At 43.2% G+C, this 143,510-nt stretch overlaps 5 protein-coding genes across 19 annotated transcripts in view; 3 read left to right on the top strand and 2 right to left on the bottom strand.

Moving 5' to 3' along the window:
- P2RX7 (purinergic receptor P2X 7) overlaps positions 1–22,244 on the top strand; it is a 25,533-nt gene extending 3,289 nt beyond the window's left edge. Inside the window, exons 3-13 of one of the 2 annotated variants that reach the window (XM_032800681.2) lie at positions 200–271; positions 1,801–1,873; positions 4,553–4,649; positions 8,054–8,134; positions 8,857–8,986; positions 11,112–11,242; positions 16,354–16,447; positions 17,571–17,636; positions 17,732–17,845; positions 19,045–19,143; positions 19,874–22,244. In XM_032800681.2, the coding sequence (XP_032656572.1) occupies positions 200–271; positions 1,801–1,873; positions 4,553–4,649; positions 8,054–8,134; positions 8,857–8,986; positions 11,112–11,242; positions 16,354–16,447; positions 17,571–17,636; positions 17,732–17,845; positions 19,045–19,143; positions 19,874–20,365 (1,449 nt within the window). In that variant the 3' untranslated portion in view covers positions 20,366–22,244. The remainder of the gene's footprint in view (positions 1–199; positions 272–1,800; positions 1,874–4,552; positions 4,650–8,053; positions 8,135–8,856; positions 8,987–11,111; positions 11,243–16,353; positions 16,448–17,570; positions 17,637–17,731; positions 17,846–19,044; positions 19,144–19,873) is intronic. The other variant, XM_032800682.2, reaches the window with a different exon arrangement.
- A 1,729-nt stretch (positions 22,245–23,973) lies between these two features.
- Positions 23,974–43,471, top strand: LOC116836787 (P2X purinoceptor 4-like). Of its 3 annotated transcripts, none has more exons than XM_032800688.2 (12): positions 23,974–24,203; positions 29,259–29,406; positions 31,038–31,109; positions 31,265–31,337; positions 32,244–32,340; positions 33,487–33,567; positions 33,730–33,871; positions 34,901–35,037; positions 37,028–37,121; positions 37,231–37,296; positions 37,390–37,485; positions 38,428–43,471. In XM_032800688.2, the coding sequence occupies exons 1-12, from the start codon at positions 24,064–24,066 to the stop codon at positions 38,458–38,460; spliced, it is 1,179 nt and encodes a 392-aa protein (XP_032656579.1). In that variant the 5' UTR covers positions 23,974–24,063; the 3' UTR covers positions 38,461–43,471. The 3 variants fall into 3 exon arrangements, with proteins under 3 accessions (XP_032656579.1, XP_032656578.1, XP_032656580.1); XM_032800687.2 differs by lacking the exon at positions 38,428–43,471 and adding an exon at positions 38,260–38,345; XM_032800689.2 differs by lacking the exons at positions 31,038–31,109; positions 38,428–43,471 and adding an exon at positions 38,260–38,345 and having other exon boundaries at positions 23,975–24,203.
- CAMKK2 (calcium/calmodulin dependent protein kinase kinase 2) lies at positions 40,492–88,756 on the bottom strand. 3 transcript variants are annotated; one of them, XM_075059891.1, is made up of 17 exons: positions 88,454–88,755; positions 72,417–72,650; positions 72,077–72,156; positions 68,666–68,713; positions 67,977–68,030; positions 67,057–67,108; positions 66,003–66,136; positions 63,420–63,456; positions 59,528–59,549; positions 54,559–54,647; positions 54,116–54,315; positions 53,956–54,009; positions 52,634–52,707; positions 51,678–51,765; positions 50,533–50,661; positions 47,776–47,876; positions 40,492–43,884 (listed from the first exon to the last, which is right to left on the bottom strand). In XM_075059891.1, exons 2-17 carry the CDS (start codon positions 72,592–72,594, stop codon positions 43,812–43,814), a joined length of 1,413 nt encoding a protein of 470 aa, XP_074915992.1. In that variant the 5' UTR covers positions 72,595–72,650; positions 88,454–88,755; the 3' UTR covers positions 40,492–43,811. The 3 variants fall into 3 exon arrangements, with proteins under 3 accessions (XP_074915992.1, XP_032656574.1, XP_032656576.1); XM_032800683.2 differs by having other exon boundaries at positions 43,574–43,887; positions 88,454–88,753; XM_032800685.2 differs by lacking the exon at positions 40,492–43,884 and adding an exon at positions 45,912–46,878 and having other exon boundaries at positions 88,454–88,756.
- Positions 88,757–96,412: 7,656 nt separating this feature from the next.
- Positions 96,413–116,537, bottom strand: ANAPC5 (anaphase promoting complex subunit 5). 3 transcript variants are annotated; one of them, XM_032800587.2, is made up of 17 exons: positions 116,215–116,537; positions 115,189–115,268; positions 114,506–114,615; positions 113,853–114,048; positions 112,056–112,122; positions 110,814–110,915; positions 107,276–107,466; positions 106,257–106,338; positions 104,924–105,013; positions 103,795–103,976; positions 102,971–103,106; positions 102,651–102,725; positions 100,051–100,172; positions 99,251–99,358; positions 98,070–98,217; positions 97,285–97,447; positions 96,413–96,761 (listed from the first exon to the last, which is right to left on the bottom strand). In XM_032800587.2, the coding sequence occupies exons 1-17, from the start codon at positions 116,416–116,418 to the stop codon at positions 96,547–96,549; spliced, it is 2,271 nt and encodes a 756-aa protein (XP_032656478.1). In that variant the 5' UTR covers positions 116,419–116,537; the 3' UTR covers positions 96,413–96,546. The 3 variants fall into 3 exon arrangements, with proteins under 3 accessions (XP_032656478.1, XP_032656479.1, XP_074916265.1); XM_032800588.2 differs by having other exon boundaries at positions 96,413–96,666; positions 116,215–116,523; XM_075060164.1 differs by lacking the exons at positions 106,257–106,338; positions 107,276–107,466 and having other exon boundaries at positions 116,215–116,458.
- Positions 116,538–137,322: 20,785 nt separating this feature from the next.
- RNF34 (ring finger protein 34) overlaps positions 137,323–143,510 on the top strand; it is a 63,462-nt gene continuing 57,274 nt past the window's right edge. For 3 of the 8 annotated variants that reach the window (XR_012654707.1, XR_012654708.1, XM_032800632.2), the window contains exon 1: positions 137,326–137,443. Coding sequence is in view for 6 of the 8 variants with exons in the window: in XM_032800632.2 (XP_032656523.1) it covers positions 137,438–137,443 (6 nt within the window). In the remaining 2 variants the exon portion in view is untranslated. Of the gene's footprint in view, positions 137,444–143,510 lie in introns of all 8 variants that reach the window. The other 5 variants (XM_032800636.2, XM_032800631.2, XM_032800633.2 and 2 more) reach the window with 3 other exon arrangements.

The raw sequence follows: 143,510 nt of genomic DNA, 5'->3' as shown, positions 1-143,510 counted from the left end.
ATCCTCCACCAGTTTTACAGTGGAAGAACTTTATTGAGTTTAATGGAGTTACTCCTGATTTGCGCAGGTGTGAGTGAGATTAGGACCAGGCCCAAGTATTTAGTGGTGTCCCTCTGAATTAACACAGGGAGTGACTGAGATCAGAATGTGGCATATAGTATTTTATTGAAACTTACTGTTTTCTTTTCTCTCTATATAGGGAATAGACTCTTTTTTCGTGATAACCAACATAATTATGACAGAAAACCAGTTTCAAAGTGTTTGCCCTGAGGTAACTGCATTTTGTAAGTGATTTCCCACCTGCATAACGTAGCATTCTCTGGCAGAAGTAATCCATGGCAGCTGCAAACCTTAATTAGTGGCTCATGACTGTGGCAATTTTGCACAAGTTAACATTGCTTTGTCTTCCTCTGCTTCTTTATTTTGTTCAGCAACATGCAACAACTAGTCTAGTTACATTCCTTTTTTCCCCTCTGCTCTTTTGCTTTTCTCAGTGAATCAACTGGCATTGGCGTGATGTACCACACCAAAGACCCTGCAGCCAAACCTGCACCTGGCTCACACTCTCCCCATGCATTTGTTCCTCTTGTTCAACACATTTGGATTCACTGCTGGTATAAAGTGCAATTAGAAGGACCAGTGGAGTTAGAGAATTGTTGCCAGCTTTTCTTCAGTAATCTGCTATGCTGTAATTCTAAGCTTGATCAGGCGTTGGTCTTTTTCTTTTATTTCTGGTCAAAATTTGTAGTCAATTGCAGTTCTCCTATGCGTTCATTCATATAGTTATTAGAAGAGACCTGAGTTCGCAGCAATGAGTTGACTGTCATTGACTACAGCCCAGAGCGGTAGCGCGGAGCAGCTCTGGAGCAGTGAAGCTGCAGGTTTTTGCCTGGAGCTGGAGCGGAGCCAGAGCACAGTTCCAAAGCCCTGCATAAAACCCATATCAATCTACTCTTGATGAGTGTGCAACAGACAAAAGTAAATTCCATGCCACTGATAGACATAGCAATATCTTACAGTACATGTCTAAGCTTATCAAAAGATTGTATTCTATTCTATCTGTACCCTAAATCACTGATGCCAAAGCATCAGAGTGATACCAGAGAACTTAAAGAGAGAGAGAGAGAGAGATGGATGATAAAAACCAGCCTATTCGCTATTTGTACATTGAGGGGGCTTCGATAAGGAGAACTCAGCAAACCTGTTTATGTTCTGCAGGTCTGTATGGAACAGGACCATGAATATTTTCTTGAATTCTTTTGTGGCTGCAACTTGAATCCCTCAGAAGCCTTTGGTTTATTCTGATAGTCAGTTTTTAAAAATATTTTATATGTAAAGTAATTAAATTGGTTAATCAAAATTCTTCCTGCATTGCCAATAGGATTGCAGCTGAGGAAGTGGCATGGGTGTAACCAGAACTGAATTTGATGCATTGTCCCAGAAACTCAGGGTGCTTAGGAACAACTTCCTTGCATTTCCTATATCATTGGTGTGATTTTTTTTAAATCAGATTCACCGAACAAATAAATCCATGGGCTAACTCCAGTGAAGCCAAGAGATTACACTTGAGATGAATTTGTCCCATTCAGTCTTTGCTTGTACTGACCTTCTCAAAAAGGCTGAGGTCACATTAAGCACCACGCTGAGTGAATGGGTTACAGAAGAGGGCTGTACTTCCTCTGTTCTGCCTCTCACTCTGTGATTTCATCTTACTGTTTGCCATTTCTGTGCAGAACATTTTACAATCGCAATAGAGAGGTAGATATTTATAATGGTCTTTTATATTGATGTCTTTTTCAGTACCCCATTGCCAAAGCTGTCTGCTCTTCAGATGCGAGCTGTGAAAAAGGGCACATGAACCCCCAGAGTAATGGTACATGAATTCCACATTCAGATTTTAAAACTCGTAGCAGGTGGTGAAATGCAACTGTCTTTTAGTTAATAATTATTAGATGGTTAAAGAAATTATGATGTACCACCCTTGGAGAATTTGCAACTGTAGAGCCAAATTCTGCTCTGAGATATACTGGTGCAACACCCACTAGCAATTGTGTATGTAGATCTATCTGACTAGGGAGATGAACTTCTAAGCACAGTGGGTGGTGAGGAGGGAGGCATAAAGACAAGAGTGGGAGATGGAAACAAAAGGAGCAGCAAGGAGAATGATATGAAATTTGTATTCACTCACCTGGATTTTTTCTACTCTGTGGAGAATTTTAACAAAAAGGTGGGAATGGGAAGGGGGGTCACAGAGAGGGTGGAGGTGGGGGGGATGCAAATCAGATACCACAGTACATGTAGAGCCCACTCCTGCAGTGCTTTCTACAGGTGTAATTCACGTTGCATGTAGAGTGACTCCAAGATTGTAACAATGCTGGTTCTGGTGGGGCACTTCTAAGAGTGTCAGTTCAGGACAAATTGCTTACAGCAGAGCAGTTACAGCCCAAAGCTGGAGTTCCTTCAAACCAAACCAGACAAACAGAGAGGACTTTGGTTTTACCCCCCTAGCTAACCATAAGTCACAGAAGCAATTCCCTTAGCCAGTTTCCCAGTTTCATCACCAGTACCACTCATTATGGAGATGAATGGTTATGAAAACCAATACCCCAGTAAAAGAAGAAGGTTCTCCTGATCCCAAAGGATCGAGCCCCAGACCCAGGTCAATATACGAATCAGATCTTACCCACAAATCACGCTGTTGCCAATCCTTTAGAATCTAAAATCTAAAGGTTTATTCATAAAAGGAAAAAGATATAGATGAGAGCTAGAACTGGTTAACTGGAATCTATTACATACAGTAATGGCAAAGTTCTTGGTTCAGGCTTGTAGCAGTGATAGAACAAACTGCATGTTCAAATCAAGTCTCTGGAGTACATCCACAGCTGGGATGGGTCATTCAGTCCTTTGTTTAGAGCTTCAGTTTATAGCCAAGTTCCTCCAGAGGCAAGAAGCAGGATTGAAGACAAAATGGAGGAGTTTCCAGGGCCTTTTATATCCTCTGCCCTGTGGAAGATCACAGTAGCAAGATGGAGCTGGAGTCACATGGGCAAACCACATGTCCATGCATGACTCAGTTCTTTACAGGTGGCAGCCATTGCTCACATGCTATTTTGAACATCCCCAGGAAGACCTCGTATGTGTATTGAAGTCTTCCAAGGTCTATTGTCAGTAAAGTGTTTCTTGATTGGGCACTTAACTTGCAAATTCCTTTCTTGAGAAGGTGATCAAACACTTTACTAAGGCTGCGTGGAACCAAAATACAAGTACATAGCCCATATTCTTAACTTCAACTACAAAAATGATACACATACAGCTAGCATAATCATAATCAGCAAATCATAACCTTTCCATAGACACCTCATATGACAACCTTTGTACAATATTTGCTGCAAATATATAACAGTGGTTGCAACAATGATCTATACTGTTACACTTCATATTAATAATGTCACAAAGATCAAGCCCTATTTAAAGGTTATGTTGTCTTTCATACCCTCAGAAAGGTTAATTCTAAAAATTTGTCCTACCTTCTAGGACACTGATAGCCAATAGGCGTTGTCTCTGAACAGCCTTCAAGGGGAGTAGTGGGGGCAAAAGATATATCTGGCTTCAAGACTAATCTTGACAAGTTTATGGAGGGGATGGTATGATGGGATAGCCTAATTTTGGCAGTTAACTGATCTTTGATTATTAGCAGGTAAATATGTCCAATGGTCTGTGATGGGATGTTAGATGGGGTGGGATCTGAGTTACTACAGAGAAGTCTTTCCTAAGTGTCTTGCCGGTGAGTCTTGCCCACATGTTCAGGGTTTAACTGATTGCCATATTTGGGGTCGGGAAGGAATTTTCCTCCAGGGCAGATTGGCAGAGGCCTTGGAGGTTTTTCTCCTTCCTCTGCAGCGTGGGGCACGGGTCACTTGCTGGAGGACTCTCTGCACCTTGAGGTCTTTAAACCATGGTTTGAGGACTTCAATAACTCAGACATAGGTTAGGGGTTTGTTACAGGAGTGGGTGGGTGAGATTCTGTGGCTTGGGTTGTGCAGGAGGTCAGACTAGATGATCATAATGGTCCCTTCTGACCTTAAAGTCTATGAGTCTTTGATGGTGTAATAGTTAGCCTGCGTTTCATTGGCTGAGTGATGTCACTCAGTATCCTGCTGACAGTGCTGTGGGGTGAAGTTCTGCACTTAGCAGAACATCCTTGCTCTAATTTGCTCATGTTGTTGAATTAAGTCCTAAAAACTCCTCAGTATTGTTACTCCAGCACAACTATGGAGAAAATCCTTCATCCACATCCAATGTGCAGTATTGACAGGGACAAGGGGAGGAGTTGAGCACTGCACATGTGTCGTGGAAGCATGGATCTGATAACCCCTCCTCTAGCTAGTTCAGCCCACAAAGAGCTGCGAAAATCAAAGCCTTGACTCTGAGTTTAAAGCCTCTGTCCTACCTGTGTGTAGAGATCCACCAATATTTTGAGACTGTGTTATCCAAAGGACTGAGTCAAACTGTGTGTGTGAGCTCAATAATAGCTAACTTTTCTTCTGTCCAGGAGTTCAGACAGGAAGATGTGTGAAGTATAATGCAACAATTAAAACCTGTGAAGTCTCTGCCTGGTGCCCTGTGGAATCAATGAAAGGTGCCCCAGTGTAAGTAAAAGTGTTCACATTTGTATGTAATCAATAAAGGCCGGATCCTGCAAGACAATAGGATCTGATGGTGCTCAGCACCTGGCAGAGGGCCTTGGTATCTTTGTAAAACATTTGTTTCCAATCCAACTTTTATTATTCTTAACTCTTATTTTTATAAACTAAGTACCATCAATTTGCTTGTAGCGGCTTCTCTTTCTCTCTGATCTTGTGGTGAAGTAATAAATCCAAGCTTGTGACATCACAGAATGTTGCCATGAGAATAATTCTAGATGTCACAAAGTTGTTATGGATTCACTACAGGCATTTTGATAATTAATGAGAATGGCAAGGAAAAATGTAGCAATCCTGATAAGTCTCATGGGGAAACATTTGCTAATTCTGACAGTGGATCAGTCCAAGGGAAGTCGTGAAAGGCCTAGTGCTGGTAACATGTAAAACTGGATTGAACTAAGCTCTATAAAATATTCTGGAGTAGACTATACGACCTAGTAGCTCTCTTCCACATCTAATTTGTATGATCCCATGATTGTAAAATGTTCTGTGATGTAAGGGTTCCACTTTAACATGTAGTTACTCATTTGTATCAGGCAAAAAATGTAAATATGGTTATAATAAAACATTTTATTTCATTCACATGTGCAATGCAAAAGTATTCTCCACCTGAAGCCCCAGGATATAATATTGCTTCTACCAAACCCTGATATGTTGCAGCTTTTGAACTACATCTCTTGTGCTAAACCAGGCCTTGCTGCTTAGAAAAGATATAGAGGGCAAATTCTCTGTTAGAGTAAATTGGTGCAGCTCCTTTGACTTAAGTGGAGCCGTGCCATTTTACACTAGCCGTGTATTTAGACCATGATATGGTTTTGCTCTCTTCTCCCCTCACTACCACTGCATGTGGTTTGGTAGGCTTACCCACAGAGAATAGGCTAGTGTTTAATAGTCCATCTGCTGAACTAATGTATCCACATGATAAAACCGAGCAGTCCAATTAATATTGATTTGCCCACTTGTTTGCAGTTCCAGCAGAGATATCAAGGACTAAATAGGTCAGGGAACTAAATTCTCCTAAAATAAAACTAAACGTATCCCATGGGGTAGGCCCTCCAGCTTGCGAGGCAGGCATAGGGGAAGCTGCCAGTGCTGTCTTTGCTCCATTGATAGAGGATCCCACGACTGACTTAACTCCACTTTCTTTGAAGTCAGTGGTAAAAGTCTCACTGAAAAGTCTCATTGGGGGCTGAGGTCTGAGCCCTTTTGAAAATGCCATTTTAGGGCTCCAATCCTGCATGCTGCTGAGTACTCTCAATTGCTATTGGCTTCAATGGAATTTAGGCTGGTTAACACCTTGCAAGGTCAAGTCCCAGATTCACATAAAAAATCAAGAGATTTCTTGTGACGGTCATGCAGGGCAGTTTAATGAACACCCAAGTTGTTAGACCTCTTGGTTTTGTTTCAGTGTAACTTCAGTGAATATTTAATATTTTCAAATGTTGCACTGGGCAAGCTGGTAGCTGAACGCAGCAGGAAAGAGGTTTTGCCTTTATTTACCTTGCACAATTGGCAGAGTGCCCATATTGTTGTCCAATTTTCCTCTAATGTATCAGCGATTGGTCAGTGCCAGGAGACCAAAACCAATGAAGCAATATTTGGAGCCAGGGTGGCAAATCACAAGTATGAGAATTCTTCACAAAATCCACTGGCAAGAGTTCATGCCAGTTACTAAATGGATAATATGAGTGTTTCTCTGCAACTTGAATGAATAACTGAAACAACCTGTATGGAACTCTGTAGCCTGGTGCCTTCAAATATTAACTTCTGGCAGAACAATGTTGATTCTCAGCTATACCTGCAGTTGGCTTTTCTGTGCAAGTTCTGTGTATTATAAAGGGCACTTCCCTTTCCTTCCCTTTTGTGATGGTTGAAACTGAACAAAACTGTAACTTTTTGGCAAGAAGATTCCTTTTCTTTTGTTTTGATTGGTCTCCAGCTCTGCAATGCCAGGCAAAGTGACCCGGATAAACCTACCTAAGGACAAATGTTTACAGCACCCTCATAGAAGAGGTCTGGAGAGATTCCCAGGTGTCTGTCCTGAAAACATAAGCAGTTTAAAATTTTTTGATTAATCTATTTTTAGTTTTTTAAAGTTCAACATGCATTATTAATTTCTTGACCATTATAAACTGAAGACTGGTTAGAAATTCTCATTGTTCAGATGATGTCCCAAAATGTTTACGTTTGAGTTGCAGCCAACTCCTGCTTTTTCAATTTGCTTAGGAGAGATGCTGAAAAGTCTATAATTGACAATGTGTGCCAGCTTGCTGAAGTATATCCTGTTCTTGCAGGTCTTTGGCTCAGAGACTCCGCTGCTAATACGATGATGTATTAAGGAGAATACTCCGATGTACTGTTCTTTGGATAGGTTGCTTGCTGCTTCAGGGACTTTCTAGGTGAAAATCAAAGCTCTCCTGGCCCATTTTGAAAAGAGAATGGGAGAAGCCAGTATCTTGGCTGACATCCTCTCGCAATAAGTTATTTTTCAAAGCTAATTTTGTGCTGGTGCCAGGTTGACAATGCTGGAAGTTGAATTCCTCTCTTTTTCCACCAAACAGGGATGACCTGGGTGGTAGCAGAGCAAGCTTCCTTCACAAGGTCCAGCTGATGTGACTGAACTCTGGCCTGGAGGGGCCACCTCCATGGAGGAGAATGTAGTTCAACATCTCATTTTTATAATCTGTGCCAACTGTGGTTTAAGTGTCTGTGACAAAGCCATCTGTCTACTGGGAACTGCAATGAACACACCCCCAGCTAAATTCCCATAAGCCACAGCCATCCATGATAACATCAGTCACTACTGATCAATGGCCAGATTTCAAATTAGCAATCTCTTATTATTACACCTCTACCTCAATATAATGCTCTCTTCAAGAGCCAAAAAATCTTACCGCATTATAAGTGAAACCGTGTTATATCAAACTTGATTTGATCCTCCGGAGCGTGCAGCCCCCACCCCGGAGCGCTGCTTTACTGCGTTATATCCGAATTCATATTATATGGGATGGTGTTATAATGAGGTAGAGGTGTATTTATTTGTATTACAATAGCATCTGGGGACCCCAGTCAGAATCAGGCCCCATTGTGTAGCTACTATACAAACAAGTGTAAAAGACATTCCCTGCCCCCAGAGAACAGACAATTTAAGTTTATAAGTAAAACCAATAAAGCTATTTATTTTATTCTCAACCTCCTGAGCCATCTAACTCATTATTCTCAGTATCATGTTCTTTTACTGACAATTTTCCAGGTAATAGCAAAATAGTATAGCATTAATTGATGTATTTAACTAAAGGAAGATAGTTGGTTTAATAGCTTTCATTGTACTTGATATGTTCCTCTTTTAGGCCTGCCATTCTGAAGAGTGCTGAAAACTTCACAGTACTAATAAAGAACAATATCCACTTCCCAAAATTTAATCACACTGCGTAAGTGCAAACATTCATCCATCTCCTCTTAAAGAGTGGTTCTACTCCAAAAATGAATGTGTAAATAAAGCACTTTCAGTCTGCAGCTTCTCTGTGTATTTAGGGTTGTATCTGCTATTCTGAGTGACAAAAATCAGGTTTGATTGCTCTTTATTCTTAACTTTGCAGGACCCAATACAGCTATAGGAGTAAGATGAACTCTATTCCTTCTCATGTGTTAGTAACACAATTACTGAGTTCTAATTGGCTGCACCAGGGTGAAACCACTGAAGGCATAGGATAATGTAAATGTCACTGAGGGAATAATTTGGTCTGCGAAGCCTTTGTTACTGGTGATGATGCCCAAGAACTAAAGGACACAGCTTGACTCTCAGACCCCACATGGAATTTGCAGAGCTGGTAGTTACTAAGTCTCCTGATATTCTACTAGCAAACTGAGGACATTTGATCATAGGTGCCAACTTCTACTAGCACTGGTGGATCCTCAACCCCCCTCTGCCCCCGGCCCTGCCCCAACTCCACCCCTGTCCTGTCCTCTCCTATCCCCTATTCCAACTGCTTCCCCAAATCTCCAGCCCCAGAGCACCCATGGAGATGGCACCTATGCATTTGATATAGGTTCAGGGAGGAGCAATGAGCAGGGAGCCCTCAATAGAATTTGCTGATGCTTTTTAGGGAAGAGTTCACATTTATGTTTTCAAATAATTTGTGGTTCTTTGCAGAAGAAACTTTTCACCAAAACTGAATATTTCGTGCACATTCAACAAGATAACTGCACCAGGCTGCCCAATTTTCCAGCTGGGAGGCATTCTCCAAGCAACAGGAGAAAATTTTTCAGAGATGGCAATTCAGGTCAGTGGCATGACTTCTGCCTTCCATTCAGAACACCTCCATAGTATTTCTTTTTAATTTTAATTGTTAAATGTTGCAAACAATGGAATTGTTCCAGTTTTAAAGGCTGATCCTGGGAGGTACTGGGCACCCTCAACTCTGCAGAGTTTAATGAGAATTGAGGGGGCACAACATCTTCTAGGATTGGGCCCATATTGATTTAATACACGTTGGATTTCGTTGTCAGTAGTTAAACAGTCTTCTCAGGCCAACTCTTTCTCTCCTCAGGATTCTGTTAAGGGACACCTTGACCCATGTATTCAGAGGAAAGATTCCCCACCACCACCCCAAATGGGCACAAGAATTCTTCTGATGACCTAGCTTTGTCTACACTGGGGGTTAGGTTGGGTTAATGACATCTCTCAGGGGTATGGATTTTTCACACCCCCGAGAGGGATAGCTATGGCGATGTAACTTCTCAGTGTAGACCAGCTTCGAGGGTCTGTCTTCGCTGCTGTGAGAGGTGTGATTGCAGCATAGACACAGAAATACCTGTGCCAGCTTTGATCCACCTAGCCCAAGTAACAATAGCAGTGAAGTCCTGGCAACACAGGGCTAGCCACTCAAGCACATACCCAGGCTCCCATTGTGTAGCCCGGGCTACTGCAGCTTCACTGTCACGTTTAGTCAAACTAGCGAGATCAAAGCTAGCTTGGGTGTAGCTACAGTCCCACCTCTCATTGCAGTGTGGATGTACCCTAAGGCCGTGTCTACACTACAAACTTTTGCTGCTGCAAGTTATGTCAGCACACAGCCGGGGCAGTTAGTTTGCGTACATGCAAAAAAACACTCTGTGCACGTTAAAAGCAAGTAAATAAATTAATGGAATAGACGTTAACAAGAGGAAGGAACATTCATGTCTATTTTCACTAAACTTATAGCTACCATGCCGCTCACAGGTCAGTATACATGAAGCAGTGGTGGCCTTACATTCCCCTGGTGTGGAGTGGTAGGGGTAAGGATGCAGCCCCGGATGCCATGTGGAATGTTGATGGGGGTTTAGGGAGCTGCTGTAATTCAGTTCTCCACACACTGCAAAGGGAGGCAAGTCTGGGGTTTTTGACGCTGTAGGTCAAGAGTCTGCAGCATCTGTGTTTGCTGCTGGAGAAGCCCCATTACGTCCTGGTGCGTCTTCCTCTCCTTTTCCTGCTGGGACTCCTTGGCCTTTCTCTGATCCACTCTTAATTAATCAATATTATTAATACAAAATCTATAGATCAGGCTACAGCTGTTACCAGAGGGGTCAATGTCAGGCTTTGTGGGACAGCTGCTGGAGGACTGTTAGGATCAGTTGACATAATTAACATAGTGTCTACACCAGTGCTGTATTGACCTCAGTACATCTACCATGGCTCAACGCCACTCTGGGAATTGGTGTTACTGCGTTGCCATAACGGGGCACTTACATGTTTCAGAGAGAAATTTAAGTGTAGACATGTGCGCAACTCGGTCAATGCAAGGCACCTTACGTCGACCTAACTTTGTAGTGTAGACCAGGCTTCTGCCTCCCAACGCCTCTGTAAGATTGATAATTACAGATGGGTGAAATGGAAATACAGAAATATGAAGTGATTTGCTCAGAGCCAGAAACCGAACCCAGTTCTCCTGAGGTCCCGGTCTGCAGTACCTCAAAGCTGCAACGTTCAGCTCTGGATCCCAGATCCCCTGCAAAATTAATGTGAGTTTGCATTTGGGATTTTAGTTTGAGCCCATCTTTATTTTAATTGAATGAAATGGCAGTCAGAAAGCGGCAATGAAGTTGGAATTTTTGTTGGTAGGATGAGAAATTGTCCAAAAAATAAGAGATGCTTTAAGAATCTGAATGCATTCTAGCTTGTAGCTCGTTTGATCCACACAGTTAATTAAGTCACTTAGGAGGAAGTCTTTGCTAGAGGTAGAAATACACCTTAAGTATAAGTGTATTTATAGGTGTGATCTTGCCACGGGGCCACGCTGAAATCTCCTCTCATTTCAATGAGAGTTTGGTGCACAGAGCAATTTCAGAACCAGGCCTGGCACAGTCTTTTTGTGTGTGTGTGTGTGCTCCTGAATGCATTTAAAGTGTGTTTTCCCTTTCTGTGTCAAGGGTGGAATCATGGGCATTGAGATTAACTGGGACTGTAACCTGGACAAATGGTTCTACCGCTGCAGTCCAAAGTACAGTTTTCGTCGCCTTGACAACAAAACAACACCTGAATACCCTGGTTACAACTTCAGGTAAAAGATATTTTTAATATCATACATAGTAAAGCAGTGTATTGTCTGTATTGCTTGGGTGATATGGATGTGCAGGTGGAATCCGAGGGGTTTGTGGCTAGAGTGCTGGAGCCCTGGCCATTATTCTTGAATATGCCACAGGTTTCTGCTGTGATCTTTCTTTTTGATAATAGCTGATGTTGTACTGATGAACCTGACTTGCATGCACAGTTACTATAGTTGCTTGTGCATTATCAGTTGGACTCGTCACACACACAACCACTCATGCATGCAACTGGTAATTTGTCCTTACATTTACCAAGGCTATGTGCACGGTTCTAGTGAGTGCATGTGCAACTTAAGATCCGAATCCTGCCAGCTGTTCCATGCAGATGGATCTTTGCTTGTGCGTGGAGCTCCAGTGGGTTTGAATAGAGTTACCATAGTGCTTAGGAGCCGCAGCCATGGGTCAGCACCCCATTGTGCTGGGTGCTGTACAAACACCAAACAAAAAGAGCTTGCAATCCAAGACAAAAGGCAACAGGTGGAAACTGCCAGACGGACAGACGGGGGACCACAAGGAAACCATGAGACGGTGCGGATCAGCATGGTGGGCAAGTGGTTTCAGTGTGATGGAATGCTAAGTGTCTATAAAATTCAGTCAGTAGATGGTACAGTGTGTAACATACCATACCTGAGCAGGTAACAGCCATACCTGGCAGTGCATTAAAATATCTTAAAGAGAATTCGTCTTGCGTATCGCCCTCCATGATGGGCCCTCTGTGGCCAGTCCAGATCTAGGACAGAAGCCTAGTAGCAGCTTTCCAACCTATCATGTGCAAGGAAGACATGACATGACCTGAGTAAATGACACCAGCGCCCTAAGTGTTGTAAATATTTTTGTAGATATCACAGAAGGATTTTGAAGGAGGACAGGAAGGTCGCTTTGTGAATGTTTTATGTTTATCATCAAATGAATGGGCAGTGTCAGAGCACCTAGGCATGAGGGCACTTTATAAAGAACATTATTTTAATATATAAAAACACAGATCTGTAGTGAGATCATTTTGCTACAGTTCAGCACAGTTAGCTCTGCTCAAGGGAAGCCCAGCCCTGGAATTGTGGAAGTGTGGCCAATCAGGGCTTAAGAAACATAGAATGGCAGGCCTGTTTAGGGAAGTCTACGCATTGCCAGCTCATGTGATGACTGGCTAGTGCTACTGCTGTTCATCAGTTGCTTCCATGAGCATCGAAAATCCCACACATCCCCCAGCACTTTCTCAAAGAATAAAAACAAAGGAAGAAGAGCATTTGTGTGCAGCAGTTTAACATCAGCAATGTGTAATTTAAAATTACAAAGCAGGGCAGTGAGTCGGATTGGTTAGATCCTAATAGCAAATAGGACCGACGAGTCTGACAAAGCTAGTTAAAACAAGAAGAAAAACAAACCCTGCACAAAATCCACTTCTTTTTGGAGCATGCTGTTTTTTCCAAGCACATTTACAGTTTTGAAGGAAAAAGCTCCATTGTTCTTCTGAGAATAACTCGACCTGGGATTAATTTTTTCCTGGTGATGGGGCTGAATTCTGCTCTCAGTTACACTGGTGTAAATCAGGAGTAATTCCACTGGAACTCCTCCAGATTTGCACTGGTGTAATAAGGGAGACCAGAGTCTGCCCCACAGGCACTCTTTTCCTGTGCATGTCAGGAGAGCTTTTTCTGTAAAGATCCTGCAAAACTATTGCACATTTGAGTAAGATTTACTTATATAGAGTAGCTGCATTGACTTCAGTATGACTACTCGGGTGAGTAAGGGTTGCAGGATTGGGCCCTGCCCTCAACTGATTGTGACTGAATCAAACTAATTTTATATGTGGTAGAATGTCACATGGCAATGTGCAAAATAAAGGCTATTAAATACCTTGTGCATTCCTGGGTAGGTCTGGGGAGCAATAGGTCCTTGCAGGATGTCCAGGGAGCCTTTGTCACAGGAGAGTGAGGCTACATAAGGGTAATCTTAGGGGAATACATTTCAGGGACCTTTTTATCATCTGAGTGAGAATATAAATTCTGAAAGTCAAGTTATTATCCAAGGCCCTGAGCATGCAAACTATTCTGTGTGGATGAACATCAGTGCCTGCATGCAGCTCTGTTGACTTCAGCTGAGTTTCAAAGGGAGTTTTGCCATAAACTTAAATGGTATCAGGATTTAGGCTACAAATGCGAAGCACTATTTAAGGTGCAATGGGCCACTGCCCAACTGGTCATCAATGACGCTCTTAATATGTCAAATGAGAGCACTAAGCTGCTGCAAAGGAGAAAGTTTCTGTGACATCCTAAGCAAATGTAAAGTGACTTCTCCTGGGGATAGAAAACCAGTGTGTGGGGGATACTATCTGATCCTGAGTACATAGGTAAAACCTGAAAATATAACGTCACAGAGCTGCAGGCATCAACCCAGGCTCAGCCAAGTGCTGGCCAGCAAAACATGCCTCAGCTAGAGATCACAGAGACACTGAACGCAAGATAAGAATGTTTCATATCTGTGCAGCCAGAAAAAGCAGAACCCATTACACAGTGCGTTGCTGAGTGACTCATTCACTGCCTTAAGAACAGATTTCAGCAAAGGGGAAGTTAATGAACACAAGACATGGAATGCAGATTAAAAGCACATCAGAGTTCTGCAGAACTGAGATGGAAGGGGGCTGTGCTGCAGCAGGTGGGAGTGAGTGAAAGCTGGCTGATGGCTGATTTGCTGGTATCAAGGCGATGACAGAGACACTCATTGCCTGCCGTGTACAGCTTTAGGAAACATTGTCTTTTTGGGTCCTACCCCAAATAGGAGCAGGTGCTCTCGACTCCTACTGACTGCAGGAAGTGGGCGGCACTCAGCACCTCTCAGGAACTCTCAGCACCTTGCAGGAGCGCGCCCAGCACTTACAGGAAGTCCCGAGATTTCTGACAAGCCAAGTGTGATGCTTGAATGCTCAGGAGCGGTGGGCCAAAGCCACTGGTCCTGCCTCAGTTTTTGTTCAGGTCTTAAACTTGCCCTGACAGCCATTTGCCTGACTAAGGACTGTGTAGAAACTGAACCCAGGGGCCAGTTGCCTCCCTCTGAGGGAAGACCCATGGGAGGGTCTAAGGGAAGAAATTTGCACAGGATTCCTCCCATGAACAGACCATGGGGCCCACACATTGATTTGAGGGCATTAGCAGGAGGCCAAGGCACTTGTGCGAAGACCCTTTGCCTCTGTGCCCACCTATCAGCCCTGTGGCCCTCTCACCCCCACTCTCTGGGACTGGGGCTCTAGTGGAGCCATGCTGACAAAGCTTCCATAGCCAGCAGCTGCCCGTGGGTCCTGCCTTTCAAGGGGGATCCCCCATGTAAAGTGGGAAGCAGGAATGACAGGAAGATAATACAGGCGGGGTGGGGTTGTACTATTTCTCTCTTGGGAACGCCTTCTGCCTCGGCTGGTTGGAGCCACAGGGTGTAGGGTGAAGGGGAAACAATGCTGCTTAGCCATCCTGCTGTGTCCTTGGCAGCATAGTCACTGCAGTGCAGCAGGAGCCACAGAGCAGAGTCTCCTGATTGGATACATACAAGGAATTGAGGGAAGCATACTGCAGAGTTCAGCAACTCCCTGGCTTTGGTGCCAAATCCAGCCAGAGCCCCACCTCTGCAGTGAACCCACAGAGAGGCTTCTATGAGATTGGGCAGCAAACCATGGAGACAGCTCCTCTACCCCTCTTTTTGCTATCTGTTTTTGGGTGCCAATGAGTTTGCCTCCTCGGGTAGAATATGGTCCATGGAGAGCAGTTCCAGATAGTAGGGTCGTTCAGTGGTTCTGGCAGATGTGGCTCCGGATACTGTTGAGGGGCGATTTTAATTGAAACCTGTGAAGGAGGGAAATCTGTATTTCCCTCGATGCTTTCATGCCATCTGTGAGATGAGCAATTAGAGAGCAGAGGATTGAGCTGATGGCCTGGCATTTGGGTCCATTTCCCATTGAGCACCAGCTGCTTTTACCAGAGATTTTGATTACTACACAGGAGACTAACCACTAAATAAAATCAGCATCCGCAGTGACAGTGCAACCTTGATTTACTTTCTCTCCACAGAGCTGACACCTGTTTACCCCACTAAAAAAATTACCATTGGAATTACTAGGCTAAATGAATCCAAAGAGAACACACATTACAAAATAGTGAAGTAAACCGATCAAGAACAGGATAGTGCTTTCAGCAAGAGCCCGGAGCACTGACATGAGTGATACGAATGTTAGTATTGGAGCTAAGATTTTAATGTCATTGAACACTTATCAGGAAGTCTCTCAGTTTGGGTTGTTTTTTTTTAATAACTCTGCCTGATCTGCCAACTTTTCAGCATCAGGTGGGAGCGTTGCCTTTGTTCTGTGTTCACAGTGTCCCTGTTTGCTGATCCTTATGCTGGTGTTATCAGTGGAATTTCTCGTGGTAATTGACTCTGGGGAGGAGAAAGAGAGTTATGTAGTGGGTAGAATAAGGGGCAGGGTTTCAGGAGTTGTGGGGTCAATTTTCTCACTTCTGCAACTGGGGTGGTGTGTGTGACCCTGTCACAGGCAGCTACATGAGTTATAAAGCTGCCCTTTATCCCTGAAGCTAATACTCTCCTAGACGCTTTGAAACAGAGCAGCAGAAAGTGACTATAGAAACCAGTGGAAGAAAGGGACCCCACGATCTCAGATTAGGTGCAGATAACACAGCGGTAAAAGCTCTGGTTCCTGGGAGACACTTGTGTTTCCATCATTGCCAGCTGCTAAAATCTGCTTTTCCTGTAGGTGACTGCCTCTCTAGAGCCATTAAAAGTAACCCTTTGATTCAGGACAGCAGATCCCTTCCTGGGCATTGCTCTGATTTTTCTAAGCTTCTGTGATTGGAGCTGGGTGAAATGCTGTTCATCAAAGTGATCCACAATCTGTGGCAGCACTCATGGGTCCTGGGAGAGGAAGAGCTTTGACTTTTTGGCTGAGGGTACAATACTAAACAGGCAGGAAGGGGAGGAGGAGGTAGAAACAAAACCCCATTTTATTCTCTAGCCCAGAAGCACTGAATTCCCCTGACATGATGCATGGATCCTTGTTTGGTTTCGACAGATTTGCGAAGTACTACAAACGGCCCAATGGGCAGGAGGAACGGACGCTGATCAAAGCCTATGGGATACGATTCGATATCCTTGTCTTCGGCACAGTAAGTGCAACCCTGTTTTCTCATCACCTCTGCAAACCTGTCTGCTTCCAAAAAGAAATGAGAATTTCTGGCCCTTTGGCAAAAATAACTCCAGTAATAACAACTGGGTAACCTTTCCAGGAGGCAGCACTGCCTAGTGATTACAGCATAGGACCATAGCATGGACCTGATTACAGTCTTGGTCCTGATGGTGGTTTTCTATGTGACCTTGGACAAGTCTCTTCTGCTCTTTGTGGCTCAGTTCCCCCATCTGTAAAACGGAGGTCGTGCTTGGTGCCTACAGCAGGGCGGGGCTTGTGACATTTTCTGTTCGTAACATGCACTGAGGTCACTGAAGAGGAGGTGCTATAGAAGGGCATGGTATCATGGTTATGTACTGTCCCTGGTAGACAGTGTTTGACATCTACAAAGCACTAGAGAAATGAAGGACCTGATTTTGCCAGTGGGGTTCCCGTGGGAGGGGAGGATTCTGGGCACTTTGCAGGATTGAGTCCTATCAAATTAATCTTCAAACGAATGGCAGGACTTGACCTTGCTATGCTGTGGGATCAGAGACCAAGGCTTGGTCTCTCATTCCTGGCCTGGCAGGTAGCACTCACAGCTCTGAGGATGAGGGAGGAAGGGGATAATGCCCTGGGGCCCTTGTTAGGGTGGAACGATGTACCCTGAAGGGAGTGCTGCTTCTTTCCTGCTGTTGGAGGCAGCGGGGAAGGAGGCTCCTGCTGAAGGGGGAGAATGGGTGAAGTGGGAGCCTTTGTGTCATTGCTTAATATTGTACAGATGAGGACTTGCTCCCTGTCTCTCGTTCCCCTTCCAGCTGGGAAGGGGACCTTGGGGAAAGCGACTGTCTCTGATTGGAAGAAGACAAGCGATCCTTCCAGCAGGAGATAGCACAGCTAAAAGGGAACCCTTAGTTCCCAGCTGGATGCAGCAAAACTACCCTTTAATTTAAACACATTCCACCTGGTTAGGTGCTTGAAGTCGGATCATGTCAGAAGAGCTAGAAATCTTGCACATGACAGCAATTTGGCTGGGCCTGATCATGCAGCAATTATTGCCGTTCTTCTGCAAATGGAAGGAAATTATCTGAATTCTCAAATGACTCTCTTCTGCTTTGCCTAAGGCTGGACGGTTTAACATCTTTGAGCTGCTGGTGTACATCGGGTCTGTGCTGTCCTACTTTGGCTTGGTAAGAGATTTATTTCCTGTACTGATGGAGCTGCTTTGGGAGACGCAGTCTCATTAAGAAAATGGAATCACTGCTCACTTTTGTTTTGCATGCAGGCTCAGTTCGTTATTGATTTTCTTATTACTTCATACACTTATCCCTGCTGCAAAGCATCCATCAAGGAATATTACTTCAGGAAGAAGTGTGAGTCTGCTCTGGGGCCAAAATGGGTAAGGGATGCAATTAGCTGCTTAAGTAGTAGGAAAATACAGTGTATCGGGGCCTTCATTGTGTCCTTCATCAGATCTCTGTGGATTTGTTCCCAATACACAGCTGGTCTGAATTCTCCTGCCCCCAGTGCGCACCTTGCAGGAATGGGTTGCATGCTGGGGAGTGTTGTGAGTGCAGGAGCGGATCTTAGCACTGCAGGACTCTTTGCAGCTACGCAGAAAAGTGACCAGTGGGTCCCTATAGTTATGGGTCCACACTTCTGTCCCCAGCCAGCCATTACCCAAAATCCTTCAGGCACAGGGTCTCTGCTGTGCTCTGCAGTGCATGGAAGCTGTGGACACAAAGCCTGAGCCCCCTGAATGCTGCTCCTCTGCACAGGTCTGCTACAGCCAGGACCTTTGACAGCTGTAGGGGGTAACAGCTGCAGGAGGCAGGTTTCACCCTTTAGAGAGCAGTGGAAAGATGCTGTAGAGCAGTGGTTCTCAACCTATTTACCATTGTGGGCCGCATATGCAGCTCTCTATGTGTTATGTGGGCCACATGCATACAATATATATGCACTACCTGTATGGGCCTGAGGATGTCACATGGGCCGCAGCTGTGTAACGATTGGGTCACAGGTTGAGAACCACTGCTGCAGGGAGAAGCATTCCTCAGAGCTTCTCCCTCCTGTAACGGTTCAGGGTATTTGCATGAAAATAGTTTTGTTTCTCTCAAGTCCATCAGCTCCAGTCCACATTCAGCTCCAGCATCTCTTCTCTAGAAATTCATGTGGCACACATCACTGTGGCATCCTGAACAGCTGAGCTTCTAGGCTGGGATTTCAAAGGAGTCCAGGGGAGTTAGGTGCCCAAATCTCAGCTCAAAATCTTACCTCTAAAGCTTTGTACAATCCGTCTCCCACCTACAGATCCAACCTCCTCTCTTCCTGCTCCCTGGGCTCCACTCAAGGCTAACACCTGACTGTTCTCTTTGTCTCCCTCACCTGCTCCCCACACCCAGCCTTCCTCCATGCTACCCCGTATGTCAGGAACAGCCTCCCAATGAACATGCACCTTCAGAGAGATTTTTATCTGAATAAGGAATGCAAGATCTGGACCTTGAGGACCCTAGTTACGGGTCAGATCAATACAGTATAAATCCTGAGTATTCTAAATAAATACTCCAGCTGAGGATGCTAATGTCTTTTGTTGCACAGACCCTGATGTACGTGTCATATGTTGATGACCCGCACATTATTCTGGTAGACAAACCGTTGAGCACGAGTCTGCAGAATGTTAAAGGCGAGATTGTTCAGGTAAGTTCAAGCATTTACTGTTATGACTTTTTGTGGATTTATTTCCTGAGTGACTTGAGTTTTTTCTCCCTAAGTTTCTAGCTAGGTTTTGGAAGGGCCACATTTGTGATCCTGGGAAACGCCTGAAGTTGACTGTGTTGGGAACGCGAGACAGTTTTTTCTAGAGTAAAACTAAAATATCTTATTACCGCCCAGTGAGTGTCCTTAGACCTGCGTGAAACAACTTGGGGTACATCTACTTGCAATAACAAACCCATAGCACAGAATCTCAAAGCCTTGGTCAGTTGTCTCAGGCTTGTGGGGATAAAAATAGCAGTGTAGACTCCTGTCACCCACCGTGTCTCTCTAATATCCTGGGACTGATACAGCTACAACTACACTGCGTAGAATCCTGTCACTAATACAGTCGATCACTGAGTATAAACTTACAAAACAGATTTAAAAGAATATTCTGATCCTGTCTCATATAGAGTGGGAATGAACAAAGAGCTCCCTGGATTCATTAGGATTCAAAGCCAGTGACCATTTGTTTTCCTGATCTGCCTCTTTACTGTTGTATTATACTGTCCTACTGCATTAGATGTGAAGCTTGAGCAGTTAGAATCAAATCTGGGAATACAGAGGGATTCTCTAATGAGAGATAAGTGCAGATGTAGACACAGAACAAAGTAAATGCTACATTTTCTCGTTTTCACTCTGACTCCTCTGATTATGTGTTTGGGAATTTTAGTTGCCAGGAGACACTGGGGCTTTTACTGACATGACCAAGCTCGCAGCACAATGTTCCAACCGGGTCCCTGTCTTAGCAAAAGCCCATGAGATGCAACCCCTTAAAAGCGAAGGGCAAACATCTCCATCCCACGACCGCCCTTCTTGGTGCTGCTGTGGGAAATGCCGCCAAACAGAGTCTTTCCGGGAGCAGCTCTGCTGCCGAAGAAAAGAAGGGTCATGCATTACAACCTCGGCTTTGTTCGACCAGCTTGTTCTTTCCAGATCAGCGCTGGAGTTTATCCTGCTTTACAAAGAGCCCTTGTTGGACTTGAATACTGAGACCCTCAATAACGAGCTTCGTCACTGTGCTTACAGACAGTATATTCACTGGCGTTTTGGCTCTGCTGAGGTGGAGAGCAGTGCCCTGATACCAAGTTGCTGCAGGTGGAAGATCAGAGAAACTTATCCCAGTGAGGATGGCAAGTATGCTGGTTTAAAGAGGAAGAATTAACCTTTATTTAGCCTCTATTATATAGCTCCAGAACCACAGTGCAGCTTATTTCTCACAGTTAAACCCCCTTAATTTATTTTCGGAGACATTTTTTAAAAGAAAAGCATGTGATTCCTCAGAATGCCCTGCCGTATGACTGAATTCCGTATTCTGTGTTGTTAATGAGGCAGTATTAGCTAATAATTAGTGCAGGAGGCTGGGAGTCAGGAGCCTTGGGTTCTGTTCCTCACTCCACCGCTGACACTCTCCGTGACCTCGGACAGGGCACATAGCCCATAGCTTTAAAATCTTGCCCCAATTTTTGCATGCCCAGTATTGGACACCTTGGCCCTGATGTTCAGAGGTGCTGAGTACTCAACATTCCAGCTGAAAACTAGACTGCACCAACAGCTACCTCAAGGTGAGAACCCAAACATTCAAGGAACCAAAAGTAGAGGACATTTGAAAATTTGACCCTTAACTTTTTGGTGTCTCAGTTTCTCCATCTGTCAAATAGGGATAATACCTACCTACCTTAGTAAAAGGGCTTTTGAGCCTTGGATGAAAGATGCTTTAGAACTGCAGAGTATTATTGTTTGCTCAGGCTCGGTCCTGCAAATCATTATTCATGTGAGTCATCTGAAGTCACACAAGCAGTCCTAAGGTCCAGAGAATGGGCCTGCAGGATTGAGCCCCTTGAGGGTGTATTTCATGGACAGAGTCCTGCACAAACTGTGTGGCATTTCAGATTCTTTCAGCTTTATGGTTGATCAAATCTGTTACCAGAGGAATCCAGCTCAATTTGGGTAATGTTAGTAACACAGGAAAAGCATTTTTAACCATACAGTTATTATGTAGATAGTATCAGCGGGGTAGCCGTGTTAGTCTGGATCTGTAAAAGCAGCAAACCTCCCTGATTGAACTAACCTCATTATCTCTAGCTTGCTTGCATATATATACCTGCCCCTGGAGATTTCCACTACATGCATCTAACGAAGTTGGTATTCACCCATGAAAGCTCATGCTCCAAAACGTCTGTTAGTCTATAACGTGCCACAGGATTCTTTGCTGTGTATGTAGATAATGCCCTTTTAAGCATAAACTCAGGAATTGAAGTGGACAACATTTTTACTGCCTTTCTACCTTATTTTCAGAAGCCTTGGATCAAATTCTGCAGACATTTACTCTGGTGCTAATTCATGATGTCATTATGATAGTATCTGTGTAACTGAAAGCAGACTTTAGCTTCATGTTTGCTGTAAGTTCATGTGGGGCCACATACCGTTCAGGATGCTCAGTTAGCTTCCCAGTGAGTTGCATAGCAGTATGGAGTCTCAGGGCAGTATATATGGCGCCGAGACTGCAACTAAATGATGGATTAACTTGTGCATTGATTCCTATTTTTTCTTGTGCTTTGACTCAATCTGACTAGTTATTTTTGCAGCAATGCGGCAAGGTGAATATTAATTAGTGTATACTGGGCCAATTTTAGCTCTGCATTATTGTAAATCTGCGCAACTCCATTGTTTGTGGTTTTAATTTTGTACATATTTTTAAAACTGGTGTCTGGAAAAATATTCCAGCTCTAGTTGCATTTCCAATGGTAGTATGTATTAATGGCACTGACATTCATACGACAGCATCTCATTGGAGCTATGGATTGGGATTGTGTTATTTGTGTAATGTTGGCACTGATACATTCCTGTACTAATATATATTGGTTAGCACACTCTCTTTGCTTTTGGAAATACTGATGTTGGAACATGGAGTGTTTGTTTAGGACTGTCTTTTTAAGGACCTGTTAAATACATTCTTCTGCTCATTCTGCAAACCTTTTTATCTTGCGGTCAGTTTTGACTGAGTTTTTCCATTAATAAATACAGTGTTTAATCCGTCCATAGTGGAAGACTCTCCTTTAGTGATTTTTGCAGTAGCATGTACATTAAATCCCAGCCAATCCCCTTCCCCTCGCTAGTGCTTTGTTGGATTATTATGAAAATCATTATTATTGCTACCCATATTTCGAAAACCTCATCACCACAGTATCTGGGCAGCCAAGTGTCAGCAGGAATGTGAGCTCTTTGTTGCTGTCCTTAGCAAATCGTGCCACTTTTAAAGCTCGTAGAATCAGAGAAGATTAGGGTTGGAAGAGACCTCAGGAGGTCATCTGGTCGTCATAGCTTGTTACCATATAGCAGGTCAATTGTTTGGAACATCTGATCAATTTTGTAGGAGAGGAAAAAATATACTGAAGGATTTGATCTAAGGGAAGAGATAAATGGTGAGCCTAAGACATCTAGGGCCCAGTTCTGTCCTCACTGTAAATGGGAGCTGAATTGGGGCCTTGCTAGATATATGATTCTGCCCTCACTTTCCTCCCAGTAACCCTCTGACTTCGATGTGCTGGCACAGGGTTGTGTGTGTGTGTGTACACACCAGAATCCGTTATGTCTTGGCTTTTTAAAACTCGGTCAGCTGCAGTTGAAAGCTGAAGATGCCACTCCATTAATTTTCTGGCCTGATTTTTTAGTCACATCCTCCCCCACTTACCCTTTCAACCTTTGATACTGCTCTGGTCATCTGACCCTAGTGTATAGTGGGGTCCCCTTTGCCTTCATTGCGAGCTTCCCTTTTGCATCTATTTCCATGCTCCTGGTTGCTAAACACCTCAGGGGCTTCTAGTTGAGTCTCTTCTTGGATGGGAGGTGGCTATAACATGATACAAATTCCTCTGAAAAATTAGCTGCACTAAAACACTGGTAGTACTCCCACCATCTGCCTAGCACAAGGGGAGGGCTAGTCCTGACTGAGATCTTTGGGTTAAATAATAATAATAATTAGAAATTCAGGTCATATCCACCATATTGTCCAGGGTGGGCTCTGTGGATGACAGGATGATGATATCAAAGTCATCGCACAAGTGAAACCCAATTCAATTGAAAAGGAAATGATTTTTCTTCAGACGGATGAGAACTCTTTGTTTTTATTTGTTAATACAGCTACTTAACTCAAATGCTTGGGATTAAAGTTGTCTGTGTTAAATCCGTGTTGCCAACTTTCGTCATTTTGACGTGTGTCTCACCCTATTCAGTGTTTATCTAAACTCCCCTGCTGCTGGAATCCGAGATTGCATGGAAAGATCAGCTTTCATGTTTTTTAAAAGTGCATTTCTAGCCCTTGTGGTTGTAGAGAAAAGCTTGAAAACACGTAGTGCCCCCTAAACGCTCAGAAGCCAGGCGGCAAATTAAGAGGGCCCAAAATTTATTATTTTTTTAAATCTCATGATTTTTGAACATGAGATTGGCAGTCCATAGCTCCCCCCCCGCCTTCATTTAAAGGGCTGTGAACAGCGGTGCTGGAACAATTTCTATCTGGGGTTGCTGAGAGCTACTGACCCAAACCCTAAACCCTGTATAGAATGGGAACCACTTCCCGCTACGGGGTGCAGCAGCCTCCCTCCTTCCTGCCCCCAGGATTAACGCACAACCACCCTAGCAGGGGAGCCGGGGCAGGAACAGCCCCTGGCCCAGAAACGCCCTGCGGGGTTGGTTCAATAGAGGGTGCCCGCTCCCTGTCAATCCGGGGCCGGGCAGCTGTGGAGCCGAGAGCCTGGGTGGGGGCGGTAGGGGAAGGGAGTTCCCCAGCCCGGGCTGTGCAGCAGCTGCGGAGCCTAAGCTCGCGGCCGAGGAAGGGGCGGGCTGCAGCCCCCAGCCGGGCTCATGGCCTCCGGGGCGTGCTGCGGGGCGCTCCGCGGCTTCCTCTTCGAGTACGACACCCCCCGCATCGTGCTGATCAAGAGCCGCAAAGTGGGGCTGGTGAACCGGGCGGTGCAGCTGGCCATCCTGGCCTACGTGATCGGGTGAGCGGGGCTTGGGGAGCCGGCGGGTCCCCCCTGCAGAGCCAGCCCCGGGGCTGGAACAGGAGCACCCCGCGGTGCGATCTGCCCCCGTCTCCCCCCTGGGACTTTCACTTTCATTTTTGATGACGCTGTTGCGAAAACAGGACCCCCCCTCACCCCAGCAAAGGGGCTTCCGGGGGAGAGATTCCTCCCCAGCCGCCTGATGGGGGGGCTGCTGACTTAGCAGGAGGGGGGTGATGCGCAGTGTTCCGGGTCCCCCTGGCCAGGGGTCAAGCAATGGCTAGAGAAAGTGGGCGCGTGGGACAGGTGAAGTTGATACCGAGTTGTGTAACTATGTTTCTACGTTCGTGTCTTCCACCCCTTTGCACTGGGAGCTGCGTGGCCTCTGCTTGCTCTGCTCCTGATCAGGGTCTCTGGGCGGTGGTGTAATAGCGCAGTAACACCCCGGCGCTGTCTCCAAATTATTTGGACTCAGAGCTTTGGGTGCCAGGATGCGCAGCAACAAGGAAAGTGACCCTGCCCACAAGACAAGGGAAATATGCCTGGCAGGTTGTGGTACAGATGGCTCCTGTGCCCTGTATTGTAACTGACTCTAAATCAAACTAACTAAACTCTGGGATTCTAAGGCAAACAGGGATTTAGCTGGAAGGAGAATTTTGGTCTCTTTAGTTTCCTGTAGCAGGCAGGTATGTCTTCAGTGGAGGGCTCTGGTCTAGAGAACTTATCCTTACTCGTCTTGTTTGTCACAACAGAGTTGGTGCCTTGAAGTTCCCCATTGTAATGCTCACCTGATGGGTTGGGCCTTTGACCAAGTGATCTTATAAAGTCATGCAGATCCTGGAACTTAATGTTTACGGAGTTGTCACAGTAGCTAGTCACCTAGGTCATCAGTACTCAGGGGAAAATGGTTAAGAAAAGAAAGTATCTTGACTTGAGTACTCAGCAGGGTCTGAAATATATTAAAAGGTGGAGTTCAGACTTCATTGACGATCTTTTTGGGGCAGTTGTAAGTCCCAATAAACGAGGGACATAGCTATTGTGGTTTTTATCACTAGAAGAAGTTCAAGGGATTAAATACTAAGAACAGAAAAATAATTATTTAGAGATCAGGGTGTGTGTTTTTTGAGTGTAATGGAGTGAAATCAAGCTAAGAAACTTAAGAGAATATCAGGAATTACTCATAATAGTGAGTGTCACATGGGCAGTGATAGAATCCCCTTTACTTAAAACTGGGCTGGATAAAGCATTCCAATATGCCACAGAGAACCTTTTGCTACTGGATGGAGAGTATTAGACTAAAGGTAATAGTTTTTACATATCTAATATCTGTTATGCTAATAGATAGAAAAATTCAGGGTCTCGTATTGAGCTGCTGACACCTTATTTAGCTGTGACACTCTGAGAACCGTTCCCAGCCCTGAAGAAGAGCTCTGTGTTAGCTCAAAAGCTTGTCTCTAACCAGCAGAAGTTGATCCAATAAAATATATTACCTCACCCACTTTGTCCCTCTGATATCCTGGGACCGACATGGCTACAACAACACTGCATACACCTTATGGAAACATCAGTGTCTTCTTAACTGTCTGTTCTATCATAGAATCTGCATTTCTCTCTGTCATCTGTTGTGAAACTTTGGTCGTGTCACTTGACTGCTCTTTAAATAGCTGATATCACAGAAAGATGGACATCAGATGATAGCGAGAAATTTAACTTAATGCGGATGTCACAAGCCCTTAAAGGAGAGAGAGAAGATATGTAATTGGAATGTCTTTTTAACAGTATTGATTTAACTTCTATGGGGCACCAAAAGGTCTCTGGGGGACTTGACTGCATAACAGAGGAATGGTAAAGTGGCATTAATTTGTGACTTGGTTGGATTCTTCTGCTGGCAGCCTGATTCTCCTCTCTCCACAGTGTTGTGTGTGTAATGCCATTGACTGTGCTGGAGTTACTCCTGATGTGTGCTGAACTGGGTGAGAGGAGACCTACCCGTTTCCATGCACAAGGATAAATGCTGGTGCTGTCATCTCTGGCTTTCTTACAAAAACTTGGTCATTTCTTACTTGGCTTCTTCCTATCTTGTTTCTGTCTGTGCTCTTCTGCTGAGATTTTTTGCTTGTTGTCAGCTCTTCATTTACCACAGCTCAGTGGTTTTCTCCACAGCCATCCTTTCCAAAGTCCTTTCCCATCTGCTCACTAAATGTAAAGTGGAAAGAAACCTCAGCCCAACTAGTTCCTTTTTCAGCTGAACAAATCTCCAAGAATAGAATGGAGAACCTAAGGCAATTAACTTAAGGGCCTGATCCAGTCTCATTAAAGCAAATGGAAAGACTCCCCTTGACTGTATTGGGAGTTCAACTGGACCCTAAGCTTGTTGGCTATTGCTGGTGTTTCTGACTTCTGAGTTAAGGTAGCTTCTCTTCATGGATAGTGTCACTTCTAGTGCCAGCTCCCTTTAATGGGGCTGTCCTTAGTTATCAAGGCTCAGACACCCAGGGAAGCCATCAGGCCTTTTGAAAGGATCTTAAACTGGATTTCCCTAAATAAGTGTCTCAGCCCCATAAAATGGCTTCCAAGTGACAGAGCAGAAACTCTCTAGAGAGAATGGCCTTGTGCCTGTTCTGAATTGTGGGATTTCTGAAGTGTTGTGAATGGAATGCCCAAAGCTGCTCATAGGGACTTGAATTTTCAGTACCTGACTCATAGGCTAAACTTTTGTGCCTTGTACAAGGAGAGAAGCATATCGGGCTGAGGGATAACCATCTGCCTTTTACAGTATGAGAGTCTTGGGAATTGGCACTAGAGGCTGGACCAGGAGATCACTGTACAGGATGATCTTGTGTGTTTTGTCTTCAGTGTGGCTTGTTACATGGCTTTTTCTAACTGAGAACTGCTAAATTCCTCCTCTCACAAGTTTGAGACATTTCCTGTCCCCCAACTAATCTTCATACTAGTCAGCATCAGTACTGCCAATCTCCAGTGCTCAAAAATCACGAGCGAACTCCCACAGATTATGAGATTGGTTTAAAAATAATGATGTTTTTAAAACTACAAAATGTGGGCTCTTCATTTGCTTTCTGGATTTTTTTTATTTTTATTTTTTAGCTCTTAGAGTTCATGGTTTCAAGCTTTTCTCTGTAACAACAAGGGCTAGACTTTTTTCTCTTAAAATTTTGAGGTTCTCAGGTAATCTCACAATTCAGGAGCTGGGGTTTTAAGAAACTCCAAATATCCCAAGGCTAATGACAAAAGTTGGCAACATTAAAGTTCTCAAACTGCAAGAGAGATCAAATTTTCTGTTACCTTGATGTATTAAGGTAATGTCAGTATCAGGATGGATAAAAATCATTTTTTAATTAAATAAAAAAATGGATTTTTTTCATGTAAATCTGATTTTTTTTTTTGATAAAATGCTTTTTGAGGAAAAAACCTATCTAAAAGATCGTTTTAATTAAGATACATTACAGCTCAAAGGTATCTCATCATGGAATAGGGATTATTAATTCTATAGTATGAGACAATATATTCATGTAATGTTTAAGAAAAGTCTTGTAAATGAGTTCCAATAGTTCATGGATTAGGGACCAAGTTTTATGGGGTCCCACGGGCTTCTGTATAGATTATTTCGGTTAGTCTTTCTATCTATCCGATGGGACTCAGTGCTCAGTCTAGAATATACCATCAGAAATGCTTTGTTTTGCTGTTCTCAGACTGTGGATTTGTATCTCTGGAGATAACATCCTTGTTAACAGCAAAAATGTTTTTAAAAAAACAATATATAGAGGGGAGAAAGAACAGACTTCAACCCTGTTGTCCCTCTGCAAATGTGTGTACACAGAGTCAATCCCTTACCTCTCCAAAAGTGCAAAGTTTCAAAAAGTTCAGTGAATAGAAGATTGTTGGGGGCGGAATAGCTCTGGACAAGGAGAAGAAGTCTGGAGATAAATGTGAGAAGGGAGGGACAGGCAATAGAAACAAAATTGAAACTGTTTGAGCAGCATATTCCAGAATGCACTTTTATATAGAAATCCATGATTAAATCGAGTCTTCCTGTCTCATGATTTAAATCATGTGTTAAATCAAATCACCCTGGTCAGTATTACTTTAAATGACCTCCCTTAAGGAAAATCTATAGGCCTGACTTTTCCACTGCCTCATGCATTCACTTACCCTGTGTGAGAGCATCTATGTGTGTGTGAGCGATCTACCCCTGGTATAAGTGGGTGGAGAACCCTCAGTTGGTAGCAGTCCCTTTTTATACCCACTTTTCATGTTTGGAAACACAGCAAGGCCAAATACAGGGAGAACAGGCCCCTACATTGCCTGAATGGGGCTAATGGACTGGTCAGACCAGGTAGTGACGTCTGTAGGTGGCAGAGCAATAAAAGGTAAATGCAAGATGCTCACTGGGGCTCTCCTAAAATAGATGATCCTGTCAGATGAGAAAAGCACACGGGACCCATATATACTGTCAGCCTGATTCTGTTCCCACCCTTACTGGTGTAAAGCAAGAGTAACTCCACTGATGTCATTATACCAGTGTGAGTAAGAGCTGAATGGGAGATGTGGGCTTTTGTATCTACATAAGCCCCAAGTGTCTGCTGTTCTCTGCTTCAGTCTTTGCAGCTCATTCTCATTTGATGTTGTGAGTGTATCTGTCATTTCCGCCTCAAATAATGCTGGTGTCTGCCAGATCACCCTTCTCATTTCAGATCCTAGCTCTAAAACTTACCTGTGAAAACCTCCAGTGCGAACCCATCGCTGAAGGATCCAACAATTATATAATACTCCACATAGCATGTGTCTGGGACGGGGGGTGGAAATTACAGCATTAGTTGAGGCTGTGCTCCCATGCAAAGTGGGTCCCTATTAGCCCCATTTTATAAATGGCAGGTGGGTGGGAGGGAGGGAAACAAGTCACATCCTAAGAGACTCTCCCAAAGTCACCTAAGGAGCTAGAAATCGAACCCAGGCCTCCAGGCTCCTAGTCACGCTGCTGGGATCTCTAAAGGTGTCTCAGTGCAGAAGCCTTGATGAACTTTCTTTCTTTTGCAGCTGGGTCTTTTTGTGGGAAAAGGGCTACCAAGAAACAGACAATGTGGTCAGTTCAGTTACCACCAAGGTGAAGGGCATAACCGTGACAAACACATCGGAGTTGGGACTCCGGGTCTGGGATGTGGCTGACTATGTTATTCCACCTCAGGTATGGGCTTTTCTGGCAGTTTGGTAGGGCTTTGCCAGCAGACAGACGTCTCTCGCAGACAGATGTTCCTCAACTGTGGAGCGCTTGTTCTGTGTGGCCACAGCAAAGCTACTGGGCTGAAAAAGGCATTTGGCTATTAGCCTGGTTTCCAGAGGCACTAAACGTCTGCAACTCCCATTGACTTCATCAGGGTTTAAGAGTGCTCAGCACTTGTGTGTCCTGTGCATGAGGCTTGTCTGTTTGTATGGGGGTGGGGAGGGGAATAGCGCAGCCTCTAGATAAAGCTGCAGTAATGACCCAGGTATTGTCTCTCCTACTTCTATATTGCTTTGTTTGTTTAAAAGCCAACAGACCAAAGTTAAACACTGTATTCTGTCAGGCTCAACAGTCCTAACAGTTCTCAAATAGCCTGATCCGGAACTAAACAGGAACTGTTGGAAGTTACTGATTGATAGAGGAGAGTCTGCTGCCATTGTATGTCCTGAGTGGGCAGTTCTTGGGCTTCAACTCTCCCTGGACACCTACAGCCTGCCAGTCTTTGAATGACTCTGTCCACAGCAAACCTGGTGCAGAAGTGCCAGAGCTGCCTTAGTGGGAAGTTACCAATTAAGTAATTAAGACTAGTTTGCTGGTGCATGAACAAGGAAAAGAATCTGAGCCCTTTGGGTTTGTGCCCTAAAAAAAATGCAGGTGGGAGATCAAGGGCTGTAGATGGAAAAGTACAAAAGCACTAAAGCTGGAACAGGCTCCACACTAAGAGATTAAAACTGTGAGCTCTGATCATGCCAGCTAATCCATGCACTTGGGAGCTTTCTGTGTTCTCTAGGACCCATTGAAGTCAATGGTGCTGCATTCAGGAGCATTGTGCCTGTGTGCATCAGCTTGCAGGACTGGGATCTCACTTGGCAGTGGCCAGCGGTCCTCTTTGCACAGTCATCTGAAAACCCCAGCATATTCTAGCAGTAGCTGCCTCTGGCCACGTCACAGATCTACGTACTAATGTTAACGGCCCTCGAGGTGTTCAGGCTGATGCTAAACTAATATCTAGGGCAGTGGTTCTCAACCTATTTACCATTCCTGACCACTTTGCAGCTTTCTATGTGTTATGTGGGCCTCTCTCTCTCTCTCTCTCTCTCTCTGTATGGCCCTGAGGATGTCACATGAGCTGCAACTGTGTGCTGATTGGGCTGCAAGCAGCCTATGGGCCGCAGATTGAGAACTACTCCTCAAGGGTGACATGTCATCTCCTTGTTTCATTACGCCTGACTTGAGCTGTTGCTTCAGCTCCTGGAAGCCTTGTCTGTGCCAGTGCCACCCCACTAGAGCTGCACCATTGGAGAGTTATGGAGGGGTCCTTAACTTTCATAGTGTGGATTCAGTGAATCTCTGGACAGAGCCCGGTAGAAAGGGTTATACTCCTTCAGGAGTGTTCTGTCCTAAGGAATGAGGATTCTTCAAGTGATGCCTGAGACACCTTATTACAATAGCAGTGTGTGTGCTCTCTTCAAACACTAGCTTTCTACAGTGCTACCTGAGAACCTGTTAATGCAGATCATGTGAGGTTCTTGCTTTCCAGAGCATCGCTGCTTAGAACTAACCCATAAATCTCATTGATTGTCTTCCCTGTTCAGGGAGAGAATACATTATTCATCATGACAAACCTGATAATCACACTGAATCAGACACAAGGCTATTGTCCTGAGGTAGGTACGGTATCTGGCAGACTCCTTTACACTTTATCTCCGGAAGAGTCTAATCCTTAACTGGGAGGAGTAACTCCCATCTCATGGGGGGGAGGGAAGTGGGGGAGGGTGGCAAGTCATCTTTGTGACTTACAGTAACAGTTCTTTCCCTCTAGCTTCCAGATAAGACAACGGTTTGTAATTCCAGTAAGGACTGCACTGCAGGATACATAGGCACCCACAGCAATGGTATGAAACCAAGTACACTGTATCGGGACACCTAAGAGGTTGTGTTGTCACTAGTACAGGAGGGGAAGCAGTGTTTCATCCAATTACCTTGGCTTTTATTCTGTAAGCAAAATGTAATACAACTTTAGACGAGAGGCCTCACAAAAGGAAGCACAAAGGCATCAGTGTTCTAGTACCACATGAAAATAGAAACATTATTGATCAGAACTCCATAAAGTGAAGTTTATTGGGAGCTGTAAACCTCTGCTGTGCTAGTCATTCCCCTCTGGTCAAGTTAGCTTTCCTTATGCACAGCCTTTGCTTTCAGAAGCTGGCATCCACTTACCAGGTTAACAAGATGCTGTTTAGACGGCGGGCAGTCATAATGCTTTATGTCCCATTTAAACAGTAAAACACCCTGGAATTTTCTTCTAGTCCTTCAGTTGCAGTGTATGAGACTGATGTTCTAAAATGGCACCATAATTAATTAGACTCTTCCCGTTATGGCCTGGGATGGAGAAGTGGCTGGTGGGCTTGGGTTGGCCCCTCACGATTTTGGCAGTTTCTCAAGAACAGTATTGAAGTTTCCAGGTTAGACATACCATAGGAACAAGCTGTTACCAGATTCTCACCATCGGCAAAGAAGCCAGTATTCCTGCTGACTCTTTAGAGGCCGCCCACTGCTAATGTTAACCCCACTGCGGTGGGCATTAGCCCTCCGCTAACAGGGATAGCACCAGTGTAAACCTGCCTAACTAGTATAGTTACCAGGGGGTTCTGTTGTTGAATTTTCCGCGTGATGTGGGGATAAGCCATCCAGCCTATTAGCGCCTTACAGGGTGATGAGGGTTGTGTGTCAGAGCCTGTGTGAATGTTGCCATGCTGCTCTTAATGTCCAGGTATTAACTCTGTTCCGTGTCCTTCCAGGAGTCCAGACTGGGAAGTGTAGGAAGTACTCCACCTCTGTCAAAACCTGTGAGATCTATGCTTGGTGTCCTGTGGAGAATGACACTCATTTACCAAAGTGAGTGCTGTCTGTTGCCACATTCTAGTTACCCATGATGAGTGGGCTGGTGGCCCGTGCGGTCCTGAACTGGAGGGATGGTCTCTGGGCAGTGGTTCTTACTGTGTGGTCTAATCATGGAAGTTTGAAAACCACGGCCAAAGGAGGCTTTGGTGCACTTGTAGCAATGGCAGTAAGCAGGAATGGGAGAGAGATGAGAGCAGTCACTGCCTACTGAAAAGAACTGTCAGATAAGCTTTGCGGCATCTCGGAACTCAGTGGCAGAGGTTATCACCTGCCGGGACAGTGGGATGCTTCCTCAAGTTGGACGAGTAACATGGAAAGCAATGGCTGACACTAACTTCCAGCCAGGTGGCAGTACAAGCCAGAGGTGTGAGTCCCGGCTGGCATCTGAGGCAGTGTGCTAAAGAGAATAGCGTAGCTTGGGAAGCAGTGGGACCATTCTGGCTGCCCTGAGTACAAACCTGCTGAGACCTCGTAGGTACCTATTTGGGGGCTGCTAGCACATGGTACTGCGGCTACTGTACCGTTTGAGTGTACTAGGTCGATAAGAGCTAATGCAGTATGTCCACTCGAGTGGGGAATCACACTCTTAGCTCATGAGTGGGGAATCACACTCTTAGCTCATGAGTGGGGACGTAGCCTTAGTTGCATACTGGCCACTTCCCAATTTTATATTACAGGAACTGTCCAGTGCACTTTTCTACCACAACATAATCATGGGCACACATAGACACCCGGCCACTGACACTGGAAACGGGCCCTGCAGCCATCCTGAAAGATGTTTAAAATGTCTCTCTCTGCACTGGGAGCTTGTGTGACGAAGCCAGCACAGAGATCACAAAGAGAAACTAATACTCATGCATCCCCCTGTGTAGACTGAGGAGTCTAATCCGATGCTGCTAGAAAAGTAAACCAGGAGTCAAACTCATGACACCTATGATCCCCTATTTCACTCCCTCTGTCTAGCTTTATAACGTGCACACTGCTATAGGAACTCCTCTATCTCAGTTTATCCACCAGTAAGGTAGGTGTAACTTACCTGCCTTACAAAGGTGTTGGATAACTGGTTTCACAAAGTGCTCTGAGTTGCTGTGTAAGGACACTGCAAAGGTGAATGTTTTTAATCTTCCAATTGTTTCATAGGCCGGCTTTCCTAAAGGAGGCTGAGAACTTCACCATTTTGGTGAAGAACAATATCTGGTATCCCAAGTTCAACTTCACCAGGTAAGTGTCCCATAGAGGTGCTCATGTGATCACTGGGGCTAGTACTTCTCTGCTGAACAGGGTCTTGAGAAGCTCTGTGAGCTGTGGGCTGGGATGGACGAGGATGTGCAGGTGCACAGGGCTGCCGTAACACATCTCGTCTCTTCTTCCATGCCGCTTCAGGCGAAATATTCTGCCCTCTATCAGTACCACTTACCTCAAGACCTGCATTTATGACCCTAAAACGGATCCCTTCTGCCCAATCTTCCGAATCCGTCAAATAGTTGAAGCTGCAGGACAGAATTTTCAGGAGATGGCTGTTGAGGTATGTGAAAATTCTGTCCTCACTTAGGCCAGATCACACTATAAACTTACGTGGGTATGTTACTCAGTTATCCACCCCCCTGAGCGACAGTTATACCGCCCCACCCCCAGGGGTGACCACGTTCTGTCGACGGCAAGGCTTCTCTCCCTGACATAGCTACCACCTCTCATGGAGGTGGATTAACTACGCTGATGGGAGAAGCTCTCCTGTCAGGGCAGTAGTATCTTCAGTGAAGTGCTACAGGGGCACAGCTGCAGCATTTGAAATGTAGACCTGCCCTTTCGTGTTTGTTCAATGGAAGGACGCAGCAAAGGAACAGGAGCTGTTGTTACAGAGCCTCTTCAGCTGCCTCAGAACGTAATACTTGCTACGTGTTAGATGGCTGCGAGCACGAGCAAAACGACTGCTAGTTGGAAGGCTTTTTTTTCCAGGGCCATAGATAATATTCTAACTTTTACTTCGTCAATATTTAACTTCCCTTCTGTTTGTCTTGCGTGGCACTCGTGAAAATGCTTCTGCAGTATTATGAACAAGGGCTCATTCAGCATAGGTGAAGTAAAGTTGGTAAACAATTCAGCTGGCATATGGGACTGTGCACTACTTACAGTGGAAAGGGTTTGTGTGCCTGAGACAGTTCTAAAGTCTTGCATTTTCAGTGAAAGACACCGTGTGTAAGTAGTTTTTGGTTGGTTTGTTTTAATAAACTAGATCCTGGTTTCTCTTGCTGATTTTTTTTTTTATAGACTGGAAATTAGCAGCTTATTCTATGGGTAGGAAGTTGGGGGACACACACATCACCCCTGAATTACAAGTTTCACATTGGCAAATGTGTGAGCTTAAGTCTAGTGGGGTATCTGCAGTGGGATGAGAAGCAAATCTTGATATGTACCTCAAAACCAGATATGCTCTTCTGTAAACAAGCGTGTCCAGGTCAATCTGAAGAAATCCCTTTGACAGGTTGGCCAGCAATTTTAAGCTACCCCCTCTGATACATTCACTCTGTGTGCACCTTTTTGTTTGTTTGTGCAGGGTGGAGTAATGGGGGTGCAGATCAACTGGAACTGTGACCTTGACAAATCTGCTTCTTACTGTGTGCCAAAATACACCTTCCGTCGCCTTGACAACAAGGATTCTGACCATACGGTCTCACCTGGATATAATTTCAGGTACACAGTTGAGTAATAGTCTGTGGTGTCATTATGGCTCACTCCACATTATTAGTACAACTGCGTGGGTTCTTGAGAACCAGGTTGTGATGGTCTTTCTGTTAATGTCATGATCTAGCTACCAAAAACCAATTTGTCTTATGACCACCGAAGAGTCCCCTTTACCGTGGACCAGATCCTCAACTGCTATAACTCATTGTAGCAATGCTGAGGTCGGTGGAGATATGGTGACTTAAGTGGCTGGGTCAGAGCCTCAGTTTAACATGCACTGAACCACGTCTGTAGCAGTGCAGCCTATGAAAATCTGGGCAGCCCTCCCATCATGTTTCATAGGAGGTTAGAGTGCCCAGAGGATCTGCATATGGGGCAATGAGCTCTGGCACCCCATTATTTAGAGTTTGGGTGCAGAGAACTAGCCCACTGGACTATGTAGGTACAGCTAGATTATAGTGTTTTACTTTGGTTATAAGAGGACAATTACTAGAAGCACTTAACCAATATGGCTATACCACTATGCTGGCAAAGCACTCCTAGTGTGTATGCAACTGGGAGAGCTCATGATAATGAAAACTGTGGCTTGTTTCAGTTGCTTCTCCCTCCATTTTGCCACTATAGCTGCGTCTACACCAGGGCTGTTTAGCAATACAGCTATATCAGCGAGATCACAGCCCTGAACCTGGCTGGAGGGCCAGCTTAAACCACTGGCATGAGCAATGTCTGGCTCGTTACTGTGGTTACAGCACTAACCATAATGTGTGCTGGCTCAGTTGTGTCCACTGTGTCACTAAGGTTACAAAACACTCCCGCTAGCGTAGAGGGCATATCTGGTAGAACTTGAAAATTTGTAAATCTTAAATTCTGGCATAAGGTCAACTGCCTAAAGACTATGATGTGACAGCCTGAAGGCTAGTGAAGGTTAAGACTTTTTATGGAGAGATTCTCTTGTAAACAGAAGACAGTCTGTCACGGGAGGCTGCTTTGCTGTGGAAAGCTGACGCTGTTTGTTCACGCTTATCTTAAAAGGCCTGCAGGCCTCTATGTCTCGCAAACTCCAAATGCTGTCAAGACCTAGTACACTCGCCTATTTGATTAGAACAGGCTGGTCCAACTATGCAGAGTGTAAACTGCTTCTAGACTTGGCCATTGACACTTACCACTGTGTGTGCTTATTATGGAAAAAACATGTAGCCAAACAGCAGTCATTCCTCTTCTCTTCCGTCCTTTCATCTGTTTCCACGTGAAGCAGCAAATCACATGGCACAGTAAGTCTGATCTCCCTCTTTCTCCCCTATTAAATGTCTGCATGCAAGCAGTGTTGTATGAGCTAAGAAAATTACTTCTGGGGGGTGCAACCTTGTAGCTCCAAGTACTGTCACTAAGCAAGTCTCATTCAAGTTTGAAGTACTCTCTGTCTCCTTTAGCAAATCACATACCTGCAAAAATCCTCTGTACCTCACACATCAGACTATATATAGCTTGGTAGAACCTTTGGTTGGCTCTGCTATAAATCTGTAAACTAAAATCCTCTTAATGTTTTCACTTCCACTTTGTCCTATTGGAAACTAAATTACTTGTCTAAAATGCTCTGACTGCACCAAGAGATATCCAAGGTTGTTTATAAAGAGCAGCAGCCACCAAAAGAAATCCTGGAAAGTGACTAGTGAGAACTTTAGTTTTTACTGTCTTGCTTAACTTCACCATCTCACGTGGATTTCCCCTTTTCCACTCCTCCTGCCTGTGCTTCAGAACTTTTCCAAATCCAGCTCTTCTAATCCAGCCACTAACTACTTCTATCTAAGGCTCTCTCAGTTCTCCTTGATGGATATTGCATGGTATGTGGAATTGTGAACAGTCATTTCTGTTCTTGTTATAATACAAGCTCATCTGTTCATTGGCCAATATGAGTAAAACTAATGGCAACTGTGGGATCGGGTAGAACAGAATAACTCCTAATTTTTTTTTTTAAGTCTCTAATACACTCGTTCTTCAGGTTTGCAAAATACTACAAGGACGCAAGTGGCACTGACTCACGGACACTAATTAAGGCTTATGGCATCCGTTTTGATATCATGGTGTTTGGAAAGGTAGCTCTTTGTTTCTTGAGTAGTCTCATGGCTGACTCCTTTATTAGCTTCTAAATATTTTCAGAGTCTGCAAAAATGCTTACAACTGTCACTTTGTGTCTCTTGTTAGGCAGGAAAATTTGATATAATTCCTACGATGATTAACATTGGTTCTGGGCTAGCCCTGTTTGGAGTGGTAAGTTACATTCTCTTCATTGAGACAGATTTTTAAACTAATATCTGTTTGCCTTGAAGTAAGAACAATTACAAGATCTTTGATCTCAACTAGGCAACAGTCCTGTGTGACATCGTGGTTCTGTACTTTATGAAGAAGAGATATTACTACAGAGAGAAGAAATACAAATATGTAGAAGATTATGAACTGGTAAGCAGCATGGCTGTGTGTGGGTAGTCCTAGTTGCAGCCAAGTTCACCCCCTCTCTTACGCCCCCCCCTCGCCCCCCGGACATTGTGGCTTGTCCATGGATATATGGAAATGATTATCTGCAGCCAGATGACTGCTGAGTTAGCTCTATCCAGATCCCAAATGCAGAGTTTCATAGATAAGGGGGTGGAGGACAGGACTTCTCAAAAGGACCAGTTTTATTTATTGGTGGAACCCAAGCCCCTAGAAACCAGTGTCTGTCCTCCATGAAACATGATCTTGTTCCTGATGCATGGTTGGGAGAAATTTCAGCCTGCTCTCGCTGTATTTCAGTCCTGAGCCGTAACCCCAGGCACATGCCTCTTGTGAGCCAAAGATGTTGGGGTAAAGATTAATGTTCCTCTTCCCCAAACCCTTCCCCGGGTGACTTAAGTGTGATCCTGCTCTGAAAAGTGACCAAACCAACAATTCCCTTTGATCTGAACTCACAGGTCAAAGTATCTGTTTGTTTGTAACTAACATTAGCTTCCTAACTGCCAGCACCATAAACAATTCTGGGATCTAGGTGTGAGGCTGGGCTGTTCCTAGTATCTCTGTTCTCCAAGAGTATGTGTCTGCCCTCTGCTGCCTCCTTGTCTTCAACAGGACTTCACCCAAGCTGCTGAAGGCAGGATTTTTGCCCTGCAGCTTAAATTTGGTTGGAAATGCTTATGCGTGAGCTGGACTCACCTGTGAAAAGCCACAACTTAATTATTCTTTATCTAATACACACAGGGAGCAGATTTCTTGTGGGAAGGTTCCTTTTTTGGCTGATGAGATCAAGGCAGGATTCCAATGCTGGTCTCCAGGCGTGAGATGCTAGTGCACTACCCTAACCTAGGGTCTGCCCATTTTGCCCTCACTGTAAGTGTAATGGTGGTCTACCTTCTGTCCTTTTTAAAGGGAGCCAGTGAGACATATGGAACGCAATCCTGACGGTGGTGGTGCTGCAGCAGCATCAATTGCCCAACATGAAGTGCTGCTGTGAATGTTATTCTGCTTCATGGAGAGAGAGTAAGATGATGCTGCAGGCTTCCCTTCCTGGAACTGGGTTAATCAATCTGTGTTCTCCAAGTGGAAAGAGAAGCCTCCCTCATTATGTTATGGCTGACAAACAGTGCATTCTTGTTCTGTGTCACTGACAACCCAGGGAAAGTTTTGAAGCTACTAGTTGTTTGAATTTTTGCCATGGTAAACAAATGTAAAGATCAGGATGTGTATGCCAAACTCTCATGGAAAGTGTCTTAAGATAAGAAACAGCTGAGTAAGTCTTCCCTTCCCCCTTATTCTCTAGAAAGCCCCCTGGAGGGGCCAGTCACCCAAAGCCTACCTCTTTGCTAGGCACAGAGGAAGTTGGGCCAGGATGAGTGTTGAGATAAGTGACATTAAATGGGGGAAGGGGAGGTTACTTGGTGGAAGAGCCAGGCCCCTTTTAAGAGGTAAGATCCCTTCCCCTGCTGTGGTCAACCTCGTCACTAATCTTCACCCTCAGGCCTGGAGAGCATCTAGCTACAGCCTGATGGCAATAAAACGTATTTCCTTACTGTGAGGGCAAGTCAACAGCTAACCTGCAAGTTATCCCTTGTGTATGTGATCTTCAGGAGCCCAGCGGAGGAGACGAAGCTCACTCTAGGTCTCCTGCATTCGAGTAGGTGGCTGATGCATTTATAAAGAGGCTGCTTTTTTTCTGGTCTTCTTAAAATTTAGTGTTTGTAATGAAGGAAAAAGATTACAACGGTGATAGCACTTCAATGAGTGGAGATGCCAATATTCCAAACACACAAATTAACTATATTGCATAAACTTTCTTCTAAATGATTTAATATAAGAGGAGAATCCATTCTCTAGTGAACCAATAAAGCCCTTGTAACGGTAAAGCATGGTCTCTTCTCTTAGAAATGCTGCAGCTGGTGAGGCCAGGGCAGAGCTGAAGCATTCTCACCAGCTAATGACACTGTTGGAAAAGCCCTTTTCCTGTGGTGGTGGTGAGGCAGAGATGTACACAGCTTAGAGGATGGAGCAGATGCTGACCATGCCAGCTATGAACCAAAGTGCGTGGGGGGTGGGAATGCTTGGAGTTGTATAACACACCTTTCCACTGCAGGATTTGTATGTGGTCCTACTAATAGCCATGATCTATCCAGTGGACGGATGCAAGGACCAGTGTCATTGCTTCCTTCTCCATGCTCTGAGCTGCAACCTGCCCCTGTTCTCCTTCCCCTCCACAATCCTAAACTTCAAAATGCAACAGCATAGCCACTGAATTTAGCTTAGATGGGCCTGTCTTAAATGCTGGGAGAACAGGCTTGAGGGACTGAAAAATCAGGCTTTCACAGGAAGCCAGCTGTACCTCAGTACAGGATGCAGCAGCTACCAGGTAGCCCCTCCTAACCCTCGTCTGAAAGTCACTACACTTCTTCCATTGACATGACTAGGCCTACACTGGGCTGGGTGTGTTACCCTGTGGAGAGGGCCAAGCTCTGTTGTTTGGCTCTTTGCACAATGCTGTCAAGGGCTGCTCTCAGCAGGCTGAATACTGCAAAAACCACAAGTGGTACCCTGAATATTTTGCCAACCGTGGAAAAGTTTTCCTAAAAGAAGTGTCAGAAGTTGCCATCCATTAGCACACAACCACCCAAACAGGGAGCAGTAGGAACAATCTTGCTTTTAGAGGGCTACTCTAAATACTAAGCCTAGTCCACACTGAAGGCTTTTCCTTACTGTCTCATGCAAATAGGCTGAGACAGTTGCACACCATGGTTTAAACAAATGGCAGCTGGCCTGCAGCAATACTCCCACCCCTGCTACCATGGTCATCTTGGTCACTTCCCCTTGCCACGATTAAGAACTGTCCATCTCATTTATCAGACCCAGTGATCAAGCTCTCAGCCATGCTAGCAGGTTCCTGCTGTTTCACTATTTCTCTAATGCAGGATAAACTTCTCCAACAAACAAGCTAACGGGGTAACTTTTGCAGGCTATTTATTTCAACTTGTACAGAGAAGCTTAAACAGCTGTGGAAAAACACCTACATTTCTTTTATTAGTTAATATAATTTAAGTGATAAATACATAGTATTTAAACTTTATACACTTGATGGAGTAAAATGCATAGTTAACAGGGATAGGAATAAAACAAGCCTTAGGCATTAAATAAACGGTATAAAAGTCAGCAATATCACAGAACTTACAGATTGCTTATCCAGTAGATAATAAGGAGCCACCAACCAGTAACAGCTTTACTGTGCCATTTCAGAGCCACGTGGCTCATCCATCAGCAACAATTTATGGCCAGTGTTGGGTTTTTTTGTTAAAGGACTTTCAAGGGGAAAACTAGCCACAGCCCTGTTCAAAGGCACAGGTAAAAGGTTTACTTCACTACAGCAAAGATAGCTTGACTAGTAAAGGACGGTAGGTACAAAATTGAACAGGTTTATATATTTATATAGTTTCTCTAACAGCTCATGCATTTAGATAACAGAGCTTCTTCACACTTTGTACACTTTATATGGGCTTCCTTGTCAAACAAAGAGCTTAATTCAGAAAAATATATTGTGCAGAGAGGTTAGGCTGCAGACTGTCCCTGACATGGAGCTAGGTGTAGCAGGAAAATAAATTCCTTGGAGAGTTTGCTTGAGGAAGCTCTTAGGTTTTGGATGCTTAGGAGTCAAAGGTCAATGTCCATAAACTGTTCTACAGTTAATCTCTGGTGCCAGGATACGATGTTGATAGGTACAGAAGACCTGAGCTTGTTTAATAGATGCATTACTCCCTGCATTGCACCTCTCAAGGCCCTGATCACTCCTGTTTTGTAAATTAAGCTTTAATTATATACAATGGCATGAACCAAATCATTAATGTAAATGGAAAAATTCAGCACTATATCTCCATACCACTCACAGACCTTAAACAGAAACACGATACACAAACTACCCAGCAAGAACAAGTAAAGAGAATTTTCTTTTAAGCATTTAGATGCATTTTTTTTTTTGCAAAACACCACATCCATTTACAAGCATAGGAAACCAACTGGCAGCTCTTTATCAGGTCTGTATTTCCACAAAGAAAATAGATTGGGGAAAAGAGGAAGGAGAAATGGTGAAGCTTGAGTTTACTTTGGTATTCCTCTTGGTATTAAAAAGCAAAGAAGCAGAGCAAACAATAGCCATTCACAGCTTCAAATTAAGCAACAGGAAGCACTGAGTGTCCTTTTCACTGCTGCGGATTCATTGTTTCTGCTCTGAAAACGTTTACTGAAATTGTGGTTCTTGTATGAATCGTGTCATCAGTTTTGGAAAGAAGATGACTGTACCATTCCACTACCAACTTGAGAATACAGGGAATCTTGGATTATTGGCATCCAAAAGGTTTTGCCAACTATACAGGCTATTATGCTAAAGGGAACTTGCATCAGTGGGACTTTTCTTGCTAATTTCCAGATTAACTTGCTAACTCTTAAATAAAGGTCTGTCATTTCTAGGGTGATGGGATTTGTTGTTCCAGGTCAGAACATAGAGCCAACAAATCCTGCCTCTTGCAGTGTCCACAAACTGATGCTTCAGAGGAGGGCAAAAATACAACCACGTCATAATGGCTCTGGCCCAATAAGCCATCTGTAGGGTAGGGGGTGGGGAAATCACAAGTGATCAAAATAATACTTGACATTTCTATAGTGCCTTCCATGCAAGGATAAAGAATTCAGCCTCATAAGCCCCTTACATGGTAGGGAAGTTTGAGTCTCCCAGTTGCACAGGCCGATTAAGTGACTGGCCCAGGGTCCCACACCAAGTCGGTGGGAAGGCTGAGGAAAGAATCAGCTTTAGCCGCAGGACTATCCTATATTGACCCTTCCCCAATCAAATGGAGAATCTTTACCCCACTCATCGACATTCATGTTTACCTCCGTTATTCTGCTCTAGCTACTAGCAGAGCATGCATGACCTGGAAATCTAATGTAGAAGCCAGAATCCCACCACTTGCCGTTTAGATTTTACCACCACCACAAAATCATTCCGAAGCAATCTCAGGGACAATGAAAATGCTCTTAGTAAGGAGTAATCCCTAAACTAGATGTGTATTTTAAATTACTGAAGTCTGCTAACTAGCCTCTGATCCACAGGGATTTACAAACTATTGGTTACTAGTCTGCAGAAATATCTAGCCCCAAAATCCAAATTAAGAGTTTGAAAAAAAAATGCTTATTTGAAAGTTACCAGCTAATCTAAATATTTCAATAAGATCTTAACTCCTAAGTCTATTCAGATACAATTTAAAAAAACAATTTATGCTATTTGTAAGTATTAAAACATGTGATGTACACGGAAGTGAAGGATTTTACCCTGAATTTAACACGTAACTATATCTCTACCGAACTCAAGTAAAAGATTTAGAAAAGTTAGTGCTTCTTTTGCCACTCAAAATTGGAGTTCAGCTTCCCCCAGCAATACCGGTTTTAATTCGTATTCTAACACAAAACGCCCATTGCTATAAGAGTTCAGACCAAACTTCAAGCCCTTAGATACATTTTCCAGCTGTACCCTGAATACTTGGTCCAGCTAGTGCACATCTATCCATGCTAATGTCAAGATTTTAGGAAAAGTCGTGTCTTCAAAACACAGTAATTAACGTTAGTTTGTGAAGTACCTGAAAATGCTATTTATTCAAACTGCTAAAACTTTGCTCAAAAAGAAAGGCATTGTTGAAAAAGGTGGTGTGGTGGTTTTTACTTTGCTTCCGTGCAATTAATGTGTGTCAATTAGAAAAACAATAAAAAAAATAGATGCAACCATCGTTCCGGTAGGTTGTGAACTCTCAAAGTGCATAATTCTGGTTTTTACAGCTGTGTACGAAGATTCACACTTTCACATGGCTGCCGACCTACCTTGTACAATGCCTCATAGCATTAGTCTCTGTGAAATATTTGGCATTAAAACCACTTAAAAAACATTTCCAACTGCATCTTTGTTTGCTTTTTGCAAATCACCACTGCCCCTCACAATCGTCTCACCCTTCTGCTCTCTGCCAACATGTTTCCGACAATAAACCAAGCAATCCATTTAGTTATGTAATTAACAATCAGAGATGTTCAATGTTTACAACAAGTACTGTAATCTGATTTCTTACAACATGCTGCTATGTGAGCGCTACATGCAGCGTATAATGCTGTAGGAGTGCCATGTCATGCTGTGTCTATTTGGCTGAGGCTCTGTTGCATCTCTTATCCTCAGATGCACATTGTATAAAAGGAGCCATAGATCAAGTTGCTCATCATAACCATAATGTTGGATTTCATGAAAGAACTTCATCTCCTCCCACACTTGGCAGGTCATTGGACTTCAGATTATCTTCACTGCCTTGCTTCCTGCTTTAAAATGAAATAAAACACATTAGTGTCCTTAAAAAGGAAACATTTTATATGAGGAGGGGGGAAAAAAAAACCTGTTTATGGTCTCAACATATCTAGTAAACAATGTCCACACTGCCAATCACAAAATCATGGGGTTTTTTTGTAAGCACAACAAACCTAAATAGGTAAAGACAGAGCAGACTGGGTAAGAACTAGCATTCTAATGGCTATAACAATATCCCAAACCACTCGAAAGCAGCAGTACTAGCTATCAAAGATTAGACCGTACCACACATGGAAGCAGTCTCACATGAAAGGCTGCAGGATAGTGGAGGCTGGGGGGAGATTAAAGAAATATGGGAAGATTCTGGGCCACATAAAATCAAATGATAAAATACATATATGGTAAAAGAGAACAGATCACCTTTGTCTAGCCCTCAGACACTTACTTCATGTCACATGACTGATTTTACCAGTGTTTGTGGGGGGTGTTTGGCAAAAATAAAGCAAGTTACTTTCATCTACTGTGTTTGGCAACCGCTATTGTAGTTGATCAGTGATGGAAGAGACAGGAGCTTGCTAACCACAGCATGTAAAATATTATAGCTCTGTTGTAGAACAATCAAATAAATCACCGATAGGATTTGAATGTCAGACTGTCAGCTACAATTCAGAATATGAGAAAAAGACTCAGCAAATACACAGATACATTCTTTTATCTCATAGTTAACAACATACATTACGGGAAGATGTCTTCCATGCACAACTCCATCTGAAGTCAACAAGAGTCACATGCATAAGCTGAAATTCACCCCTCTGCAGGCCAGCCTGAGGTCTAGATACAACTTAAATCCTACTTAATCTCTCAAAATAGGATTCAGTTGGCTGGTGCACAGGCCTTGTTCTGTCCCTCTGCACAGGGTGAATTTTACCGATTGAACACATCTCAGGACAAGAATTTATCTAAACCTACTCCCCAATAGATAATTGGGGGATTTACTTGCTTAAGTTCCAGGCATGCCTAAAAAGGAATCAAGCATTGGCTGTGGAAAAGATTCAAATCACACACGCATCTGTCAGATGAGCCTCCTGTAATCAGTGTAATACAGGGTCTTTGGGGAAAATTTAAGTAAATTACCATGCCCTTTAGATACTGATAGAGAGAGGAGCATGAATGGTGGAAGTCAGTGTCCAGCAACAGCACGTTCAGTGGTTTGTCAACCCTTCCATTCAGAAAGCTCAATCCCCCACAGTGCATCTGTTTTAAGATTCTCTGTAGAAAAACCAAGCAAATGCCCAGGCCACTTTGGGAAATTAAAACGGGATACAAGTGTCTCAAGGAACTGCAGCTCTACGTTTGTTAGACACTGGTAGAGCAGCAGAATCCAATAACATGTTCTTTGTAGTGCAACCTTAAACTGACACAGACTGAATATGCCAGGATTCAGTGGCTTGAAATTAACAATTAATATGATCTCTCTTTATTAAGTCTGTGATGATATCACTAGATTGATCTTCCAGTTTATCCAGATGGAAAATGCCGTATACAGCCTGAATTACAAATGCAACACACCAAAATCACAGGCATTAGCAGTCTTTTGGGTTCATATACAAGGGCTCTGGTTCAAATTAAAATCCATTTTCTGCACCAGGCAGTTAGGTGTTGAATATACACAGAAGTGACCCAGACAGGAGCTTTCTGCTTAAGAGATGTTGTCACTTGAACTCCCATGTAGATGAAGCCCAGTCTAAGCATTAGCAGGCAGGACACCAAGCCCTCATCCATCTGGGAACCAGTGGAGCCAGGCAAAATAGGCTGGTTAGGAAATGGGAACTTCACAGTAAGCATCTACAAGCTCAGCAACGCCCTTAGAAAGCCCCATTTCAGCTCAGGAGCCCATAGACACTTGGGGTGAAATCCCAGCTCCGCTGAAGTCAGTGAGTGTTTTGCTATTGACTTCAGTGCTGGCCCACATATAAGCCCTTGGGATCTTATCATCAGTGGAATGAGTCCATGTGAAAAAAATCTGCTTCAGATGAGGGGGGAAAAGGTGATGGCAAACAAGAAGTCCAACGTTCGTTTTCATTTATTAATTTGTATTTAGTACAAAGCAGATCCCAACACAACGGATCAGTTTATTAAAGTGAAACCTTTATTCTAAAGGTAACTTACTAACGTTTCACAGCTGCAATGCAAACAGAAAGAAAAACAATGCACCTTTAATCGGCCAGATTAGTTTACTGGCAAAATTTAGTTCTGTGTCCTCCATTTTAGCAAGGAAATCCATACAAGCCCATTCCTGTTATCAGAAGAACAATTCACGCATGTCTATCATCCACTGCATGCAGCCAGAAGAGCTTTTGTTATTTGCCAGTTATTTACTAGTAATGCGTGATCCACTCTCTGAGAAAGGATAGTCCTTTAAAGCATTAATGGAGCTATTTTAAATGTAATTTTCCTACAGCTTATGGGCTTCATTGGTTGAAACAATGGCAATCAGTTACTGGGCTCACACACTCTGGTGAATGGACAGCCCTCAATTCTGAAACCTTCATACGATAGCCACTGCTTGTAGCACTAACACTGCTTCCTGGTGTAAATGTGTCCCCAAATTGTGATCCCTCTCCTTATACCTAGATCTCTCTACAGAGTCAATTTTCGGGGGGAAAACACAACCCAAAGAGATAAACACTTCTCTTGAGTTGCATCACACATTATCTGTGAATGTCCCAGAGCTCCAAGGAGTATACATTGCCTACATGAAGGACAGGTAGAAGGCACTGCCGGGTAGATCTGACTGATGTAATATTTCACATTTATCAATTTGTTTTTTCTAGAATTGTGGGGAGTGGGAAAGTGAAGTGAGAACGAGCACAAATCAGGTAAGACGACCACAGTGTCCGAGGCCTTATCCCCACTTCCCCAGTAATGAGCTGAAAGGAACCAACGTGGACTAGAATCCAGCTTGCACTCTCTTAGTTGTGTTGGTTTTCCAGGAGCAGCTTTGACTGTGAATACACACAAGGAGCAGATGAGATGCATAAAAAGGTGGCAGTTTTACAACCACTCTGGCACTTCTCCGATGGGAAGGCCCCATTTCCATTCATATTTCATTTCCTTTTCATATTTCTCCTACTCCTCTTTATTACAAGGCTTTCTGCCTTTATTGGACTCCAGGCCTCACATCATAATGTGCATTTTGCTACTTACAATGGGTCCAATCCTGCCTGGGGGCAAGTGCCACCTGCAAGATGGAGAACGCCCATAGTTCCTATTGGTTTTGACAGCAGTGGAGGAAGCTCAGCACCGTATAGGCTCAGGCTCCAAATTCCTAGACCCTAAAACACTGGCTTGGAGGAGCAGCCTCTGCGCCTCTAATCTACACAAAAGTGGCAGCAGTAAGGACAAATCCTGAGGGACGCTGAACACTTTTCCTGCAACTACAGTTCTGTCTCCTGGGGGAGTTCAGGAGCTCAGAACCTCTGAAAATTTGGTTCTAAATCAGTATTTCCACTCATACATGGGGAGGGAGCCATGTGTCCTGAACTGACTCAGGGTACAGTAGATCTGTAAAACAGAGGCTGAGCATTCTTTAGGGACAAGGTTTTGATTTCATTCAGATTTGGTACAGGATACCATTTGTACAGTATCATAGCACTGTATGGCTGAGTTACAAGTAACTTACAGGAACCACTTCCCGTACCACTGAAATGCAGTCTTCTATGGATATAAATAGAGTTGAGATTAGATTCAATACATACATCCTACCAACTAAAAGCCTGGTTGTAGTACAGTTTTCAAATAAAAATTCTCAGGCTCTGCTGGTGTTCTGCAATGTGACAATTCACTCACTGTAAATCACTCTGGAAGTATCCATTGTGCCTGAGTGAGATGAAGACACTTACGTCAGTAGGTTCCCTGGGGCACACAGTGATCGTTCTTCTCTCCTGCTCCCCTCAAATGGATTCCCAAAAGATCGTTTCCTGATCATCGTTTTAACCAAGATCTGCAGGACAAGATTGATTTCAGTCAGGGACAACCCTTCCCAATAGCAGTGCATTTCCACTCAAGAGTAACAGAAACGTTTAAAGTTTATACTGAACCAACAAAGTTTGTGCTTTAGCAAACTATTAAAAACAAGCCTAGACTCGGCAAAGTTTTCATTTAACAATAACAATGATTGCCAGGTCTACAACAGCTTAGTACAGAAGCTCATTTCTTTATCTGGAACTCCTCAGAGCTACATATGCATACTTCAAACCACAGGAGACTGGATATGAAACCTGAGTGAAGAATGTGACATTTTCTTCTCCAATAATCTTTCCAATTCAAAAGGGAATTTTGATTTGCATGCATCTGTCACTTTCTGTCAGTTTCCAGCTGCTTGGTCTTTAATGGCAAGAACACTCATTAAAAGCACAATTTGCTGGGGCGGGGATGGGAGAGGAGAGAGAGAATGTTTTAATACTTGCCAAAACTGAATTGTGATTGGAAACTCTATAGTTTGTACTGAGCTAACTTTAACTGTGAAGCACAAAAGTTACCAAAACGAGAATTTGAAATTCATGTTACCACTTAGTTTCATAAATTACATGTTATTGCATCAATTCCCTGATTGAATTAAGAATGCAGCTAACCACCATAGTGCAAACTATGAGTATTACAATTGAGTATATAGTTTGAATGTACTGTCAGTGGGTTACAAAGTCACTTAAGTCAGGGAACAGAAACAATACCATGTGATAAATGTAAAAGCCAAGAGTGGGGTGAATCTTAAACCTCAGTGTAACATTTGCAGCTTGACAGGCAGACTAAGAATTATTCCCTGGAGAAATCTGTGAATAATTTTGAGAATTCTGCAACCTGTCAGTGGCCAATTCATGAATAGAAAATAAAGAGAGAGGCAAAACAAGTTGAATAAATCATTAATTTTGCACTCAACTGTGCTAGACACACATTGATGTCAAGTGGGGCTGTGGGTACTCAGCACTTCTGGGGGTAGGGGGGGGAACACAGTGGGGGGGGAAAACTTTTTCAAACATTCTGCTTTGATTGTAAATTCTTCAGGATGGAAATGATCCTTGTATTTGCATCTCGTACAGGGCAACATACAATGTTAGCATTTAAAAACCAACCTGTTTCAGGGACATTAAAGCAGGTGAGCTATTCACAAAAAGACAGAAATAAAAATGCAGGCCTGTTTTTCCCTCTTTTTTTAAATAATGACCTACATTCAAAGACGTGACAGCAGGACAGGAAGGAGGTTGCTGCTAATGAATTCAAGGCGTAGGAAATTTGGGGTTGGGAACACAGAGATTGTCTGATGTGAAGCTGAGTCCCGTGAGGAGCAGATGCAGAGACTATCCTTGCTGGGCCTGATCCTGTCTGGATCAGAGTGCCTCCTGCAAAGCACTGAGCACCCTCAATTCCCACAGAACTCAGGACTGCGCGTGCGCTGTGCTAGGCAGAATTCGGTTCTCTAAAAGGAAAGAGGCCATGGAGCACAGACTGCTGCACTGCCTGCTCAGCAGAACACATGCACACACGGTTGCCAAAAATCATTGTTCTTCCTCCCAGATTTGTTCCCTCTAAGGAAAGTGAGAGTACGGGGCAGTGGCAGGAAGGGGAGGGCAGCACAGCACCTCTTATGACACCTTGTGGCGCACAGTGAAAAAGCAGAAACTAAAACTATGACAATGCCACTGAGCAGCCATGGCTCCAGTGGTGGCCAAAAGAACATCTCGACAGGCCCAGGGATACCTGCTTGAAGGCCTGGTCTCTGTTGAGTGCAGCTCTCCTCTCCATATGGTCCAGAACTTTAAATATGGTTCTGCTGCGGAGCTTGGCTTTGCAATTGCTGGGAGGCAATGTATGAGAACTTTGAAATCTGACAGCGAACCACAAGTTGGCAAGATGGAAAAAACCAATTTGTTCCCCTTTTTCCTCCACAGCATCATGTTATAAACAGCCACATGAAAACCCTAAGGCAAGTTAAGAGACTACAGCATTCAGTATTCTTCTGCTAACTCCCACTACTATACACCGAGATTTCCCTTCAGTGCAGGACACGGGACAGGCGTGACCGAAGTCCCAGAGCTGCCAGGTTAAAAGCAAGCTGGAGTTTAGAAGGTCCAATAGAAATGACAAAATCCCACTAAACAGCAGTTGCAAGATGGCAGCCACAGATGCTCCAATCAGAGGGTTTTTAGAAAGGGGTTAAAAGTGACAGGGGAAGGGGAAGGCTCAGCACTAGGAGATAAGAGACTCAGATCTGCGGAACAGCAGAAGTGTGACAAGAGAGCAACTTCTTAGACAACATCACGTCTTAAGGGACTACTCTGAATGATCTCGACATACCGAGTTTAGCTCCACTCCAGCTTGACGGGAAGGCTACTCCACCAAGCAACTGACTCTGTGATCTCTTTAACAGCTACTTAGAAGGGCAGTGCTGTCCTAGATCTAATTTGGGGAAAGGTTTCTGACACAGAGATGCCACCCCATTGATAGGTGCATTAGAAACAGAGAATACAAGAGTCCTGGCACCTAGTGCTCAACTCTAATCATTCATCAGCACAACTAGGTCTGAGGAGTGATGCTGGGGCAGTAAGAGCAGAGCATTTTCCATGCACCCACTGAGCAAACGGTTGGCCTGTGTTACTCACCACTGTGGCCAGGCTCGGGATGTGTTTGACCGAGTTCTCAACTTCTTCTTCGGTCACCTCGATGAGCGTGCAGTTCTCATCCTCCGTTGGCAGCGGCTCCGCTCCGTTCTTAGTGACCCACGGGTGCAACTTCAATTAATAACACAGCCTGTCAGAAACGATTTCCTCTTTTTGAAAAAATTAGAACAACTCAGACCTGGCAAGCGCACCGCATCTCTCCAGCTACAGTACTCATAGGCCTATGAGTTATTAAGGAGTCAGGGATGCTCTGCCCTTTAACCTAGTTAGCTAGAGGAATGAACAATCCCAAATCATTAGGACTAGCGATGAGCCCAAACCAAAACTCCAAATGCCTGCCCCCTCAGACTTTGGGGAAGTGCAGCTCTAGATCCAAACTCTGTGGACCAGGCCTACAGTCACGTAGGAGGGGAAAGGATAAATAACATGTAGCACATACAAAGCACTTTGCATCCAGGGAGCTGTACATGCCTTACAAAGATGGGGAGTCATCATTACTCTTATTTTACAGATGGAAAAATGGAGGCACAAAGAGGTGAAATGACTTCCCCACGGTCACGCACAGAGACAAGTGACAGAGCTGGGAGTAGAATCCATGGGTCCTGGCTCCTAGCCCCAGACTTTAAACCAACAGACCAAGCAGAAATGGAAGAATATGTTCAGAATAAAGTAAGGAATCTTTTGCCCAGTCTCCAAACACCACAAACCATTGTCCATTTCTCGAGCCCTTTCGGAAGGTTCAGAAATAGCTCATTAACTCCCCCTGGTTCCTGCCTTTCCCCAACCTTATTTGCCATTTTCACAGCTGCTCAACCCTTCTGTGCTCCAGCAGGGAGAGAGGGACAGAAGTCTCCTGGGAAGGCTGTTTTGCAATATTATCCTAGAAGCCAGGAAATACCGGACTCAACGATTTCTTTATGTGGCCTGGTCTTGCAGGCACAAGAGGTCCTGAGATGGAGAAGGCTCAGGAGGGCCTGAAAAGGAGGCATTGGTAGTTGGAGGGAGCAATGAATGATAAACTGACTGCAGACAAGACTGAGTAAAGAAAACCCAACAAAATAAAGACAGCCCAGACAGTAGTGAGGACACAACTCACCAACAAGGCTTCATTTCCAACTGGCAAGTACCTTGATTTCCGGGACTGAAATCCTGGATTCAGGGTTTTTATCCAGCATCCGCATGATCAGATCCTTGAAATCCTCAGCAATGTCTGGCCTTGGGGAATTAAAGTGAGCCACAGGTTAATCTGAGAGAGTTCACAGCCACTTCTCATTGACAGGTTTCATCATATCAGCTCATTTCCAAAGAGGTGTTTGTGAGAAGGGGTAGGTCTGGACATTGCACCTTGGGTTTAAATGCCTGTGCTTCTGCAGATTGCTCAGGCTAGTGCTACAGAATGACCATGCTGTGTGCACACTCACTTCTGCTCCACCGCGGAGCTGAATCCTGAGGTCCATGCTGCTCAGCACTCACTTTGGTAAAGCTCTGAGTGGAGGTGACAGTGTTTGGGAATGGGATTAAATGATGAAGGAGAACCAAGGATTAAGGAGTAGCAGAAAATTTAGGAATCCATAAGATTACTCAGTTCAGTTACTTCTTCATTTAGTCACTGCCTCGGGAAGGAGGGATCCACTCCCACGTAACTGTTCCCAAGGGAGTTTCCATAGGAGAAGCAAATACACACAGAGATGACTTGGAGTCAAATAAAGAACCATGCTCAGAGCGGTCAGGGATGAACAGGGTATATAAAAATAAATAAATAAATAAAAATGGCAAGATTGGACAGAAATCAACCATGTGGATGGAAGAGGTTAATTCCCTTTGGAGACTCCAGAACTTAAATCACAAACATTTTTTCCAACAGCTGTAGATCAACAAATTTTGACCCCACGTCAAGTTTGAAGGGAGTTTTCCAGGGATGAGTGCAGCAGAGAAAGGGAAGTATTGGTGGTCTGGGTTATAGTTTTGTAAAATCTCATTGGATCAGGTCCAGTTCCATTGACTCAGTGCTTTCTGGGATCCTGGGGAAATGGTGTTCACTTTCCAATGTGCAAAAATAATAAAAAGCCGTCTATGTACTCACTGATCTGGGAATTCCAGAGGTTGGGTCTTGATTTTACTATGTAAACTTAGAATCCTCTCATCCATAAAAGGGCACTAGTCACAAACAAACAAAAACAAACAACAGGATTTGTTAAGCAATAAGCCAGTTTGGTGGAATCAGCAGAACATGTCACTTGCCTTGGGAAGAATTTTGCAGTATTCAAAAGGAGAGGGAGAAAGAATTCGGGGGAAAACACAACATATGGCTGATTTTCTCACCATGTTATTTTGTTCAGCTTCATTTAAAAACAACGACGACACCTTTACATAGCGTGGGCTCAAAAAACAGAACAGAACAACAGCTCCTGGCTGAACAATCTGGACAGCCCAATCCTTGAGCATTCTGAAAGCAGTGGAGCCTCTCACGAGCAAGCATTGCTGGATTGACCCCGTGGTTTGGAAGAGAGCCAGACAGGGTCATCCATTCTCCAGCATCATTTATTAAGCCATCTCTCCCTCTACATCCCATTGCAGCAGCTAAGATCTCTGCTGGACAAGCTCTTGCTCGCCCAGGACTGGCACAAAGTTGTTCTCAGCAGAGGCACCCTCCGCTGGTCAAATGGATTTACTGTTTAGTAATTTGCAAGGTATGGGGAAAGCTCACCCATTTACTTGGGCTTTCAACTAATGAATCCATTAGCATCACAGCACGCATGGGTCGTGCAATTTCACGGAGTCACCCAAGCTTGTGGGCACTGATTTTAAGCTGAATGTGAAATGCCCAGATGTTCTGACAATATAAATGATTCAGGGCAGGAATTAATTACTTCATTATCACTAACCATCCTCACACACAGTGAGAAAAACTGCTGCAGTAATGTCCAGAAATCTTAAGAATGAATGATTAGACATTCATAAAAAAAACCCAAAACTTACGGAGCTGTGGGTTGCACAAGATACTCTACAGTAGAGCTCTGCAGCGGAACTGGGATCCTGTGGGTCCTGCAGGACCCGCTGCCATAATAGTGGGAGAAGGATTTTAAAAAGTCCTACACAGGTCTCTACTCTACAGCAATGAAGCCTGCAGATCGGCTACCCAAGGGGCTGGGCCTTAGGAGGAGCAGCAGCTTCCTTGTAAGGCAGGCCTCTGCACACCCTTTGCGCTGGAGGAACGTTGGCCTGGCCCCAGCACAGCAGGCAGTACAGTGATAGGTTATGGGGAAGAAGCCATGACTGATCAGATTTTTGGGGCAGGGAGGGCGGAGAGGAGGGTATATAAATGTCACCCTATGAAACACCACACAGAGCCTTGTGTAGAGACATGCTGACTCACTGACCAGACTAAAACAAGAAACTCGTTACCTGTCCAAACACAAAACAGAAGAGTGTGATTCCCATGGCCCATACATCCAAAGCCTTGGAAGAAAGGAGAATACAGTATTATAGCTAGTTCTTGCACATGGAGCCTGAAAAGTGTGCATATGTTAAAGAGACAGTTATAAAAACCCTCACTATAAAATACCTTGCCAGAAAAGATTCTTCTTGTTTCTGAGAGGGTTTCCGGTGCCATGAATGCAGGGGTGCCCACAGTGTTGGTCAGGAGGGCATCAGTTCCTTTGAACTCATTACTCACTCCAAAGTCAGCGATTTTGATGTGACCATCTTCCCCAACTAGAAGGTTGGAAGGTTTAATATCCCGGTGGATTATCTTTTGATAGTGCACTGTGTGTTAAAGAAACAGCAGGACATTTAATGGCAGTGCATGCCTGTAACACAACTAGCAGAGCAAATGACCAAACACACAAGGACTGCAAAACTCAATTAACAAGAATGTCAAAACTATGGGCCAGATCCTGAGTTGGTGTCCGTCAGTGCAGCTTTGCTGAATTACTGAATTACACCAGCTGTGAATCAATCTGCCCCCAGGTTGTTAAGAACACCAGTGGTTTCTGTTTAGAAGCTTACAGTATTCGATGCCTTTGATCAGATCCTGAAAGTAGAACCGAGCCTGATCTTCAGTGAGAGGTTTAATGGCAGGGACTTCCATCACAGGCCTGGAAAGGCAACAAAGCAGGGCTAATGAGGAAGAGGGGCACAGTTTAGAACCCACAAGATGGCAGAGGCTTCTTTTTCTGACTGATGTTTAAGAGAACAGGTAGCAAAGCTCTGACCCAGCAAGAGATAATGGATTCTTTAGCTCATGAACCTGGCTATCCTGCAACTCTCCTTCCTGTCTTCAGCAAATGCTGCGGATTAACTCACTATAGTAAACCAGAATGTTGGCATATTAGGCCCTGTCTACACTATAAAAATAATCATGTTGCACTGTTGTGGCTCAGCACATTGACACATGGTTTTTAGTTATCTACGGGTATGTTTACATTGCAATGGAACACCTGTGGCTGGCCCATGTCTGATGACTTGGGCTCGTGCTACAGGGCTGTTTAACTGCAGCATTGATGTTTGAGTTTGTGCCGGGCTTGGGGACACCCCACTGGCCAGCTCCAGGTGTTTAACTGCAGTGTAGACACATCCTATGTCACCAGAACAAGCTGGGGAACTCAATTTTAATATGGTAGATACAGTGGCTCCTTTACACAAACTCTGCCTAGGAAAGGCAGTGCCAGACATTCAGCCACTCCTGCTGCTCCAGGGGAGAGATTTTATGTCCCTGATCTTTGGCTGCATTAGGGCCCCTTTGCCACATGACACTGTTGCAAAGCAGCCCTAAAGCTGCTGGAGCCAGCCACAATCTCAGCCGAGCGGGCTCCTCAGCTGATGCAGAACTGGAAAATGGCTCCTACACTAGCCCTCCTCTTGGTGGGTGGCTTAGGGGACATAGCTGGGGCTTCCCTAAAACCCAGCAATTCCCAGCTACTATAACTGCCCCTGAGCTTGACAGCTTGCCTAAGTTACAGCAGCCCCCAGATTACTCCAAATTACCCTGGGGGTGTGTGTGGAGGGGTCAGTTCAGAACACAATGGCCTAGGACGAGGACCAGGGAAGTAGAAAAGTGCCTTAAAGTCACCTTTGCAGCCTTGTGAGTTATGCTGCGCATTCTTTGGCTGTAGCCAAAGATGGAGGCCTACACCTTACCTATCCCTCTACATAACAGGTTCCATGATTTCCTCTCTTGCATGGGCACCTGGATGGATGTCACCCCAGAATATCCCCCTGGCTGTGATACACACAAGAGCCCGAGCAGCAGGGTTCAGCTGCCTTCAGTGACATCACGTTCATGCACAAATGCTAACTTGGCAGTGGCAGCGCCTCCCTTCATTATTAGATGGGCAAATCCTGAAGGACTTAATCAACTCTGAGTCAGGCAAAACTCTTACTGAAGTCGGTGGGAGCATTGCTTGAACGAGGGTGGAGTGAAGAAATTAGGGTCGGGTCCATTACAATCCGGGTCCTAACATAGATAGCATGGTACGTGCAGATAGCACTGGATAAATTATTGGATTTTGGCTTTATAGATCCAGTTTCCCTGTCCCAAAGAGCTTGCAGTCTAGAGGCATTGTCTAAGGCAAACATTATAGGAAGGCAGAATGCACAAAGGATGGGAAGCAGCCATTACAGTAGAAATGCTTCCTGGACTAAGTGGTATTTTAGAAGCAGCCTGAGAGTGGAGATCTATACAATTCAAAGACTGAGAGAACTAAAAGCCATTTCAGTGCAAGATGTCTCCTACAGACACGAAAGCGCTCAGCTGCCCTCTCTTAGGTCTGATTCTCATTGAGGTTTGGGTTTGCAGGAGGAGAAGTTTCCAAGGATTTCCAGTATGGTTTCCTCCTGTCACCCAATCGTGTTTCAAGTGTCTTCAAACCCTCTTCCTCAGCACAAGTTGGGAAAGCGGCACTAGCGGGCTCCACTCCAATCTCCCCCTACACAGTCACATAGCACAAAAAATGAAGTGGTGTACCATGGCTCTCTCCCATAAATAGCGGTGTCCATCTCGACCCCAGAATCAGGTTTATGTCACTATAAAAAGCCAAAGTGGGACATGGGAAGGGATTAACTGAGTCACATTAGAAAGAAACAGGGAACAGAACTTGGAACAGCACCTTGGCAGCTGTTTGGCTTGCACATCTGAACCGTACATAGTTCTTCCATGGGTCACAATGGCTGGCTGTACTGGTCCATCTATTCGTCCTTTCAGAACTGTATCCTTTCTATATGAGGGACAGATGAAATTTTCTTCAACCCCAGGAATGTCGGTCTCCTCTTTTTATTCACTATTTCCCTCAAACTAAGAGATTTAGGGAAAGATCTCAACCTCTATTACACCAATACCAATCTGCAGTTACTCCCTTAAAGTCTATGGCATTGCTTTGGATTTACTGGGACTGAGAACAGAATCTGACCCTTAATGTGGCCAGTGCAAGAAAAATCTCCCTTCTCCACTACAGTCTTAGTTCCCCGGTATTGCACCCCCCTCCTGTGGTATCTCAGAGAAATGCCGAAGCACAGGATCTGGTGCCACGCCCCCGTCTATTTAGGAACCATCGAGGTTTCTAGTGTCCCAGGGCTAACTGCAAAGCTCAGATTATCCTTTTGCCATCAGCAGTGCAGGGGTGTTGGTTTTTTGGAAGGCGAGTGGGACTCTCAGAGGAAAGTTAAACTAATTAGCTCCACCTTGAATGTGTGTCTCTTGTCTCCTTGCCAGAGTCTGTTTATTTTCCCAAAAGCTGTGGGAGATGCTGCTGCCTGTCTTGAATCTCTGAAGGATCCAGCATCTAACCAAAGTAGACAGAGCTAAAGAGATGCTAGAGTGCCTTGCTCTGTCCAAGAGTCGCCTTTTGTTCTTCATGTTGGTGTAGGGTGCCCATATATTTATCACTGGTATTATAACAACAGCTAGAGGTCCCATCCAAACCAGGGACTCACTGCGATGAGCACTGTCATGAATAGGAAGAGACAGTCCCTGCCCTGAAGAGCTTGAAATTTAACCAGAGAAGACAGATCAATGGTGAGAGAGGGCAGAGAGATGGATGTGACTCGACCAAGGTCCCACAACATATTAATGATATAGCCAGGAATAGAATCCAGGTCTCCTGAGTTCCAGTCCAGTGCTGCTTGCACTGCCCACCCCTTTGCTGTTCCCATAAATGGTCGTCTACATCCTCCTAAATCCCATCTCATACTAGCACACGGTGGTGCACAGCAGAAACTCAACAGGCTGAGTCCCAAAGATAAGACTGATGGATAACACAGGAGATGGCCTCACAAGTCAAGAGGATCAAAAAATGACCCATTAGCGTCTATTATCTGTTGCACAGGATTACCCTCCACTAGCACTAATGGAAGTTGCCTATGCCTCTCAAGGGCAGAAGAGACTCTACAGGACACAATTATTTCTCAGCTGGATACATGGGCTTCCCCACTTAAGACGGGGAGAGAGAGAGGTGAGGAGGACTCAGCATTTCATTCTCTCTCCAAGATGAACCAAGCTAATTCTCAGTACCGAGGGAGAAGATATATCAACATAAGCTCAATGGGTGTTTAAATTCTCATGCTGGAAAACTGTATCATGAATCCACAGAGAAACATATTGGCTTACTGTGATTTCATCTTCTTGCCCACGATAATAAGGGAAATCTTCAGCTCTAATAATTTTATTATTTGAATTATTATAGTGCCTAAGAGCCATAGCCATAGACCAGGACCCCATTGTGCTAGGGGCTGTACAAGCATAGAACCTGCTCCCAAAAGAGCTAACAATCTAGTTTTAGTTACAATTACATCACTACTGCTGCAGTCATGAGAACTGCAAACAGCCTTTACTAAATGCAGAGATGAGACATTTAGGAAAAAGTCTCATGACATTTAAACCCTATTTTATTTTTCCTAGAATTTTTCATCTGTAAATCTCAAAGCACTTGACAAAGTTCAGTGAGCATTATTATCCCCATGTTAAAGATGAGGAAAAAGGTTACATAATTTGTCCACAGTCACACAGTCATCAGCCGGGTCAGAACCTCAGATTTCTTAACTCCCATTTAGAGTCCTGTCCACTAGGCCATGCTGCCTCTGTCCTCTGCTGATGTAGCAGGATCAAAGGCAACAGAGTTTAGAAAGCAATAAAACTCAGACAAGATGTTGATATCCCAAACAGAACTGATCCAGTCTGAATGTAGCATGCAACACACACATGCACAAGCCGACACAGGTATGTGCAGTTGTAGATCATGCTTTGTGCCATTTTCCCAAGACATGCAGTAAGGTGCTGGATTGGACCCAGGATTCCACATCTCACAATCACTTGGGCTCATTCTGCACTCTCATGGATAAACTCGGAGCATGTCAGAGAGCCTCAGTCAGTGTAACTCACATACACACAGGCCAGAAGAGAGACTGCAGCAAGAACTGCAGCTAGCAGGAGGACGTAAGAGCCCACCTTACTTTAACTTACACCTCTCCAAACTCCTTGGCATGTCAATTAAAACAAATTTGACTCCCTTATTGACCAGTAAGGGGTGTACACAGGTTCAGAGATATCTGGGTCTCAGTGCACATCTACACTACAGGGGCTACAGCAGCACAGTTGCAATGCCATAGCATAGACACTTCCTACATCAACTGAAAGGTTTTTTCTATCAATGTAGGTAATATACCACCATGAGCCGTGGTACTTCAATCCACGGAAGACATCTTCTGTCAACCTAACCACATCTACAATGGGGGGTAAAGGTTGGCTTAACTACAGTGTCGTGGGGGTGAGAATTTAACATAGCTAGGATGATCTAAATTGTAAGTTGTAGACCAGGACATAGGGAGACCTACTTTTAACACCTTCTGCATCACCACTGTTAAGGAATTTGGCCCACTGTATGCACTATTTCAACCAAACTACACTCACACACACTGCTTATGAAATACATTTGCTTCAATATTCACTAAGTTTGTAGACCTAATTACAAGGTTCAATACTTACCCTTGTTTTACCAGTTCAAAAACTGAAACACAAAAGAGAAGGTGATTAATGACAGGCTGAAAGCTCTGCAAACAAGATCCCAGCAGAAAAGCAATTATTTCTATGACCAATTATGGAAATAATAATAAACGCCAACATGAAACTGGCTGAGTGAAATGAGTTCAGAATGTGGAAGAATCCCTTGTGATATTTTGTTTTCTAAAAATGTACATTTTTACATGACGTTGTCGCTGTATTTATCAAACAGATCTGGACTTCATGCAGAAATTAGACTGACAATTCACAGCGCTACTTCAAAGAGCACATTACTATCTTCCTTGTTAATAATCTATGAACTAGCATATTTGTTCAGTACTTCAGAATCATTATAGTTTATCAGGCTAAGAATCTTCTCACTATGACCCTGATTCTGCATTTCTTACATACCTAAGTTCTGAGTGTGCAGAGAATGCAGAACTAGGGTCTAAGGACACTTTAGCTCTTTGACCCGAATACTGTGCTTCATCATCAGTTAAGTAAGGTACAGAGCAAAATACACACCATCAGAAAGGTTCCACCAGGAACCAAGTAAAAAGTTTCCCCCCAAAAAACATTTATGGACTTAGCTTTACCAAACTGCTTATTTCTTCAAGAAAAGCTGGGAAGGAGTCAGTAAGGATCTATCTATACTGCAGCTGAGATGAGCCTCCCAGCCTGGGAAGACATATTTGTCCTAGCAGGACTCTCACTAGCACACTAAAAATAGCAGTGTGGATATTGCAGCACCAGCCTGGGCTTCGACTAGCCACCCACGCTCGGAACCAGGGGCTCACGCAAACCTTCACTGGGGCTGCGACATCCACACAGCTATTTTTAACACACGCGCACAAGCCCCACTAGCACAAGTGTGTCTACCCATCTGCTCCCAGCTGCAATGTAGAGATACCCTTAGTTCCTCTGCTAAATAATGCTCGTCTTACACCTTCTATGATGTTATATTTTTAAACCAAGTAAATAACATTTTTGCTCCCAAGCTGAACGTGGAAAACACACATTCCCTTGTACAAAATGGAGAAGTTAATATATTCAGTTATTTGTATGTTCACAGATATACATTCAGGCCCTGATCTGGCCACATTCATGTGGAGTAAGGACTCAAGAGTTGTCCCACTGAGGTTTATGGGACTAAACACGGAGTAAGGTATTGCATAGCATGAGAGAGGATGACAAATGTGCCCCTTAGTTAACATGTGTTTTTCAGGCACAACAGCTGTTAGCACTGGAAAACTTGGCCCTGAGGGGGTAGATTAAATTAAGGCAGATTCACAATGAGACCAATATGCTAATGAACTCAGATGATGATTTAAAAAAGGCATAGGGGCAAGAGCAGTGATTGGAACATTGGTTTTAATTAGTCATTGTCTTGGCCTTTGTTCATCCCCTTTGTTATTGCAGATGGGTATTTGTATTGAAATTCTCAATTTTTAAGTGTAGTTTTGAGCAATATTAAGCAATGTATATCAAGGTTGATTAGTTCCCTTAAACTAGTCTATTTTAGGGAACAAACTGGCAAACAATTAGAGAGAGAGACAGGGAAAAAGGGAGAGGCTGTGCTAATCAGTGAGCTCTTAAGGGCTCTGCTGACATGACCCCCCCAGATCTCTCTGAGTAGTTTGCTCTTTACAGTCATTACTGCCTTAAAAAAAAAAAAATCTACAACTCCCACCAGGAGCCAACTTCAACAGCTTTGCAAAGGAGCTAAAATTAGGGTACGAGGAGGAAACTCCCTCCACAAAAAAACCACCATCTGACAATAATGAAATGTTGCATTTCCATAGATTATTTTCAACCCAGAGTCTCGCATGCTCTGCAACCATTTATTGTTTAAGTAGGTAAGTTCTACCCCATTTTATAGCTGGGATAATTGAGGCACAGAAAAGTTAAGTGACTGGCCTGAAGTCACACCGTGAGTTAGTGGCAGAGCAACGTATTAAATCCAGGTCAGACTGTTGACATTCTGCTATAACTAACAGATAACACCACTCTTCAGCTTAATCCCAAATAGGGTTAAGCAAGAATGAAGCTGCAGGAAGAGGTGTCCATAATGAATATCCAGTTTACATCAGAATTTTAATTTACTTCTATTGCACCTTTGATTCAAATCAATAGATGTCCAGCTAGTGCAGGGAGAGAATCTGAGTCTGGAAAGATATGCAATAGATTAGCATGTGGGTCTGGTGCTGACCACTTTCAGAGTCAGGGTACCAAACAAATGGGATCATTGGTCTGAGCAAATATGGCAATCCCTACAGGGCTATTCCTTGCACTACCATAGACTTGTATGCTCTTGGGTAAGTCACTTTAAGAAAAAGGATGATGTTGGCACAAGACCAAAGGGGCATAAACTGGCTATGAACAAATTTAGGCTGGAAATAAGAAGGTTTCTAACGGTCAGAGGAGTGAGGTTCTGAAACAGCCTCCAATAGGAGTTGTGGGATCAAATAACTTAGCTAGATTTAAGAGAGCTGGACAAATTTATGAGTGAGATTGTATGATGGGATTGCTTGTGATTGTAGGGAGCAGGGCTTGGCAGTCCTGCAGGTCCCATCCAGTTTGTGTCTTATGTTCCTAAAATCTAATGTTTCAGGGCTTCAGCCGGTCACCTGCAGGGGTCAGCAAGGGATTTTTATCCCTCAATTATTACCTGGTTTCCTCCCATCCGTGTCTCTTCCCTCTGAAGCATCTGAGATGGCCAAAGCTGGAGATGGGAAGGGTGGGTGAGTGCCCTGAGGTGGCATCAAGCATTCTTTCTCTCAAGTGCTTTGCTGGCTGCTTCTTGTTCACATGCTCAGGTCTAACTGATCGCCATGTGTGTGGTTGGGAGGCAATTTTCCCTCTGGTCAGATAGGCAAAACACCCCCAAAGTCACTGCCATTCTCTGCAGCATGGGAGTGCGGGTCATGTGCCAGGATCATCTCGGGATCTTTCACTTAATCAATTCCCTGCCACTGCAGGGAGCTCATACATCGGCGCAACTCAGTCCCTCCTATTCTTTGCCCGTGACATGCGATAATTTAGTTTCCTGGGGGCTGTAATGTTTGGTCTCATTTTGGTTGTTGGGTTTAGTGTGTGGGTGATGGTAGATGCTGATGGCCTCTGATATGCAGGAGGTCTGATTACATGATCTTGCGATCCCTTCTGGCCTTAAATTCTATGATTTACTGCTCCCCTGTGCCTCAGTTTCTCTCGCTGTAAAATGGGGTTGAGAGAGGCAAGATAATGTAAGCACAACTCTTTGCAACCTTCATTTGGCAGGATAGCTAAGGAAACAAAATTATTATTGAACTCTGCTCCTCTCTGACCTCAGTGGGAAGGGCAGAGTTTTCCACATTTGGGGAGAGAATGCAGATAAGATAGTCCCTCTTTCAAAAAAGGAACTACAGTTTATACAGCACGTGGGTAAGATGACAGCAGGATAGCAGTTAAGAGCATTACAGGTTACAGCTGGGCACCTGGCTCTCCAAAGTGCTCCCAGACATCTAATTATAACCTAGTGCACTGCTGAGTATAGGCTGACCGGGTACAGTCCTGTTTTATCTCTTTCTGAGCCCAGACATTGGATCCCATATGTCTCTTTAATTAAAGGGGACCTGTTCCTCCGATATACCCATGCCATGAAAATTCTCACTGCTGTCAGCCCTGTTCTATTACGTTAAGCAGCATAAAAGGAATCTCCATAGTGATCAGCTACTTTGCTGGCATAACTCACTACCTCAGTCCTCCCTGCAGACTATGGGAAATATTTTATACAGTCATCCAAAAGTCTGATCCACGCAAACAGAGATTGCATCCAAATACTGTCACTGTCCTGTGGCATGCATAGCAGGGCAGAAGGGAAGAGTGACTTGTTTACCCATGTACAGATGGTCCTCGCTGGGGTCATCTAGCACCTGTCAACACAAGTTAGAATGATAATAAAGTGACTGCATGTGGATAAAAAGTATTCTGTATTTCCACAGATTCGTATCACCCATTAGAAAATACGAAGAATAAATATACTGACAATAGGGACATGGTATGAGATAATTTAGGCCCCAAATGTATAGCTAAGGTTTTATTTACATACACACACGCATGTGCGCACACACACAATAAATCTACAGCCACCTAGGGTTTCATGGTTGTCCCAACTAACTGTGCATACCATGGTCAGTCAGAACTTCTTGACATCAACAGGGACAGGACTCAGACGTTTCTCCTCTAAAAGCACAGGCCTCTAACATTTGACATCAGGGAGAATTACTCCATTAGTTGTAAGCAGTACATGGCATATGACTCAGAAGTTCTGAATCTATACAGAAGAGAACTATGGTATGCACATCAGCCACTGCATCCCTCTCTATAGACGTACGTTTGTAGGATAGATAGATTTTAAATTTACACACACACACACACACACACACACACACACACGTTAAATATGTCAGTTGTATAAGTGGATTCATGAAGAAATAAAGCAAAATGTGTTTTGTCTGGTTGATACCAGTTTAATTATGTTTTAAACATACACCTCGGACATACCCATATCAGATCAGCAGCTCCAGTTTTAGAACTAGTATTTTTCTCAAAGCCATTTCCCTTTAGGGATTCCAGTTCCCAACATCTTAATTTAAAACAGACACTTTTGCTTTGCTAATCTCACTAGTTCCTTCCCTCAAGGGAAAAGACAAGAGGAGGGAAAAATGTAGCTGTAACACAAAGGAAATAATACTTCCAGTATGTTTAAATATTTTATCTCACTTGTAAACCAGCAAATTTGAGTATGCATATTCATAGATCTTGATACTTTTTGCACGGTCAGTTTCATTAAGCCAATATGTTTCCTAGGAGATGAATGTGGAATCTAGCATTGGCATTACTCAAACTTTTAATGCTTTATCCTTTAAAGATTAATTATGAAAAGAAATAGAAGTGAGATTAAAAAAAAATAATAAAAAAAAAAGGCCAGAGAAACCATCCAATGGGATAGCGTATACTGTGATTCCACAGTAGATGCTGAAAGAGCAAGTTGGAGCATACGGATTATTCCTCAACTCAGAATGAAAAACCTCTGAGACGTAATTGGGCATATGGCTCTAGAGGACCATTTACACTCCCTCAGCATTACAATCAAATTATGCTTTTGGCAGGTTCTGTACACAGAGCCTGCAGGTTTCTTTCTACTGCTGAGTGTGGGGACAAAATCAAACAGGCTCCTTTACTGAAATAAATGTAGGTAAAAATAAAAGTGATCCTCTCTTTGAGTTCCATCCAGTAAGATCGTCAGCACACTCAGCTCCCCCTGAAGTTAATGAGTTCAGGATGCTGAGCACTATACAGGAGGGATGCAGCACCTTGAAGCTTCAGGGCCTTTGTACAGGGGCTGATCCAGGATTATAGAATGGGGCTGGGATTTATGGCACTTTATGCAGACAAGGAGAAGTTACACTTTTTGCTGCCTTCCTAGAGCAACAACAAAACAAACACTTAGAGCAGGGGTCGGCAACCTTTCAGAAGTGATGTGCCAAATCTTCATTTATTCACTCTAATTTAAGGTTTTGCCTGCCAGTATTACATTTTAACATTTTTAGAAGGTCTTTTTCTATAAGTCTATAATATATAACTAAACTATTGTTGTATGTAAAGTAAATAAGGTTTTTAAAATGTTTAAGAAGCTTAATTTAAAATTAAAATAAAATGCAAAGTCCCACGGATCGGTGGCCAGGACCCGGTCAGTGTGAGTGCCACTGAAAATCAGCTCGCGTGCCACCTTTGGCACATGTGCCATAGGTTGCCTACCCCTGACTTAGAGCATATGTGATATCTCGCACAGAACCCCTGGAAACACCACTCCCCTCCTCCCCAAAATGGACTTGACCTTTTACATTTCCCAAAAAAATCTGATTGTTTTTGCAGTCAGTCACAAAAACCAACATTCTTCCAAAAATCACCATTTTAAAATGGAGGAAAACAAGCATCTGATTCTGAGATATAGGAACCAGACCCACAATTCCATCTTGACTGGTACACAGAGATACTCCTAGGTTACCATTTCTCTTTCAGATTGATGCATACTGAGCGCCTTGCAGAACAGAGATTATTTTATTCCTGGTGTCCAAGCACAACTAGATTGCACATCCAATGTGTGTGTCCACAAAACAGGTTACTGAAGCCCACAGAAAACTAATTGCACATGGATCCCTCCATGTAAATCTACAAACAGGCAGTGGTTGAGTCAAGCTAGACGCCTGAATGCTCTGAAGATTTATTATTGTTTATTACTTATTTATTTTAAAGATGGTCCTTCAACCACACTGGACAGATCAATATAGGAATGGCTTTCCAGATGACAAACGTCCTGCTATTCAAGGAAAACCTGTATTCTGCACTGAACACCTTCAGGTCCCCGGCACACCCTAATATTGTAATTGCAAGTCAACATTTCAGCCAATCTCACCTCCACCAGTTTCACTACATTAGGATGGTCCAGCTTTTTCAAGATGGCGATCTCTTGGTACACCTGTTCAATAGGCCCTTTTGGTTCCAGACAGCCTTCGGATGTGGCTTTGGCACCTCGAGGAGGTGGGCGGCCTGTTTAAAATGGTAAAGATACAGGAGGCAGGTAGCACAAGACAAGTAGTAAAAGCTGGCGGTTAATATATGTGGCTGAGCCAAGGTGGCACCTCATTAACGGTCACAGGTTAAAAGGCCTGATCTTCAGCAGTGCAAAGATTTCCCCTCCCCGCTGCCTTCTCTGCAGGTATTGGGCACCTCTGAGGAGCATGACATGATGCATGTATTTGAATAATCCTAGTGCACTGCAAAATGCACTAACAAAAAGATCATTTAAAAGAGAGAAAGGCCAAATGATTGCTTAATATGCATGGTCACTGATGACCTTACCAAGACAAATATCTACATTCAATTTCAATAGTGTCTGAGATACAGTCTATAGAATAGCACAAAATACAGCTGATCAAAATTCCCAAACGCCCCATTTTTGAAGGCAAGAACTTGTTTATTTTCTCTGTTGAGTCTTTAAAAATTTATGCTCTCAGTCTCTGGGCCAAATTCCACTCTGATGCTTCCTCTTAGCATATGTGCAACATGGCTCAGGTGGCACATGACCAGGATTCATCACCGAATTTGGTCTGCCGGTTGGATCATTAGCTAGGCACAGCACAATTCAGTGACCAGCCCAAAGTCACACAGGATGTCTGTCAGAGCCAGGAACAGAGCCAAGATCTTCTGGTTCCCAGCCCACTGCCCTAACCCCCAAATTAACCTTCCCTCTATCACTCCAGCCCTCGCCCCAAACTTCCAACATCAATATACACAAAATTCGTCACTGCCACAAAACACTTTCCAACCAGGATATTTGCCTCATACATATATGGTAATTCTGCTGTCAGAGACTGTGGGGCTATATGTTTCCCCCATCCCACCATCTCTGCTGCTCAGCTATAGATCTCACTAGTTCTCCACACACCGAACTGCCATTGGTTACTTACGTGGAAACCCTGCTTGTCTCATGAGCTTCTTTTTAGAAAGAACTTTCATTGCCTGCAATACAATTAATATGTAAATAGATTCTGTCACTGCTATTGCAAAGAACTCACACGTGTAGGTTGAAACCTCGCTCCTGGGGGCAGATGCTGGATCTTTGTGCAAAGCCAAATGGGCCTGGTGTAAGGATGAGAAGGGAGTGCAAACCTGGTGTAAGGATGAGAAGGGCCTGGTGTAAGGATGAGAAGGGAGTGCAAAGAAGTGTTTTTGATCCATCTTCAGAAGCACTGGGGAGACACTGTTCTGCTAACATACAGCACCTTTGGGGGCAGCTCCCCCATGATATACCTGAGGGGGGATCTCTTCCCCTCTCTTCTGTGTCTCAGGTTCTCCTCTCCCCACATCCCAGAACTTTCTCTCCCCCTTCTCCCAGGTTCTCAGCCCCCTTCTGGTCTCGATACCAGGTTTACCCACCTAAGATCTTGACTATACAAGGGCAGCACGGCCTTAAGGCAGGTCTTGCTCCTGCTTGGTGCCCTTGGGCCAGCTGAGGAACACTCCTCCCACACCTCATCAGCTAGCCAAGCAGCACATTTTCTCCCCTCCAAGGCAAGTTGATGCAGGACTCAGGGATGTGGAAGAAGATGCAGCTAGGTGAGGAGAACAGGGAGAGTTTCTAAGCTGCAGGATTCCTGCCTGCCAAACAAGGGAGGCAGCAACCTCTGGTAGTGCTGTTTGATTGGTGCGTGCTATTAGATCTGGTGCCCAGCCCAGAAAAGCTGGGAAGGTGGGTGTCAGATCAGGGAGCTAGAGAGCTGGCTGGAATGCTTACGACTCCATCCAGAAGCTGGCAGTGAGGCAGGTCTGCCCCTGCACCCAGCACTAGACTACGCTCCACCAGAGAATCTCTACTAACAATACTTACATAGTAGGTGTTGTCATCTTCATTGTATGCGAGCTTCACAACCCCATATGAGCCCTAGAAAAATACACCAGCAACCACAGGTTACTGACTGGGGGCCATCAGAGAAACACCTTAGCTACCATGACTCCCACTATGAGTGAAACATGCGGTCGCTCTCTGGACTCCTTTGTAGGCCCTCAGATTCACAATGATTGTGGGGCTTCTCCCTCTGCTCCAGCACAGCCAGAAGGTGACCCCCAAGTTTGAGCTCAGCGTGGCACAGAACGTTTCCATTCAAACTGCCCACTAGCAATACAAACACAGTGGGTTTCAAGTGCTGTAGCCCCTCAGGCTCCAATGCAGGCAGGTCACCTGAGAGTTCTGATACACCAGTAGCCATCTTGGGACATTTCTGAGCAGGGAATCACCCACAGGTGCTGACCAATCTATTAAAAAACTCTGGTAGAGAGCATAATAGCATGGGGCTAGATCACCCTCTTGCATGGAAAATTATACCTGCTGTGTTTCATTGGACTAGAAATTAACCTTGTAGCACAACTGAAAACAGCTGTAATTGCATAAAGTAGCAGGGGTGAGGACATTTAATGAAGTATACTTATGAAGGTGTGAGCTTAGGATAAAAGAAATTAAATAGCCCCCCCTGAAACTCCCAGCCTAATGCTTGTATGCCAAATCTGTAAAGAATTCACCTTTCCGATTTCATCTTTCAATTTATATTGATTAAGCTGCACACAGTCCTACAAAGGGAAGAAAAAAAAGTTTGACATGAACCAGTGGCATAACAAAAACAATCACATATTTATTTGCAATTTTTATTTTTATTTTTTGCACAGGAAGAAGAAATGTATTATTCATAAACAGAGCTCCAAAAAAACGAGATATCAGAGCATCATTAGAGTCAATTAACTGGACAGAGAGGGGAAAAAAACAATCCTGAAACAGTAACAGACTCTTAAATCACAGATGTAATATTCTTTAGACAATAAATGTCATCTTTTACTCTGCAGATTACTGTATTTGTTAGGTAATGTAAATCCATTCAGATTGTAACTATAATGTTTGATTTCATTAGCAATAAATGACAGCCATTTGCCAAGATTGGGAATTTCTACACATGGCTAATTACTGACATTCAAGTGATCGTTCTCAATAAGAACCACTCACATTAAATAGGTATATAAAGATCAGTAGCTGAAATTAACAGTTTATAAACCTATCAGAGTGCCCCAGGCCTTGTAAGCAGTGGAAAGTTTAGTCCTTCCACTTCCTAACTTCCAAATACCTTTATTATGTCTAACACACTGTCCAGCAGACATTTACTGCCTGTTCTGTGTTAGAGATGACAGGTTCTGGGCATGCAATACAGTGTATCTGATCACTATTTCAGACTGTGTTTTTTTACATTCACATTTCCCATGCACTGGGCTGAAGATCAAGTCCACTCACCTTTGAACATTGTTTCAAGCACCAATAAGCCCCTCATTTTGCTGTCTTTTTATCATAATTAACAACTAGTTAATTACACATGAAGAACTCAGACCAGTTACTGAGGCCATGTCTACGTTACCACTTTTGTCAACATAACTTAGATTGCTCAGTGGTTTGAAAAAAACCACATCCCTGAGAGACATAAGTTGCACCAACAGAAGCACCAGCGTAGACAGTGTAGATGCTCTCCCACCAACATAGCTACTGCCACTCACTGGAGGTGGTTTATGATGTCAATGGGAGAACTCTCTCTCCTCCCAGCATAACGTGCCTACATGAGTGATCTTACAGCGGCAGAGCTGTATCGGTACAGCTGTACTGCTGTGAGCTTGCTAGTGTAGACATGGCCTTTGTAATGACCAATTCCTCAAGGGTTAACACTCCAGTCTGAACCCTCCTATGAAATGCCTTCTTCTAGAAAAGCACACGAGAGACAATCGTGCAAAGCACTGACTAATTTATTTAGGCCAAAGCCCCTGCTCCCATGAGCATCAATGGCAAAAATCCCACTTACTGCAATGTGGTTGGATGAGGCCTTTATTGACTTCACTAGGAGCATCAGGGTAATCAGCACCTTGCAACATAACATGTTATCTTGTATTGTAAGCATTTGGTTATTCTGGGTTATTGCTTTCCAGAACTGATGACTATACTGTGCTAATTCCGTTACCAGGGGAAGCTCACCTCTGCTAGCCCTGAACGAGATACTGCTTAGGAAGAGGTCTCTTTTTAAGCTAACTGACCACATGCCTTCCACCCATTGCATAAAACATGCACAGATTTATTGCCAGAAGATGAGCATTATTAGCATAAATGCATTTCCTTTCAAATACATAATTAAGCAAGAATGGGCAGGAGGAATTAATTTCTCCCACCTCTTTTTAATCAGCTGCTGTTGTCAGAGATCACAGAACTCCTTATACATATTCCTAAAGAGTCTCTCATTTCCCTCCCCCTTCATTCCTTCCCCGAATTTGTGGTACTGTTGGCTGTGATAAATATTGCCAGGGTTCCATTAATATAGCCACACACACACAGACAGGGAAGAATCTCTCTTTGGGGGAGTTAGGGCAGGTACATAGGATTCTCCCCATGTTCAAGTTGCATAGAGAAACTCATGATGCACAAATGAGTTCCAATCCTCATAATAGCTGCTACATTCACAGGAAGAGAAGCCAGTATGTCCTGGTTCAGAGTGGTATGATCTAGTGGTCCAAGCACAGGACTGAAAGCCAGGAACTCATGAGTTCTACTCAGAGCTGGGATCAAACCGCTCTAGAATAGCACTTGGACAATTCACAACCTCATAGCCCCCGTGACAGATGTGGCAATTTCCTGCAATATTTTTGACAGATCTGACTATATTAAGTGTATGTATCATTGTGGGCCAGCCACTGTATGTAATTCCATTGGGATGAGTGACCACACATCATCCAGCAATTACAAACAGTGGGAGGTGATTAGGCAAATTCACTCAGGTTCTAACACCTTCAGAGAAGTACCACCAGCTGCAGAGGCTGCATATACTAGTCCAAACTGGATTCTCCAGAGACCAAATAGACAAAGAAATCACTTTTGGATAAATAGCTTTCTTTCTGATCCAGCAAATGGACAGGACCTTCTGTCCAAGGGCAGGGCTGGAAGGACTTTGGGTGACTGACCCCTGGTAAGCGTTAAGCATATGTATAGGAACTTGTTTTTAAATGTTTTCTCTGTAATGCTTTCACCGTAAGTGTAAATGTGCTTTATAAAGATCTGTGTGATAAAACTCAACTGCTGGCATGAGTAGCTGAACAGTACGTTGTTCATAGTCATTGATGAGAAAGCAAAGCACAGATGCTGGCCTGTTTAGGCAATCTGGCTTGCTGGGGACAGTGCAGGCAGAGAATTGTACAGCCTGGAGGGAGAGAGAGGGAAAAGCCCCAGTCAGGAGATCTCCACCTAAAAGGGGTGAGGAGAGTGCATGCACAGTGATCCATGGTTGCTTCCACTGAGAAAGCTTTAATAAGAACACCATGTTCGCCTCACCCAGAAGGTGAAGACAAACACAGCATCAGATTACTTATCAATTAAACTGACCTCAGAACATTGAAAAGTGTTAACTTTTAAAAATTACTGTGCCCTGCTGAGTGAGGGACTCCCAGCCAAGACTCTCAGTTATCTCAACACTGGTTATGTCTGTCATGGTTGCACAGGTCAAACCCCTATTCTTTTGAACTTAGACAGGTGACTCATGCTCCAGCCATACACAACACCCAGCCCTCACAGAAGCAGAGCTCTTCTTCAACTCCACTTCTGGGGGAGGTTAGGTGCTCCACAGGAGCAAATATTCAGGGACATCTGATTATACGATAAATTCAGGAATCCCCAAGACCTTTGCTCATTAGGGCTGCACCCTATTCTCAATTTCCTTTAAAGTTCACAAAACACTATCGAAAGAGGACCCCTCCATGAATAAGGGGCTGTGTCAAAAAGTAGTAGGCTAAAAGCATTCTGAACCAGTAAGACTGCGGAAATAGTAACTGGTCTATACTCAGGAAAGCCACACATATTTCACAGAAATGCAGAGTCTGTGCAAAACATTCAGTTACATAGGACATGTTTTTCCTTACCTGAAAACCTGTAATAGAAACTTTATTTGATTCCACTGTTGGCCTCCGGGGCAATCGAGGAGAAGAATGTGGAGATGTAACTGGAGAATAAGGGAGAGATGGGTAAATGTAACGTTCATTCACACCTGCAGTGCTACTGGGTGACTGATCTTTCCTGTTGAGATAGTTTTGGTCTGAAAGATTCAGCTTGGCTTTTGACTCCTTTGTCAGCTCTGGGGGCCCCCTAGAGCGCCAGGAACACCCTCCCCTGCAAGACCCTAGCTATCAGACACCATCATCCCTTCACTGCAGTGTTCCACATGCTCATCTTCCTCCCGTCTGTCCTGTCCTCACTCCTCACCTGAGGCACCAGTCGAATCATACTCTGTCACCACAACAACAGACTCCATGCCCAAGTACTCAATGGTCAGTGACAACAAGCTACACAGATAGTCAGGTGCCTTCCTGCACTTGCTGCGTGGTTCATCGTAACAAATGGGTCTCTTGGTGGTAGGTCTGCTGGGAACACATGATGGCATGATGCACTGGCCGGCTTCATCCCAACTGATGGCATTGCTCCATCAGAGAGAGTAATCTAAAAGCATAAGAAATAGTTAGCAGCAACTTTGTAATGCCATACCTATTGGCCATGGATCATTCACAGGCTTATTTAAAGACAAGACTTACTGTTAGCTGGATAAGCAGCAAAGAGTCCTGTGGCACCTTATAGACTAACAGACGTTTTGGAGCATGAGCTTTCGTGGGAGAATACCCACTTCGTCGGATGCATGTCATGTATGTATTCACCCACGAAAGCTCATGCTCCAAAACGTCTGTTAGTTTATAAGGTGCCACAGGATTCTCTGCTGTTTTTACAGATCCAGACTAACATGGCTACCCCTCTGATACTTATTAGCTGGATGTTTAACTGATCTAACAATTTGTTTGAAAGTCAATAATTCTGGCACTTGTCACTCTACAGAATTATTCACTAATTATCCAATGAGCACCAAGGAGTTGACAATTCGACAGGTCGTAGTTTTCCATCCGAGACAGTAGTGATCCAGTTAATTCCTATTAATGTTAGCAGAGATGGGGACAAACCAGACCTCAAGGTTTGGGTTCAGATCAGAATTTGAAGCTAGATCCAATCTCTGCAATGTGCTAAATACTAACACCTATGAGATCTGGGAAGCTTTGGATTCAGATCTGGATTTCAAACCCAAGTTCTGGAGCATCTGAATCTGGGGTACACAGAGCACAAATTTCAGATTCAAGGTTTGGGGCCCTTCTGTAAATTATTGATGTAGTGCCCTGAGCATATTTGATGCTTTATAGAAATAAAGGAAACAGTTCCTGCCCCAAAAAGCTTACAATCCAAATCAGACAAGCAAAGAAAAGGACCACAACAAAGATGGGTTGGGACAGACAAAGGTTAGAAGAAAGAATTACCGGTATGTCATTTGTTTTGTACTTCCGCATAGCCAGCTTGTTAGGTCCGTTTGTTGTTGTTTAATAAGGTCAGGCTTCAGAACAGGAGAAGACAGCCTTGGAGTGCGGTCCCGTGGGGCCATTAAAGGTCCTGTGGCACTTTTTGTAACAGCAGATGTTAGTCCCAGTGCCCTTGCCCAATTCTAATTCAAGTTACAATTAGATGCTGTCTCCCTAAATGCCCCTTGCATTTTCAGTTAGACATACTGGTTTTCCTCACTTTCTGACAGACTGCTGGGTGGTGTTGCTGTGAGTTCTTAAATAGCTACTGCATTTCAGTGGCAAGCAAAGTAAACTCTATACACTCCTTACTTATGTCACAGAGACATGGTAAGGCTTAATATCTGCAATGTGCTTTGAGATCCTTGAATGAGAAGTGCACATTATTATTGCTGTTTGAATTATTATTATGAGGCTTTTATTTAAATGTTGATGATCCACTATTAGCACAACAGGGTAAAAGCTAAGACCAGGTCTAAACATTTGGCTAGGATTCTCTCACATAACTGACTCCCAGAATGCAGAAAGAGAAACATTTAGGCAGTAATATTCCTTTTACTCTCACTATATAAACAACCCTTAGCATCAGCATTAAGTTCTTTAAGAAAAGCCAGACACCCTAGCCTGGTCCTATTTATGGTCAGGGGAGTTGTATCATCAACTTCAATAGGGCCCGAATCGGGCCCTCTGCTCTCAGATGCATAGATGCAACTACAATAAATATCAATGGACATTGTATATTTTGTTTGTATTCCACTAGTACCCAATGATCCAGTCAGGATCATGCCCTCTTGTGCTAGGCAATGGACAAAAGACCATCCCTTCCCAGAACGTTTTATGGTCCTGAGAGTACCCAGTATCTTCAAAGACCAGGCCTTTATCTGCACTAGGGCCCTGACTCTGAAATCTGGTCTGCGTAGGCAGAACTCTGCACTTGTCTAGGACACCGTTGAAGCCAAAGGGACAACACATGGGCATAAAGACCTGACTGCTGGATTTGGACCTAAAAAAAATAACCAATCAACCACATTATTTTAGCTTATCCTCTATCCATTGTTTGCTTTCTATATTTTCCCTTTTTAGTTTTTTTTTAATTAGATTTATGAACCACGGTAATGACTGCAAAATTAACTTAGTTAAAAAAGGACAATATAATTGGCAAGTCTCTATAGCTCTGATGCATTAGAGACAGCTCCATACAGTTATTTCTCTGAAAACCATCAAGGTGAAATTAAGCAGTGGAATCTTTGCCTGTCCAAAGTGGATTGCTGTAAAAACCCGTGAATGACCCAAGTGTCATCTGGACGAGACAGCATTTCCGAGTTGCCAGAAACAACTTGGCTGAGATAACAGGCTGGGAGTTTTATTTTAGCAAGTCTGGAATACACAGGCAGAAAGATTATTGCTTTTCCCACTGCAACACAATTTTATTTTTAATTTCTAGGTTAACAAGTTGCCACCAGTAAAAAAACACCACCACAAACAATGATTTATTTATTTATTTTTGCCATGTTGTTCCAACACCTCAATAAGGTGGCTGCTTAAAATTAGATCCACTTGTGTAAAATTAAAAATTTACATTATGCTGTGCCCTCTGGCATAGCTGCTCTGAATCAATATAGTAGAAATTACATGTCAAATATAAAAAAAAAAGCACTCTCTTTCCCTCTTAAAGCCTTTATAATTGCATAATAGCCATTTCAGACACAGAATCGTCTGCATAAATTAGACCATTTTCTCTGAAGCTGGAATGGTCCACTGACAAAACTATGCTGCTTTTTTTTGGCACATCACAATTTACTGCTTGCAGATTAAGAGACAAAGAAGAAAAAGGAATTAAAATACAGTGAAAGATACAAATAAGTCCAGTTCTTAGCAGAAAGGGTAAATTTTTTAAGAAGAGATAGATTCCTCCCCACTCCCCGACAGATTCATCTGTCCCTTGCTGTTCAAAAGAGTTGGGATGCCTAATACTCCAGGAATATTACATAGGAATTTTTTCTCTCCGACAGGAAGTCTGTTATTGATGTGTGCTAGCTAGGACGCTGTGCTATTTGGCTTGGAGCAAAGCTGCTTGTATCTATCTATTTTGCAAATGTGTTCCTGGACCCTGGTTCTCAGCCAAGAAGCCTTCAGGTTTGGCAGCTGCTCCATTAAGTTCAGGTTGTTGATGTGGATTGGCGGCCCCCTGATGCCTCCATGGTGTGGAAGGGGGAGGGCAAAGAAGCCCTTAAAATTAAAGATTTAAACGTTAATCATTCCTGAGGAAGACTGCATTGGACCAGCACGGCAGCAAACTTCTCCTTTCCATTGCACACAGAGCCTGACTTCAATGGAGCAGGATCAATGGATACTTCATCTGATCTTTTCCACTGAGCCTTCATTTTTGCAGTTGCTAGGGAAAGGCATGAACAAAGCACACACCCAAATCTACATGTGCAAAATTAAAGGCAAGGTTTGAAAAATCAGGCTCCTTGGAACTTCAGGGTGCTTAGTGTCTTGAGAGTCCAATCCTGCTGCCACTGAAATTGTCAAAATAAATCCCAATCAAGTTCAGGGGGAGCTGGCCCAGGCCTTATATATTGAGCGTGAGCATTCTTGCTGCTGCTAGCAGATCCATGGAACAAAACCGATTAGGAGCAAAGCAGCTGTACTAGTAAATGACACTGGACTTGTGAATCCATTAGAACTGCACAGCACAAGTGCATTTTAATGCACTCCCTAGAGTGGTGCATTAGAAAACTGAAAAGCAAACAAGCAAAGAGAGCAGATGGCTCTTAAAGGCTGGTTTCCATTTGCTGTAGGTTCTTTTAGGAACCACGCCAGCTTGCAGAGATAAATAGCTTTCCCATTAACCAGGAACCATTGACAAAGTGCTGTGCCCTGCACTGCCACCATTCACCGCCACCTCACTTCAGAAACCACACCAAACAAGGAAGAATCTGGGCGTTTCTCATTCATGGGGCATAGCGAGATGAAACTGAAAGAAGTGGAAAGCTGGCTTGCCCTTGATGTGGTGTATTGCAAAGGCCAGAGCTAAGGAGGATCACAGCTAGCATTCTGGGGTGTGTATGCTTATCTGCTGGCCATCATCATCCTCTGCCTATATCACCACAATTATCCAAACCTAGTCTGGCCATTGTATACCATGGGCCCATGCAGGGCTTGGGCTACTTACCAGAAATGCTAGATTTTGCAGCTAGTCTTTACCCAATAGAAAATAGTTTCCAGCCCTTCAGAAAGAGTATGAAATGAAGTCAGAGCAATATCCATCGAGGTGGTGAAAATGTGCACATTTAAGCCCCACACCGGCCCTCCACAAACAGAATAGGGTGTGTGATGGCTGCAGCATTGGCAAGCCTGGATCCCAATTACATGACCTCAGAGGCCCCTTTGCCCCTTGCAGGGGCAGGTGGGGACCCTGAGAAGGAATCACTAGAACAGAAGGGCTGCACAGCTGCTCTGCACCCAGATCCCTCATTGAGAGATGGATTTCACCCCTCACACTTCACCTGCAGAAAATGTGGCTTTATTTGGGTCTTACGTAGGTGACATGAATTTTCACCGGTAGTGGTTTAAACTACTGTGCTGCTTTGCATTTGTTTCTGGTACCTGCTAGGGTTTTATAGCAATACGAAAGCAGAGATTTCCTAAAGTACTCAGTACCCCTCCTACATTAAGGGAGATGGCAAGATTCATATGCTTTGCAAGGTTAATACAGACACAGCCATAACTAGCCACTTGCTTGTCACATTAGAATCTTTTTTCATTAATAGGGCAGCTGCTTGAAGACTAGCAGGGATTAAAATGCTTATGGTGAATAGGTTCTGGACTAATACTCGTGTAAACGTGAATTTAAGTCACAAAGTATCAGCAACACTTTAGAGCAGAGAGAGTGCACTGGACTTGGGGAGTTAATTGGCTTGACAAGGCTAAATATATCAAGGCTGATTAATTCAAGAAGGCTTCCTGTGCTCAGTAAGCAGGCTAAAGATGATCAGACTCTCAACACAAAGCTTTATGTTTAAGAACTGTGGCACTTTACGCAGGCAGCGTCAAGGCAGAAAATCCACCAGACTTCCTTACCTGTGTTGCTCTGGGCAGGAGGAACGACTGAGCCTGAGAACTGGGAGGTAAACCTGTCGTCTTAAAACTTAGATAACACAATGAGCAAATTAGACCCCCACACAAATATTCCACAAACCCATTGCCTTTCAAGAAGGGCTAATCATGCAGCCAGTTTGTGGGAATGTGCAGAATCTAATGATCATGCAGTCTGTTTTTCTTTGTAATAAGCATATGGGGAATCTGAGGAGGAGGAGGATATAAATTTAATCAGCTGGAGAAAAAAAGGCAAAGCTGGACTGGAAATGAATTATTTTGAGAAGAAAAATGCATTTGCTTGTCTCGCCATTATTGCCAACACCCTGTAATCGCATAAACTGCACACGTGGAACACTGGCCCATTGTGGTGTTGGATCAAAGCATGCTATAAGGATGCAAATAGAATAACTACCTTGTTGTAGAGCCACACACATGGAAAAACTGCAAGAAGCAGAAAAGCCTGGTATGTATAATTTTTTATTGGCACATGTTTTGCCTGTGGGCTGCTCTCTATATATAAGCCATACCCACTGCAGTAAGAATATTAAAGGCAAACAACTGCACATCTAATTCAGAAATAAATCAAATATTAAAATGAAAGAATTTCATGCAATGCTAGTATCACTCAAAAGTCCGCATGGCTTAACAAAATGGTATGGGCATGAGGTTGACCTTAGTGAGGAGGAGGATAAGCAGTCTGACATTTATAGAATGCCCTTCCCCATCCAAAGGATTGCAGAGTGTATATTATAATTATATACACCCTCACTTTGCACACCACTGAAAATGCAACCACCTATGGAGTGGAACATGGCAACTGATTAACAGCACAAAAGTAAAACTAAACAATATTTGATGGTAGGGAGTAAAAACAACTCCTTTGCAAGTTATTTGTTCATTGATACTGTTCCTATCAAAACTGTAGTTGAGTGTTCCTAATAACATTGCATGCAAAACGAAATCTGTAGCATCAGAGGGTGATTTATCAATCCATCAAACACGCTGAATGCAGAACATAGAGAGGAAAAGCAGCCGTTAAGTGTAAAAGTTTTAATTGATAAACAACATGCTAAGAGTTTACTGGCAGCGAACACGTTGCAAAACTAAGAAAGGCTAGGAACAGGAAGCTGATGCAAGGGAAGAGAGAAACTTTCTAGAGACGTATTTATAGATGCTTGGTGCCAAATTCACAGTTGGCCAGAGAGGGTCCGTTCCCCTCACGTAAGCCAGTGGTGAATAAAGCATTTGATCCTCCACAAGGAGTTGTGTTTTGTTAATTTTTAGCCCAAAAGATCCCAGCTTCTTGAGTTTGATAGCTGAAGAGTTTCAGGGGAACAGAAAGTGGGCGGGGCCAGGGGCAAGCATACATTGCTCGTTTACACTTGACTCCCCTGAGATGCCTTTCTGACTCAGACAGAATTCCCTTACAGGTTTTAGTTTATTTTTGTTTCATATATTTTTAAAGGTGGCACCCATGAATATGAGGGACTGGCTGTACTGTGCAGAGCCAGTCATCTCCTTCTTCCCAATTCCTTCAGTCCTGACCTGCAGTTCTCGCTGTGATCCTAACTCTAGAGTCTAATACAGCCCTGCCAATGCTCTTTATGTTAAGCGATAAGCACTGTACAGAGGTCATTGTCTCTACCGTTACAGACAAGATCAGCTCACACATGTAATATACAGGAAGAAGATTCAATTCAGAGCAGCAGGATCCCTGCTGCTCATGTCTTGAGCCTTTTTAGGGTCATTAAAATGAGAATACCCAGTGATCTCAGCCAGGATTTAAATCCAGACCTCAGAGATTAAAGCCAAGCACATTAACGCATCACCCCACTTAGCTCTTGCTTCTCTGAATCTTCAGTATCTAGGCAGTTTCATTTCTTGATATATGTCGATGGAGCAAGTGATGAAAAGATAGTAACACTGCTATGTGCTTTTATTCCCACCACTAACTGGGCCCTTTTGACAATCTCATCAGCAAGGCCACGTATTGAGTAAGGACTCTGATCTGTCCTAGCAAAACAAGACAACTGGGGGGTGGGGGAGCGTTATGCAGGGTGACCGGATGTCTCAATTTTATAGGGACAGTCCCGATATTTGGGGCTTTTTCTTATACAGGCTCCTATTACCCCTCCCCACACCTGTCCTGATTTCTCACACTTGCTATCTGGTCAGCCTAGTGTTATGGAAACCTGGACTGCCACTGCCAGTGCTGTACCTGGGCCGGGGGGTTGACAGACAAATACAGGCTCCAGAGCCATTAATCTAGCATCTTTTAATAGCAATAAATTGACTTAAAGAAAAGCCAAAAAACTAAGTCAGGCTAGCTACAGTTCATAGGAATGCAAAGAGTGTCATATCTCATCATCTGGGAACCAGAGTTAAGAAAGTCAGTTATTAGCATATCCCCCTGGACCAGCTCATTGGAGTCATTTCTGAAAATGGTACAAACTAGCATACTGTGTGCTGCAATAGCTAATACTTCCCCTGTTGGGGGGAGGGGAAGGAAATGGATAGTCTTGGGGCTAAACCTAAGGACTGGGTCTAAAGAGAGCTGGGTTCCACTGCAAGCACTGCCAAGGACTTCCTGTGTGACCCTGGGCAAGTCACTTCACTTTTCTCTGCCCCAATTCCCCATCTGTTAAATAAAGATAACCTGCTATTTGCATTGTAGTAACACCTCGGAGCCTAGGAATTGACCTGTACAAACACCAAAAAAGGGCTAAGAATGACTGAAGGCAGATCCCAGCTCACTTTTGGACTCCCTAGCTTCCCCCCCACCCCACATCTGAATAGGCATTTGCCTTGTTAATGTCTTGATTAATCTAATAGCAAACAAAGTGCTATTTTTTTCTGCATCCTGGTTAAAAGTTAACCAGAGAACAATGAGGATCAGTTGCCTCATTTTTGCTAGACAAAGTACAGTCATCATTTCACTTTTTGTGATCAAAGGGTCTCTCATAACTTCCAAGAACAAGATGACAAAAATACAATTTGTAATAATGGTGGCACTGATCACATGCCACCTCCTCCTACAGGCTAACAAAAACGTTGATGGAAACCCGCTAGCAACTGTAGCACACAAAGACTATATCTACATTAGATTTTTTGATAGAAATCTCCCACCATTGCACTTTACATTGGTGCAACTCAGAAGAGAGTTTGATAACATGATGATAAAAATGCCACAGGCCAACTGAGTCCTGCCTAGGGTTGCCAGGTGTCCAGTTTTCAACCGGAATGCCTGGTTGAAAAGGGACCCTGGCAGCTCCGGACAGCACTACTGACTGGCCCGTTAAAAGTCTGGTCAGCGGTGCAGCTCCCTACGTGCCTGGCTCTGTGCGGCTCCTGCAAGCAGCAGCATGTCCCCTCTCTGGCTCCTATGCATAGAGACCCGTAGCTGCCCCCGCCCCAAGTGCCAGCTCTGCAGCTCCCATTGGCCAGGAACTGCGGCCAATGGAAGCTGTGGGGGCAGTGCCAGCAGATGAGGCAGCATGCACCACACAGAGCCACCTGGTCACGCCTCCATGTAGGAGGCGGAGGTAGGACATGCCGCTGCTTCCAGGAGCTGCCTGAGGTAAGCACAGCCCGGAGCCTGTACCCTCTCCTGCACCCTAACCCCCTGCCTCAGCCCTGAGTCCCCTCCTGCCCTCCAACCCACTTGATCCCTGCCTGGAGCACCCTCCTGCACCTCAAACTCCTCATCCCCAGCCCCACTCTAGAGCCTGCACCCCAAGCTGGAGCCATCATCCCCTCTTGCACTCCAACCCCAAGCCAGCCCAATGAAAATAAGCGAGTGAGTGAGGATGGGGTGAGCGGGAGCAGGGCCTCAGAGGAGGAGGTGGGGCAAGGCTGTTCAGTTTTGTTCAAGTATAAAGTTGGCAACCCTATTCCTGCCTCCACTTATGAGCCCATCGTTGGGACCACTGGCCTCATGAGGCTTAATCCACCAGGGAGGGGTGAGCACTAATGATCTTTGTTAACTGTTTGGTGAGTTATAGGGCTACTTCCCTCAGCCTTGCCCATCCAACAGAAAATGGCAAGAGTGTGAAAATCAATGCGGGGGCTGAGCTGGGAGTGTGCATAACTCTGGGGGATTGGCAGGTAGATTCCCAGAGGAGTCAAAAATGACATTTTACAAGAACTTCAAGAATCTTGATAAGAAATGTGAGCGCCACTGCTGGGAGTAAAAGCACAGCACTTATCTTGGTTAAAGTATGAAGGCAGCACTGTGAAGCATTTGCAGATAGTCTGGAGAATACAACTATTGCCTGCACGCACTAAGACCTCAGTTGAGCAAAGCACTTAAGCACATACTTAACTTCAAGCACATCAACAGTCCCACTGACTTCAATAAGACTACTCATATGCTTAAAATTAGGCCCATGCTTAAGTACTTTGCTACATTAGGGCCTGTGTGGCATGTTACATGAGGTACTCAGCCTCCTTAGCTCCCATTAGCATTGGCTCCAGTATCTTGGTCAAATTCCAACCAAGGAGCTCACAGCAGCAAAGTATGTGAGCAGTAGATCAAGCCTCCCACCTCCCAGGGAGCTGACTTTATGAATGTGCCGAAAGAATTTTTAAATCTGATAATTATTTAATTTTTTAAAATGCACTGTTAATAGAGCAGCCGCCAGATGGAGTTTAGCAACAGCAGAAGCATTTTGCCACCATAACACAGAAAGGGTCTGGAAAACAAAAACCCCAAACTAATCTCTACCTCCCAAAAATAATTCCTCTGCATTGATGTGTTTGATCGCCTGTCAGTTGAAGAAGAAAAGATGTCAGGGAACTGTAGGCAGCATCTGACTACTAAAAGCCCCAATTATTGGCACTTTCCAGATGAAAATCCTGCTTGAATGCATGTGTACATGTATCACTCATAAATATATTAGCTCTCTCCACTAATACCTAGCCAATGGGAATCCTCTCAGGATTCATACAAATAATAATTTTAATAAGTTCTCCCTGCTAGTTAGAGAATGAGCTGCTTTGTGAACTCCACTTAAAAGTCATTACGCAGAACTGGGCTGAAAGCAAAGCCCTGATCCCCCAAAATGCTTTAACCGTCTAATGAAAGGTGGGTTCCCTTGGTTTGATATTGCTCAGCAAGATACTTAAAGTCATTTGGTTATAAATGAGTTTTATTTTTAAACCTACATACCATATTCATTTCAGGCAAGGGATACCTAAAAGGACAGACAGCCTTTTCACTTCTAGAACACTGTGGACTGACTAACTGCAAGGCCAGGTTGTGAGGAAAAGTAAGTATATTACGGTAGTGCTCAAAGACCTCAAATTGGTATTGGGGCCCCATTGTCCCAGGCACTGGACAAGCAAAGAAAAGAGACAATCCCTGCCCTCAGAGCTAAAATGGTCTAATATTAAATGAGTTTGGTGGGTCCCTGTTCAGCTCCTGGTAGACTGGGGGCAACATCACCAGAACTACCAGAAAAACTGGCAGTAATTGGCCCCCTTACTGGTAGTCCCAGCAGAGAATTAACTGCCTTCTCTCCCATTTCTCCCTCTTGAAAGAGATCTCTCCAGGTCACAGACAGTGCTGCTCTCCCACCATGTTCTGTGGCCAGAGAAAACCACTCTCCAAAGCAGTTAATCAGCACCTTTGACCAGCACTAAATTCACCATTCACACATCCATGGAGACTATTGCTTTACTTGACCGTTCTTGGATGCCTTAAATCCCAAGCCTCACAGACATAAGATAAGGCTCCTGCTCCTGTATCAGTTCATGAGTCCCAGATAAGTATTTGCTAAACGGCTTTCAGCAGTTATTGCAAATCCTTGCCCAGAAAGATCCCAAGGAAACTGAACCAGTTTGCTTGCTCACTGCTCTCCTGAACTGTGAAATTGACTGGATCTCGTACGGTACTGTACTGTATTTGCTAACAGGTGAAATCCAGCAAGAACTGTGAAATAAATTAAATCCAAAGACAGGTGTTTTCAAACCTGTGGGAGTGTATTACAGTACAAACCATTGAACAGGGGCTTGGCAAAGCCTCCAAGTAGCTGATCTCATCAAACGGCACTGGAGTTAAGTCTGGTTTTGTTCTAGTCGTAGCACGAAGCCACTCTCGGTGGAGTGAGCAGCCTCCTCCTTCCGGCTGATGATAGCTCAATATCTGTCTTCATTCTCTTTGAGTTCAGTGTGGCCCCAAATCCTAAGGAATGAAGCTGGATCATCTCCATCGCTATGCAGGCATCTTTGGCTCCCTGGGATCATAAAGCTCCTCCTTTCTAAGCACTCATGGCACCAGATTTTGATCTCTATTACACTAGCATAAACCCAAGAGGATCCTGTTGAAGCCAGTGGAGTTACTCTGGATGTATACCTGTGCAACTCAGATTAGGACCTGTCTCTGGTGATGGCTCATGCTATGCTAAGACTCCTCTTCTAAGGAGGGCCACACAGTCAGATGCTCCTCTGTTTACTTTGTTCTTTTGCTGCCACTTTTATGCTGATGATGCTCAACGCCATGTATACGGTCACAGCATTACTCGTACCCCCCCGACCTCTCTCTGGGTGTCTTGCGCAGGTAAGATTGTGGTTTTGCCTCTGTTTCCTTCAGATAACTCACTCACTTTCAGTAAATGTGTAACTCCTCCATCTCCTCTATCTTTCTCCTCAACTCACATTTTCCCTTTGCCTTTAACTGTAGTAATCCATGAACCTAAACTCTCTTCTTCTTCCTCCTCCTTCTCCTACATCAACAAGTTGCCTATCATCCCCTCTGCAATGATGACTATGTATCACTTCTGAACCAATCCTCATCCATGCCTTCATCTCCTCCTGCCTTCACTAAGAGAAGTCTCACGTCTCTAGCCAGTTTCCAGCTCTCCAAATGGTGTGCACGTGCAGTCCTTGGCTGCAGTTGCCAGCTTCCTTGCATGCAGCGCCTCCATAACTCCCCACTGGCCTCAGGATTTGCTTCAATGGCTCCCTCTTTAAAACCATCTAAGGATTTTGCTCTCTCTCTTCTCCTTTCACTGCTTGTACCAACTCCTGAGTATCAGCACGCAGCAAGTCCCTTTACCATTGACCACTGATGGTGTGAAAGCCTTCTCCTCTGCAGCTCATGTCCTTCTGTCTCTCTCAACCACACTGACTCCATTTCTTTTCAAATTTAACCTGAAAAGATCTTTCCTTCTGATCCAAACAATCTAAGTCTTTTAGGTACTTACATAGCGCCCACATGTATTTCTCCTCGTAGCACTCCTGTGAGGCAGAGCAGTGCTATTATCCCCACTTTACAGATGGAGAACCGAGGCAGTGAGAGACTAAAGTGTCTTGCCCAAGGTCACATAGGAAGTCAGTGGTGGAGCAGGAAGCTAAACCCTGGCATCCGAAACCCCCGACTAGAGAGCTGGACCATTCTTCTCCACTCTGCTCGTACTTTTTAGCAATCAAATTATTTTGAGATAAACAACAAAAATAATGTTGTGAATCTACGCAGTGCTTTCTAGAGGATTTTCAGAAGGCTTTATAAAAGATAAATTACATTACAGAGAGAAATAGTCAGAAAATTACAGAACAAGAGAATTAAAATAGAGCCTCACACTAAAACGCAAACACGCTCAAGACAGTATTTATAAAGAAATCTCGACAGTCTCTTAGTATTACTAGAGAGAATATGAGAAGCATGCACTATGTAGTTCCATCAGACCACGCTTTACAGAAAGGGTAACTTAAACAATGTGATTAGTGGATAGATCCCTGGACTGAGACCCCGTGCCTCGGTCTCCCCATCTGTAAAATGGGGATAACGATACTAACCTCCATGCTTTGAGATCTATGGATAAATACCATTACACAAGAACTACGTATTGTTATTTCAGGTTCAGGTCATAACATTAAAGAAAAGGGCATTTTGTTTGGTGGAGAATGAAATAATTTATGTAAACTACGAAGACTTGGTCACTGATGGCCACAAGTGATCTGAACTTGCAATAAGGGGAGAATAGGCCCGTTAGTTTAATCAAAACAAATATAGAGAAGTACACACTGCTACACAGCAGACACACACAGAGCAGACAGAAGGAGGAAGAAGTACAAGTAATGTCATCTCAGCTGAGATAAATACGAAACACTCTCCTTATTCTGGAATGTTAATGTCCAGTAGTATCCTGAAGGAAAGTAAATGTGCTGGCTGCTTGATGTGCAGAAGAAAAATACTATTGGGGAGGGGGGAAATCAGAGTAACCGCTTGAAGGAACAAGAAGTTTTCAATCCCCCCCCAGTGTGAAACTGTGGGAGATGTGGAGACAGTCTCATGTGGGAGAGTGCAGAGAGCTGCATCAGGAGCAGATTATAAGAGATACAAGTCAGATCAACAAGAAGGCCTCAGTGTCTGTGAAAGTAGCCAGAGCCAGAAATCAGGATGCAATGGAAAATGAAACAAATAGGAGCTAGGGTGAGAGGCTAGAGGGAAACAGTGTGATACTGTTGCAAAAAAAAGCAAATGTGATTCTGGGATGCATTAACAGGTGTGCTGTTAACAAGACACGAGAAGTCATTCTTCCGCTCTACTCTGCGCTGGTTAGGCCTCAACTGGAGTATTGTGTCCAGTTCTGGGCACCGCATTTCAAGAAAGATGTGGAGAAATTGGAGAGGGTCCAGAGAAGAGCAACAAGAATGATTAAAGGTCTTGAGAACAAGGACTGATGAGAGCTGAAGATTGGTTCTATTTAGTTTGGAAAGAGAAGACTGAGAGGGGACATGATAGCAGTTTTCAGGTATCTAAAAGGGTGTCATCAGGAGGGAGAGAGAAAACTTTCACCTTAGCCTCTGATGATAAACAAGAAGCAATGGGTTTAAACTGCAGGCAAGGGAGATTTAGGTTGGCATCAGGAAAAAGTTCCTAACTGTCAGGGTAGTTAAACACTGGAATAAATTGCCTAGGGAGGTTGTGGACTCCATCTCTGGAGATATTTAAGAGTAGGTTAGATAAATGTCTACAGGGATGGTCTAGAACAGTATTGGTCCTGCCATGAGGGCAGGGGACTGGACTCGATGACCTCTCGAGGTCCCTTCCAGTCCTAGAGTCTATGAATCTGTGAATCTATGAAACCTGACCGTTAAAGGGTTTACTAAACAGGGCTGCTTCCGACACACATGGAGCTGCAGGAAAATCTAGAACAAGGGAGGGGGCAGTCGGCACTAACTAAAAAAAATTAGCATATTCCACCTGTTTGTTAAGCTCATACCCTGACAATCTGGAACAATCCTAAAAAAAAAAGGGTGAACATAGGTCTACAGCAGTAAAAGAAAGCTTTAGGGGAGGCTAATTTAATGGTAGCCACTTGGGCTTTGGAATTATTTGTATCATTCCTATTCCTAGAACATACAAAAAACAAATAATCACTTTACAAAATGATAGCTACTGCCCCGAGAGTTAAAAGATTGACCTTTTCGCAGCTCCCACATCTCCATTTAGAGACACACCATCAGGTCAAAACTGGCCCCAAACTTACATTTTCTTAGGATAAAAATGGCTACAAAAAAAAAGTCTTTGCCAAACCTAGATCCAACAGGAAGAACTTGGGGGCTTTACTCCAACAGAAACATATTCTTAACTAACCTTCCGTCACCAGAGTTTGCAACCCAAACACTGGCATGCTGGGCTAGTGCATAAAACCCCAGACACCTGAGTAGAAACAGAAGTGAAAACTAATTTCCTTTTTCCCAACCTGTGAAAAATGCAAAAATGGTTGTGTGCGCCATGGGGATGGGAACAGGTGCTGCAAGTTCCTTAGCCCCTAGGGTATGAAGAGCCTGTCAGTTTTGCCTCTTTCTGGCTGCTGTGGCCCTGTGTTGCTGTTTAGTTGGTTTGGTTTGTTTGCTTGCTTGTGTTTTGGCAGGGTGGGGAGAGGCCAGTCGACTTTCAGCTAATGAAGTGGGGGGCTGGGGATTTGATTCTTCCCAGCCATCACTATCACCGGTGCGTGAGAGGACAGGGCTTGACAGGGAGGATGAGGAATGAGCCCCCCCCCCATACATATTTGAAAGCGGGCAGATCCAAGCTAGGCTCCCCCTAAGGGCATGCGGACTAAGCTAACTCAGGGGTGCATACCGTTATATGGCAGCAGCTGCTGGGTTCTGCACGTGGGCGCCCCATCCGCGCAGCATTCCCAGGCCCAGGGAGCTGGACAGGATCACAGCTCACCTCTCAGTACCCAGCGGCAGCTGAGTGACAAGCACCAGCCACCAGAGCCAAACAAAGCAAGCCCAGTTAGAGAGGCAGTGCAGAGTCTCTCAGCAGGTTTCCATCCCATGTCCTTTACGGGTTCCCCCCACTACCCCGGCCAGTATCTTATTCGTTTCCCAGCAAGGTCCCTGCATAACATCACTTCGGGGAGCCACCCTCCACCGAGCTGCAGCTCCTCTTCCACCCAGCATCTCCCCACCAGCCAAACCCAGGCCTCTCTCTGTGTCCCCTGTGGTACTCTGGGGTCCATCCTCTGCACTAGCCAAGGATGCAGCAGGGGCCAGAAGACTCAGCACCATCCAGCGCGGAGATACCGGGGAATATCTCCCACCCTCACACAAACAGAGCCCCGGGCAAAGCGACTCTCCTTTTCTGGGCTGGCCCAGGCCTCCCCCTGCCAGCCAGACACGGGCTGCAACACCCGCTCGCTCCCCGCGCCCGCACCCCCGCCCGGAGTTCGGTCCCAATTCCAGGGCAAGGCAATTAAATCCCTCCACCCACCGACAAGCGGAAAACGCCGCGGCCGCTCTCGGATGCCCGCCTGCCCCCGCCGTAAGGGGCACGGAGCCCCCGCTTACCTAGCAATCGCCCCCGGGCACAGCTGCAGCCGCCCCCTTCTTCTGGGTCTCCATTGCGCTGCGATTCCCCACCTTTCCCCGGCGCAGCAGCTCTTCCCCCAGCTGCTGCCAGCGGCACCTCGATTGGCTGCGACTGGGAGATTTTCCGGCCCAGAAGGAGAGAATCAGATTTCACCAGCACCCTTGTTATTGGCCGCTGCAAAGCCAGAGCTTCGCTGACTGGCCCAGATGTGCAGCCTGCACGCAGGTCTCTCCCAGGCCTTTTTGCTTTCAATTTTACTCTCAAGCTGTACAGACAGCGGCAGATGACAGCAGGGAATAGAAAACGGGCGGCACGCAACACACGCGCTCTCTAGTCTCTCCTTGCGTGCTTGAGTGTGCAGAACGGCCTGTCTCTCTAGGTTTCCTTGCAGATCCCCAGTCGCTCACCATTTAGAAAAGCCATTTCAGGGGAACAACTTACAGATTCATAGAGTCCAGTACTGGAAGGGACCTAAAGAGGTCATAGAGTCCAGTCCCCTGCCCTCATGGCAGGACCAAATACTGTCTAGACCATCCCTGAGACATTTATCTAACCTGCTCTTAAATATCTCCAGAGATGGATTCCGCAGCCTCCCTAGGCAGTTTATTCCAGGGGTTATCCACCCTGTTAGGAACTTTTTCCTAATGTCCAACCTAAACCCTTCTGGCTGCAGTTTAAGCCCATTGCTTCTTGTTCTATCCTTAGAGGCTAGAGTGAACAAGTTTTCTCCCTCCTCCTTATGATACCATTTTAGAAAGCCAAAAGACCAGGGAAGAAGTTAAGAATAAATTTTGTTCAACCAGTTTGATCAGTTTATCAGTCAAAATGATACTTAGCAATTAGTCCAGCTTTTCATCCAGGGAGCCCACACAGCTCTTTACAAAGGAAAATGTAATGATCTTAATTTTGATGATGAGGAAACAGACAGAGAAGAAGTAACTTCCCCCAAAGGCACACAGTAAATCAGAGGCAGAACAGAGACCAGAACCCAAATCTCTGGAATTCTCAGCTCACCGCCCTGGCCTAAGTGCCAATGTAATGTCCCCTTTAAAAGGAGTGCAAGTCCATCCCATGCAAGCAGATAAAGTTTATCCATGATTCTGTATGCACAGGCTAATCAGTTTAAAAATGATGGGTGAAATCCTGGCCCATTGAAGTGCATGGGGGTTTTGCCACTCACCTCAGTAAGGCCAAGATTTCACCCTGTACTTATGTTTTGGCCAAACTAGGTTCTAACAAGAAGAGGCAGCCAACACAGACAAGACCAAGCCATGTTTAAACAATGAAGCTCATACAGAGCCAGGGTATAGCACTGTTTCTGAACACTACTTAGGTCTGGCCACAATGACCCATCAAGCTGTGACAGAATTCCTGTTTGCAGTCAACAAAGCAAAAACTATGTTTAAGGAGTTTTCTTTAAAACTTTGCGTGAGTAGGTGTGTCAGAGAGAGGGGAGGAGAGGTGCAGCAATTGCTGGTGTGACCCCAGTAGTAGCAAGTAAAGTAGTGGCCGTTTTCAGCCTCTATTCCCTAACTGCAGATTCTACAGCTCATGAGTCAACCTCACTCCCGCGTGCAGCAGCAAGACAACTGCAGATAGTTCACATCCAGATTTCCACACAGCCCCCCTTCCCCACAAGTACAGTAGGAAGCCCTACACATTGTAAAACTGGTCTTGGAAGTGTAACAGTGAAATCTTCAGCAAAATGTACACACGCTCACAGACATTACATTATGGGACAGCCTCTCAGTGTTTGGCAGCAGCAGCTGGCACTCTCCATATGAAAAGAGACAGATCGCAATGTACTTCAAAACATCTACACCATACTGCACATCACAAAATATAAACACAGAAAATATGAGGGACAAATGCATTATCATCCTGCACATTACCGAAATAGGTTTTAAACACCCCATCGCACTCCTGCTCCCATCCAAGGTTACACCTACACCTCTACCTCGATACAACGCTGTCCTTGGGAGCCAAAAAATATCTTACCACATTATAGGTGAAACTATGTTATAATCGAATGTGCTTTGATTCGCCGGAGCGCTGCTTTACCGCATTATATCTGAATTCACATTATATTGGATCGCGTTATATCGGAGTAGAGGTGTACTTTGCAAACAGAGTGTGTCAAGTTTTGGCCCTACCAATATCTTGCTTACCTCTCTTAAAAGATGTTCTGAGAAAAACGTGATTAAAATGATTGCAAAGCACTTCAAGATTGGATAAAAGGAGCTATAAAATTCAGCAGGAATGTTAAAGCAACCATCCTCTCTTTAAATTATGAAAAAAAAGTAGTAGTTTATAAACTTAATTTCTCTCTTTGCCCATATCTGCATGTCAATCCCAAATCTAGTACCAACCTTTGTACCCCCTGCTTTATTAATTCTAATGAGGACTTCTTTCTTGCCAAACACCACAGTAACTGTTTTCAAACTGTAGGGATCAGATTAACTGGACCATCTCACAAAGTGAGAAAGACAGGCGAGCTTCAGGCCACGTCTACATTATGGGATAATATCGAATTAGCTAAAATCGGTTTCTTAAAACTGATATTATAAAGTCGAGTGTGCGCGTCCACACTAGGCACGTTAATTCGATGGTGTGCGTCCATGGTCCAAGGCTAGCGTCGATTTCTGGAGCGGTGCACTGTGGGTAGACGTTCCGTAGCTATCCCATAGTTCCCTCAGCCTCCCCCGCCCCTTGGAATTCTGGGTTGACAGCCCAGTGCCTGATGGGGCAGAAATCATTGTCGCGGGTGGTTCTGGGTACAGCCTCACCCCTCCCTTTTCCCTTTTTGAAAGCAGTCAGACAACCATTTCGTGCCTTTTTCCCCTGGGTGAACTGAGCAAACGCCATAGCACAGCAAGCAGGACCCGCTGAGATCAGTAACGCTATTGTGAACGTGTCAACACCTTCACGCACTCTCGTGCTGTCTATGCTGAACCATGAACTGCAAAGGCAGGAGGAGAGGAGGTGGCAGCTACGGCAGCACGCGCGACGAGCGATGACATATGGACACTGAATTCTCCCTAACCGCGGCCCCTGCGTTTTTGGAGCTACTGCTGGTACATGGCAGGTTCTACCCATTGAAACGCCGATTTGGGCGCAGGAAACAAGCACCGACTGGTGAGGACCGCATTAGTTTTGCAGGTGTGGGACGATTCCCTATGTGGCTGCAAAACTTTCGCATGCGTAAGAGCACTTTCTTTGACTTTGTGACATGCTTTCCCCTGCCTGAACGCCATATACTAAGATGAGAGCAGCCCCAACAGTGGAGAAGCTAGTGGCAATAGCCCTCTGGACAGCTGCAACGCCAGAACAGCTACCGGTCAGATCGAGATCAATTGGGTGGGCAAATCTACTTGTGGGGGCTGCTGTTGATGCAATAGCCAAAGCATCAGATACTGCACGATGGATTGGACATCTTGGCATGTGCAGGCCAGTGGATGCTTGCTGGCAATGGATTCCCTATCTTAAGGCCGAGCGCCAGGCCCAGTGTAACCGCAAGGTACTTTTCATGGTGCTGCCAAGCAACTATGGATCACAAGGACGTTTCACCACATCCAATGGCGATGGCAGGAAGGGTTCTGGCATGCTCGCGTCTCAGAAGCATCTCTGTTACGGCTGCAGCAAGGGAATTCTTCCCAAGACCAAAGAATAACCGTTGGATGTTGAATGCTGTCGTTATCTGGGTGGACCCAGCCTATCCCTTGATGCCATGGTTCATGAAGCCATACACAGGCAGCCTGGGACAAGTGGTCACGAGCTGTGTCAACTACAGGCTGAGAAGATGCAGATGGTGGTAGAAATTGCTTTGGCCGTAAAAGGGCGGCTGGCGAACATTACTTACTCCGTTAGACCTCAGCCAATCAAGTCCCGCTTGTTATTGCTGTTTGCTGTGTGCTCCACAATCTCTGTGAGAGTAAAGGGGAACATTTATGGTGTGCTGGAAGAAGTCCGGGAGGCGATGAGGCCAAATCACCTGGGCGCTGAGTACGAGCAGCCAGAGACCAGTCGATTAGAAGAAGCAACACGGAGGCGGTGCAATAGAGAAGCCTTGGAAAACGAGTTTAAGCACAGGCCAGGGTAGCGGTGTAACTGTTGTGTTGTTTCCCCTTGAATACCTCCCCCCTTGATTGATCATTCCCGTAAGCACGCCACCCTCCCTTTACTTACAGCTTGCTGAAGGGAATATAAGTCAGTATCGTTTAAAAATCACTGTATTCTTTCTTTAACAAGTCATTCCCTGTAAGCAACCACCCTCCCCCTTGGATGTATTCTCTTTATCCCTGCAGCGTGCTTTGGGAGGGGCAAGAGGGAAGGAAAGGCCATTAAACTCATTCAACGTAAGACAGCCTTTTCGTTGGACTGTCCATGGGGGGGTTGGAGGTGGGCGGGTGCAGAAGGCCTTTCCCCACGTGTTCTTACACGTTCAGGGTGAGGGAGATATGGAACGGGAGAGCTTGGGTGGCTTGAACATGGGCTGCAGCTGCACTCTGTAAGCCCGCTGCTTTCCTCTGAAGATCCACATGCGTTGGAGGGATATCAGTTTGAGCACGCAGCACTGCCAGCGTAGCATCCCCCACTGCTGATCTTCCTGCACTACACCTCTCATCTCGAGCCGTCTCTCCTATCCTCCTGTTCACTGCATACTTTCCTGTACTTTGCTAGTAACATCCGTTCCACTTCATATCTGATGGCTTGTCATTGCGTGTTACTTCCATGATTTTCTGAGAACATTCATCTCGTGTTCTCCCTCCTCCGCCTTATCTGAGCTAGCCTTCGGGATGGCGTAGGGAGGCCAGACAACTGTGCAGCTGCATGGGGGAGGGAACAGGGAGATCATGTAATTACAGAACGCTTGTACTCTTCACAGTGAATAACACTATCCACCTTAATAGCACATGTGATTTCACTACAAAGGTCGCATTTGCATCGTTTAATATGAGTGGCCTGGGCGATTCCAATCACAGACGCAGGTCCAGGCATCCAAATTAAGCTTCCATGCGCCATGGTAAGGCTTTTATGTTTGACTTCTCCAGCGTTGATAACACAGTGACTATGATGCCTGTTCCTGTTAGAAACAAGCAAAACCCAAACCCCCCTCTTTCCCCCTCCCCACCGCATGGCTGCTATCATGTAAATCACTGGTAATGATCGTGGCTGGTACCTGGAAATTCCTGCTCGCCAACCCTGAGAAACTCAGCGCTATCATTCCCCTCCTCCCCCGTATATGAGCAAGGAGGATTAAGCGGCTGCCCAGTAGGAAATCGTATGTCTGCCCCCTAATTGAAGTCCTGAATTTCACCAGGTTTCAATGAATGATATAACTCTCCTGAGATACCACCGCAGGATGCAGAACGTATTGTTTCTGGAATGCAGCTATCACCTGGGCATACGCGGCGTGCTTTGTGAAGCTATGATTCCGAATTACTTGCACATGCATGGCGTGGAAAGTGTCATACAATGGGGACCAAATAGGCTGCCTTGCCAGGAATGTTCTGCAAAGCTTTTTGAGATACTCCAAATATTTTACAAAGGTACACTCACCAGAGATCGCTTCCATGGCTCACCGTCTGGGCTTGTGCTTGAAGGGCTGGGACGGTATTCTGCGGTCACAAAAAGTCTCTGGCTGTTGGGGCTAACGGAGTGCTGTGGCCTCAGCAAGCTCTTCCTCCTCTCTCCCCTCCGCAGATCCTCAGCCACGGTTGATATTACAACCCCGACCTCTGAATCCATGGCCAGGGGTGGGTACTGGTTGCGCAGCCCCCTAAATGCATGCAGTCAGCATAGAAGTGGCATGTTTTCGGCCCTGCCAAGACCTTGCTTCTCTGGTTTTCTGGTATGCCTGTCTGAGTCCTTAACTTTTACTCTGCACTGCACTGAGTCCCTGCTGTGGCCTTTTCCGTCATAGACTTATCTTTAAAATTTTAATTTTTCATTTCGTCTTTTCGAACGGTGTTCTGTTAGCACTGAATCCTTTCCCATATAGATCAGATCACAGTACCTCTTGTGCGGTCCAGGTGGTGCTCTTTTTCGATTCTCAGGAGACTGCACTGTTACCTGTGCTGATGAGCTCTGCGTGGTCACCTGTGCTGATCAGAGCTCCACGCTGGCCGAACAGGAAATTGAATTCAAAAGTTCGCGGGGCTTTTCCTGTTACCTGGCAGCGCCTCAGAGTTCTGAATGCTGTCCAGAGCGGTCAGTGGTGCACTGTGGGATACCTCCCGAAGGCCAATAACATCGATTTCCGTCCACACTAACACTATTCCGAAGTAGCAATATCGATTTTAGCGCTACTCCTCTTGTCAGGGAGGAGTACAGAAATCGATTTAAAGAGCCCTTTATATCGATATAAAGGACGTTGTAGTGTGGACGGGTACAGCGTTAAATCGATTTAACGGTCTTTACATCGATTTAAACGCGTAGTATAGACCAGAGTGAAAACAGCATCGCCTCACACCTTGTTTTGTTTTCAGACACCTTCAAAGGCATCACTTCAAGATTCTACACTTCAATATCAGTCAAATCAATATTAACTATATGATAGAGCTGTATTATTTTGACAAGAAATTTTATCATTATAGAACCTGGACAGACCTACAATTGTAATGTAAGTGTTAGGAGGTGTTCCAGACTATTTCACAAGATTATGGATTGAAGTTCAAGTGCTTTCCCATTAGAGGGGTTGAATAATGTAAGAGGAAGGGCCTCCATGGCCAAAACACTGACTTTATTTAAAATGGTGTCCTTATAAAGCTTCCTGTGTAAAACCGAGTTGCTTTTCACCGAGGTCTGAAATGCAACTACTGTTTTAAGAGTTGAAATGCTGAGTTATCTGCCAACATTCACAGCGTGATGTAAACTAAAAGGTGTGATGCAATACTAAGCTACACTTATTCAACCGCCTTTAAAAATCTCATCTATACCAAATAAATCACAGTAACTCCACTGAAGTCGGTAGATTTCGTTTTCATCTTGTTTGCACCAGTTAACAATAACTACCGCTTAATCTAGCACTCTTCATCTGTAGATCTTAAAGTGCTTTACAGGAGCAAAAAGTATCCCACTGAGGCACAGTGACGTGAAACAACTTACCCTGACAGGCCAAGAATAGGACTCAGAATGTCCTGAATCTCTGTCCTCTGGACTCAGACTGCCTCCCAACACAAACTATATAAGCATTAAAAAGTTTTCTTCTAAGGATGGATCCAATGATAGGTGAATTGAGCCTTAAGCTAGCAGTTGTCCTCATTCATCGATACATAAATCAGAGTGAGTAAAGTGCACGCGCGCACACACACACACACACCCCCCGGTGCTCAGGAAACACACTCATTAGTGCATCTGCAATAAAAACGTTTAAGCTGATATAGGTTTCCCCACTGCACCAAATGAATCTACCGTTTTACTTTCTTTGCACATAGATGTGTCTGTTTAGCACAATAGAGAGGGCAAGCAGTGGGACAAAGGTCCTGCACAATAGTATTCTATTTCTTTCCTTTCTGCTAATACCATCTCTAGAAATAGTGCCTGCAAACATATTAAAGGCAAAGACACGTTTTAAATGAAATTCTACATTCAAAGAAATACCAGTTACTTTAAGTTAGCAGAAAAGCAGCTTTTGTCTGTAATTTCTACTCTAATATCTCCATGCAGTTTTGCATTTACCAGCATGAACATCTCATTAGTTACATCAGGAATTATTTGCATCACTACCCCTCTCCCCTCCACACGTACACACCCTTTCCTGCCAATACCTCTTAGTGTTGGTCCTAGCATAAAATCTGTGAACTGCAGCCATTTTCTTCAAAAATCTGATTCCTATTTTGTGACTACAGAAGATGACTACTCATTTACAGAATAAAATGAGATGTGTGCAAACATCTACTTTCCACAAATCATTACAAGTAAAAAACAAAGTCTTCTAAACAGAAGAACATAGTTTATTGGTAATTATTTCCAAACAGTGCTGACTGAACATAATGAAGACATTAACAAAAAGGGGGTGGGGGGAGGGGTCAGCAGGAAAACACAGAGGGAAGCCTCAGCTTTAAACACTTCACTTGAAGGCATTAATTAACGGAACACCGTGAGCAGGCAGCTCCTGGTGTACTTGACGGAATAGCATGGCACATTTGTTTCTTTCTTGAATCTTTCCCAGGGTGTGGAAGAGTCTGGCCTGAAAGTAAAGAACGTCTCTGAGCTGCTCTTTGCAGTCCACTTTTGCAAAATAAGTCTTGGCTTCATTTAGGTTCAGGATAGCAGATTCCAGAGCTGTCAAAAGGGTGAGGAAGTCCACCATTTAAAATTGTGTTCACATAAATACCACTTGCAGTATAATCCCACACTAGGGAGGCCTATTATGAATTCATTTTTCAAATTAAAAGCACAGGTTTTAGCAATTTCTAAAATACTTCATGATGTGGGAAAAAACATTTTATTGCCTCTTTTGTAAAAATAATGGTCTTGGCAACATGGGCATACAACTACAGCCTCTGCTACTCAAGCTTTGCTGCAGGGTGTAGATGATAAAAAGTGTGCAGATAAACAAAGCTCTATTGTAAATTTTCAAGATGGACATTGTTCTTTTGGCCTCAGTGACACTGTGAGTCCAGACTCAGACCCTCCTGCCCCACCCCCAATCTTCCCATTCAATAACACTACTTGCCTTGTTTTTCTTTTGATTTTATTACCAATGATAATATATCTCTGTATATTAAAATTCAAATATCTAAATTGGATTGTAGTTCATTCAAAGCTGAGAAGTATAAATGGGCATAATTATTCTTCACTCTACCTTCTGCCTTCTTTGGTTGAGAGTAGGAAGCTGCAGAAGCAACTTGACATTTGGCCACCAAGAACATGGCACAGCCTTTGTCCAGTACTGCCCCGTGAGCCAAGATAGGTTCTATTGCCGTATGCAGAATATTCAGCGCTTGTTCAGGAATACCAAGAATTAGCTGAAAGAAAAACATACTTTGCTGGTCTGAAATTGGTGCCCACATGAAATAGCAGCCATTTCTGGTGAGGGCAACATAAGCCATTCAAATGCCACATCTGTTTTAAAAGGAACTGATAGTCCAGACAAGATTTTTAGCTTCTTCCCATAATGTTCTAATCTGTTTCCATTAACAGAGATGAGGCACTGTGGCAGTGAGTGCCAGTAGGAATCTGAATTGATTGGCAGACACTGCCCAGTGTTGACAACGAGGATCCCCATATGCCCAGAATAAGCAATACGAATGAACTCCATTAACCTGTGTTCTTTTTAAACCCAGCTCATGTTAACAAGTTATGGTACCGCAAAGTCAACAAGATGGCATAAGAAATATCAATTGGAGAAGTGAAGGCAGTGCCAACTTATAACTGCATATTTTATAACATACTGAGTCTAAAAGCCTCAATGACATTCAATTGTTTTTATAAACTTCCTTGAAAGACTTCACATTTTGAAATACATTTCATTCGTTAGATGCAATAACTGAACCCTGACAGGATTATGTTCTTAAATCTAACAATGATATCCAGACTGATAACCTAAATGTTTGATTTGCAGCCTGTGAAAACATGAATTAAACTTACCTGGGAGAAAGCCAAGTTCAGAACAGTTTCAGAGGCCAAGTACTGTAGACAGTATTCTCTAGAAAGAGCAAGAGCTTGAAGCAGGACAGGCAGTGCTATTGTATGACATGAAGATCTCCAGTAAAGCTCTGCTATTGACAGAAGTACACTAACCAAAAAGAGAGGTAAAAAATGTAAAGTGACACAGTTTTGCTGAAAATTTTGAAGTGTTTCCCCAGCACACTAACCTCCAGAGAACAAGCAAGTGGATGTCAATTATTTATCCCTAATAGTACTCTCTCATTTATTCTTAATAAGTTAAAATACCACATGCACAATAAATCTGAAGTTCATCGTTAAAAGGGATCCCACCAATTACCACGAATAAAATACTATTGTGATAAGTAACACTGATGATTATGATGACACAGAGTAGAGAGAAAACATCTCCCAGTTTATTTTAGGCACAGTTGGTTTGTGTGGCTCTTTCACTCAGCAGGGGAACTAACTCACCCCACCCGCCTTTTTTTTTTTTCTTTCTTTTTTTTTTTTTAAAAGGAAATTGTGGTTGCAAAACATCCACTCAGGGCAGATTTAGTACTTGAAACTACTTAGAAGTCTTTTCAAAACTAAATTCAAAATTTCAGCTTCACAGTATCCTTTATATCAATTTTTTAATTTTGTTATAAAAAAACACCCTGCAAACAAACCACCCACACCCCACACATGCCATAGGAAAAAAAACCCCAAAAAAACAAAACACCACCTCCTCCTCCCCGTAAAAAATTTTCACACTGTCCATGAAGAATTCAATTCATACATCCACTTTGATAATGGAAGTTTACCTATCATACTTCATTTCAAAACTAAAACTCAGTTTGTTGAGTGCAAACATGTGTAGTTAGGGGCCATTCCAAATGACTCTCTTTTAAAACAGTGTTGGTACCAGCAAGTTCATTTAGCTCAGCAAGTGAAAGCACTTTCATATTGCCATGGTATTGTTTCATCTTATCACCACTCAAAGTTTTACATTTAATAATTCTTCTATACGACATTTAATAAAATCAGAGTATTTTCTTATCCAAATGGTGGATAAACTCCAAATTAACAAAGAAATACAGAACAGATTGTGACTATTGATGTTAATTAGTGTAAAGTAGCTTTAATATTCAAGGAAATCTGTGGAAATTAACTGTTCTTACCTAATCACCATCTCAGTGTTTTTTATATTTTGGCAGTGGATCAACAGTTTCTGCAAAAGTTTGTGCGCCTCTGACATTTGATTCTGAGCTTTCAATACAATGGCTTTTCTACAATAAAAAGAATTTCATTACCAGATGATAATATTTTAGACTCAATGGAAAAGCACATTTGTGTTTTGTGTACTCAGCTTCTACACTTGTAAAATTACTTTCTACCTAAATGCGTAAATTATAACCAGGGCCTGGTGGGCATGTTCTGTTAATAACATGCAGCTTTTATATAGCACTTTTCATCCACAGATCTCAAAGCACTTTATAAGGGAAGGGAAGTATTCTCTCCATTCTACAGATGGGGTAACAGCCAAAAATGAAGCAACTTGCCCATGGTCACACTATAGATCAATGGCAAAACCAGGCCCCAACTCTCCTAATGGTTTTATATAAATTCTGTATTGCAGTTAGCTCCTGGGATAGCCACAGTGAAAAGATTCCAAAATAAACAGATTAATGCATTCTCTGAGAGCAAGAGATCTATAGTCATAGAATAATTTATAAATTTAGGGCTTAAATGCTTTATAGCCGTTAAAATAACCCCAGGGAGGTGGGTAAAATGGATTATACCAAACTCATTGTTTTAGGATAATTATGGCAGAGTTAAGGAAGAAGAAAACATTACTGTAGTTCACTGAAGAAAGGTATGCTGAGACAAATAACGTATTATCTCCAGCAAGCACTTTATTCCATCTTTATTTCAGTGGGATATTATTGCAAGATTTTTCTGTAGATTGATGGTTTCTTACCTGTACACGCCTTCGATGCTATTAAGTGCTGTAATTCCTGCCACAAAAGAATCGGCAACATGGTACTTCCCATCATTCATAGCTCTATCAAACTGTATTTTCTGATCAAACAGCATCCACAGCTAAACCAAAAGTATACAGAAATGAGTTTTAAGACGAAATGGTGAATGTTCATTTTGCGATTCAAAGTTAAATCAACAGATATTAATCGCAGTTAGCTCATGTAATTAACTCAAAAAAATTAATCGTGATGAAAAAATTTAATTGCAATTGCAGTTTTAATTGCAATGTTAAACAATACAATACCAGTTGAAATTTATTAAATAGTTTGGTCATTTTTCTACATTTTAATATATATTGTATTCTGTGTTGTAATTGAAATCAAAGTGTATATTTTTTATTATAAATATTTGTAATGTAAAAATGATAAGAAATAGTATTTTTCAATTCACCTCATACAAATACTGTAGTGCAATCTCTTTGACATGAAAGTGCAACTTACAAACGTAGATTTTTGTTACATAACTGCACTCAAAACCAAAACAATGTAAAATTTCAGAGCCTACAAGTCCACTCAGTCCTACTTTTTGTTCAGTCAATTGCTCAGACAAACAAGTTTGTTTACATTTACAGGAGATAATGCTGCCTGCTTCTTATTTACAATGTCACCAGAAAGTGAGAACAGACATTTCTATGGCACTTTTGTAGCTAGCATTGCAAGGTATTTACGTGCCAGGTATGCTAAACATTCGTATGCCCCTTCATGCTTCGGTCACCATTCCAGAGGACGTGCTCCCATGCTGATGACGCTTGTTAAAAAAATAATACATTAAATTAAATTTGTGATTGAACTTCTTGGGGGAGAACTGTATATCCCCTGCTCTGTTTTACCTGCATATTGTCATATATTTCATGATATAGCAGTCTTGGATGATGACCCAGCACACATTCATTTTAAGAACACTTTCACTGAAGATTTCACAAAACGGAAAGAAGGTACCAATGTGAGATTTCTAAAGAGAGCTACAGCACTCAACTCAAGGCTTAAGAATCTGAAGTACCTCCCAAAATCTTAAGAGGGGCGAGGTGTGGAGCATGTTTTTCAGAATTCATACTCCAATGCAGAAACTACAGAAACCAAACTACCAAAAAAAGAAAATCAACCTTCTGGTGGTGGCATCTGACTCAGATAATGAAAACGAACCTCCATCAGTCCGCACTGCTTTGGATTGTTATTGTGCAGAACCCAGCATCAGCATGGACACATGTCATTTGGAATGATGGTTGAAGCATGAAGGGACATATGACTCTTTAGTGCATCTGGCACGTAAATATCTTGCGATGCCAGCTACAACAGTGCCATGAGAACGTCTGTTCTCACTTTCAGGTGACATTATAAACAAGAAGCAGGTAGCATTATCTCCTGCAAATGTAAATAAACTTGTTTGTCTGAGCGATTGGGTGAACAAGAAATAGGACTGAGTGGACTTGTAGGCTCTAAAGTTTTACATTGTTTCGTTTTTGAGTGCAGACTTTTTTTGTACATAATTCTACATTTGTAAGTTCAACTTTCATGATAAAGAGATTGCACTACTGTACATGTATTAGGTGAATTGAAAAATACTATTTCTTTTGTTTTTTACAGTGCAAAATACTTGTAAAAAAATAAATTTAAAGTAATCACTGTACACTTTGTATTCTGTGTTGTATTTGAAAACAATATATTTGCAGATGTAAAAATCATCCACAAGTTTTGAAATAAATGGTATTCTATTATTGTTTAAATGTGCAATTAATTTTTTTAATTGCTTGACAGCCCTAACATTAAAGCATGCTATTTACAGACATAACTGACTATACTTGTGTTTATTAAAAGAAGCTGTCCCAGTTTGTTGGATGTTACACATTGTATTAATAAACAACTTCAGTAGATGTGTAAGTCTACTAAAGAAATATGGCAAAAGAACCCCAACAAAGCTTACAGGATCACATTTAAAACAAAATTATTTCCTCTAGTTATGTCCTGAATAATTGTTTTTGGACAGTATGGCTCCCTTTGTAACATAGAAAAGGAAAAGATTGGAAAAAAAATAAGTTTGCTGGATCTAGAAAAGCTTTAGAACGACATAGATGCTGTCCTACAGATTTACTCCATTAGCGTGTTTCCCAGTGCCACAAGAAATCACAGCCTCTTCTCTTAGCTCAGAGTACTTGTATAGCACTTTACAAACTTTTAATCCTGATAATGCCCTCTGAGGGAGTTAAATATGATACAGCTAGCATTACAGGTAAGCTGCACAGAATGAACAGAGGGCATGGAATGAAAATACAAATAGCTCTTCACTCGGGAGGCACTAATGAGATAACTTTCTCATGTTTCCAACTGTGGTGCATAATGTTTTAATGGCTTGTGACTTTGTGCAAAAAGTTTTAGTTTTCTCTCTAGTGACAAGATGTATATGAAACCAATTCAGATTTTCTAATGAAAAACACATTTTATACAGGTACAGTAGGAATTAAGAAAATCAGATCTTACCCCCAACATATAACTCTGTCATGTGAATGTGTATTTTCTCTGTGCAATAAGAGCCACACCTTACCCGTGCATGCTGACTACTGGGAGGGAATCTCTCTTTTAAATGTTTCAATATTTCCGAAGCAGCAGCAAAGCATCCCTGCAACACAAGAACAGGAGTATGATGAGCAAGTAATAGTGCAAGCACTATTTTCCTTTCCTTAATTTCATCCCTGTACTATGAGACACAAACAACTGTTAAGAGGAAAAACTAAATTTCCCTCACCTGCCAAAATGTTGATCAGAACCACACATGCACACAGTTCATCAACAAAAGCCACTTTTTATCACAGGCCTTTGAATCTTCACCCACGATCTTTTTGTGCAATTCAATGTAAGCCTCACCTGTTCTGCATGTAGCTCAGCCAGGTGACACAACACTACAGCAAAAGATTCCGTGTTATTCTGCTGAACACCTACATTTACAGCTTCTAGACTGTTCATGCTCAGCAACATCTGGGCTTGCTGAAGTGCCATGGTGCTACAGTGAAAAGAGCTTCATTTACTTTCATGCAACAAACATCAGAGATTTCTAATCTACATTCCAAAAGTCATGATAAATTGCCACAGATTGGTTCTCCGGCCTTCTAGCTTTAGAGTTTCCCCCTTTTGTTGTAAGCAACTGCTACCCAGGACCTCCCCACTGTGCCAGCACATCGAGTGCTCATGAACAAGGCATCAACCCAGCTAAGAGCTGAACACAGTTTCTATAAGGTGATGTTGAGGATAGGTAAATAGAGACATTAAAACTTTGCTCTATTTACAGATATAACATAGGGACTAAAATCTCTCCTATAGACTGTATCTGAGAGGTAGCCATGTTAGTCTGCATCCACAAAAACAACGAGTCCAGTGGCACCTTAAAGACTAACAGATTAATTTGGGCATAAGCTTTCATGGGTAAAAAAACCTCATTTCTTCTGCTGAAATAAATCTGTTAGACTTTAAGGTGTCACCAAACTCCTCATAGTTCCGCCAGACAGTTTTTTAAATGAGCTGAACTAGGAAAACAAAAATTCCCCCAACATCTCCTGAATAATAGCCTATACATTTGGTTTCAGCACATTAAACAGATGCAGTTGCTTGTGCACTTGTACAACTTATAGTAAAGGCATTGCTTGCAACATTTACAACATATATAAGAAACAAAGTTTGATGAGAGAAAATACCTGCGACCATATAGTCTCCAAATGGCAGTTTTCTGTGCTATACTAATATCAATAAGCTCTGACAAGCTATGTTTCCAGTGCAACAGATCAGAGTCCTTTAAGGCATCCATTAGCTTGTTAGCGGTCTTTCCTGCAAAAGCTCTTTGCTGAACCAAGGACTGTATTCCCAAGGAAGCTAGATACTAAAGAGAGGGAAATCAAAACAAACATATTAAACATATACACACTACAACTAAGCAGAAAGCACAAACTATCAAAATTCCCACCTAAAAAACCAAGTTATTATTCAGTACAGATGACAAAATGCCGCTACAGGGATTTCTTCATATACATAGTTAATAATACCATCTTGTAATGGGACAAAAGGAGAATGTGGGGTTTCCCACCCCCTGGTCCTGCAGCTGGGAAGCTGGTGTTTATATCTGAGTCACTCCGATGATAAAGTACTCACACGCACACTTCTGCACACACACAGAACTTTCTGCTTTTCCCCTGACACTCCCTCAAAAAATACAATTTCCCCCTTTCAGGGCTCATACACCATCTACACAATTAGTTCTCAATTCTTTGTTGTATGCACCCCACCTGATTCCTCACCCCAACCCAGTTTTCCCCATGACTTTTATTTCCTCACTCCCAGCAATCTTGTGGCTGAGTTTTCTATTTGTTCTTGGGTATCAGAGGGTAGCCCGCTCTCTAAATAATCTAACGTCTACTCTCAGCTTCCCCAATGTGAGCTACACTATTTCTTCGAGTGCAGCTCGTTCTCTTATCTCAAACAGAAAAACAGGAGAGAACTACATTCTAACAGCCAGGAGATGGGGAGGAAGCTGGCATGAGACTTGCTGAGAGAAGGCTGCCCTGCAAGACCCAGCAGCTGGGACAGGGAGAAATGGGGGTGAAAGCCAAAGATCCCTATGGGAGCAAGTCCACTGTGGTTTTTAATTTAATTATGTTTTTAAAAGATAGAAAAAAGGCAGATTTTGTAATGTAAAACAGATTGGGTAAATCTCAGCTATACAGACTCATAAGATCAGCAAAAAGAAAAGCTACAGATCATACACTATATGTGAGTGCACACACCCCCTTCTCCTTGTCCTAGAATAAAGTTGAGGGCTGAGAGACTTACTGGCAATCCAAAATGTACAGCTTTTTTCACAGAGTGTTCTAACAGGACACAGCTATCTGATCTCTTCTGCTCCAAAATGTACAGCCAACTCTGGTATGGGAACAAGATAAAAAGATCATTGCAAAGGCATGATGTAAAATGTCATGTACAATATTTTTGTGCAACCATTAAAAAAAGAGAGAGGGGACACAAAAATGTATGTAGTAACTTAAAAAACAAAACAAAACACAATTGACTATAGAATCAGAGTCCCTCCTATGGAAGGCAGCAGCCCAGGACGCTTCCATGTCAAGTCTGGAACGGTATAGTATATTATGCAAGGCACTCACAGGGTTACCTTCCACAGGACTTCTGGGACAACATCCTCTCTCAGTCCAAGAGATAGACTGACTCTCATGGAATGAGCCTTGCTAGAAAGTGGTGGTTTTCACCTTGGACCTGTAAGTTTCCTCAATATAATCTCAAAATCAACAAGACTTGGAAGCCTTAGAACCTGCTCTGCTTCTCCAAGGAGAAACAGGTGACCTGTGTCACTCTGAGAGCTCCCTTCAGATACATATGTTGTCCACTTGATATGAAGAAGGGTTAATAGGAGCTCTTCTTTCTCCTCTCACGGGTCGAATGTAACAAAGTGCTTGAAACTTCCTGAGCCAAAAAGCAGAGCTTAAAACTGAGCCATTATGCTGCAGCGTGTTTGGGAAGGCAGAGGAAGAGGCCTAGTCTATGGAAGTTTATCAAGTGGATCACCCCTCTTAGCAAGAGCACTGTTTACACTGCATAGATTTAGACAGGAACCTCTGCTGAGTGCTCTCTAGTTGTAAATAAAAAACCCCCATCACTATAAACACACTCTATTAGTTAGTCTATTATGGACAGGAAAGAGCTGAAAAAGAAGTTGACAAAAAAAAAGGGGGGGGGGAGAAGAGAGAAACTAAAATCTTTGTCTTTTTCCTCTTTCTATTGGCTGAGAGCCTTACGCTCACTCTCAGGACAGAGGGATACGGGGAAAAAAGGCTTTTATAAATTATCTTGAACAAAGTTCTTAAAAGTGCAAAGACTTAACCATTCAAAGCACTGTGTATGGGTTTAAACGTATGACTCCCACTAAAATCAACCAGAGTTGCACAACTAAAACAAAACCCCAAAATCTCTGGACAGCTCGATATTTACTGAAGAAATTAAGAACCAAAAAGTCATCCTGAGGCAGTGAAATAATATTAAAATTACTACAAACACTAGATATAGCTACAGAAAATGCATCAAAAGTCTAACTGAGTTGAGAGACAGATGGCTAAGACAAAGGCAATGTATCCCCTAAGCATGGCTGCCTTACCAAGCAGTGCTGCAAGCAAACATGATCATTGGACTCCTGTGCAATTCTGATGGCTTCCTGGAGAGCAAGCTCAGCTTGCTGACTATCAACAAATCAAAGATACAGCACATTAATATTCTGTTAACAATGACAAGTAGTATTATGAAGTCTCAAACGTATACTGATCTAAATGATACATATCCCACTCAGAAGTGAACTCCAACTAAACAGTTCAGATGAGAGAGAATTTCCTCACATCCTCTTTTTTGTTAGTCTTAAGGCTGATGATATATAAAAGATAGACCCTACATTTCATGAGAAATTAATTGTAACCCATTACCAAGCCTTAAAGCACATGTATATGTTGAAATATGCTCTGAAATTATTCTGATGAGTGCCATATAAAATACCTGCCTAGGTAGAAAGTGTTTGTACTCATCATCATCTTCCTGACCCACCTCCCATCATCACCGTGATTTGTCCAGTCACGTGGCAATGTATGCAGGCCTACATTACAGGTTTCTTTGGGGCAGGGACTGCTCTCATTTGTCTGCAGAACACCATGCATATCTACAGCACTGCAGAAACAATACGCCAACTCCAAGAGATTTTTTTTAAAAAATAAAACACCTGCAAAGTACTCTCTCCACCTCATCTGATCATTATCTTTGCGAGAGTAATAGGTTGGGAGCTAGAGTTGCTCCTGAACATGTATCAGTTATAAATAAGCACTCATACCTTCTGACCTATGTATGGTCATGGAATTGCAGCAGGTAGAGATCTAATTCCCTGGGAAACCATTGTAATTGGACATATAAAGAACCTCAAATCTTAGTATACTTCAAATGGTTCAGCCAACAGGAGGACTGAATGGATGTTAAAAATCAAATCAAGATTCAAGGACAGTTACAAACACAGCCCATCTGTGCTTGCTCCGCAACTACAGAGTCCTCCTCCTCCTCATCTAATTTTCAGAAAACAATAGCAGCACAAGGTCTATCTTGTGTTTCTTAACTATGCAACAAGATGTATTAACTTACTAATGGCCAAACCGACAATGCAGTGCAGCTAGATTAAGAGCAGCGTATCTCAGACTTCGGCCATAACCTTCATCTCCATTGCTTTTGCTTTCTGCTCCAGTGAGAATCAAACGGTCAAAATAGTGAAGGAGGCTGTGTGTTGAACTGAAGACGTCTTGTACTCTAAGACTATTTAAGTAGCTTAAATAATGCTAAAATTTAAAGCAGAATCAGCTTTAATTAAAACAGAATTGGTAACACCATTTTTAGATGTATGTTGTATCTTACTGAGAAAGGTGGCAGTAGGATCTTCTGTGAATGAGAGTGAGTTTAGCAGGAAATATCAATGCAAACAACATGATTTATACAGTTCAGAACTACTGGGATAAAGCTGATCATGTTTCCGTTATATCAAATGACCCTGCTCCAAAATGGAACAAGGAAAGGCTTGCTCACCACAGTTAACATTTTCAACATCTCCCACCAGCCAGTGGTTCTGAGGCAAGATGTCTACATAGAAGGCATGAAGCTACAGCACTTACTCATGTGAGACTGCTCACATGGGTAGGGCTACAGGATCAGGCCCAAAACATGAAGTACAGGCTCAGACTGACATTATTCTGTCAAATGCATTTCACTTTCACAGTTCAGACTTCTTTTAATAACCAGAAATCAATGTAAGTAATCAATAGCCAGTGCACACTCCATCTAGTACTGATCACCGGCACATTTCTTACATTCACAATGTTTAGGACCGTAACTGTTTCATGTTAGTCAAGACAACTTAATGTCAGAAAGACAAGTCAGTCTTAGGCCCCATTTCAAAAAGGAACTTAAGCATATGCCTAACTTTTTGCACTTGAGTAGTGCCACTCAAGTCAATGGAACCTATGCTTGAAGTTGGACACATGTAAGTACTTAACTGAATTATGCTCTGTGCCTTTAAAAGGAGTCCCATCCTAAAATACTATATTAGCATTCACAGAGATAATACAGATTTACACAAAATGTTTTGTATTTCAGTGTACAGTACAAACAAGAAAGGAGAAAAAATTCATAGGCAGGAGTTGTAGACCAAGCTGGATGAGCAAGCATCTCAGAGAAAGGATTAAGAAAAAGCAGAAAGCCTACAAGGAGTGGATGATGGGAGTAATCAGCAAGGAAAGCTACCTTATTGAGGTCAGAACATGTAGGGATAAAGTGAGAAAGGCCAAAAGCCATGTAGAGTTGGACCTTGCAAAGGGAATTAAAACCAATAGTAAAAGGTTCTATAGCCATATAAATAAGAAGAAAACCAGAAAGAAGTGAGACCACTAAACACAGAGGATGGAGTCGGGGTTAAGAATATATAATCTAAGCATGGCCCAATATTTAAACAAATACTTTGCCTCAATCTTTAATGAGGAGTTTAGGGATAATGGTAGGATGACAAATGGGAATGAGGATATGGAAGCAGATATTACCACATCCGAGGTAGAAGCCAAACTCAAACAGCTTAAAGGGACTAAATTGGAGGGCCAAGATAATCTTCATCCAAGAACATTAAAGGAACTAGCACATGAAATTGCAAGCCCATTAGCAAGAATTTTTAATGAATCTGTAAACTCAGGAGTTGTACCATATGACAGGAGAATTGCTAAGATAGGAACTATCTTTAAGAAAGGGAAAAAATGTGATCCGGGCAACTACAGACCTGTTAGGTTGACATCTGTAGTATGCAAGGTCTTGGAAAAATTTTTGAAAGAGAAAGTAGTTAAGGACATTGAGGTCACTGGTAATGGGGACAAAATAGAACATGGTTTTACAAAGGTAGATCGTGCCAAACCAACCTCATCTTCTTTGAGAAGATAACAGATTTTTTAGACAAAGCAAACACAATGGATCTAATTTACTTCGATTTCAGTAAGACATTTGATACGGTTCCACATAGGGAATTAGCAGCTCAATTGGAAAAGATGGAGATCAATAGGAAAATTGAAAGGTCGATAAGGTACTGGTTAAAGGGGAGACTACAATGGGTTGTACTGAAAGATGAACTGTCAGACTGGAGGGAGGTTACTAGTGGAGTTCCTCCGGGATCAGTTTTGGGACCAATCTTATTTATTACTGACCTTGGCATAAAAAGTAGGAATGTGCTGATAAAGTTTGCGGATGACATGAAGCTGGGAGGGATTGTCAGTACAGAGAAGGACCAGGATATCATACAGGAAGATCTGGATGACCTTGTAAACTGGAATAATAGTAATAGGATGAAATTTAATAGTGAAAAGTACAAGATCATGCATTTAGGAATTAATAACAAGAATCATTGTTATAAGCTGAGGATGCATCAGTTGGAAGTAATAGAGGAGAAGGACCTTGGAGTTTTGGTTGAACACAGGATGACCATGAGCCACCAATGTGTTATGGCCATGAAAAAAGCTAATGTGGTCTCGAGATGCATCTGGCAAGGTATTTCCAGTAGCGATAAGGAAGTGTTAGTACTGTATTATACAAGGCATTGGTGAGACAAGAAATAGTGCGTGCACTTCTGGTATCCCATGTTTAAGAAGGATGAATTCAAACTGGAACAGGTACAGAGAAGGGCTATTAGGATGATCCGAGGAATGGAAAACCTGTCTTTTGAAAGGAGACCCAAAGAGCTTGGCTTGTTTAGCCTAACCAAAAGAAGACTGAGGGGAGATATGATTGCCTTCTATAAATATATCAGAAGAATTAATACCAGAGAGGGAGTGGAATTATTTAAGCTCAGTACCAATGCGGACACAAGAACAAATGGATATAAACTGACCATCAGGAAGTTTAGACTTGAAATTAGACAAAAGTTTCTAACCATCAGAGTGAAGTTCTGGAACAGCCTTCCAAAGAGAGTAGTGGGGGCAAAAGATATCTGGCTTCAAGACTAAGCTTGAAAAGTTTATAGAGGGGATGGTATAGTGGGATAGCCTAATTTGGGCAATTAATTGATCTTTGACTATTAGCGGTAAATATGCCGAATGGTTTGAGATGGGATATTAGATGGGGTGGGATCTAAGTTACTACAGAGCAGGATGACCAGGATGTCCCGATTTTATTGGGACAGTCCTGATATTTGATGCTTTTTCTTATATAGGCACTCATTACCCCCTACCCCTTGTCCCGATTTTTCACATTTACCATCTGGTCTCCCTACTACAGAGAATTCTTTCCTGAGTGTCTGGCTGGTGAGTCTTGCCCACATGCTCAGGGTTTAGCTGATCACCATATTTGGGGTCAGGAAGGAATTTTCCTCCAGGGCAAATTGGCAGAGGCCCTGCGGGTTTTTCACCTTCCTCTGCAGTGTGGGGCAGGGGTCATTTGCTGGAAGATTCTCTGCATCCTGAAGTCTTTAAACCATGATTTGAGGACTTCAACGGCTCAGACACAGGTTTGATACAGGAGTGGGTGGGTAAGATTCTGTGGTCTGCATTGTGCAGGAGGTCAGACTAGATGATCATAATGGTCCCTTCTGACCTTAAAGTCTATGAAATAGGAAGAACTGTCCCGTGAGCATGTTGGGTTGAGGGGGAAAGACACTTACTGCTTCAGCAAAGTCTGGATTAAACTTCAGCAAATTGTTCAATTCCTTTTGTAAAAATGCTGGAGTAAGAGCCTTTGTCTCGTCATTCTTTAATAAAGAAGCCTAGAATAAAAGGGCAAATTGTTGTTAAGTAACTAGGAATGGAGCAGTAGATTATTATATAGATTCTAGTCAATTTATTATCTATATAGCTTCAATTACATAAAATTTCATATGGGTTATGTCTGCTATCATGTTTAAATATTGCCAATAGCAATTTTACTCTCAATTGAATTGCAGTATTCACATTTAGAGAGACCACAATTGCTTTGACTAACACGGAAAAAACAGTTTAAGATAGAGATTTCTTCAAGTTTCTCTTTTTGGAGATTGATTATATTGGACTTCTGACTTAAATTTATATCTGACTGCTCGCAAAAAATTCAGGTAGCAATACAAAACCAAATCATTTTATTTGCTTTGGAAAGAATACTGATAAATGGGAAACAAACAAAAAAATCCAGTTATTATAGTAATCATAAATCATCACAAGACTCCAGATCTCAGGAAAATCACTGAACATTTTGATTTCTCTTGCTACATAATATTGTCATTTTATTTGGAGAGATTACTTCTATACACATGCAGGATACTACACAATAAATTAGTTAAAAATCTAGAACGAAGTCAAAATATGATGCCATTGTAGTTAAATTCATAAATTTACATAACAGCACAGCAGCAAGAGTGTAAACAAAAATTGTACACTAGATGTAGATGTAGAATTAAAGAGACTAGTAGCATTTAACAATTGCTTAGAGACCTTCAAATATATAAGAAGTACTTTATGCTATTATACATATTTAATATTGCTACCATGCTTCAGAGGTCTGGTTGTGCTCTTTGTGTGTTTAGTTTCTTTGCAAATACTTACTTGCAGGAATGAGCAATGAAACAGAAAGTTTTAAACACATTTTGGAGAAACCAACTGGAAAGTAAAAACTACAAATATTCCCATTGGAAAGCTGATTCTGAAACACTCAAGGAATAGACTCATTCCACGACTTGTGTGTCCAGTTAAAACTGTTTGAATTTCAAGTACTCACAATGAACTTATTCACACACGAGATATAAACCGAGAATTATTCAACAAAATCATTTCTAATTAATCCAAGAAAGTGTGATGTTTGTTGATAATTCACAAACACAGAGGTGAAATTTACATTATGAATTATTTCCCAGCACTAGTCAGAATTAACATACCTGCTGAGAAAGAAAATATTCTGCTTGCTTCTGGGAGAGAGGCCCACTACAAGATATTTCCTCTTCCCTGTTAAACAAACAATGGTTAGAAATAAAAGCAGTGAAAAGGAATCAGAAGGCTACAGCTGTGTAGCTTATATTGTAGCTATAATAAAGTAAGTATATTGGAGGGAGATATAAAATTAAGTACATTTAATTAGAGACCACACACACATGCACAATTTTAGTTTACAAAGTATTATGGTACATCATCAGTGCTCAACTGGAAGTGTGAAAAGTAACCAGGATTAGAGAGATTAAAAACTTTAAGGAAGAATAAAACCTGGCACATGGAAGTCACAAATAGTAGTCAGACACATAATCATAGGCTTTACTAGACAAAAGACTAAATACGTATATAGATATGTCTGAAGAAGAACAGACATACCACCTTGATGTCTCAACTGGCAATGAGACTATGGCTGAATTTTAATCTTCAGTCAGCAGACTATGAGCAACGTGAGCAATGTTTATGATCATTTCAAGGAAGCTGATCACACAGAGGATCATGGTACTCTGCACAGCAAGATTAGTTCCAGAAGCAACTGCTTTGCTAGGAACAGAACCTTGTTTAAAAGGAAAACAGAAATATACAACAAAAAGTAAAACTCTGAGGACAATTAGCTAGATTCCCAACTGTCAGGAAGGCACAGAAAAGCTCAGGGACACAGAAGAGTCCAACTACTGAAAATACAATTTAATGTGTATATGAAAACTACTTTTATTTAAAAGATCATGCTGAAAAAAAGTCACTTTTAATGCATTAAAATCTTCATTGTTAGCATTAATAATACTATTAAGAGGGGACATACAAAATCAAAAGTGCCAAGTGAAGGGAGAGAAAGTGGCACCGCCATCTTATACAGTGGTACTGTGTTTAATTGAAAACAGAATTATTGCAGATTTTTGAGTTGTAGCTTAGAAATGCTGCCACATGATGGCACCAAAGAAACCGAGTGGCCATCCCAAGACTACATGTAAAAAAAAAAAAAAAAAGTTTATCTTGCTCTCTGCAAAAAAAAAAAACACAACCATGACCCATCCTCTTCAAATGATGGAGTTTACCATTAATGAAGGGTGCCATTATAGAAAGATGAGAGTACAGTATCAAATTCCCATCTACCTCCTTTCATGCCATAATATAAAGCAAGCCACTCCACAATAAAAACAGCTGGAGCATGAGATGTTCCATCCAAGCACACTGTTCCACAGGGTTTTGGAGATGGCTGAGGTTAGCTTCTAAGAATGATGAAGGGATGGAAAGGCGGGTTGATTTTTCCAGTTTTGTTTTTTTTAAGATGGCTGGCTGAGTTCCTATTTGATCTATCATTTTAATGCTGCTGGGAGTTTTGTTGTACTACCAATTATACCTTAAGAGTACCTAGAGCCTTGTATAAGTGTCTTTTTATTATTTTAATCTAAATAAATAAAAACACAGTAATTGAAAATTGCTTTCTGGAACCTGTACTCTAGATAGGAGGTTATGCCTCCACATTGAAGATCAAAGCAGTTGCAATCTGCTCTACTACCTGAGTTAGAATCCCAAAGGCTGTGCCTGCCTAGTTACCTGTGATAACATATGCATAAGGTTTATCATGATATTAACAAAGATAGGATACTTCTTTACTGTGAGTGTGTCCTTTATTTGGTCAAAGTTTTGAATCCCTGTTTTGACACGTAAAGAGGAATTTTTAATACGATTAGTGTGGAAGACTCTCTAGAAAGTGGAAAGACTTTACAGAAATCATTAATAATTACCTTAGAGGTACATCGAGTTCTTCTTTTTCCATTTTCCCTTCGAGTTCTTCAGTATTTGTCAGCTCCATATCGGTCTCATCAATTTCTGTTTTTTTCTCATCATTCTGATAGTACTGTTGAAGTGCAGTGTAAAGTTTATAGACCTGACTGAAAGAAAGCTTGTTGTATGCCAAGATCATGTGGCGCAGAAATAAACCTATACGAGGAAAATATTTGTTAGTTACATTTGAACACAGAGAAAGATAGCTGGTGCCTTGTAGTTTTAGATCAGAGACTGAAAGTCAGTATTCCTGGTTCCAGCACTAACTGGAAATGTAAACTTGCATTTCACTTCACCTCAGCGTCTCAGTATACCAATCTATAAAAGTGGCCCAATAATTCTCACTGCCTCTCAGGTGCATTGTCAAATTTACTTTAGGGCCCAATTCCACAGGTAATCTGATCATAGAACGCCTATTAAGATCAATGAGAACTGCTAATGGCGTTGCAATGTGAAACATTTTTGAACAGATGCATTCTCTGTATACGGTTTTATACAAAGACTAAGTATTTGTCTTAACTAGTGTGCTTGTAATTGTTTTTCAAATATAAAAAGAAAATCTGTATTATGAATGGATTTCCAGGACAAAAGTAAAAGAATATAAAATACTTACCTACTACACTTGTTTTGTGAACTTCTGGTTCTGTCCCAGTAAATGAATCTGAAAGGTCATCAAAAAATTGTTCCATGTCTTTCAACTCCCCTTCTGCCATCAGTTTTATCCTAAACAGGGAAAAGAAGTTTATAGAAATATTCCCTTCCAATCCTGACCACCAAAATGAATCTCACATGAAAAACTCTTCCTCATTTCAGGTATTGGAAGAATGAGACACAAACCTAAATGAAACCAAATGGTTATTAGTTCACTTATACCAAAAGTATTTCTAAATTTTTGAACATCTGGGAAAAATGATCACCAATCACTTTCAAAAAAGAAATTACATGTGATTATTTTTTCTATCTGACAAGAAGAACTGTTCAATTAACCAAATCACAACATGTTAAATCATCAAAGTATAGGCTGAGTGGTAGTTACTGTAAGGAAAAAATATGCTGTATGCTACACTTTCTTTCCCTCTTTTTTTTCCCTTTCTAGTCTCCAAGGAAATATATTCTCTAAAAATCAACTAAATTTAAAATATCAGTTATGTTTATGATTTAAATCACTTTCTTTGGTAATAATCATATAAATCACAGAAGCTAATAAAAAGGAAAAAGATGATTAGATAACATGGCCCCATCTCTCTAGTAAAGCAGTATACAATCCCCAGCCAAAGGATAGAGCAAATAAATTACCTTATTTGCACAGAATTTGCTAAGTTAAGGCAGGATTCTTCAATAGCCTTATGCAATCGTGACAGCGTCATATCAGGACCCTATACAAAATGATAAATCAATTTTAGAAATCCAAACAAACAGTCAATTTGGACCCAGAAAAAATGGCAACTTTACAGCACTCTACATGTTAATGGCTGTTACAAAGAGGACTGTGATCAATTTTCTCCATGTCCACTGGAGACAGGACAAGTAGTAATAGCTTAATCTATAGCAAGAGAGACAAAGGTTAGATATTAGAAAAAGCTTTCTATCTATGAGAACATCTGGAAGGTAGTTAAATTCTGGAACAGGCTTCCAAGAGAGGCTGTGGAATACTAGTCATTGGAGAATTTTAAGAATAGATTGGACAGACACCTGTCAGGAACAGTCTAGGTTTACTTGGTCCTGCCTCAGCACAGGAGGCTGGACTTGATGACTTTTATGATTCCATAATAATCACGAAAAATACTTAGCCACCTTATTACACTAGCAACATTTCACTTGCCCCAAGTGATGAGCAGGGAGAATTGTGTAAGGCTCTTCTTTACAGATGGAGGGATAGCTCAGTGGTTTGAGCATTGGCTTGCTAAACCCAGGGTTCAATCCTTGAGGGGGCCACTTAGGGATCTGGGGCAAAATCAGTACTTAGTCCTCCTAGTGAAGGTAAGGGGCTGGACTCAATGACCTTTCAAGGTCCCTTCCAGCTCTAGGAGACGGATATATCTCCATTAATTAATTTACTTATATTTTATTCATTTATTCTGCAGTAGATTCCCAACCCCAGCCCTTATCTAGTGACAGTTCCTCTCCACCCTCCCTTAGATCCAGGAGCAAGATCCACGCTCTAGAAACACTTGCGGCCTTTTTCTCCTGCGCCCCCGCACTGGTGATGTCCAGACCCCCTATTACCTGGGGGCAGCCCAACTCCTTCCACCTGGGGAGATCTCCATCCCCTCCCACTGCCCGCGCCTGCTCCCCTCCTCAGGCCGCCCGTTGCCCCCCGACCTGCAGCAGCGGCAGCAGCAGCCGGTTGAGGCGCCGCCTCTCCAGCAGGCTGAGCTGAGCCCCGGCCCGGCCGAGCTCGCTGAGCAGCACCAGCAGCGCCATCTTGTAGGGGGTGACGCAGTCCTTGATGCCGAACACGTTGGCGTGCACCACCCCGTTGGTCATCATAGGGTTGAAGTAGAGACTCTCGTGCACGCTGGCCATGGCCGAGCCGGGCGAGGGGGGACCAAGCAGCCACCGCTACCACAGCCAGAGGCTTCAGGAACCTCCACCAACTGGCTAGAGCGCCATCCCCATCACCCGGGCAACAGGCTTCTCCCCAAAACAGCCAATCGCAGGAGCCGGTCTCAGTCACGTGAGCTCGCAAACAGCCAACCAGACTCAGCGAGCGAGGCGGCGGTGACGAGGTGCAGAGCTCTGCAATTCCGGCGGGAAACCTGAGCCCGGTCCCGGCGAGAGGCTGAATGAAGGGGCGGGAGTATGGAGGGAGCGGCGCTGAGGGGCTGTCGGTGAGGTTGGGGGGCCCGGGAGAGATAGTGAGGTGGGAGCACTGGAAGGGGAGGGGAAGTGGGGACTTGATAGAGGGAGGCACATGGGGGCGCGCTGAGCGGAGTGGGGGAGCGCAGGTCAGGGAGCGGGGGCACTTGGGGATCCCTGAGTGGAGGGGGGATATCTGGGTGAGGGGAAGGTGTTGGCCAGAGGGGGGCACTCTGGGAGAGGAGCGTGGGAAGTCTGCTGGTGGGTGAAGGGGTCTGAGTAGGTGGAAGAATTGGAGACCTTTTTCACACATTCATAGTTCTCTTTTTTTGTATCTCCTAAGAGCCTGGTCGAAGGAGTTTCTTTGTGCTGCACCACTAGTGCAACTTGACAAAAAAAAGAAGCCACTGAAATGGGGGGGCTTATACCATTTCAAGGCTGTCTTCCAATGGTGTAGAGCCAATGTACCACTTTTCCTCATTATGGCTAGTGTACCAGGATGAGGGACTGAGGAAAAGATGGGCTTCCTCTGTGCCTTGCCTCTTCTTGGTTGTAGTTTTGGCCCTTTGGGGCTCTGCCTGTCCAAAGTATGTTAGAACAACCCATCAGACTGCTTTAAATCCGGAGGGAATCAACTGCCCTTGCACAGAGCAGCTGTTCACAAACATTTTGATCTCCACTGTAGATCAGCTGCACAGTAGGATCTGGCTCAACGGTATGTGGACAATTGAGTATTTTAGCCTAGGGAGTAGAATCTCACTTGTTATGAACATCAGTTCTGTGAACAACCAGTTATGTGAACCATTTTTCCCAAGGGAAAAATAAAATCACATAACAAAGGTGATGTCAATGACAAACAAGTCAACATTCCTTCCATTCTCTTGCCTTCAGTGCATTGGAAATAGTTTTGCAGTAGTTTGAAAGACAAGAATGTGGTTAGTACACCATATTGCAACGTATACACCATGCCTACTGTAATTCTGAGATGTTCAATTTTTTTAACTTTTTGATTTTATGAACTCATTTCATAAAATCGGTGTTCTACTGTATTGAAGTTTTGCATTGTTTGGTACAACTTGAGAATTATTTTGCTTTAACCGTGTTAAATATGGAACTATGTGTATTTCTGAAGAAAAAGAGGTAAAATATAAACTAGGGCTGATGATTAATTGCAGTTAACTCACACAATTAACTTAAAAATTAACTGTGATTAAAAAATTAATCACACTGGTAAACAATAGAATACCAATTGAAATTTATTTAATATTTTTGGATGTTTTTCTACATTTTCAAATATATTGATTTCTATTACAACACAGAATCCAAAGTGTACAGTGCTCACTTTATATTATTTTATTGCAAATATTTGCGCTGTAAAAATGATAAAAGAAATTGTATTTTTTAGTTCACCTCATAGAAGTACTGTAGTGCAATCTCAAATTGTGAAAGTATAATTTACAAATGTAGATTTTTTTTGTTACATAACTGTATTCCAAAACAAAACAATGTAAATCTTTAGAGTCTAGAAATCCACTCCGTCCTATTTCTTGTTCAGCCAATCGCTAAGACAAACAAGTTTATTTATATTGATAGGAGATAATGCTGCCTGCTTCTTATTTATGTCACCTGAAAGTGTGAACAGGTGTTTGCATGGCACATTTGTAGCCAGCGTTCCAAGGTATTTGTGTGCCAGATTTGCAAGGTATTTACGTACTAAACATTTGTATGCCCCTTCATGCTTTAGCCACCATTCCAGAGCACATGCTTCCATGCTGAAGACGCTTGTGGAAAAAACAATGTGTTAATTAAATTTGTGACTGAACTCCTTGGGGGAGAATTGTATGTCCCCTGCTCTGTTTTACCTGCATTCTGCCATATAATTCATGTTATAGCAGTCTCAGATGATGACCCAGCACATGTTTGATTTACGAACACTGTCACTGCAGATTTGGCAAAATGCAAAGAAGGTACCAATGTGAGATTTCTAAAGATAGGTACAGCACTTGACCCAAGGTTTCAGAATCTGAAGTGCCATCCAAAAGCTGAGAGGGACAAAGTGTGGAGCTTGTTTTCAGAAGTTTTAAAAGAGCAACACTCCAATGCGGAAACTACAGAACCTGAACCGCCAATAAAGAAAATCAGCCTTCTGCTGGTGGCATCTGACTCAGATGATGAAAATGAACATGCATTGGTCTGCTCTGCTTTGGATTGTTACCAAGCAGAACTCGTCATCAGCATGGACGCATGCCTTCTGAACACCTGTTCTCACTTTCAGGTGACCTTGTAAACAAGAAGAAGGCAGCATTATCTCCTGCAAATGTAACCAAACTTGTTTGAGCAACTGGCTGAAGTAGGACTGAGTGGAATTATTTTATTTTTGAATGCAGTTTTTTTTTTTGTACGCAATTTGGCATTTGTAAGTTCAACTTTCATGATAAAAAGATTGCACTACAGTACTTTTATTAGGTGAATTCAAAATATTTCTTTTTTACAGTGCAAATATTTGTAATAAAAATAAATGTAAACTGAGCACTGTATACTTTGTATTATGTGTTGTAATTGAAATCAATATATCTGGAAATGTAGAAAACATCCAAAAATATTTAAATAAATGGTATTCTATTCATAACAATGCAATTAATTGCAATTAATTTTTTTAATCTCTTGACAGCCCTAATATAAACCCCAAGAGCATTTAAAATGTTACAGTAATACTGCACTTGACCCCCCATTTGGTATATATAGTACACTCTCTTTCAAATAGTTTAATAATTTCTGAATATGTCATGAATGAATGAATGATGACATTATTATGATATTAGGAACAGGGTGAGTAGAGTAGATCAGTGATATTGTATATGCCACTCTACACACTGTGCATACTAAATATAGAGTTTTATCCTTACTAAAGCTTAGAATACATTATTATACAATGGTTCACCAACAGCCAAATATTTACAGTGATTCTTCTGCTTCCTCAACAGATGGAAGGCAGCAGTGTTATAGAATTTATGCATTACCTGCTGTCTCAGCATCGTACTAATTCTTGGAAAATTACAAACTATAACTGTACTTGTTTTGCCATTGTAGGTAACATGTTAGGGAAAACAGATAATTGCTTTGATACCTTTAAAAGCTATCATGAATAACTCAAAGAGTTTCCAAGGAAAATTTCATATGTGACTAAATCTGAGAAATGGATAAACAAATTGGTTATTGTTTCAAAAGGAACTAGGATTAATAACTATGCATAAACAAAGCAGTCTTTCTTGGCACTAGATATGTATTGTCTTTGAGAGATCAGTGGAGTCTCAGTACCCAATCAATAAAGAAAATGAGAGTTAATTGAAGCTGCTTGAAGAGCTTGATTTGTGTTCTGACCAGCATTTCTGAGTATTCCAGACACAGACTAGAACTCCAGTCTTCAAAGGCACATAAAATGAACCGAGCCCCTCCATTGCAAGGAAATTAGTTTGTTAACTAATGGTGTGATGATATATATTTATTTGGAATGCTTGCAAAGATTTCTTAAAATGTGCTAGTTACTATATGATTGTATACAGTATGTAATGTTTCCAAAGAGAAGACACTATTGGCAGATCTCATTAAAAATCTGTACTGTGCTTCTTTCAGGAATGTGTAGATTGATGAAAAGTTGTGGATTAAACATTTCAAAAGACCTAAGTAATGGGTTTATGGGCTAAATGTAATGTTCTTACTCTTAGCGCCCTCTTCCCTAGTTGTTTTACTTGTCCTGTTGCAGTGGGCTTTGGTTTTGGCCCCCCTACCTGGAGTCATGTAGTAATTTTTGTTGTCAGAATGGGTCGCAGTGCAATGAAGTTTGAGAACCCCTGCCTTAAATGAACTGATGTGAGTAAAATTCCATGTAAGAAAGTGACTGAATTTTCAGCATTAAAGAGCTGATCATCTCAACAAATCACTTAGAAATAATTTAGCAACTATAAATGGCCTTGTATCAAATAAGCAATTAGATTGGAGAAATCTGTAATCTCCTGTCTTATTTTATGTTCTCATAATAATATGACAGTGCACTTAATTTAGCAGATGTGCTAGCAGATTTGACCTATCCTTTGTGACACCTAAAATACCCTGCATGAACATTTGAAAGGATATAAAAAAGGTTTTATAGATTCTTTTATTTGTTCTGGCCATTCAGATTTGGAAGAGCTATTGTACTTTGAGGAAGGTACTTCTCAAGTCAAAGAGGAATATGCCATTCACTTGAATCTCATATTTCCTTAGTGATATTATTATATATATTTAATGTTTCTTTTTACCATGAATTCACTTAAGCACTGTTGACTGGATTCTAATCTAACACCATTTTTATATCAGTGTAATTCTGTTGATGTTAATTGAATTACTCCTGATTTACATAATTGCAAGAGAGAGCAGAACCAGTATTTTATTTAGTCTGTCTTGTGTCCAGCAAATTGTCTCATAGTTTGTATGGAGCTCAGAGATTTTACTGATGGGTGCTTATAGTGGGTCAGATTTTGGATTTACACTGGTGCAAACCAAGACAAAAGTATCTCCATTAGCTACAATGGCCTCACTTTAGATTTATGGCAGTGTAACTATGGTAAGAATGTGGGCCATAAACTGAAAAATAGTTAAAAAATTGCACATGTATAAGGAAGGCGCATAAGGAAAACCGATTATAACCTTTATTTAAAAAATACACATTAATTGCCTAAAATGCTGCAGCATTTCTAATGTAAAATATTAAAACTCATTCTCTTCTGAAATATACTGGTTTTGGATCAGTACGTCTCCGTTAACTCCAGTTGAGTTATTCCTGATTTATATCCAGGTTAGAGGAGAATTAAACCTGTAGAGTTTTTGAGAATTACCATAGAATACTCAAAACAATTTTTTATAAGGCAATTTAGTGTTTCATAGTTGGTCATCATTAGCAAAACTAACAAAAGTTGACTAACACTGATGAAGGTAGAGGTTTATCTAAATATAATGTGCAGTTGAACTGTGGATGTAAAAGCTAAAATTTAGAGAGGGTTGGCTGAAAATAAAATACATTGCCTTGGCTAGAAAGTATGGGAACAGGCAGGGGTCAGGGATTAGAGAATGCATTTAGGATGTAACTAGAAGATGGGTTGCACAAACCAAGATGGAGGAAAAAGGAAACTACATAGATCTAGTCAAAGTTTGCATAGGCTGCCAAACATTTGGATGCTTATCCAAATCAAATCTACCAATTATATTGATGACATTTCAGCATGTTTTACGGAGGGCTCTCAAAATTCACTATTAGTTAAATTAGATCTAGGGCAAACTTCCTCATTTTCTCTTCTCCTTTCTTTCCTATATCCCATCCTTAAAAGATTTTAAATGATTGTTCTTTTTTTTTTTTTCATGTTTACTCTTACCAACCAGCTAGTGTCTTAGTCTGCTGAGTAAGCCCTTTCTGAAGCTGCCCCTTTCTCTCAGTGATTGTTTGGATATGCTGCTTTTGGTGGCATTGGCTCAGAGAATCAATGGAACAGAGGTAATGTCATCAACTGAAAGAAGAGAATTTTTGGGGAAAAATGGTAAGTTCCAAACTTCCACCAGTATATGGAGTCAGAAAATCAACTCTAATGATAAACCAGATAGACATTAATTTCCACTCTGTGCTCTACAAAAATCAAATGGAGGAACATTAAGTGCAATTTTGGATGAGGATTGTACTTGTAGATCTGGGCGTCCAACTGCCACGGTTAAATATTACCAGAATCTAAAAATTTGTCAAAGATGAAACTGCTAGCTTTAAATAGGAAAAAGTTATAGGATACCCTGGGAAATGCTTAAGAATTATTTATATGCTCATTAAAGGAATCACCTTTTGTTTACTAGAATAAACGGTAAGAATTTAGTCAGCTGGTATTTAATGAAGCTTCAGTTAATAAGAAATTTCTAAGGTTTCTGGTGCATACCTTAAAAGAAGTAAAAGGCAACAAAAATGTAGATCTTGCAGTCATCTTTGCCAGCATGAACTGTTAAATTAAATAAAAGGAAATACTATATTATGATTACTTGGGAGTCTTTAGGATTTATAAAGCAATCACCAAGACCCTATGAACTATCATTAATGCTAAATGGTTCTTGTTATCCAACTATGTGTCTTTCCAGATCCTCATTATTTGGTCTGTTCCACCTACATCTAATAATTTTCAGAAAGATGTGCATTGAACAAGTTTAATTAACCTTTGGACATTGAAGTAACACCAGTGTGTTTGTTTATTTTTTTTTTAATCGGGTCTCTTGGAATAAGTTTTAAACAAACCTTTTCTTGTCATTTATAGATCATGGCACTTTTTTCAAGAGTGGATGTTAACCCGAGTGTCCTGGCAAAATTTCAGTTTCATTAATTACATTTTGCTAATAATAGTAATTCCTTGTTCAGTTAAATTGGATAGCACAAGAGTTTCAAGCTGGGTACTCAAAAACTGAAGCCCACAAAATCATTAGCCACTTTTGAAAATTTGGTTTTTAGCCCGTGGGCCAAATGTAGTTCTGGGCTTTCATGGACTTCAGTGGGGGTGCAGCCACATCCATTTACAGTGGTGCTGAATTTCCCCTCTAGAAAATGGAAATGTTTTACAAATAGGAATAAATCAGGGCACAACCTTGTTCCCATTGAAATCATTGACAAAATGTCAGCAGCTTCACTGGGAGCAGTATTGGGCCCTTAAACCTCACAAGGAAGGTGGGAGTTTTAATTAATGTTGTAATATGCCATATCCTTGTGTGGTATTGTTATTTATTTATGATTCAAAGAAATACAGGTCTGAGCTGTTTCATATAATGTCCTTTACTTAACATACTCACATTTTCCCTCAAATCTTTAACCTTGGAAGCTGAAGAACTATCACAAAGTCTCTGTTCTTTGAGGTTGTTTCTTTTCAAGTCATCTTTGCAGGGAGTATCTTCAGTGCTGAGTGTTGGTAGAAAAAATGTATTTCTTGATAGTTTTCATTCTTTCATTTGGTTTCCTATGCTTGGCATCTTAAGCACCTTAATATAATTTTAAAAGGATTTTGAATGAACAAAAATAGCAGCAGTGAGCCTCATCTTCCAGGCTAGGCAGCATGATACAGTAATCTTGTTAGCTCTTACAGTGCAGGAGAGCAGGAAATAGAAATCCTCAGCGGAAATGCTCTCTAGAGGGAGCAACTCCACTAAGAACATAAAAGTTAAAAGATCTGAGTCTGAAGAGCAATTCTGCATTTGATGTACAGTTGATAAAATTAAATGGGTAAAGGGCTCTTAACTTGAATAATTATCCATTTGCTTTTCAGTTTATGAAGGGGATTGATTCATGAGTTACCTTAATTAACAATTTTAATGATCTTTTCTTCCACAAAAAGTACATCATACCAAACATGCACAGACCTTCATTTCACTATTTTGTTACAATCAGAGCTCCAAATATCAGCAAGATCTAGTCCCAGTTTTGAAGAGCTGCCTCTTAATTTTCTCAGCTATAGCATATGCCATCCTGGAACATCTGCTGAGATCCTATAATGCAAAGAAAGCATCATACAAATAATTCCTTCAAATAGACCTTGGACATCATGTAGATTTTTCAAGATTTCAATGACAGACAACCTATCCTGAAGCAGCCATTCTGTTCTACAATGAATAACTATGAGGTACTAAAGCTTGACCCATTGTGCACTCTGCTGTAGATGATCAGAGTATCGTATCAAAGAGAACGCCTCTCTCGTGTTTCTTTCTCTCCCTCTAGCTGACTAAGTTATATCTAATCTGTCCATTAATGTAATATTTAGGTAGTATCTGTTACATGGCAATTGAAATCAATTTAGACCCTCAAAACTTACAACCCTTATATATATTTGTCTCAGTTCTGGGGATGGAATATTCTCAATAAAAGGCCCTTGACTGTGGAACTAAGGTCCAGAGCCTCAAATCCTAACATCAATGGGAGTTAAATGCGTAAATAACCTTGAGGATCTGGTCCTAACTCCATTTCTCAGTCAGATAGAGCCTAAGTTTGCTCTCTCTACTTAATGTCCCCATCACCACAGAATCTGAGCACTTCACAAACATTAATGGATGTGTTGAGCAGACTTTCAGGGCGATCTGCAAGACCTATCTTCCCAAGTTTTTTTTTGAGGGAGTAGGTTGAGCAGGATAAGCCTTGTCTAAGTTTGGATAGACACGTTTTATAAATAAGCAAATACTTGAGCCACTGAAAAAGACAAAGGTTTCCTTGAAATGCTGCAGGTTCTTCCAAATTGCAGCTTCTTCTGTTTTGCACATAATTTACGGATGTAAATATTAAGGGGCAGGAAATAAAGCCAGAAATAGAATGGATGAGTAAGATGTATACAGAGAATTCAGTCATTTACCATTTCCTCTCTTAATAGTGGAGCCATTTCAAAATTTAAATTCTCATCTTTTTTCCAGACACTTCAGCTTATTACAGAAACCCTGCAATGAGTTTGTGAATCTGGTCTTCATTTTCGAGCGCAAATTACCTTGAGAACATGAATTACATGTTTTACTCATCTTATTTTTCTTCAGAAAAAGTGATAAGAAGAAAATTAAGTAGGAAAGCATCTTGCCAATAATATTACACAAGTAAATAGTAGTAATTAAATGAGTGATGAAAATAGCTTAACCAAGAAGAGCTTTCAGCTACAAACAATGCTTCTGTGCCATTGGAGCCAGGAGCACCAAAATTCACTGACACAGTCTGTAAGGAGAAGGGTGGTGTTTTTTTGTTACTTATCCATTCTCCTGCAGTATTATGAATGCAATCACAATAATATTGGTCCAATGCATGAGAACTGGTCTGTTTTCATTGTCTTATCTGTATTAAAAAAACAAACAAAAAAAAGGCTTCAATCAGCATAAATAGTAAAAAGTTGAATTAGTGTTTTAAAATTCTTTTGTTATATTTAATAATTTAAGATGATTTTAGGAATAGGGGTGACTTTTTAAAACAGTGGATAAATTTTATGTCCAAGGTGATTCGCTTCACTTTCTAGGCTCCTCATAATTTTGTCCCCTTTGCTGCTTTACTCTCACTTCCTTCCTACTGTTCTTCTTGCTTTCTATACTTCTCCCAGTACTCTTTCTCCTTCTCCTACTTTTTCATGCTTTCCCACCTTTCTCCCTTGGGCTTTCCTATACACGAAAAATATACTTTTTTACAGTCCTACTAGTGTAGGTGCAGTTATTTTGATAAAGGCTGTAAGAGTAATGATCTATATCTATATAAACAACCTTTGTAGCAATAAAACTGCGTCCATGCTAGGGCTGGTACAGAAGCTGGGTGTAGATTGGCCCTAGGCCACATCTACACTATAGTGCACAGCTATGATGCTGCAACTGTGCCGCTGTAGCACCAAAGTAGAGACTGGGGCGGGCAAACTTTTTGGCCCTGAGGGCCACATCGGATTTCCAGAATTGTACAAAGGGCCGGTTAGGGGAGGCTGTGTCTCCCCAGAGAGCCAGGTGTGGCCCGGTCCCCACCTCCTATCCAATCTCCCTGCTTCTTGTCCCCTGACGGCTCCCCGGGACTCCTGCCCCATTCACCAGCTGCTACTCCGTGTCCCCTGACCACACCTGGGCCCCCACCCCTGACTACCTTCTGCCACCCCATCTAACCCCCCTCTCATTCCTGACTGCCCCCACAACCCCTGCCCCATCCAACCCCCCTGTTCCCCACCCTCTAATTGCTGGACCCCCTATCCACACCTGCACTCCCTGACCACTCCCCTGCCCTCTATCCAAGCCCTCCCCCATCCCTCCTGCTCCCTGGCCCCTTACCACGCAGCACAGAACACCGGTGGCTGGCGGCATTACAGCCATGGCACCCAGAGAACTGGGTCAGGCTGCGGTTCTACAACTGTGCTGCCCAGCCGCTCAGAGCATTGCGCCAGGGGTGTAGCGTGCTGAGGCTGTGGAGGTGGGGGGACAACAGGGGAGGGGCCAGTGCCTAGCCTCCTGGGCCAGGAACTCAGGGACTGAGCAGGAGGGTCCCGTGGGCTGGATGTGGCCAACAGGCCATAGTTTGCCCACCTCTGGTGTAGATGCTTCCTAAATTGACGGAAGGGGTTTTTCCATTGATGTAGTTAATCTAAGAGTACGTCTACACTACAGGATTATTCCAATTTTACATAAACCGGTTTTGTAAAACAGATTGTATAAAGTCGAGTGCATGCAGCCACACAAAGCACAATAATTCGGCGGTGTGCATCCATGTACCGTGGCTAGTGTCGATTTCTGGAGCGTTGCACTGTGGGTAGCTATCCTGTAGCTATCCCATAGTTGCTGCAGTCTCCCCCACCCATTGGAATTCTGGGTTGAGATCCCAATGCATGATGCAAAAACAGTGCCGCGGGTGATTCTGGGTAAATGTCGTCACTCATTCCTTCCTCTGTGAAAGCAATGGCAGACAATCATTTTGCGCCTTTTTTCCCTGGATTGCCCTGGCAGACCCTTGGCAGACGCCATATGCATGGCAAGCCATGGAGCCCGGTTTTGCCTTTTGTCACTGTCGAACCGTATGTGTACTGGATGCCACTGACAGATGCGGTACTGCAGTGCATCACAGCAGCATTCATGTTGCCTTTGCAAGGTAGCAGAGACGGTTACCCAGTGCACCGTCTGCCAATTGTAATTGTATGACGGTTATCGTCTGCTGTGCATTGTTTAAATTGGCGATTGGATGGAGATGACGGTTATCAGTCATTCTGTACCAGTCTGCTGCTGTCATGGGTGCTCCTGGTTTGGTCCTCGCTGAGTCAGCAGGGGACGCATGGACAAAAATGGGAATGACTCCCAGGTGCGGGTCATTCCCTTCTTTATAATTTTTATCTAAAATAGAGTCAGTCCTGCCTAGAATATGGGGCAAGGTGTACTAGAGAACCAGTGTAGCACAGCTGCTACCAGAGTCAGAGCCGCTTCATGTCAGATCCCGCAGAAATGATGAGGCTGCATGCCATTCTAGGGGGTGCCCCTGCAACAACCCACCATTGCTTCCCTCACTCCCCCAACCATCCTGGGCTACCATGGGCAGTGTCCCCCATTTGTGTGATGAAGCTAAATAAAGAATGCAGGAATAAGCAACACTGACTTTTTAGTGAGATAAAATGAGGGGGAGGCAGCCTCCAGCTGCTATGATAGTTCAGGACAGTACAGAACCTGCTATGATAGTTTTCTTTAGACATGAAAGGAGGGGGCTGATGGAGCTCAGCCCCCCAGTTGCTATGATGAGGACGGTTACCAGCCGTTTCTGTACCATCTGCCGGGAATGACCGGGGAATCATTCCTATTTTTACCCAGGCGCCCCCGAGCCTGACCTAGGCACTGAGGCCAGCCAGGAGCACATCACTTGGACTCGATGACGAGGAATGGCTTATCAGTCCATTTATACTGTACCATCTGCTCATGGGGAAGGGGAGGGGATAGGAACGATGCTGCTGTTCAGTGCCGGAGCACTGCGTCTACCAGCAGCATGCAGTAGACATAGGGCGATGCTGAAAAAAAGTCAAGAACGATTTTATTTCCCTTTTTTTCCACGGGGGGAGAGGGGGTGTAAATTGACAAGATACACCCTGAACCAACCCGGACAATGTGTTTGACCCTACAGGCATTGGGAGCTCAGCCAACAATGCAAATACTTTTCGGAGACTGCGGGACTGTGGATAGCTGGAGTCCTCAGTACCCCTCCCTTCTCCATGAGCGTCCATTTGATTCTTTGGCTTTCCGTTACGCAAGTCACACAGCACTGTGCTGTGGACTCTGTATCATAGCCTGGAGATTTTTTTTCAATGCTTTGGCATTGTCTTCTATAATGGAGCTCTGATAGAACAGATTTATCTCCCATACAGCGATCAGATCTAGTATCTCCCGTATGGTCCATGCTGGAGCTCTTTTTTTGGATTTGGGACTGCATCGCCACCGTTGCTGATCAGCGCTCCACGCTGGGGGCAACAGGAAATGCAATTCAAAAGTTCGCGAGGCTTTTCCTGTCTACCTGGCCAGTGCATCTGAGTTCAGATCCGCTTTCCAGAGCAGTCACAATGGGTGCACTGTGGGATACCGCCCGGAGGCCAATACATCAATTTGCAGCCACATCTAACCCTAATCTGACATGGCAATACGATTTCACTACTTCTCTTGTTGGGGAGGAGTACAGAAACTGTTTTAAAGAGCCCTTTATATCGATATTAAGGGCCTCGTTGTGTGGACGAGTGCAGGGTTAAATCGGTTTAACACTGCTAAATTCGGTTTAAACGCGTAGTGTAGACCAGGCCTAACTCATCAAGAGGCGTTAAAATTCTTCTGTTGACCTACCTGTGCTACACCAGCAGCTAGGTTGACTTAACTGTGGTGCTCAGGCTATGAAATTTTTCAGAGGTCTGAGCAATGTAGCTAGGATGATGTAATATTTAAGTGTAGCCCAGGCCTTACTAGTTTAGAGAAGGTCTTAATGAGCATTAAGGGAGGACTTTTCAATTGTGTTAAGCCAACTCAATTAAGATTACACAATTAAAAAACTCACCAATTAAGACTGAGCCAGAGAGGTTAAGTAACTTGCTCAAGGTCACAAAGCAAGCACATGTCATAGTTGGCATTTCAGTTCAGGAATTTCTGACTCCTAATCCAATGCTTAATTCACTGGATTATGTATCAGTGATTTAAAAACCTGCTCAAAGGGTAATTTAAGAATACCTGGTTTGTAGCATAAAATTCTGAACATGAAGGGTATGTCTACACTGCAGTATAAGCCCAGGGTTTGAACTCAGGCTCAAGCCTTCCATCTTCACATAAATTTGCTAACTGAGGGCTCGGACCCAGGGTCTCAAGATCTCATGAGGGTGGGGGGTCCAAACCTGAGTCAAGCCAGGACCCAAGGTTCAAGCCCTATTGCTTTGCAGTGTAGATGCATCCCCACCAAAAGGATCCCACAGACTGACTTTCTTTGTCCTCTGGACAGTCAAGTGTTCCCACACTGCACCAGGAACAAAGGGTTAGAGCAGCCAGATTTTGGGAGTGGTCTGGGATATGGATGGTTGGACATGGGCCTGCATAATGCAGGAGCCCTAGAGTTCAACAGTTCTTAACCTGGGGTTATAAATGAGCGTAGATGCTCATGCCTTCGGTTAACAAACCCAGGGTCTGGTAACTCAGGTTCTACTAACCCTGGACTTACCTTGCAGTGTAAACATATCCCAAGAGCCAAGTCTTGTGCAAAGGAAGTAGTATATGAACTGCAATTCCCAGCTAAAGACCCACAAGAATTTCCTCTGAGGCAGGGCCGGCTTTAGGCCGATTCAGCCGATTCCTGGGAATCGGGCCCTGCGCCTTAGGCATCTTTTAAATTTTTTTTACTTACGCCGGCTGAGATCTGCTCTGAGGTCTTCCATGGCCCCGCTCCCCTGACCAAAGCGCTGCAGGGAGCGCAGCTGCCCCGCAGCCCTGCTCTCCTGGCTGGATCCCCGCGCCAGAGCGCGGCAAGCCACCCCACAGCCCTGCTCTCCCGGCTGGAGCCCTGCACCGGAGCGCGGCAAGCTGCCTCGCGGCCCTGGCTGGAGCCCCGCGCCAGAGCGCGGCAAGCTGCTCCGCAGCCCCACTCTCCCGGCTGGAGCTCCGGACCCTTTAAATAGCCCCCAAAGCCCTGGGATAGCGGAGGGGTTCTGGGGGCTATTTAAAGGGCCGGGGCTCCAGCTGTCTCTGCCATCCCGTCCTTTAAGTAGCTGGCTGGAGCCCCGCAGCCCCCATGTATTGTCCAGGGCTCCCACGGCTATTTAAAAGGTCCGGGGCAGGTCAAGCAGGGGAGCCCCGGGACCTTTAAATAACCCCCAGAGCCCTGGGATAGCAGGAGGCTTGGGAGCTATTTAAAGGGCCAGGGCTCCAGCTGCCTCTGCTGCACCCTCCCCCGCCCACACCAGCCCTGCCCTCAGCCAGCCCCTGCCCTGTCTCCAGCCACCTGCTGCCACACACCCGTGGCCCTGCCCAAAGCCAGCCAGCCCCCCCCACAGCACTGCCCGCACCAGGCCTGCACACCCTGCCCACACCGAGCCCCAAACCAACTGCCCTGTCTCCAGCAAACCCCGCTGCACTCCACTGCCTGAAGCCAGCCAGTTCTGCACTCCTCTGTCTCCAGCCCTCCCAACCCCTACTACATCCCCCTGCGGCCCTGCCTGAAGCCAGCCCACCCCACACCCCCCTGTCTCCAGCCAGCCCTGCACCCCTTGCCCTGCCTGCAGCTAGACCCTACCTCCAGTCAGCCCCTGCCCTGCCTCCAACCAGCCCATGTCCACTGCTGCCCTGCAGTTCCCAGGGCAGTAACCCTGCAAACCTGCTTCAATGAGGGGGGCAGGGAGCAGCTGGGACCCACACATGTGCACACCCGCAGGGAGTGGCAGGGACCCACACGTGAAATGGTGGTCATTAATAAGCAATCAACAGCATATATGATGCAATGTACATAATATATAATTGTATTATTTATATAGTTATGGAAAGTAAATAATACATGGAAGAAATTATAGGCTTTTTTTTACACCTTTTTTTTAAGTCATCCCTGCCGGGGCCCCACCGAAAATGTTCGAATTGGGCCCCACACTTCCTAAAGCCGGCCCTGCATTGAAGGTTCAAGTATCAGAGGGGTAGCTATGTTAGTCTGTAACCACAAAAACAACCAGGAGTCCGGTGGCACCTTAAAGACTAACAGATTTGTTTAGGCATAAGCTTTCATAGGTAAAAACCCCACTTCTTCAGATGCGCCATTCAAGGTTCAGTAAATTTGCAGAAAGAAATGAAAAATTAGGTGATTCCCATCAGTAATCTGTTCTTGGGATTGTTGTCTGGAATTGTGCAAAACCTCTGAAGATTAAGAGGTTGTCACACGTCACTGTTACTTTCTGTATCCTGGCAGAGGTAAATAAAACATTTAAATCTTTTAATGCCACTTTGGCAAAGCCAGGGGGCCCAGTGAGGGAAAGTCTCTTATTAATACATCACTTTTCAACTGTATAATGGCTCCCAGGTGCAGCTCAAGTCTCCTGCATAAAAATAATCTATACAAATGCAATTAGGTATCTCACTATGTGAGAAGTAATACCAAATGATGTATTACAATTCTAATCAGTTAATCAAAATCACTTCACATTAGGGTTAGAATGGCAATTAAATAGTTAAATGCATCTGACGAAGTGTGTGTTCACCCACGAAAGCTTATGCTCCAATACTTCTATTAGTCTATGAGGTGCCACAGGACTCTGTCGCTAATTAAATAACATGGCCTTGAGTTTTCTGAGTCACTTTAGGCTCAAATACACAACACTCAACATTTGGAGATTTTTATATTAAGTCCACATCTAAAGCTCCATTGCTAAGGGCAGAATTCCAGAAGCTCTGGCTTTTGGGTCAGATTCTGATCTCAGTTAGGCCAGTGTAAGTCAAAAGTAGTTCCCATTACTTCAGTGGTGTAACTTGAGATCAGAATTAGGTTAAACAGTATTATGCTAAAATGCTGATTAATTTGAAATATTGATGAATAACCTCATCTTTTAGGGATCAGTTTTCTCTGATTATATTTTGCCTGAATTTGGTGGAAAGCTTTACAAAAAATTAAAATGACACCAATATTAATTAAAATGGACGTAAGCCATTTCTTAAGTGAAAAGGTGATTGTTAGTTGTCAGATGGAAAAAATGGGAGAAAAGACTACTGGGTTTTACTCCTGGCTCTGTCACTGGCTTGCTACTTAGCCGTAGGTGGGTCAGTTAATTTCTCTGCCTTGGTTTACTCACTGAAATAACATATACACCTAGCTCCCAGGGCTAAAGTATATAAGCATTGGATGTGTCCCAGATAAGTGTCCTATACTGAAAAGTAATTTCTCACACCACATCCATTTACTGTCCATGTTGATTTGGTCTGTGTCTGTAGAGATGGGAAAAACTTTTTAATAGGCTTTTAAAATGTTAACACAACAATTAAAAGGTATTCCAAAACTACTGAACAAGGGGCTCCTAATTCCTTTCTCTTGGGTGTGGACTGCGTTTTTCAGGGAACAGTTGCTACTCTTCTGATTCTCAGGAATTCCTGCACCATAGATCTTCAAGGATTGGTCCTATTGTGCACTTTTCAAAAGTAGTCATGGTTAGTAAAGTAAAAGTCACTACTAGGAACATTCAATTAGAGTTCTTTATTTCTTTACAGACACTATCACTGATCTCTGAAGCTGCTGACCTCACAGCCCTCTTGTTCACTCTGGTGCTATAACCTTCTGTTTGCAGTGACCCTATGGTTCATGGAGCAGTGCAGATTAAACAGATAACATGAATAACTGGAGTCAAAAACAGTTTCAAATAACCTTTCAGACAGGCAGAAGGGGAGAGGACAGCAGAGAGTAAAAAAATGAATTCACAGCAAAAGCAAACAGTCACACCTGGCAAGAATTCAGCACACCAGCAGAATAAATTAAACATGTCAGAATAAAGGGAATATGGAAAAGCACCATCAAATGGCAATGCACATGCCATTATTTGTTCCTGCATTATACCCGTTAGACTTTTTAAATAAAATTCTGCTTTTGGAGTGCGTTAACCAGCTGTGCAAGATATTTACAGCAAAATTTGACATTATGCAAAACTTGATTGTTTTTTTATTTACATAATTTAAAAAGCCCTGGGTATATTCATTGAAAGCTTGCTAAGAAGCATGAATCTTTCCAGTGAGCCTGGGCCTACTTTGAAGTGAAAATGTTGATCAGTTTCTAGGTTTGCATCAATATCACAAGACCTGTCATCTTGATGCCAAAGCAGGTGAAACTGTAATTCTGATGTGAGTTTCACATTGAAATTTTAGGCTAATTCTTGAGTAAGATCTGAATGTTCAATGTCCAGTCTGCTCTGTACAAACGTTAAAGATCCCATAACACTTTGTGGCAGAGTAGGGGTTTGCCTGGGTATTCTTGGCTAAAATTTCACTTCCTGGTTATCCTTTTATGGCAGGAATTTCCTTCCTTACCTTGTGTGCCATGTTGTCCTTTAAAACACTCACTTTTTGGTTCAGGGCAAAATTCCCATTAAAAACTGAAAGATTGGGCTCCGCATGTCCAGATTCAACAGATTTTATGTATTCAAAGCACAAGATAGGAAAGATTATTTAGCAGTAGGAATCTAGGAGTTAGCTGAAACTGGATGCCAAATAGTAAACCTTCTTTTCTGCTACTTAAAGATTATGACCAGAGAGCTTGGCAGAACAGTGAATGCCTTGCCTTTTGCACTTAGGAGTTTTGGTAATAAAACTACTGTGACAAAGTCCCTCCTCTACCTTGGTGGGTCCTGCACTTATTGGCAGATTTGCTCACCCAGTGATCTTCCCCTCTGGTGGAACCCACAGTCTGGGTCAACTCCTCCTGTGTCTGATCAGGAGTTGGGAGGTCTGGGGGGAACCCGGGCCCACCCTCTACTCCAGGTTCCAGCCCAGGGCCCTGTGGATTGCAGCTGTCTAGAGTGCCTCCTGTAACAGCTGCATTACAACTACACCTCCCTGGACTACTTCCCCATGGCCTCCTCCAAACACCTTCTTTATTCTCACCATAGGACCTTCCTCCTGGTGTCTGATAACACTTATATTCCTTAGTCCTCCAGCAAAAAAACAAAAACACACACACACGACAAACTGACCTGAGCTCCTTTTTAAACCCAGGTGCCCTGATTAGCCTGCTTTGATTGGCTGCAGGTGTTCTAATCAGCCTGCCTGCCTTAATTGGTTCTAGCAGGTTCCTGATTACTCTAGTGCATCCCCTGCTCTGGTCACTCAGGGAACAGAAAACTGCTCATCCAGTGACCAGTATATTTGCCCTCTATCCCACTGGTCTGGGTCTGTCACATAACCTTAACATTATCTCTGGACTAGAACTGTCAGTGAGTGGTGGTTATAAATCAGAACTGATGTGCTTGTCATAGCCATGTGGGGAAATTCTGATAGGCCTTGCCTGCACTCTGCCTTTAGGGTAGGACATACAGCCTCATTGTCTCTCAGATGAGCCTCTGAGCCATCACACCATGAGTTCTTCCCACCAAGTCCAAATAAGATAGGCTTCTGGTCAGATTTGTATACGCTTCAGGGACTCAAGCACCTCAGCAAGTATATGCAGTGACATCCAGCAAGCTTTTCAAAACATGGGTAGATTAGTCAACTGGAACACAGCATCCCGGATCCTTAGGTTAGCATACAGAATAAAGGTTACAACATAGGCCATTTAGCCAAGCCAGTGCCATAGCCAGCCAAGCTGCTATGAACTCCATTTCAGGCTCTGTCTCCTGTGTCAGTTCAAGGTGAACCACTCTGAGTTCACATACCACCTGCTGGAAATTCCAGCTGTTAAGTGTTGATTGTTCAGTACTTGGGACTTCCACTGTCTCCTGTTCTGCCCCAAGAGCACACATACAACCCTTTTTGCCCCTATTAAATAGCCATACCAAGCACAGTAACAAGGAATGTGTAGGATTCATAAACGTATTAAAAAAATCCCACTTCAGCATAGGGGGCATCTTAATTCTCCAGAAGATTATAAATGTTCCTCCTTAGATGAGGCATTGCTGCTGATGTACTTTCACTTTCTCTTTATGACAGGTGAGACCTCTGAGCTTATCTGAACAGGTAATATCCTACCATTCTTTCATCAATATCCTTTTGTGGAAGCATTCTTTTACTTGCCAAAATATGTTTAAACACTAGATTGTTTGTACTATGAAAATTTAAATAACTAGGGATTCTTGATTACATCCCAGTTGGCTTCAGAGAGCTGTTTGCATCCCTGCGTTTATGAAAGAGAATTTGAATGCATGCTTTTTATTAACTGTTTTTCTTATGGCCCTCTATTCCATTTACATTAACTCAAGATGGAAAAGTCACACTTTGTTACAGCATAGCTAGGATACTGAGGATGCTTTTACCTGTCCTGCCTTTTACTAACTCCAGATGTTGATATTCTCTTTTCACTTTCCTGGTTTTTTTTTTACTCTCTCTTTAATCACTTTGCATTTTGCTGCATACCTGTTCCAAAATAAAAAAACAGTTGATTATGTCTCAGAGCCAAAAACTCAAAGAACACTGTATTATTTTATGCATTCGCTGCAAATAAAACAATGTTCTAGTGGATAATTTGTTGTTCAAAGGTCAGAAGAATAAATTATAGTTGCACAGCAATTATACTCCGTCCCCTTCAATTTATGTAATAGTTTGTATTTCTGTATCAGCTATTAACTTTATGCTTTACAGTATATGTGCATTTGCTGTGAAAACAGTTGTTGTGGATTTCCAGATTTCTGAGCATATTAATTCTTAATCAATATGTTCCATTAACATGGGATGACAGGGTTGTATAGAATTTTCCTTGCTATCGTAGAATCAAGCTTGGGTGTAAAGGGGCACCATAGAAATACTATAGGTAGATAGATGAAAGGCAGATTAGGTCAAGATGGAGCATGATATGCTGTGATCCATTGCCTCTATAGGTCATTTGTTAAAAGTAGTGCATGGCATGTTGTGATCTCCTGTTTTCATGGAGGTGGTTCTCATCAGGATGGAGCAGGGATATCACTTCTCTGGAGGCTGCTCACAGACCTATAACTCTCTCTAGTTTATCCTGGGGGAAAAAATATTGTATGTCAGGATTAGAAGTGGGCCAGGTTGATCCATGTCCATTATACAGATGAGGACAGGCATAATATTAAAGATATTGGGATCAAGAGGAGGTTGATAAAGGTCCATTGCAGAGATGGAGCCAGGCTTGACATCTGGGGCACCTGGAGCAGGGATAAGGTTGGTTCTGGTCTATTACTGAGATCGGGCCAGACATGACGTCTGAGGCATTGGAAGTGGGTGAAGTTGGTTCTGCTATTACAGAGGTGGGCCTACACGGGGTGCCCGGAGCGGTGGGAAGTCGGTTCCGCTCTGTTACAGAGTTGGGCCCACACGGGGTGCGGGAAGTCGGTTCCGCTCTGTAGCAGAGAGGGGCCCACACAGGAGGCCTGGGGTGGTGGGAGGTCTGTTTAAGTCCGTTACAGACAGGGGCCCACGGGGGGTTCCCGGGGCATTAGGAGGTCGGTTCCAGGCTGGTGCAGAGGCGAATGGGCCCATGCGGGGTGACCGGGGTGCTGGGAGGTTGGTTCCGGTTCAGTCCAGAGACAGGCCCACGTGGGGTGTCCGGGGCGGTGGGAGATCGGCTCGGGGCAGGTCTAGAGACGGGCCCTGGTGGGGTGTCCCGGGCGGTTCGGGTCCGGTCCGGTCCAGAGACGATCGCCCCTAGTCATGCAGGTGCAGCGCCGTTGCACTGTCCGGTCAGGTGCTGCAGTCATGGGGGTGCCCCCGAGGCTTGGCCCCTCAGCTGGGCCCACGTCTGGGCCCAGACCTGGCCCGGCCGAGCTCCTCCCCGGGGGTGCGGACTGGGGAGGCCCTAACATTCACACTCTCAACCCCCCCATTGAATGGACTCGTCCCCCTCCCCATGGAATGGATGCGCCCTCTCCTCTAATTGGAGAGTCAGCTGGACATTCTCGCTCTCATTGGCTGAGGGGCGGCCAATGGGGGTGGGAGGAGGCCTGTCCCGCCCTCCGTGAGGCGGCCCCTCAGTTGCCGCGCAGGGCGGGGCCCCGTGGGATGTTAAGGTGCTCGGCTCGCTGCCCCCTGAGGAGGAGGAGGAGGAGGAGGAGAGGCGGGAGCGGTCATGAAGGTGAGCGGGGTCCCCGGGCCTGGGGGGAGCCGCCAGGGTTGTGTCCCCCTGGCTGGGAGTGGCGGGCTCCTGTGTCAGTGCCTAGCCCGCGGCTGCCGCTGTGTCGCCCCGCCCTCCTCCGCCGCGGGCCCGCCTGGCGCTGGGGCCGGGCCAGGAAGCCCCCGTGACTTGGCAGCCCGTGAGCCAAGCCCACAGCGGCGCTCTCCCCTGGGGGGAGGGGCTGGTAGTGGGGAGACTCTGCCCCGCCTCTCCCAGGGCCCGGCCGACCTGGTACCTCTGCTGCGCTGCATACCCCATCCAGGCTCCCACTTGGGCCGAGCCGCGCTCTGGCCACACGCCGCCCTGCCCGGCTTGGGTCAGCGCTGCAAGCGCTCTGGGTCCGGCCGCTGGGATCCTGCTAGTGAGGAGGGTGAGGGCCTGAGTCTTGGTGTGACTCGGCCCGGAGCCTGGTCATTTTGCAGTTTGGCTGCAGCGGAAGCAGCACCGCCGGGGCAGAAGGTGTGTGTAGGGCTGTGAGACCCAGTTCCGGCAATTGTTGACATCACAGTGTGGCTGCTCAGGCACGTGCTTGGAAACAGTCCATAAGACCAGACACGAGTTTACAGTGCAGTATCGACATACCCTCAAGGGCTAGCTTGATCTGACTTCGCCTATCCTGCAGGACCTGGAGGAGATGCAAGCAGCTCTGCTAGATACCATCCACTAGCTCAAGGGTTCTCAAACTGGGGGTTGGGACCCCTCGGGGGGTCACGAGATTATTATATGGGGGGGTTGTGAGCTGTCAACTTCCACCCCACCCCAGCTTTGCCTCCAGCATTTATAATGGTGTTAAATATAAATAAAAATTTTATTATTATTATTATTACTACTACTATTATTATTAACACTCAGAAGCTTTCTCTGTGAAAGGGGTCACCAGTTAAAAAAAAAAAAAGTTTGAGAACCCTAGTAGGAGCTGTTCAGGGCTTACAGATTGTAAATGGACCTGTTTTAATGATGAACTTGAGACCTGGTCTCGCTATAGTGTTGCCTCTTGATTTTGGTGAATGCTCATAGATCTTGAGTTGCACCAGATCCTGGTGTCATGATCTGGCATATGCTCCAAGATTTAGTACAACTTCTTTATGCCTCAGAGCATTCATGTGTATTTGTGGTAGGAGACGTGATGGTGGACATTAGGGCACAGTATATAATCTGCAGTTCATTAAATTTGAACTGTAGGGGATTCTGGGAGGGAAACTGGAAGAAAAAAAAAAAAGTTGGGCTTGTCCTCTTTGGTATGTGTCTAATGGATAAAGAAGCCATGAAACAGTCTTTCAACCCCCCGCCCTAATTTTTACACTTACGGACGCGCGCACACATTCTGTCTTTCTCTTATTTAGAAATCCCAGAGATTCTCCAACTAGGGATGACCAGACTTAATATGTCTGGAAGTCTTGGGAATCTGTTTTGTGGAAGTGTAATGCCTTGAGTGCACAAAGGTGCTGAATCCTCAGGAAAGGCTTCTATTATTCTCAAAGTTAGCTATTGAAGTTATACTGATAACAAACACAAGTTTTAAACCAGAACTAATAATCCCTTCTCCTCACCCTGCTTCGCTGTCGACTCTTATGATGTCACCTTTTATAAACTTCTAATTAGGATATAACTTGCCTATAGAAAAAACAAGCTGAAAACTGTCTTTAGGACTCCTATATACATAATGATAATAAAATGGAGCACAAGTCCTGTAAAGAAAACAGTTGGGCATGGAGGAGATAGTTAAGGGCTCTGGTTGAAAGGAGGATAAGGAGATACTAACTTTACTAGATAGCAAGTTATTTTTGTATACATCTTGCTTACTTTTGGCATGGTCTCATTCTTAAACAGGGTGGCCAAAACTTTCAGACATTCTCTACAGTATGTGTGGTTTAGTTACCTTTTCACAACATTGATTCTGTACAAAAAAATCAGCTGTTGATTAGACAGGTTATGGAAAGATTTCATGCAATATATATTTTGGATTTTCAATCAAAAGTGGCAAAACAAGCATACAAAATAAAATCTAATCAACGCTTTTTTTTTTCCAGTGTGTATTTTAAAATAATCCATGATTGGTACATAAGAAAAACAAAATATATTTTTCCTAAATATATGCTCAGTAATGATAATGGTGTGTGGAGAGCTGCTACAGCCTATTGGATAGATAAACATAGAAAAACAGATGTTTAACTAGTTGGTAGCCTGATTGTTGCTACTCTTCATCATTGCCATCCTTATCTTTCCTTGGGCTGTTGCCACCCAATGAACCACTCATTTGGTCAACCAACCAAATGCCGTCTCTGTTCTTCCTCATCTTCTCTTATGTAGAATACATTCTTAAATATTGATTAAAAAACCAAAACTTTGATCAATTTTATACCATATTTACAGAAATATGCAGATAGTTCCTTATTAAAGGTAAGCAGTCAAGAGAAAATTCTATCTGCCTTTTTTTTTTTTTTTTTTTTTAAAACCCAAGTTTTAAATACTGGTCAAATTAAATTTGAATTTTTTTTGTTTGTTTTAACTCTTATTTGGTTAGGTCTTGCATGTAACTCAGCTTGGACATTAAAACTTACCAAGGCCTGTGGTGGATTCCCCATCACCAGAAATCTTAAAATCAAGATTGAAGGTTTTTCTAAGAGATGCTTTAAGTTCAGGGGTTCCCAAATTTGTTCTTCATGCACTATTTTAGTATTTGAGCTTGATTGTTCCATCCATTCATTTCTCTAAAAAGGTGGCACCTGAACCAGTAAAGTTTAGGAGCTGCTGTATCTAGTTCAAACAGGAAATAATTGATATAAATCCTGTGACCCTGTGTTAAGCAGGAGGTCAGACTAGAATGGATGATCAGAATGTCCCTTATGGGTTTATCTGCTGGGGGGTGAGGAGGAGGGGAGAATCTGCTCTGGGCCAGTTTCACTGAAGGTACAACCAGAACTAAATGAACAGTTTCACTATTATGTTGCTATGTGCTAACACGAACTGTAGTGTTCAGATTCTCTACAGGAGGATGTTTTATTCCTCCATTTCTCCCCCAGTAATTTCATACACTTAAAAAAACATAACAAACAAACAAAAAAACCCCACCCACACTTTCTTCCATCCCCCTAATTATTTGGCTGTAACTACTTAAGTGTCCTTTTAATTATGTTGATATAACAGTTTTTTGAACCATGGCTTTCATACGTGTTGGAGTTCTTATTAATGTAAGATACTACTAGACATTAACTATAAATTCCTTCATTAGATCCTCAGGCCAAATGGTATTTATACAATTGCACTAAACATGCCTAAAACCCTAAATAATCAATATACTACATTCAAATAGTAACAAAACATTTATAATCATTTGATCAAAATACTTACAGAAGAGCTAAGCTTGGGGGTGCTTAGACCAGTATTGGTTGGCTCTAACTTGGTGCAGCAAGTATTAGTAGTGATCAGCTCAAGAGTTTATCCTTTAACAAACAAGTGATGTCATTGCCAATTGCTAACTTTGGGCAAATCCTATTTTTTAGTTCATTTGGAGTCACTGCTAGTTCAACATGCACAATCCTTTCTTATTATTAACTCTGATAATTGGGGCATCATCTTCCTTCGATCTGATCAGTTATCTTTCAGGTCCATTTTTCCAGTTAAGCCACCTTCTTTCAAGGCCTTCTCATGACTGCTAATAAACTTGCACTTTACAAGATCTACAAAAACATACATATTTTCTTTTAAAATTAATTTAATCATTTATATCCTACAATATTCCTGGATGCCCAGGTTCTGATACTGGCTAATCCTTACTTCAGTACTATCCTCACTGAACCATGGAATTGCAGTTACTTTAATGTATTTAACTGTCTTATGAACTATAAACTATTACTCAGGAATGCTGGGCTGGCAGTTGTGGTTTTTAAATTTCAATTTGTTGTTTTTTGTGAGTCTTGCATGTCTATTACATAAATAATTAAAAGTGCTTGTAACAAGTGTTTTAGTCCTCAGATTAAAAAGTGTATATCTTGTGGGTTGCTTTTTATATATAAAAAAAAAAAAAACTCAGCACAACTCATTCTTGTCTAGTAAAACTGGGATGCTCAGGGTCAACTTGAAATTTCCACAGGAAAATGAGTGTTGGTTAATCTACATTCTTTTTGGTATTAAATGTAGAAAGTTGAGGTTTGGGTTAGCAAGAACTTAAGTTCCTTAACTGTCGGTTTCTGAGGTGCTGACTGTATATCGGTAGCTCTTTGAAGACTGGCCTAACGTGTAAACAAGCATGAATGTCTGATTACATACCTCAATGGGAACATTTGTCTGTTAATGTACATTAAAAGGATTTTTATATGGCAGTTAAATCACTACTGTCCAACACTTTGCTCAATTTAGAGGGGATTTATTGCCATTTTCACTGCAAATAAAATTCTTTAAAATATATTGACAGTAACTGACTTAACCCACACAGGCATGAACATAAGGTTTTAATAGACAGCTGATGTGGCTGCTTAGGGGCAAAAAGATGGAGTTTTTAGATTAATGGATCTTGTTGCTAAAGGAAACACGGTGACATAAGAATTTTAAGATGGGTTGAAAATCCAGTGTTCTCAGGTATTCCTGTAACAGGGTGAACATCTTTAACTCCTTTTCACAAGAGTGTGTGGGAAGCTTTAAATGATGGTGGTGTCCTGGGAGCACTCCACGTGCAGGTCTCCTATTATGTCTAGTGTAAATTCTACACATGGTGTGCTTGCAAGATTGGGCTGAGTAGATTTATTGTCTATGAATATTTGGTTCTGGTAGTGCCTATAATGTGCTAGGTGCAGTACAGCTGTAAAGGAACGCAAAGTCCTAGCCCTGACAATGTTTAGAACCTCAGTGATGTATTTAACTAGAGATGTTGAAAACTTCCTATAGGGAAAGTGAAGGCACAAGGCTTGAGTGGGCTGGAGATGTACAGAATCACTATGAGGGGCATTTCTCATTGAATTTCAAGTTTATCTGAGTCTTTATCATGGAAAGATTTAGATAAACAAACTAACTTCAGTTTGTGATAGGGTTTATTATAGCTTCCCATTGGCTCTTATAAACTGGAATCTCAAAATTAGAGGAATGTTTCCTATCATATTGAAGGGTACAAAATTCCTGGGTTCAGGGCCGGTGCACCCCCCCCAGCTACCCCGCCGGGCGGCCCCCCCCCCCCCAAGGCAGCTAATCTGCATAGGGAGACTTTCCCTCTTCCCCTAGCAGGCTTAAACCCTTGCCTGCGGAGGCCTTCTTGCGGAGCTACCCTTGCCTGAGTAGGGCCACGCCCCAGCTCACCTCGGCTCTGCCTCCTCCACTGAGCACGTCGGCGCTGCTCTAATTCTCCTCCCAACCCAGGCTTGCGGCACTGATTGGAGGAGACTTAGAGCTGGGCTGTGTGCTCAGCAGAGGAGGCAGAGCGGAGGTGAGCTGGGGCGGGGAGCTGTTCCCCTGTGCACACCCCCCTCATTATTGCGGGCAACCCTCTCCGCGCGCCCCCCACCCAGCTCACCTCCACTCCACCTCCTCACCTGAGGGGGCTTTTAGGCGCCCCCAACCACTAGGCACCCTAGGCGGCTGCCTAGTTTGCCTAAATGGTTGCACCGGCCCTGCCTGGGTTATATATATTTAATTCTGCATTAAATTACCACAAATATCAGAATGTTTTCAGTTAATTTTAGAATAAGTTTATAAATTCACTTTAAAATGAGTCTAGCTAGTGGCTAAAATGTGAGTTGTGAGTTAGAAACCCTTCAATCTCCAGATAAAATGCCCGTGCAGTTCCATGCACACCTAACTGATAAAGGCTCCTTCCTGCACTAGCATTTAAACTTGAAATCACAAACCTATGTATTCCATTTTCTTTCTCTTTAGTTGTAAGACATCCTCTCCCTTTTTAGTGTATTCCAGAGTGGTTTTGGTAAAGGCTTGAAAGACAAAATAGCTTTAAACATACCAATTTAAAATTGATTGTTTGGTGTTTTCCTTAAAAGTGCATAAATCCTTCAGTCATATCACTCTGTTTTCCTTCCAAGAA

Source organism: Chelonoidis abingdonii, chromosome 22 (genome assembly GCF_003597395.2).
Source record: "Chelonoidis abingdonii isolate Lonesome George chromosome 22, CheloAbing_2.0, whole genome shotgun sequence".
NCBI lineage: Eukaryota > Metazoa > Chordata > Testudines > Testudinidae > Chelonoidis > Chelonoidis abingdonii.
Note: the sequence above shows the minus strand (reverse complement) of the source record. Positions and strands in the feature narration are given on the sequence as shown.

Bases quoted from the DNA above. Each gene is read 5' to 3' on its own strand.
- ANAPC5 (XM_032800587.2), bottom strand. From the start codon at position 116,418: ATGGCCAGCGTGCACGAGAGTCTCTACTTCAACCCTATGATGACCAAC. The intron at 107,467-110,813 runs GTAAGTGTCTTT...TTTAAATTTTAG, and splicing joins ATCCAGACTTTGCTGAAGCA to CATTATTTAAGCTACTTAAA. The intron at 102,726-102,970 runs GTGAGGCTTACA...CTTGTGTTGCAG, and splicing joins CTGAGCTACATGCAGAACAG to GGATGCTTTGCTGCTGCTTC.
- CAMKK2 (XM_032800683.2), bottom strand. From the start codon at position 72,594: ATGCCATCATGTGTTCCCAGCAGACCTACCACCAAGAGACCCATTTGT. The intron at 66,137-67,056 runs GTAAGTAACCAA...CATTTTAAACAG, and splicing joins GAGACAAGCAGGGTTTCCAC to GCCGCCCACCTCCTCGAGGT. The intron at 54,010-54,115 runs GTATTTTATAGT...CTTTCTTCCAAG, and splicing joins GAAGAATCTTTTCTGGCAAG to GCTTTGGATGTATGGGCCAT.
- LOC116836787 (XM_032800687.2), top strand. From the start codon at position 24,064: ATGGCCTCCGGGGCGTGCTGCGGGGCGCTCCGCGGCTTCCTCTTCGAG. The intron at 32,341-33,486 runs GTGAGTGCTGTC...ATTGTTTCATAG, and splicing joins AATGACACTCATTTACCAAA to GCCGGCTTTCCTAAAGGAGG. The intron at 33,568-33,729 runs GTAAGTGTCCCA...ATGCCGCTTCAG, and splicing joins CCCAAGTTCAACTTCACCAG to GCGAAATATTCTGCCCTCTA.